Source organism: Symphalangus syndactylus, chromosome 10 (genome assembly GCF_028878055.3).
Source record: "Symphalangus syndactylus isolate Jambi chromosome 10, NHGRI_mSymSyn1-v2.1_pri, whole genome shotgun sequence".
Classification (NCBI taxonomy): Eukaryota; Metazoa; Chordata; class Mammalia; order Primates; family Hylobatidae; genus Symphalangus; species Symphalangus syndactylus.
The window spans coordinates 7,835,196-7,979,374 of record NC_072432.2 but is presented as its reverse complement, the minus strand read 5'-3'; the positions used below and the strand labels follow the sequence as shown (position 1 = coordinate 7,979,374).

At 40.1% G+C, this 144,179-nt stretch overlaps 1 protein-coding gene and 1 long non-coding RNA gene across 2 annotated transcripts; one reads left to right on the top strand and one right to left on the bottom strand.

The window, feature by feature from the left end:
- The first annotated feature begins 23,943 nt into the window (after positions 1-23,943).
- On the top strand, positions 23,944-24,428 carry LOC134731573 (10 kDa heat shock protein, mitochondrial-like). The gene has a single exon (XM_063611023.1). The coding sequence runs from the start codon at positions 24,001-24,003 to the stop codon at positions 24,307-24,309; it is 309 nt and encodes a 102-aa protein (XP_063467093.1). The 5' UTR covers positions 23,944-24,000; the 3' UTR covers positions 24,310-24,428.
- Positions 24,429-53,623: 29,195 nt separating this feature from the next.
- On the bottom strand, positions 53,624-123,130 carry LOC129491704 (uncharacterized). The gene is made up of 3 exons (XR_008660596.2): positions 123,067-123,130; positions 85,731-85,842; positions 53,624-54,616 (listed from the first exon to the last, which is right to left on the bottom strand). It is a non-coding gene; the product is annotated as an uncharacterized lncRNA (long non-coding RNA).
- Between the last annotated feature and the right edge of the window lie 21,049 nt (positions 123,131-144,179).

Genomic DNA, 144,179 nt, shown 5'->3' with positions numbered 1-144,179 from the left:
ACAATTATATGCATATTGTTTTATATAACTGATTTTCTATCAGTTAAGAGACAAAATATGCTTATACAGTCTTTGAAATTACATAGTTACTTATACCAGTTCTCTTAGTTTTATTTTAAATGTGAATTCAAATGCTTATGTTGAATCACTTATTTTTAACCTAAAAAATTTTAAAATATTTACTGTAAGAATGGTCAAAAAGCAACAAATTCTTTCAATTTTTACTTATCTTGGAATGTATTTATTTTATCTTATTTTTTAAATGATAGTTTTGCTGGGTATAGATTCTAATATTTTGTTTGTTTGATTGTTTTTGTTTTTCATTTTTTGTTTCCACCACAGTGAATGTGTCATCCTACTGCCTTCTGGCTTTCATTGTTTCTAATGAGAAGGCAATTTCTAATCTCCTTGGAGGTTTCTTGTTGTTTTATTTTCTTGCTGCTTTCAAATTTTTCCCTTTGTCTTTGCCTTTCAGCAGTTTTTAAATATTGTGGCTGTTTGGGATTTCTTTCATTTATTATACTTGGAGTTCACTGATCTTCTTGGATGTATAGATTAATGCTTTTCATCAGATTTGGGAAGTTTTTTGACATTATTTTTTCAAAGAAGCTCTCTGTTCTCCTTGTAGGAGCCCCATGATATGTATATTAAACCACTTGGTCATGCCCCAAAATTCCCTTAGGCTTCATTTCTTTCTCCTCATTCTTTTTTGTTTTTGCTTCTCTGACTTGCTATTTGTAAGTGGCCTACCTTCAAGTTTGTTGGCTCTTTCTTCTGCCTGTTCAAATCTGCTACGGATCCCTTCTAATAAATATTTCATTGCAATTATTCTATTTTGTAGCTCTGGTATTTTTGTTTCATACCTTTAAAAAATAATTTATGTCTCTTATTTGATATATTCATTGTGTCTATTTATTGTCTTTCTGATATCTTTGATTTTTTTGTCTATATTTTTCTTTAGCTCTTTGGTTATATTTAAGAGTTTTATTTTAAGTACTTGTTGAGTAAGACTGATATTTGAGTTTCCTGAGGGATTTCTGTCAACTTACTTTTTTTCTCTGAAAGCTGATTTTTTTCCCATTTTTTCTCTATGCTTTGGAATTTTGTGGTTGTTATTGTTGTTGGAGAATGGGCATGTGAAAAAAGCCCTTTCTACATTTTGCACACTGACTTTGTCACTGGCTGGCAGTTCTCCAATTAGCTGGATTTGCTCTGATCCTGGGGATCCGCTGAAGGAAAAAGCTTAAAGTCTTTTCAGGACTTTTTTGGAACAGGTATCTTTCCTTGGCCTGTGTGTGTGGCTTTCTCAATTCTCCTGTACACGTGGCTGCTTTTGAATGTCTTTTTTCTCCTTAAAGAGTTTCACCCAGTGTTTCCTTAAGCCTTGAGTGTTCTACTGTTTATATCCAGCAGTTATCTCTTGCCCCAGCAATGTTAATCTCACTGCAGCTTCCACAGCAGCACTCACTACTTTTCCTAACTAGGATTTGAGTTAGGCTATACCAAGATCCATTCTTCAGGTAGCACCTAGACAGCTTAGAATGTGGGAAATAAGACTGTTTTTCCACATCCCGTAGACCAAGATCACTCTGCACCAGGTAGAGGGTGAGGCAAGAATAAGTAAAATGCTCCAACATTCTTCCTAGCATTTTGATGACAGCTTTTTCTTGATTAGGATTCACCTGGTTGCTCTAAACCCTAGGCTGCTTTCCAGAGCTCCTGTGTATTAGTTTGGTCATTCTCTTGTTGTTGTATTTTGATGTTTTCAAAGGGGAATAAGAGTTGGGACTTCACATCTCCTGCACTGTTGATGTTGCTCTCAGGCAAAGGTAGTTTTGAGGACAGTATTTTTTTTTACTAGTTCTTAATAGTTATATTAGTTATCACTGATAAACTAGGCAGCATATGCATACTTTATTGCTTTTATTTGCTATAATTATCCACTTAATTTTTTAACACCAAAATATTCTTTGTTTTTAAGACTACCCTTAGGCTGGAACTTCCCCAGATTTTTTCAAATCAAGTCAGTTGCTGTAGGGAGAACACTAGTGCTGCCTGTTCTTATGGATTGCCTCCCCTCTTCTGAGCCACTTTTGTGGGAGACGGGGAGCAGGCTCTGGTTCCGTGGAGGGAAGTGGATTCTGGCTCTCTTCACTTGTTTTCCTGGCATAGAAAATCTTTCCTGCAAGTGCTGGATCAAGGGCTATCAGGACCCCAGCCCTTTTGCCTGCTGTGCCTGTACAGCCTCCACACTCTACTGGGGGCTGGGTAGAGGAAGGGAACTCCTAACCTCTCAGCCACGAGCACCAGTAATTTAGACTCTGAAACTCAGGGGTTGAGTAGATGAGACGTGCTGGTGGCATGCGCTTTTTGGTGGGATACTGTAGCCCTTAATTGGGATCTGAGCAAAAGGAGATCCTTATCTCATTGGTCCCAGCCACTGTGAGTGCAGCACTGCCCAGCTGAGAGAGGGAGGGATGGCTGGGGAGCAATCATGGCCCAAGTAGAATAGACTCCTGCCGTTCTTACTGAGTCTTCGTAGATTTTCTCAAATAAATGCTTCCTCATTTACTACAATTCAAAAAACTTTATTATTACTATTTTTTAAATAATTTTCACTAGTGATGAGTGGTTCCTCATGCCACCCTCCTATGAGTGGGAGTTCCTTTTATTCTAATAACACAAGTAAGCCCTAAGTCTACGCAGTTTTCAGTGAGATCTCATCGAAGTTATGATATAAGCAAGGCCTTTCTCTCGGATGGAAGGGTTACTATTTCCAGTGAAGGAGAGTCCTCAAAACAATATGAAGCTCAGGGAAATGAGCTGAACTTATTTTTGCAGATGGGAGGAATAAAAACGCATTAGTGTTGTGTTGTTGGCAACCACCATAAAGTGCCTATCTTAATATATCAGTGTTAACAATGACATAATGCACCCAAGGGAGGTACAGCAGCAAAGAAACAATTAACTTACCATTTAGTGCCTTCATTTTGCCTGCAGTGAAAGACTAATGAAATCAGAAGTGGCAGCCCTGCGCAGGCCTGTTCTGCTCTCCCGGCTCATTATCAGCTCACAATGGCTGAGGATAACGGCAGAGCAGATTACTTCTGTAAAACAGGTATTAGAACAGCTCCGAGTACTCGGGAGCCATCTGCCAGCATTAATGTCTTTTCATTAATTTGCATCAGATTTTCTCCAGTCTGTAAAATAGCTAGACTAGAGACAGATCAGATAGGCTACAGCAAAACTTTGTCTGGGAGGAGCCACGTGTCTGTGCTCAGGACACAGTCCAGGGGTTCCTCATCTTCAGCTCAGAGAAAGGTGGGGAATTCGGTTGAAGGTTCCTTCAAAGTTATTCCATTTTAGAGATGAGGAGACCATAACAAAAAGGGACTGACATAAATGTTTTCTTGATGTTTCAGTTACCATTTTCTTTTGTTAATTTCTCTTGTTGTCTGGGCTATTCCAGGAGCAAGGTAATTTTCCTTTCTGGTTATATGAGAATTTATTTTAGTAAATAGTTCACGAGCCCTATCATGACAGGCGAATTCACTTTGTGTTGGGTTCACTCTGATAACTAGTATTCTAAACTCATTGTTGTGTTTTGATATTCTATTCTTGTTTTTGTTTGGAGTGCTTGTTTTGCTTTGAGTGCTTAAATCTTTCCCTTGCTGAAAGTTCTTTTTTTTTTAATCTAGCAAAACTTTTTTCTGATTCCTTTTTCTGTCATTTGCTCCTGTTTTATCTCGCATGTTTTGTATCCATGCCACCCAAGGTATCAGTGCAGGAAAATTCACTCACGTCCTTTCTTTATCTGTGGGTTATATACTGCACGCTGCCACATGACTCTCTTTTTTCTGCTTAATCATTTTGTTTCCAATTTTATTTGTTCATGATTAAGTGGAAAGACATATTTTTCCTTCTTTTGTACTTTCATCTTGTTTTTTTACTTCATTCACATAATACAGTTAGTGTTCATCACATTAGTCTAATTTGTCAACTCTGTCCTTGCTTTCAATGTGTCATATTGAGATAGCATAGAGTTTGGTTTTGTTTGTTGAGTTAATCTCTAATTTTTCTTCTATTGAAAGCATTTATATCATTTAAAGTTTTTTGGTGTTTTCTTGCTGTTTGTATTGTTTTCCATTTGCTGCTAGTGAGACAGATTGTGTTTGCTTTTCTTTCCTTTAGTGAATTTAAGGCATACAGCTAACTTTTTATATCATTTATTGATTTTTAAAATTATGTTCTACTTTCAAGTGCAATGAAACAGAGAAATTGGATCACAGAATTCTCTTCCCTTCTCTTCATCCCAACCAATCCCTAAGGGAATGAACATGACATAAATTTTAGAACCAATAGAATCAAAGAATGGAGCACCGACGGTTCAATGCCATTCATCTCCAAAGTTCAAGACCCAGGCAAAAATCAAGTAAGAGTGCGGAGCTGGGAGACATGGCTCATGACTTGCTGTGAGCTCACAGAGCCGAAGTCCTTAACCAAACAGGTTCCAACAATTACCGTGGTTTTCCTCATCGTGTTCCTGTTTGTATTGGTCTAGTAGTAGGAGCTGCTGAGAGAAAGCAGGCAAAATTGATTTAAAAACACAAGTTGCCAACTAGGGACATACTCCCGAGTAGTGGCATAGTCCGTGGCTGTAGACATGTAACAGAACTTCAAAAGCCAGAAATATACTATTTTCAATTCGTCAAGTTCTGTAATATGGCTTTCTTTCTATGGGTATAATTTTGCTCTTTTTCACCTTAGAACTTGATTTAAATGTGTTGAATGCTCACACAGGGGAATACCTTTTTTGTTTTTGCCAGTCAAAGGAGCCTTGTTTATTGCTTTAATACTAAAATATGTGGATGGGTTTAACTGCTCTACCTTTTAAGGATGTGTAGCTATCGGTTTAGTTTAGCAACAATTGCTGCTGCAGAGAACAGGAAGTCTCCTTGAAGTGTCTCTAGAAACGGGTTTTGGCCGGGCGTGGTGGCTCACGCCTGTAATCCCAGCACTTTGGGAGGCCGAGGTGGGTGGATCACAAGGTCAGGAGATCGAGACCATCCTGGCTAACACAGTGAAACCCCGTCTCTACTAAAAATACAAAAAAATTAACCTGGTGTGGTGGCGGGAGCCTGTAGTCCCAGCTACTCGCGAGGCTGAGGCAGGAGAATGGCGTGAACTTGGGAGGTGGAGCTTGCAGTGAGCCGAGATCGCGCCACTGCACTCCAGCCTGGGCGACAGAGCCAGACTCTGTTTCAAAAAAAAAAAAAAGAAAGAAATGGGGTTAGAATGGCCAACAGAATATTATCACTTTTAGGTGAGTATTTTTTTTTCTTTACTTCCAGGAATTCTACATAAATCCATGTTTATTTATAAGTTCAGCTCATTCTGCCCTTCCCAGCTGAAGCTTGGGAATGGGAGGTTGACATCCGAGCGTGCAGCCTTGGGCTGTGTGGGGCTGATGCTACACATGGCAGGGGATAAGTTGTGGCTACAACATGTCACCACCTTCCCACTGGAAGGTTAGTTACAAATATCTAGATGTCCATTGGCATTGGATCTGCAAGTGCAAGAAACTCTTCAACCTCTGTAATTTGGTTTCTTGCAATTTCTGTCTCATTATGAAAAACTAAATAATATCATGGTATGATGTAGTCCAATGAAAATAAGAATTTCTGAGTTTGTCACATCCTACAGTAACCGGCTAATTCTCCTCCACTGTCTCTTCTAGTAATTATAAAGGCATCTCAATTTTGACTAGATTGTAACCATATGAAGATTAAAACACACTTCTTATTTTCTTTCAGGCTGTCCCTGACAGCCTAATACCTGTTAGGGACTTGGAAAATATTTGTTTGAAAATGACAGGATAGTCCTGTTTTATAATTTCTGAAAGTTTAAGTGACACATTTTACTACATCATATGTTATCGTACAGTCATTATTGATCACTCACTATTTGGAATAACTTCTCAATTAAGGTCAGTGGATAATCTTAATGTTTACAGTAAAAAGCATCTCCACATTTTCAGAGGTGAATCCGTGGAGGCTAAATCGGCCTCTAAGCAGATTTTCACCTTTGTGATGTCTCCATTAATAGGATCAGAAGAATGGAACTCAGAAACAAGCTGACCATCAAATTTACTGCTAGGGGCAAGCAGCTAGTGAGTGCTCTTTGCGGAGTTGATTAGGATCTTGATTACAGCAAATGCATGGTCTTTCAAGCATGAAGAGTAATTCCACTACCTCACTATAAGTAGATGCTCCCCGAAGGCAGGGGAATCTCACATTTCTTTATGCTTTGCACTCATAGAACTTGAATTAGTGGTAGGCATTTGGTAAACATAATTTTTTTTTTTTGAGACGGAATCTCACTCTAATGCCCAGGCTGGAGAAACTCTCGGCTCACTGCAACCTCCGTCTCCCATGTTCAAGCGATTCTCCTGCCTCAGCCTCCTGAGTAGCTGGGATTACAGGTGCATGCCACCATGCCAGTTTAATTTTTGTACTTTTAGTAGAGATGGGGTTTTGCCATGTTGACCAGGCTGGTCTTGACCTCCTGACCTCAGGTGATAAACAAGTGTTTGGACTAACCTTCAAATAATAATTGAGAGTGTGATAAGTCTTTAAAATAATTAGATTACTAGGTTATTTGAACTATTTTTTGTGTTTTGGAAGCTTGCCACTATACTTTTTCAATTTCTTGACATCGACCCACTGCTGGGAAGTACCCGTTGAAGAAAAAGCATAAAAAAAAGGGTGTGCTGATTATTTCCTACTTTCTCTGGGATCTACGTTTTTAAATCTGTAAATAATTTTTAATCTCAATGTGCATTTCTCATCTGTTACTAATGTGTTAGTTCTGATTGAATAATAATATATTCACTTAATAACATTAAATTTCCTAAATACACTTTTCTTTGAAATAATTACATTATTTCGAATTTAATCATGACTCAAGTTTTAAAGTTTTGTCTTAAAGGAAACAATCAATATTCAATATTTTCTATTCAGTCCTTTAAATAAAATATCACCCTATACATATTAACTCCAACCTTTTCACTCTGCAGGCATGCATAACAGCTCGTTGTTTGTGGGGTCTCTGTAACAAGTAGACCTACATGGATGTGTCTCCAGGAATTTATCTGCATAAAGAATGGAAGGCTCTTCTAGGAAAACACTCTTCAGAAAGCATGAGAAAGAGATTGCAATGTAGAATGGTTTGAAGATCACGAGCCAGTTTTCTGAGAGAATGGGCATTGGATTTGTGTGCATTGTGTTTTCCCTCAGATTCATCCTCAAGCCCAGCTCTTGACAAATACTGGATCCTACATAGAGACAGGCTGTCTTCACAACACGAAAGAATGGCTTCATTAAAGGTCCTAGAGAGCCCTGTAAATGCAGAACAGTGGTGCTTTGAGACCCACTTGGCACTGTACAAAATAGCTATGAGGGCAGAATTCTCCAGGCGTTAGTGGGAAATGAGTGTAATTTTATTTTGTGTTGCTTTAAAGGAATACCTGAGGCTGGATAATTTAAAAAGAAAAGAGGTTTATTTGGCTCACAGTTCTGCAGGCTGTACAGGAAGCATGGCGCCAGCATCTGCTTCTGGTGAGGACCTCAGGAAGCTTCCAACCATGGTGGAAGCAAGAGGGGAGCTGCATGTACAGAGATCATGTGGCCAGAGAGGATCCGAGATGGTGGGGAAGGCACCAGGCTCTTTTTAATCAATGAGTTCTCAGGGGAGCCCACAGAACAAGAACTCTCTCATCACGGCCAGGATGGCACCAAACCATTCAAGAGGGATCCACCCCCATAACCTGAACACCTCCCACTAGGCCCCAACTTCAACCTTGGGGACAAAATTTCAACATGAGGTTTAGGGGACAAACATCCAAACTATAGCAGGCCCCAAAGCTTTTAAAGCTTCAGTGATCCCAGCAAGCCTTGGGTGGCTGAAGCCTTCAGTTCATGACTAGCAGCCCTTCTGTGTTCTTGAGAAGAGGGCAGGCTCCGGTGTGGTCTTGGGGGCTGATAGAGGAAGCTCACCTGATTTCAAGGGGGTGGAGGCCTCAGGTGTAGACCACACATTGCAGGGCAGAGCTGGAGAGAAGTCACCTGCAGGGTGCTGCTTTGTTGGTGAGATGTCATGCTTGTAAGCATGAGGATAACACCTCCCACTACCATAAAACTCAGATATTTTGGGGGAGAGCTTTGCCCCCAAATGGAAGTTGATTTTTGATTATTTTAATTTTAAAACTATACTGACTATATGGTTTGGCTGTGTCCCCACCCAAATCTCATCTGGAATTATGGTTCCTATAATCTGCACATGTTATGGGAGGGACCCAGTGGAAGGTAATTGAATCAGGGGGTGGTTATTTCCATGCTGTTTTGGTGGTATGAGTGAGTTCTCATGAGATTTGATGGTTTTATAAAGGGCCTCCCCCTCTTCACTCTTCACATCTCCTTGCTGCTGCCATGTGAAGAAGGACATGTTTGCTTCTACTTCCACCATGACTGTAAGTTTCCTAAGGCCTCTCAAGTCCTGTGGAACTGTGAGTCAATTAAACCTCTTTCCTTTATAAATTACCCAGTCTCAGGTATTTCCTTATTAGCAGCATGAGAACAGACTAATACACTGAGAGATCTGTATGTTAATATTGTCACCTGTGCTGTCGATCAAATGTTCTGAGATTGTGGACCTTGTAGTCTATTCCAAGGCATGCCATCAGTCAGTGAGATATTTCAAGACAATTTTCCTTTGATGTAACACTTTGGAGGAAATTATTTAGTGCTCCCTCAATAAGCAAACAAAAATAAATAAATAAATAAAAATCAGTAGAAACTATGAAAACACGAGGAAAATGAAGCCCCTAGATGACAGTTGTGCCTCTGACATGTGATGGACCAGAGGAATGAGCCAGGGACCTACGGAGAAGCCGATGGAATTGATTCAATAAAACAGAAGTGGAAAAATATTGGTGATGTCCTCAATCAAACAATCCCTTTTTCAAGTTCAACAAATGCTACAGAAACTTTATGATTACAATATAAAGGAAAAAACATCTCAAGAGAAATTTAGTCTATGTGAACAAGAACTAAGTGGGCACGGTTTTGAGAAAATGACGGATTTTAAAATGCTGGCAACATTTACCCCGGAGTTTGCAGGGTTCTTGACAAATAATTCATGGACAAAGGAGGAATGGTCCCAGCATGGAACTCGACCCTGCGCTGATTGATACTCATGTAATTACCATACTGTAATGCACTCTTACATTTTTAATCATTTAGACTTAAAAAATAAAACCAAAATGTATTGTATTTGTTATCAATAAAACAATGCAAAATGAATATGAAAATGTATATAAATAATATGTTTGACAATATGGGGACAAAATCATAATTGGCAGAAAAAAGGTAATAAAAAAACCAACTAAGCTAAATCAAATTGAGGAAAAAGGGCTCAAAAATAACATAACTGAATTTAATGCTTATATTTTATATCAAGATATCTATCTATCTATCTATCTATTTATTATCTATCTATCTATCTATAGTGGTATGTGTTCATTATTTACTGTTGGGAGAAAATTCTGGAGAAACTGAGTCAGAAACACTTGAAGCGTTTACCCCAGCACAACAGCAAAGGGAGTGAGGTGGTGTTCTATCGCCTTCATATCATTTCTCCTGTATTATTTTATTTTTTAGCACAATAACAAAAATAAAACATGACAACCTGTTGGTACAATCTGTTCCCTGTTTTTTTTTTTTTAATGATCTTGGCTGTCCAGAAACAACAATAAGGAGACAGTTCCTTCATCACCCCGACTTTCCACGCAATGAGTGTAGACGTGGAGCCATGAAGAGAAGCCTCCCAGCACCTGGACTTGGGGAGCCTGCACCGAGACGGGGACCATACGCCCTGTCTGACTGACTCCGCTCCAAGTAGGCCAGGGCCTGGGGCACCTTACTTCACTTTTCTGGGCCTGATTTATTCTTATTATGAATAAAACTCAGAGTTTAATGAGATTTGTGGTTTCCAAAATATTTTTGCATGCAGAAACATTTCTTTAAAAGGAATTATGAAGTTTACAGGCTGTTTTTCACTAATGCTGCTACCCACCACAGCGATCAGCACAAGCCTTACAATCAAAAGTAATTGTTATATTTAACTTAGCTCATGGTTTACGTGTTGAACAAATATTACATCCTTTTTATGTAGAGGTCATTTTCTTATTGAACATAATAAATAGTAAAGAAAAGGTTTTACAGAAATTGCTATTGCACCTGGGAAGCTCTGTTCAGATAGAGGTTTTTTTTTCCTTCCTATAAGCGATTCAAGTGCTGAAAAAATTAGCTACAAATTTATTGAAGACATGTTTTAGATAGTATCACATAAAAGGCATGATGGACATCAGACTTCGTAACTGTCATTAAAATTGTTCATATATTTATTTTCTAAAATATGTATATTTTTATTAAAATGTTGATTATTAATTTCATCTGTGTAGGTCATATTCATCTGAATTATTAAGCTATATATAGTTTAATTCAGCTATGGACTGTTATACTGGATCTTACTAATAGCCGGTTAATAGGAGAATGTGAAAATTCCATTACAAACAAGTTAATGAGAAAGTGAGAATTCTGCTACAAAGCTAGCTCTGAATGTTTGGAAGCACTGAATAGTTGTAATGACTTGACTTTATTCTTCAAGTGTAGGAAATTATCTCTCATGCATTCATTCTTTTTTCTTTAAACAACAAATAAAACCAACTACTCTTCAAACGTCTTCGTATTCCAGGAACCCTCTATTTACCATACATAAAGAACTGCTTTAGGTGATTACCCCGGTTACTGTGACTGTATGTTTTCAAATCAAGCTACATTTAATTAATCATAAATTACACACCTACAGTAGATATGTTTTCTCACATGATGCACAACTGGTTTAAAGCTATTTTAAATTCTATGTTATATATAATATGTGTATATAATATATATATTACTATCTTCAAAACTAAGTTGGTAATGAACCACTTTAATTTCCTTAATTTCTGCCCTGTCATCATTTTGGTTTGTCTACCATTATCCCAGGAGGTTGCCTCTGTCTTTCCTTCTTGGTTTTGCACTGACTTTTTTCCTTTGTTTGTGTCATGTCTAATTTCTACCCCTGGATGACCTATTTAAATGGCAATCACATTCCTTACATAGCTGGATAAGCCTTCTTCCTGCACAACGCCAATTCTTCAAATAATCAACAGTAATTCCAAGTTGTAGAAAGCTGGTAGCTTTACCAAAGTTTGTTACCTTATGTAAGGGCAATCTCTGAAACATGTGGGCAGCAGAGAGATAGAAATTGATCTTCACTCTGATCTTGAGTGTGAGACAAGTGAGTGGGGGGCTAGGAGCTCCTGGTTCAGCAGATGACAGTTTCTTAATCACCGATTTTGAAAGGTTGGAGCTCTTTACAATTTCACACCCTTGTCTCACCTCCCAACGTATATGTCATTTACTACTTTCTCTGCTACCATAGGTTCAATTTTTTTCACTCAAATCCAAATACAGATTACTTTTCTTCTAATGAATGGGAATATTTAAGCAAGAATATGATATTATGCCAATTAAATTTTACTTTATTCAGTTGAAACCATTCTCACATAGAAAGAAAGAAAGAAGGAAAGAAAGAAAGAAGAAAGGAAAGAAAGAAAGAAAGAAAGAAAGAAAGAAAGAAAGAAAGAAAGAAAGAAAGAAAGAAAGAAAAAGAGAGAGGGAGGGAGGGAGGGAAGGAAAAGAGAGAGGGAGGGAGGGAGGGAGGGAGGGAAGGAAGGAAGGAAGGAAGGAAGGAAGGAAGGAAGGAAGGAAGGAAACATTTCTCCTTGGCTAGGGATGTCTGTACTCATGCTGTCAGGCTGCAGTTTAGACAGTCACTTAGAGTTCTGACAGAAGCACAGCAAACTGAAAATGTTTAAGGGAGAGGCTGAGGGCTGATTCTGAGAAAGAGTAAGGTAGCTTCCTCCCGATAACAATCTTGGTGGAAGCAGTGTTATCAACTGAATTATAAAAATGTTTCTGGCATTTATTGGTTTTTACTTTCCAATTTGATGGAAATATTACTTTTTATATTTTTGCAGAAGCACCAGAACTGTGATCCGTGTTTCAACTGTTTTGTAGCTGACTTCATGTATATTTATAATTTTATCACTTTTAGACAGTTAATATTTTTTCTAATCTCAGATGCTTAAAAATGTTCTGTCTTCTTCCTATCTCATATTAAACTTTTGATCTCAGGACCATGTATAAATCATCTGACAATGTTCCCAACTGAGCCCATTAATTGGGAGGTTGGTAAGAAATTGAGACAAGAATCTAGCTATCTGGTTAACATCTAAAATATTGGGATATATCGTAGTTAGATGAGCAGGACTAACACGAATGAAACTGTATTGCTTTCATTTTTCCCCAAGCCAGTATTTACAACACTTGGCCTCCTTCGAAAGCAAAGTCATCCAAACAAGGACGTGGGTTTAGGCTGAATAACGGGCCGTTCCTTTGCTATGCCAGAGTGAGTGATGAGAGGCAGATGGCCAGCGAATGTTTAAAACAGGGATGCATTTAAAGGTAGCTGTTCTTGGGGAAAGTGAGTCCACTCCAGGTGAACTCTGAGAAGCACACAGAACACCCTCTCAGAACAGTCTGCACATGGGCACAGCCTGGCTCACTTACACACCAGCTCCACCCTCCAGTGCCCACTTATACACCAGCTCCACCCTCTAGTGCCCACTTATACACCAGCTCCCACCCTCCAGTGTTCACTTACACACCAACTCCACCCTCCAGTGCCCACTTATACACCAGCTCCACCCTCCAGTGCCCACTTATACACCAGCTCCCACCCTCCAGTGTTCACTTATACACCAGCTCCACCCTCTAGTGCCCACTTATACACCAGCTCCACCCTCTAGTGCTCACTTACACACCAGCTCCACCCTCCAGTGCCCACTTACACACCAGCTCCTTCCTCCAGTACTCACTTGCACACCAGCTCCCATCCTCCAGGACTTATGGCTGCACCACAAACATGTAGCCTCCTGTGCTGTGGGCAGAGCTTGCGTGAGGGTTGAACAGGGTCCCTGTGTCTGGAGAAGGCTATAAGAAAAAGTGGAAAAGCATGAAGTGGAATTTTGTCACTCTAACTCTGAACTTGGAAGAAACTGTCTGGTCCAAAACTGGCTCCAGAATCACTCAGGTCATCAGATCACGTGTGCTAGACTTAGCCTCTCACATCTGTTTCAAGGTGGTATCTGGTCTCAGGTCTATCAAAAGGCTTCAGCCGGGTGCAGTGGCTCACGCCTGTAATCCCAGCACGTTGGGAGGCCAAGGCACGTGACCACTTGTGGTCAGGAGTTCGAGACCAGCCTGACCCAATAAGGTGAAACCCCGTCTCTACTAAAAATACAAAAATTAGCTGAGTATGGTGGCACACACCTGTAGTCCCAGCTACTTGGGAAGCTGAAGCAGGAGAATTGCTTGAACCCAGGAGGCGGAGGTTACAGTGAGCCGAGATTGCACCACTGCACTCCAGCTTGGGTGACAGAGCGAGACTCTGTCTCTAAATAAATAAATAAATGGCTTCACATGGGAATGTAATATCTTTCTATATTGCTACTCTTCAGTGATGATATAAATTCTTATAGGTCTGATGACTCTGTTAGATTGATTTCAGAATTTTTCTTCACTTAAGTTAAATAATTCAAATTTTCCCTCACTTTTATATTTTAAAACATTTGGCTACTCTCTTTATTACTCTTTCATCTTTGAAGGGATCATGAAATAAATAATACTTCCCACTGGCTTTTGAATCAACCAGCATGAACCTGTGATGGAGAGAATGCTTTACCATGTTCCAAATGTATTCAAAAGGGTTTATCAAATACCTTCTGGATGGACCACACTTCATGTGACTGGCACAAGAGTTAAATATGTATTCTGAACTGGTGCTGCCTGGAATTTTAGTATTTTACTCTCCTTAAGTGTATTCTTGTGAAATTCTAAAAATTATCCAAGGTAGTCTATACACGTTTTCAATCTTTAACATAACCTCGTAAATAGAAGATGCACATATAAGTAACAATAAATGCTAATGCTGGGCGCCATGGCTCACGCCTGTAATCCCAGCACTTTGGGAGGCCGAGGCGAGCGGATTACCTGAGGTCAGGAGTTTGAAACCAGCCTGGCCAACATAGTGAAACCCCATCACTACGAAAAATACAAAAAAATTAGCTGGGTGTGGTGGCATGCATCTGTAATCCCAGCTACTCAGGAGGCTGAGGCAGGAGAATTGCTTGAACCCGGGAGGCAGAAGTTGCAGTGAGCCGAGATTGCGCCATTGCACTCCAGTCTGGGTGACAGAGGAAGACTCTATCTCTCATAAATAAATAAATAACAATAAATAAAATAAAATAAATAAATGCTTATAAAAAGAGTAAGTGATTTTCTTAGCCAAGGACAGTGTCATCTTTCGGAATAATGGCAAACTCTGAAAAACAAAGAGGAGTGCACGGGACGAGGAGAAACTGTATACAAATATGGCGTCATCTCTGGCTGTAGCCATGTGTAGAGCTGATCAGAAATCAGCACAGTGAAATTCTCTGGGGATTAGGTGGAGGCGTCTCAAATGAGGTAAGTCCTAGGGGTCATTTTTGGTCAGTTATAACAGAGCAAAATGGGGCAGTACCCCAGAGAGGAAAATAGACGCCACCATTCCTAGGTTTCTTATCTTATTGCTGTATTTTTATATTGGGAGATGTCTTTCCATGTCATCTTTATGCCAAAAATGCCTTAAACAGGCTTTTATAGTATATCTGGATGTCGATAAGGCTGCCGTAAAAATCACTCTATCTCCATCATGTTACATCCTCTCCCACCAGTTTGTTCTGATTTGAGATTGAAATCCATTGTCATTTGAAGTTGCGGTCTCTTCAAGTAAAATGTCCTATTTCTGTGGCTGCTTTCAATATTTATTTCCCTTTTTTCACCTTTGGTTTTCGGAAGTTTAATTATGATGTGTTTGTCGCGGGATCTGGGGTTTTTCCTCTCTAGGTTCACTTAGCCTCTTGAATTGCAGGAGTGTATGTTTCTCCAAATTTGAGATGGCTTCAGGCATTATTTTTTCTAATACTTTTTAGTCTCCTTTTCTGTCAGAAATTCCCATTATATAAATGTTAGCTGTCCTGTTACTTTTCTTTAAATTGACACAAAGGTCCTAGATACTGTTCATTTTTGTGGTCGTTGTTCTCCTTTCCCTGCCATGCAGCTTGTTTGATAACTTATCTCAATGTGTCCTCAGAGTCGCTGATTCCATCTTTGTCGTCTCTGCTCTGCTAGCGAGACCATCGAGTGAGGCAATTTTCTGCTTTTTAGGTTTTTTTGTTTGCTTTTGTCCTTTTAATTTTGGTTAATGTAACTTTCAGTTCTATATGATTTCATTGTGGGTTCTTCTGGTTATAATTTCTATGTTTTGCTGAGATTTTCTATTTTTTAGTGTATTTTAAGTAGACACATCTTCTATTTTGGCAGGTGCTGCTCTGTTGAGGTGGAGGCAGGTCCCGTTGGGCGAGTGTGTGTAGCTTCCCACTGGGGCCCTGACACCTCTCTCCCATGGGGTCCTTGACTCCCAGCATCTCCTTGCCAGGCATGAAACTCAGCCTCCCTCGGCCGGGTTGACTCTTTCCCAAGGAAAGTGGGCAGTGACTTGGTTGCCTCGAGTGGGTGGAGGCTCTCCACCTCACTGTACCCTGCTGTGATTGGGGTGGTACAGTCAAGTGCAACCAGCCCTGCTGGCTGCCGAGGGGTGTGGAGGTTCGGAGCTCGCTGGACCCATCTGGAACCTGCTATACCCACCTTGGTAGGGACTCGGAGCTCCCTGCCTTGCCCACCCCCGAGTTGTGACTGTGCTGCCATTACCTGCTGTAGCAAGCAGAGATGGCTGGGAGGCCCGCTCCCTGCTGGGCACCCCGACACAGGAGTTGGGTTGTTGTTCTGTTGCAGTTTGGCTGAAGCGGGCCGGGCATTGCCTTCCTTCCGTTAGTGCTCCTTTTCCCCGTGACCTGTTTGGGAGCAGGCTCTCCTTGGAGCTCTTGTGGTCCACGCCTGTTGAAAGTTCTGGGAGGAGGCGTCTGAAGCACCTTGTCCAGGATACGTGAGAAGCCCCCGGAAGCCCAGGGACCCACTGCAGCTTGTTCCTCAGCCCCAAGACCCCCGGGTGCCTCCTGCGTCCACCCTTCAGGGGCCCGCATGTGTGCTGTGCTGCTGCTTGTCCTGTGTGTATGGAGGGCCCGACAGGAGTGGGGCTGCTGCGTCTTGGCTGCAAACCAAAGTCAGCTGATTTTATCTGTAGTCGTGATTTATATGGAGACACCATGGTCAAAAAAAGTGCTTTCGGGGTGGAGCCAAGATGGCCGAATAGGAACAGCTCCGGTCTCCAGCTCCCAGCCCCAGCGACACAGAAGACGGGTGATTTCTGCATTTCTGCTTGAGGTACCGGTTTCATCTCACTAGGGAGTGCCTAACAGTGGGTGCAGGACAGTCGGTGAAGCGCACTGTGCGCGAGCCGAAGCAGGGCGAGGCATTGCCTCACTCGGGAAGCGCAAGGGGTCAGGGAGTTCCCTTTCCTAGTCAAAGAAAGGGGAAACAGATGGCACCTGGAATATCGGGTCAGTCCCGTCCTAATACTGCGCTTTTCCAACGGGCCTGGAAAACGGCACACTAGGAGATTGTGTCCCGCACCTGGCTCGGAGGGTCCTATGCCCACAGAGTCTTGCTGATTGCTAGCACGGCAGTCTGAGATCATGCTGCAAGGCGGCAACGAGGCTGGGGGAGGGGCGCCCGCCATTGCCCAGGCTTGCTTAGGTAAACAAAGCAGCCAGGAAGCTCGAACTGGGTGGAGCCCACCACAGCTCAAGGAGGCCTGCCTGCCTCTGTAGGCTCCACCTCTGGGGGCAGGGCACAGACAACCAAAAACTCAGCGAGAACCTCCACAGCCTTAAATGTCCCTGTCTGACTGACAGCTTTGAAGAGAGTAGTGGTTCTCCCAGCACGCAGCTGGAGATCTGAGAACGGACAGACTGCCTCCTAAAGTGGGTCCCTCACCCCTGAGCAGCCTAACTGGGAGGCACCCCCCCAGTAGGGACAGACTGACACCTCATTCAACCGGGTACTCCTCTGAGACAAAACTTTCAGAGGAACTATCAGACAGCTGAATTTGTGGTCTCACGAAAATCCACTGTTCTGCAGCCACCGCTGCTGACACCCAGCCAAACAGGGTCTGGAGTGGACGTCTAGTAAACTCCAACAGACCTGCAGCTGAGGGTCTTGTTTGGTAGAAGGAAAATTAACAAAGAGAAAGGACATCCACACCAAAAACCCATCTGTACATCACCATCATCGAAGACAAAAAGTAGACAAAACCACAAAGATGGGGAAAAAACAGACCAAAAAAACTGGAAACTCTAAAAAACAGAGCACCTCTCCTCCTCCAAAGGAACGCAGTTCCTCACCAGCAACGGAACAAAGCTGGATGGAGGATGACTTTGATGAGTTGAGAGAAGAAGGCTTCAGACGATCAAACTACTCTGAGCTACGAGAGGAAATTCAAAACAATAGCAAAGAAGTTAAAAACTTTGAAAAAAAATTAGAAGAATGGATAACTAGAATAACCAATGGAGAGAAGGGCTTCAAGGAGATGATGGAGCTGAAAGCCAAGTTTCGAGAACTACGCGAAGAATGCAGAAGCCTCAGTAGCAGATGCGATCAACTGGAAGAAAGGGTATCGCTGATAGAAGATGAAATGAATGAAATGAAGAGAGAAGGGAAGTTTAGAGAAAAAAGAATAAAAAGAAATGAACAAAGCCTCCAAGAAATTTGGGACTATGTGAAAAGACCAAACCTACGTCTGATTGGTGTACCTGAAAATGATGGGGAGAATGGAACCAAGTTGGAAAACACTCTGCAAGATATTATCCAGGAGAACTTCCCCAATCTAGCAAGGCAGGCCAGCATTCAGATTCAGGAAATACAGAGAACGCCACAAAGATACTCCTCGAGAAGGGCAACTCCAAGACACATAATTGTCAGATTCACCAAAGTGGAAATGAAGGAAAAAATGTTAAGGGCAGCCAGAGAGAAAGGTCAGGTTACCCACAAAGGGAAGCCCATCAGACTAACAGCTGATCTCTCAGCAGAAACTCTACAAGCCAGAAGAGAGTGGGGGCCGATATTCAACATTCTTAAAGAAAAGAATTTTCAGCCCAGAATTTCCTATCCCGCCAAACTAAGCTTCATAAGTGAAGGAGAAATAAAATACTTTACAGACAAGCAAACGCTGAGTGATTTTGTCACCACCAGGCCTGCCCTAAAAGAGCTCCTGAAGGAAGCACTAAACATGGAAAGGAACAACCGGTACCAGCCCCTGCAAAAACATGCCAAATTGTAAAGACCATCGAGGCTAGGAAGAAACTATAGCAACTAACGAGCAAAATAACCAACTAACATCATAATGACAGGATCAGATTCACACATAACAATATTCACATTAAATGTAAATGGGCTAAATGATCCAATCAAAAGACACAGACTGGCAAACTGGATAAGGAGTCAGGACCCATCAGTGTGCTGTATTCAGGAAACCCATCTCACGTGCAGAGACACACATAGACTCAAAATAAAGGGATGGAGGAAGATCTATCAAGCAACTGGAAAACAAAAAAAGGCAGGGGTTGCAATCCTAGTCTCTGATAAAATAGACTTTAAACCAACAAAGATCAAAAGAGACAAAGAAGGCCATTACATAATGGTAAAGGGATCAATTCAACAAGAAGAGCTAACTATCCTAAATATATATGCACCCAACACAGGAGCACCCAGATTCATAAAGCAAGTCCTGAGTGACCTACAAAGGGACTTAAACTCCCACACAATAATAATGGGAGATTTTAACACCCCACTGTCAGCATTAGACAGATCAACGAGACAGAAAGTTAACAAGGATATCCAGGAATTGAACTCAGCTCTACATAAAGTGGACCTAATAGACATCTACAGAACTCTCCACCCCAAATCAACAGAATATACATTTTTTTCAGCACCACACCGCACCTATTCCAAAATTGACCACATAGTTGGAAGTAAAGCTCTTCTCAGCAAATGTAAAAGAACAGAGATTATAACAAACTGTCTCTCAGACCACAGTGCAATCAAACTAGAACTCAGGATTAAGAAACTCAGTCAAAACCGCTCAACTACATGGAAACTGAACAACCTGCTCCTGAATGACTATTGGGTACATAATGAAATGAAGGCAGAAATAAAGATGTTCTTTGAAACCAACGAGAACAAAGACACAACATACCAGAATCTCTGGGACACGTTCAAAGCAGTGTGTAGAGGCAAATTTATAGCACTAAATGCCCAGAAGAGAAAGCAGGAAAGATCCAAAATTGACACCCTAACATCACAATTAAAAGAACTAGAAAAGCAAGAGCAAACACATTCAAAAGCTAGCAGAAGGCTAGAAATAACTAAAATCAGAGCAGAACTGAAGGAAATAGAGACACAAAAAACCCTTCAAAAAATTAATGAATCCAGGAGCTGGTTTTTTGAAAAGATCAACAAAATTGATGGACCGCTAGCAAGACTAATAAAGAAGAAAAGAGAGAAGAATCAAATAGATGCAATAAAAAACGAAAAAGGGGATATCACCACCGATCCCACAGAAATACAATCTACCATCAGAGAATACTACAAACACCTCTATGCAAATAAACTAGGAAATCTAGAAGAAATGGATAAATTCCTCGACAAATACACCCTCCCAAGACTAAACCAGGAAGAAGTTGAATCTCTGAATAGACCAATAACAGGTTCTGAAATTGTGGCAATAATCAATAGCTTACCAACCAAAAAGAGTCCAGGACCTGATGGATTCACAGCTGAATTCTACCAGAGGTACAAGGAGGAACTGGTACCATTCCTTCTGAAACTATTCCAATCGATAGAAAAAGAGGGAATCCTCCCTAACACATTTTACGAAGCCAGCATCGTCCTGATACCAAAACCTGGCAGAGACTTAACCAAAAAAGAGAATTTCAGACCAATATCCTTGATGAACATTGATGCAAAAATCCTCAATAAAATACTGGCAAACCAAATCCAGCAGCACATCAAAAAGCTTATCCACCATGATCAAGTGGGCTTCATCCCTGGGATGCAAGGCTGGTTCAACATACGCAAATCAATAAATGTAATCCAGCATATAAACAGAACCAAAGACAAAAACCACATGATTATCTCAATAGATGCAGAAAAGGCCTTTGACAAAATTCAACAACCCTTCATGCTTAAAACTCTCAATAAATTAGGTATTGATGGGACGTATCTCAAAATAATAAGAGCTATCTATGACAAACCCACAGCCAATATCATACTGAATGGGCAAAAACTGGAAGCATTCCCTCTGAAAACTGGCACAAGACAGGGATGCCCTCTCTCACCGCTCCTATTCAACATAGTGCTGGAAGTTCTGGCCAGAGCAATCAGGCAGGAGAAGGAAATAAAGGGTATTCAATTAGGAAAAGAGGAAGTCAAATTGTCCCTGTTTGCAGATGACATGATTGTATATCTAGAAAACCCCATTGTCTCAGCCCAAAATCTCCTTAAGCTGATTAGCAACTTCAGCAAAGTCTCAGGATACAAAATTAATGTACAAAAATCACAAGCATTCTTGTACACCAATAACAGACAAACAGAGAGCCAAATCATGAGTGAACTCCCATTCACAATTGCTTCAAAGAGAATAAAATACCTAGGAATCCAACTTACAAGGGATGTGAAGGACCTCTTCAAGGAGAACTACAAACCACTGCTCAATGAAATAAAAGAGGATACAAACAAATGGAAGAACATTCCATGCTCATGGGTTGGAAGAATCAATATCGTGAAAATGGCCATACTGCCCAAGGTAATTTATAGATTCAATGCCATCCCCATCAAGCTACCAATGACTTTCTTCACAGAATTGGAAAAAACTACTTTAAAGTTCATATGGAACCAAAAAAGAGCCCGCATCGCCAAGTCAATCCTAAGCCAAAAGAACAAAGCTGGAGGCATCACGCTACCTGACTTTAAACTATACTACAAGGCTACAGTAACCAAAACAGCATGGTACTGGTACCACAACAGAGACATAGATCAATGGAACAGAACAGAGCCCTCAGAAATGATGCCGCATAGCTACAACTATCTGATCTTTGACAAACCTGACAAAAACAAGAAATGGGGAAAGGATTCCCTATTTAATAAATGGTGCTGGGAAAACTGGCTAGCCATATGTAGAAAGCTGCAACTGGATCCCTTCCTTACACCTTATACAAAAATTAATTCAAGATGGATTAAAGACTTATATGTTAGACCTAAAACCATTAAAATCCTACAAGAAAACCTAGGCAATACCATTCAGGACATAGGCGTGGGCAAGGACTTCATGTCTAAAACACCAAAAGCAATGGCAACAAAAGCCAAAATCGACAAATGGGATCTCATTAAACTAAAGAGCTTCTGCACAGCAAAAGAAACTATCATCAGAGTGAACAGGCAACCTACACAATGGGAGAAAATTTTTGCAACCTACTCATCTGACAAAGGGCTAATATCCAGAATCTACAATGAACTCAAACAAATTTACAAGAAAAAAACAAACAACCCCATCAAAAAGTGGGCAGAGGACATGAACAGACACTTCTCAAAAGAAGACATTTATGCAGCCAAAAAACACATGAAGAAATGCTCCTCATCACTGGCCATCAGAGAAATGCAAATCAAAACCACAGTGAGATACCATCTCACACCAGTTAGAATGGCCATCATTAAAAAATCAGGAAACAACAGGTGCTGGAGAGGATGTGGAGAAATAGGAACACTTTTACACTGTTGGTGGGACTGTAAACTAGTTCAACCATTGTGGAAGTCAGTGTGGCGATTCCTCAGGGATCTCGAACTAGAAATACCGTTTGACCCAGCCATCCCATTACTGGGTATATACCCAAAGGACTATAAATCATGCTGCTATAAAGACACATGCACACGTATGTTTATTGCGGCACTATTCACAATAGCAAAGAGTTGGAACCAACCCAAATGTCCAACAACGATAGACTGGATTAAGAAAATGTGGCACATATACACCATGGAATACTATGCAGCCATAAAAAATGATGAGTTCATGTCCTTTGTAGGGACATGGATGAAACTGGAAACCATCATTCTCAGTAAACTATCGCAAGGACAAAAAACCAAACACCGCATGTTCTCACTCATAGGTGGGAATTGAACAATGAGAACTCATGGACACAGGAAGGGGAACATCACACTCCGGGGACTGTTGTGGGGTGGGGGGAGGGGGGAGGGACAGCATTAGGAGATACACCTAATGCTAAATGACGAGTTAATGGGTGCAGGAAATCAACATGGCACATGGATACATATGTAACAAAACTGCACATTGTGCACATGTACCCTAAAACCCTAAAGTATAATAAAAAAAAAGAAAAAAAAAAAAAAAAAAAAAAGAATTGAAGACAAAAAAAAAAAAAAAAAAAAGAATTGGTTTAATGTTATTAAATTCATGTCTTTCAAACTGAAAAAAAAAAAAAAAAAGTGCTTTCTCCTCAGGTTTCCTATCAATACAATTAAAATGAAATAAAAATAAATGTCACACTAGAGAAAGGGATTTCTCTAGAGAAGGGCATTTCTCTAGTGGGACATTTAGCTGATCTGGGGAAGGCTGAAAGAAGATTCAAAGAAGATCCGATGTGCAACTGGGCTCCTTTTGACATGCAATTTTGTTTTTTACACTCTACTTTCAATATCATACTTTTAAATCTGAAAATCTTATTCTGTGAAAATCATCTCTCCTTTTATTTCGACCGTTATTAAAATGAGGCAGCAATCTATTGCTTAAAAGGTGGTTACAGAGCATCAAATAATCCTAAATGACCCAATTTTTGTGCCTTCTCTGAGACCCTACAAGATAAGACAGCTCATGTAAATACTCAGCTATCAATTGCATAGGCTCACTGGGAAAGCCTCTGTCCCCACGCTGACCACGGTCTCTAGGAAGGTCCTGATTTTGACTCCATGGAGCCAAGTCTCCATGGACCACTGTGGGCTGCCATGTCATGTTTTACCTGGAAGTCATGAAAATAGATCGACATACATAAAAACGTAGTTGGTGCTATTATTTCTCAGTGTAATCTGAGCTGCAGATCTCCAGTTCAGATTTGAAAGAGCAATTCCTCTTGTGATTATTCTGAATTCCTTTAAACCACTGTTCTTGAAGAATGAGTGATGGGTAGGAGGAACTTTAAACTTTAAAACACACATAGAAACTAAATTTGACAAACATTTGTATTAGAGGATTGAAGATGATTTACATAGAATTGCAGCTTCAAATACAGATAATATAGAAATGGCTTCTGGATGCTATTTTCCATTAAATAATGACATTTTTTTCCTACCTTTGAATGGGAAAAACAGATATATGCTGATAATCTTTAAAAAGACAATATGCTTTATTACCAATGAAATAAAAAGAGTATGCTTATATTAAAATAGTTCCTCTACTACACAAATATAGCATTTCCCAATAATTTATTTTATGCCACTGAAAACTTTATTTTTTTTTTTTAGATTAAAAGCATTCTACAGTTCAAAATTGAAACTTACTGTTTGATACGATGCTTTTTTGGTCAACTTTTAAAAATAGCTCTTAAAATAAAAAGCAACTTTGACATACGTTCTCAAGTCAATAAAGAATTTTTTTCTTCTCCTTTTATTTGTGTTCAGAGACTATGTCCTGAATTAAAGAATCTTAGTTACCGCAAGTCTCTCCTTGCGGCGCTACACTAGAGCAGAGTACGAGTCTGAGGCGGGGGGAGTCATGGCAGGACAAACGTTTAGAAAGTTTCTTCCACTCTTTGACCGAGTATTGGTTGAAAGGAGTGCTGCTGAAACTGTAACCAAAGGAGGCATTATGCTTCCAGAAAAATCTCAAGGAAAAGTATTGCAAGCAACAGTAGTCGCGGTTGGATCAGGTTCTAAAGGAAAGGGTGGGGAGATTCAACCAGTTAGCGTGAAAGTTGGAGATAAAGTTCTTCTCCCAGAATATGGAGGCACCAAAGTAGTTCTAGATGACAAGGATTATTTCCTATTTAGAGATGGTGACATTCTTGGAAAGTACATAGACTGAAATAAGTCACTATTGAAATGGCATCAACATGAAGCTGCCCATTCCACTGAAGTTCTGAAATCTTTCGTCATGTAAATAATTTCCATATTTCTCTTTTATAATAAACTAATGATAACTAACGACATCCAGTGTTTCCAAAATTGTTTCCTTGTACTGACATAAACATTTCCAAATAAAAAAAAAAGAATCTTAGTTAATGAGAACGTGAATAATCCCTGTTTCATGTGTCTCTTTCACCTGTTGTTATGTGTTTGGAATCCAGCTTCTCACACTAAGGAAGCCCTTTTGTAGTTTTCATTTTAGCTGTGCTTCATGCTCTGTTCAATCTTTTCCTGAGCAGGTTCATCCCAGGATAGTGTGCAATTCAGTTCAGCAAGTATTTACTGAACAGAGACGCACCATTGTGAGGGGTACGGAACTGAGGACTGTCTTCAGAAACGCTAGGGGAATACTGGAGACATGCACACTAAATCTGACTTGATATTAGAGAGCTTTTGGAGAAAGTTTAAAATTGAGCTGGGCTTTGAAGGACAGTTGGAGTTGAGGTAAATGGAAGTGAAAATCAATGTATTCAAGATAGAAGGTAATACAGGAGAAAGACAAAGTGTGGTAAATCCTGGATCAAAAATCATTTTCAGTGGAATAGAGATGAATAGCAAGTAGTCTCAAAATACGAGCTTGTGAGGTTGAGCCTGTGTACAGACGACTTCAAATAGAAGAATAATGACTCTGTAATTTATTTAATGGACACTGAAGAATTATGAAAGCTTTGTGAAAGACAGAAACAGATGTTATTTCAAAATATCATCTGAGACATGTTTTAAATAAAACCACAGTGATTATTGGGCACCGACTCAGCTCTCATCCACACCAACAATAGAAAACCAGAAATGCTAGTCAAATTCAAGATCATGCTTTCAAACTGTAAGTAGATAACGGAAGTCAGTAAAATGAAAAACAATAAGAAGTGACTATTTTAAGCATTTTACTTTTACAAAAGAAGTATTTCAAAATCAATTTGTTAATTTCTGCCAAAAAAACTCTTTTAGGATTTTTATTGGAATTGCCTTGGGTTTATGGATCAACTCAGGGAGAACTGAATTGTTAATAATGTGAATTTTTTCAATTAATGAATCGTTCATCTATTAATTTAGGTCTTTTAAAAGTACTTTCATAAATACTTTATAGTTTCCCATATGCAAATCCACAAATATTTTCCTAGAAACGACCCTCAATATTTTATGTTTTTAAATTATTATAAGTGTTATTCTTTAAATTTTAATTTCCACTGGTTCTTTGCTAACGTATAGGAATACATTATTTCTAAACATTGACGTTGTATCCAGTGATTATTTATATTCATTGAGATTTTTATATGGGTGATCATGTATTCTGCAAATAAAAACAATTTTAAAACACTTTAAATCTATATTCCTATTTTTAATTTTAGTCTTATTACGTTGACTAAATGCGCCTGTACAATGTTGACTAGAAACCATGAGAGCAGGAAGGTGTGTTTTCTCCGTCTTTCAGGGGAAAGCATTCGGTCCTACCCTGTCAGGTGCGATGGTAGCTGCTGGTTTTTCGTGGATGCAGGGCAAGGGGCCAGATTGTCTTTCTGGTATGTGGAAGTTCACTTTCTCCAGAAACATTTGTTGGAAAGTTTATCCCCTTCCCACAGATTCATCTTGGTCTTATTGTTGAAAATGAAGTAACCCTGTATGCACGACTTTAAAATGAATATTGATTTCAGCTTGTCAAGGAAATTTATCATTTCTGAAATAGTGCTTTTCTATTCCAATAATTCATTTGCATGCCCCTTTTGAAAATAATTTCTATAACTATGTTGACAGTCCCCATGTGTTCATGCAACACTGTTTCCATTGGATCTCTGACATATTAACTATCGGTTTTACAGTTCTGATTTCACAGTTCTAGCATCTGGGCCATTCTTGCATATGTGTCCACTGATTGATTTTTATCTTGAAAATTAGCAGTTTTTATTCTTTCTGTGTGTGGGAAGATCGCTTGATATTTAATTGAATTCTGCACATGGTGTATGGAAGAACAGTAAAAACTGTGGAACTAGCCTTTGGGCCTAGAAGAGCGAGCCTCGCTTCCTATCAGGCCTTTAGTGGGAGGCAGGGCTGTGCCAATCCAATGGGCATTGTATTAGTCTATTTTCACACTGCTGTTAAAGTTGCTGGGCCCAGAGGTTTCCTACCAAGCCCTCAGGTCAGAGTAAATACCTGAGACTGGGTAATTTATAAAGAAAAAGAGGTTTAATAAACTCACAGTTCCACGTGCCTGGGGAGACCTCACAATCATGGCGGAAAGCAAAAGGAATGTCTTCTTTTTCTTTTTTGAGACTGAGTTTCGCTCTATCACCCAGGCTGGAGTGCAGTGGCGCAATCTCAGCTGACTGCAACCTCCTCCTTCCAGATTCAAGCAATTATCATGCCTCAGCCTCCTGAGTAGCTGCAATTACAGGCGTGCACCACCACGCATGGCTAATCTTTTGTATTTTTAGTAGAGACGGGGTTTCACCATGTTGGCAAGGCTGGTCTCAAACTCCTGACCTCATGCAATCTGTCTGCCTCGGCCTCCCAAAGTGCTGGGATTACAGGTGTGAGCCACCACACGGGGCCGAAAGTCATGTCTTACATGGTGACAGGCAAGAGGGAGAATGAGACCAAGTGAAACGGGTTTCCCCTTATAAAACCATCAGACCTGGTGAGACTTAGTCACTACCATGAGAAGAGTATGCAAGAAACTGCCACCATGATTCAATGATCTCCCACCAGGTCCCTCTCATAATATGTGGGAATTATAGGAGCTACAATTCATGATGAGATTTGGGTGGGGACACAGCCAAACCATATGAGGCATTGAGCAGGAGCGGAGTTGGGTTTTACTGTTGCAGTCACTTCATCCTTGAGGGGCCTTCCTGTGACTCCCCCTGTGTGTGAGTGGCTCTCGCCTCATGGTTATCCTTGAGCCTGGGATGTGGAAAGGTTGTTCTCATGCCTCCTCTTCTGCCTTGAGCTCACTGTGGTGGCTGTGCTGCCCACCATGGGGTCTGTCTGCACCCACTCCTGAGCTGCGTGTGCAGTGGCCCATGCAGGAGCTGTCTCTGCTCTCCTGACACAGCCTTAGTGTGGCCTCGAGCTCCTGGGTCTCAGGAAGAGCCTCCTCAGCATCTCTGTCCTTTGTCCCATCACAGCCAGACTTCCACTGTGTCTGAGGCTGGTCGTGGGCAGCCTTGTTCCTTTGGCTGGGCTCAGAAGATTCGTTTTGTGTGGTGGTTGCCAGGAAAGTCAGGAAAAGCTGGCTGGTGCCATGGTGGGCACTTGTTGGGATCCCATGAAGATGGCCTGCACCCACGAGGAGCAGAGAGCAGGCACAGCTGCCGGCCAGCCCTGAGGCTCCTGGCCATAGCTCTCATTACCATTCCCCAGGCTTTCAGTGAAGTCTGCTCCACGGAGAGCTGTGTGGTGGTGCTGGTCTGAACCCATGGACAACGGGGAGGCCCAGGACCAGAGCGTGCTGAGGCTGGAGGTTCAGTCTTTCTCCTCCTCCAAGAGATCCCTCCTTCACTTCTGCTGCTCCCACATGGAAGCTTTTCTGTTAAAGAAGCCAGAGTTTCCTCAAATATGACCATGGAGCATTTTGGATAAACATAAAGTGTGGCTGGAAAGTCAGAGTCCACAGGACCCCTAAGCGTTGGTGCAAAGAGGTGGAAGAGGGCCGTGCGCGGTGGCTCACACCTGTAATCCCAGCACTTTGGGAGGCCGAGGCCGGCAGATCACAAGGTCAGGAGATCGAGACCATTCTGGCTAACACAGTGAAACCCCGTCTCTACTAAAAATACAAAAAATTAGCCGGGCATGGTGGCGGGTGCCTGTAGTCCCAGCTACTAGGGAGGCAGAGGCAGGAGAATGCCCTGAACCTGGGAGGCGGAGCTTGCAGTGAGCCGAGATCGCGCCACTGCACTCCAGCCTGGGCGACAGAGCCAGACTCTGTCTCAAAAAAAAAAAAGAGGTGGAAGAGGTGCTGTGGCAGGAAATAGAGTGTAGGCACATGAGGCAGGAAATTCACATGGAAAATGCAAGGCACAGCACTGGCTATTGCTGTCCTCTGGTCGTTTGTGTCTTTGTTGGCTGTGGTCCTGTGCTGAGACAGCAGAACCCAGGATTGGGGAAGGAGGGGGATTTCTTGGAGGGAAGAGTTGCCGTTCGGAGATTGAGCCTTCCCAATGGCCATGAGGACTAAAAACAGAGTGAAAGATGTCATCTCTCTTTCTTCATCTGAAGAAGCTCAGGACATGTTTTTGCATGACAATGATTATTCTTCCACAATTTTGCAGAGTTCTCCTCCTGCACTCTGTCCATCTTTACCGGAGAATGAAACACTGTCGTGAGTCTCTGCTGCTTGGAAATACCAGCCATGATCTGGGGAAATACTGGATATCCACATGTGTAAAGACACGCTACATCGAAACTGGAGGTGGAGTCAGGATGCAGTTTTGCTAAAAACATAAGGTTACACAGACGCAGCAAAAAGTCTGGCAAGAAGCTAACAAATAGTGATGCTGTTGTTGGTACTTTCAGTGCTTCATGTATTTCCTGCAGTGAATGTGAATTACCTTTCTAATCAGAAAAACAAACAGCTGCAAAAGCAAGCTGACTGGTCATCTCTGGGTTTTTACACCATGAGGTTTAAAGTGAGCTAATCTCATATTAGTCCTCATTGTTTATTAATGATGAAGAGACATTTATCTGATATCTCTTTCACAGGAAAATGTTTGCATTTTTAAAAGGAATTTCTGCTGTCTCTCTGCTTAACCTAAGATCCTGGTTGAAATTTCAATGTAAGAAGTGTTTGGCTCAATCGTCACATTTTTTTTTTTTTTTTTTTTTTTTGCAGGACTTCTTTAAAGAACAGTAGTTATTATTCTCTCATTTGATGGTTATAGATTTGAAAGCACAAACAGCAGAAGCATCACTGAAAATGAGATTTATATTTCCCAACTTTTAGCTCCATCTTGCCAACTCTTATGAGTGTCACCCCTCATCAATTTTGTTATGATTTAAGAATCACAGAACAATCTGGCTGTCCCTTCCGACAAACATAATCCCCAAATGCCAGCAGTCTTTCTTTATCATTAGCTTTCCCCATTAAAGATGTAGACACTGTCAGTGTTTTCCACTTAACACAGGCATCAAGTGAGCAGGGAACTGAATGTGGCTGCCTTTATAAATCTGCCTGTCTAAATGTGGGCCTGGCTCTCATCCTTCTTCCTAAACTAGGAGCAACACAGAGCTCTCCGCAACCTACAGAAGCAGGATCTGGAAGAAAGGGAGGGCAGACATATAAACTACTGCCTACCTCGCTCCGTATCAGTGCTCTAGAGAAAACCCAAGCTGAACTTTAGCTCATTCTTAGGGCAGAATTCCCAGAATTACAAAAGCCATGTGGAGAGGTAATTGAATATATTTAGATTTAGGTCTTAATTACCTTTTGGATGGGAGGTTTATCTTTAGCATGGTATTTTGATAATGTAGGCTGACTAATTATTTTCTGTGATCTCCCGCCATGTTAAGGAAATACAGACTGTAATTTTGAGATAAGTGAGTCCTGTGGGAATAATGTTCTAAAAGTGTACCAATGATGGCAGGGTTTTAGTTATATTTTCACTGGTATTGAAGCACTCTCAGATGACTGGCTTTGAACAATGCCTTGCTCATCTTTTGCTTCTGTGTCTGTTGGATGTAAGAGACAGTCACGTGATGTGGGAGGATAGGGAAGGCTTTAGCACTTAAATGTAAGAAAACTGTGCATTAAAGCCTTTAGCACTTAAATTTATGGAAACTGTACTTGAAAACTTTTTTTTTTTAAGAAAAAAAAATTGAACTAATACCACCCATCTTTAGTTAGACACACAGAGCATTAAGGTGGAAATAGAATGCATACAGAAGACATTCACAGGCTGGAACAATACAAAAAAATGCTCCTGCAAGCAAGTGTTAAAAGCCAAGGCTGCGCCCTGAAGTGCCCAGGTCTCCTGCCGCACTCCCCTCGGATGGTGAGAGTGTCCACCCTTACAGATATGCAATGCATCAGACACCCAGTGTGTCCTTGCGAGGCTCAGCAGACCAGAAAGGAGGCCCTCCCAGGCGTCAGAGAGTCCAGAACCACGTCTAGGACATTCTTTGGCCAGGTGAGAAGCCTCTATCACGGGAGCAATGCAGGAGAATTTTCACACTTCAGATGAAAGTAGAAACACAATCATGTTAACCTGCTGACAGTTTCCAAGAGTGCTTCATGCGCTGGGCTGGCGAGGTCCAGGCCACATTCTCCTTTCCTCTGTCCCTGCAGTGCACCTTCCTGCCTGACTCAGCACTCTCTGGTCACTGGGTTTGGCTGCTGCAGTCTGTGATGCACCCTGTCAGAGTGGGAGGATCAAAGGGTCGTGGTGTGAAGTCAGGTCTTCTGACCCAGCAGAGTGACAGCCTGGCACCCACCCTTCCCTCCAGAAGTGAGTGGAGATTATATTAGTCCATTCTCACACTGCTAAGACATACCTGAGACTGAGTCATTTATAAAGAAGAGGTTTAATGGACTCAGTTCCACATGGCTGGGGAAGACTCACAATCAAGGTGAAAGGCGAAGGAGGAGCAAAGGCAGGTCTTCCGTGGCAGCAGGCAAGAGAGTGTGTGCAGGGGAACTGCCTTTTAAAAAACCATCAGATCTCGTGAGACTCACTCATTATCAAGAGAACAGCACAGGAAAGGCCCGCCCCCATGATTCAATTACCCCCCACAGAGTTCCTCCCCCAACACGTGGGGATTATGGGAGCTACAGTTCAAGATGAGATTTGGGTGGGAACACAGCCAAACCAGATCAGAGGCGATGGCTCCTCACATGACCCTTGCTTCACCCTGAGTGGGGTCCTCTAAGGAGAAGTTGTGCCCTGATGGGGGCAGGTGCTCCACCTTCTGCAGGGGCGTCCCTGAGCTTTTGGTGCTCCAGAAACGTCATCAGGGATTATATTTTATGCATCTGTGATCTGATTCCCTTTCCTCTTTTAGTGATTTTGGGGAATGTTTACTGTCTCAGGTCCTCACCATATTTGAGTTTGTTTGATAAGCGTGATGAAGCTTTACGTGTATGGCCCTGAAATAACAAATTTGCTGAATCATGTTTCTTCCAGGACTGTTTCATTAGAAGGAGATTCTATCACCTGTTCCATGATCCCCACGACTGGGTCTGGAGATGGGTGAGGGGTGAGTAGCTGGTGAGGGGCAGCCTCCCACAAAAGGCAACTTTATTCTGAGTGTTGAAGGATGAATAGAGGTTGGAAAGGTAAAGAAGGAGGCGTCGGAGGTGGAAAAATCCTCCAGTGAAAGGAAGAATATCTTGCAGTGAATTCCAGAGGTGGGAGATGGTCCTGAAGTGGCATGCGAGTGTCAGATTCAGAAAGGTTTTCCTGTCTCCTTAGGAATTGGGAGATGGTCCTGAAGAGGCATGGAAGGGTCAGATCCGGAAAGATTTGCCCACCTCCTTAGGAATTGGGAGATGGTTCTGAAGAGGCATGCGAGGGTCCGATCCAGAAAGGTTTGCCCACCTCCTTAGGAATTTGGACTTGCACCTGAAGGCATGCATTGTGTATTGTAATCGGTTTCTTCTGTGTTCCTCTCCCCAACAAGATACAGAATTCCCTGAGAGGATGGGAGGTTTCTGCTTTATTTCTGTACTAATTGCAGGTAGTGGAGAGCTGGCCCACATTAGCTTGCCAGTTTTTCTGTTATTTAAACAAATATTTGTTTGATTCAAAGGTATCAGCAATAAGATTATTAGTTCTTCATATAAACACTGTAAATATGGGGTGAACAAGAATTTATAGGGGAATGGGTTTCCCCCAAACACTAACCTACAGCAGTTTTCAGAGATGTTGTAACAATCTCAAATTTGATGGGCAAACATTGAGATTTTAAGACAAAATCTGTGTTAGGTTTTTGTGTTAGGTATTAAAATGTCTTTATTCATTGCTTCCACTTACTACCTATATAGCTTATGTTACATTTCTGGAGAACGTGGACCATAAAAGTTCTGATTGTTCTAAAATTTGCATTGTTAATTTGTTCATTTGCTCCAGGCACTGTTGAGTTTCTGTCTGCTCAGTGTTTGACTGTGACGTGTGTGTACAAACTGAACATCTTCCTGGCGTGCAGCTGGAAAAACAACACCCAGGGAATCCCCAAATGTGGTTTTCTTGTTGACTGATGTTAAAAAAATACGAGAGAAAAACAAAAGTCAGAGTAAGCTGTATAAATCTGTTTTCATAACTTAGAATGCTCCATCTCAACCTAAAGAATCTTTAGAATTCCCATTCATCCTACATTTATACCTTTTATAAAATATTTGTTATATTTCATACAAGGCAAAATAACTTCAAGTTAAATTTACTTGAAAAAAATTTATTACATACATCACAAAACCCCAGGTTACTTTAAAATCTAAATGGATAATGGAAATGAAACTGACTCAGTAAGGTTATTTTAACAGAAACATCTGTTCTTCACTTACTATTTTTACCATGTTTCTTCAGGTAGAAATGCTTTCTGGGTTTGAAGAATATTGTGCATCGGTTCACATCACGTTCTTGCTCCTTACTTCCATGCAATCACTGATGTGCTGTTCCAGGTAAAGCATATCTACCTCCATGAACACTGTCTGTGGGTGTAAAGCGTCTGGGCTTTGGTGATTATCAGACAATCCAATTTGGTCGTGAATCCACTGAGCTCACTGTTCATACAGAATGACATTTCTTGCAAAATGAAAACTCTCCCAAAATTATGTTATAAGAAAAATTTAGAATCCCCAGAACTTTCACTGGAAAGACCCCAAGAGATTATCTGTCAGTTGTCCCAATTAATCAAGGAATTCCCATAACAGCCTTAGGAAACCAGCTACTTCTAGACAATGACTTTGGGAGACACCCTGTTTATTTGTCAACAGTCTTAACTATTCATCATATCACCAGGTCTTAACTATTGACCACTGAAATGTGGTTTATCCCTTAAAGTTCACCAGAAGCAACAGGGAATATGCTTGGCGGAGCATAATTGTAGGAATTTAGTCCTTGGAATTAACTTTCTGCACACGGTTATGCAAATAACTTCACGAAATGAAGCCTTTGCCTATGGGAAAAAGATGTCTTCATAGGAATTACTTGAAAGAAAAAGGGCTTCCAAGAGCAAGTTTTTCCAACTTCTTCCATCCTCCTCTTCTCTCCCCACAAATACACACACATCGCAGGGTGGGACCCAGATTTGACATTATTTTCTCCTCTCTTGTGTATTTACATATCGCGAACACTGTTCACACAAATAGTATGTAAAGAAATAAAAGGACCAGGCGCAGTGGCTCATGCCTGTAATCCCAGCACTTTGGGAGGCCGAGGCAGGTGAATCACCTGAGGTCAGGAGTTTGAGACCAGCCTGGCCAACATGGTGAAACCCCATCTCTACTAAAAATATAAAAAAATCAGCCGGGCGTGGTGGTGGGCTCCTGTAATCCCAGCTACTCATTAGGCTGAGGCAGGAGAGTTGCTTGAACCAAGGAGAGAGAGGTTGCAGTGAGCTGACACGGTGCCACTGCACTCCAGCCTGGGTGACAGAGTGAGACTGTCTCAAAACAACAACAACAACAACAACAACATCAGAAACAGTACTTGCAGCTTATTGTCTGTGCTTTTCTTCAGTTTTCAATCAAGAGAGAAAGCTATTCATTTCTTCTAAGACTTCAAATCATGGCCATCATTCTCTACATTCTATGCAGAATATGAACACCGCAAGACTAAGAGTTTTAATATGAATTTGATATCTAAGAAAGCAGAAAATATAAAGTATTAAGTAGAGGCAGGGAGATCAACAATGATAATATTCCAAATATACTGTGTGAATTTACACCAAGGTCTTGACTTAAGTCAAAATCTTGAAAGAAATTATGTATTTTAAGACATTTTATTTCAAATTAAGTTTTGAAAACACAAGGGAACATATGAGTGAAATTCTAAGAAATAATCAAGCATCACTTAAATCTGATAATAATCCTGCTAGTATTGATTGTGATCATCTCACCCACAGAGAGACTGCTGGGCTCTAGCTATTCCTCTATGGAGGAAATTTTGTGCTATAAAAAAATGAAGCTAACTGTAAGTTATATAATCTTTTATTTACAAAGGGTTGTGTTTTTTTTTTTTTGGTTTTGTAAAATGTAGTTTGTTCAGCAAAGTAAATATCAAAGGTTTATCTTGTATTTTTAATGGTGAAGTGTCCATAATGTAGGGATGGTTCCAGGTATTTAAACCCCGATGGGTCTAAGGAGAATTAAGTTATCCTTATGGATTACAGCCAAGAAAAATAATGCAAGGAGAAAAAACAGAAAGAGGAGAAATAAACATGAGAATAGTACTAGACAAAAAGAAAGAAGTGACCAGGCCTGGCACAGTGGCTGACACCTGTAATCTCAGCACTTTGGGAGGCTGAGGTGGGTGGATCACTTGAGGTCAGGAGTTTGAGATGAGCCTGGCCAACATGGTGAAACCCTGTCTCTACTAAAAATACAAAAATTAGCTGAGTGTGGTGGCACGCACCTGTAATCCCAGCTACTCAGGAGGCTGAGACAGGAGAATCACTTGAACCCAGGAGGCAGGTTGCAATGAGCCGAGATCATGCCACTGCACTCCAGCTTGAGCAAAAGAGCGACACTCAATCTCAAAAAATAAATAAATAAATAAAAATAAAAATAAATAAAATAGAAGTGACCAAAGCTGGGGCTGTTCTTCAGGTAAACAATTTATCCAGAATAGTTTTTGTGTATTTTGGATGTCTATTATTTTTCATTTAATAAAAGCTTATTTATCATATTAAATTGAGACAGTTTGGTTTTTAAGATGAAGTGTTTACTAATGTGGGAAGCATTTTCAACATGAGGGCTCCTCCATCATGGTCCACTTGAGTCTTCTGGAACATAATTTGGTACCCATTGGTCATCTATTCTTTTAAAAAAGCCATATAAACAAACTTTTCACTTTCTTTTAAACTTGCCATGAGAGTTTTCACTTAAGAACATGCTGTTGTGTGGTTTAAAAAATCATTTTGTTCTGGTCAATTGTAATGGAATTTGTCTACAAAAATGTAGGCAAGTTGAAGTGGGATTGTTTCTGAAGGAAATTCCTGGATTTCTCTGCATCTGTCATGAGCTTCATTCTCTTCTTTTATAGGAGCCTTCATAGGAAAAAGTGTATTTCACTACCCCCATCAGCTTTGCATTTCATGTGTGTGTCATAGTGTGACTGAGGTGACTGACTCCACAAATAGCATAAAAAGTACATAATGGAATGATTCTCTTCAATGCTAAAATTGTGTGGCTTGCGAAATTTCTAGGTCATTTTCTAGCTTGCTTACTGACCATCAAAGATAAAAGAACACTCAACTTAATGTTATTATGGATGTCTTTTACTTTATTTTATTTCTTCCACAGACTTTAAAGAATGTAGCCTTTTAAGTTTTGCATGGACATGTGTATATACACACATACACACCACATACACACATACATATACATATATAATATATGTAAAATCAATTTTAGATGGAAATCAGGATAGTTCAGACTTGGGACTTTGGCATCCCTGATAAACTTTTATGAAACGGAATCATATAGCCATTTCACATCGCCATTAGTAATGACAAGATAATTGGAACAGAAGTATCTAAAGGAGCTCCTTTTCTTTTGAATGGGAGAATTCTGAGTAGTAACTTACTAAAGGGTTTGGCTAAACATCTATATGCAGGTAGAAAAATCCATACATGGATATAGAATTATTGATAATATTGATTATAACTTATAAAAGCTGATACTTACAGAGTATATATAATACACCAAGCATTCCCAATGTCTCTTCAAAATGATCACCTAAGTCACACATCATTAAATCCCCCTTAGAAATAAAGGTTGTGAGACTTAGGATGAGTAAGTCCAATGCTTTACTGTGTAGTTACTAAGTGGTATATCTGGGATTCCAGCCATGGTGTGTTTAACTAGAAATACCATATTCCTTTCTTACTGATGAAAATAAGAAACCTTCTAGGTGGACTGTGGAAAAAGAGAAGCAATCTGAGATAGTAAGAATCTATTCCACAACAGGGAGAGAAGGCACCACATTCCTAGTTTAATTCTTACTCCTTCTTAGGGGATGATATGACTCCTACCCCATTTCTTCTGCAATTTTTCACTTGTCTACGAATATTAATTAATTTACAGTAGTTTTAGCAACTGATGAGTAATTTACTTGTTAGAATTTGTTTTTTAAAAGCCACAATAATGGCAATAATAACAAAGGTAAGAAAACAGGCATTGGCCATTGGACGGGGAGACAGATGGTAGCAGCAGTTTCTCTGACTCTCTTCTACTTGTTATTTGACAACGAATAAACCTCCATAAGCATTCCACTGCTAGAATATATGGCTCCTGGTGTAGGGAGATGCACACAAAAGACTCAGCACTGTGTTTGGCATGGAGGAAGCGTTCAATCAAGGTTGGCTGGATGCAAGCGCTTCCATGTCAGACAAGCTAACCAATCATCCACTATTGGAGAATCCTTAAATGCCTAGCATCAGGCAGTCCTCTTGATTTGGACGTCGGAATTTTATGAAAGCACCTCTCAGGTTGCATCATCTTTCGATTTTTTTACATGCTATGAGCTTACAATATGATTTATTGTTCCTATCAAAATTTCTAGAAAACTCTTCCACATAAATTGCTGTTTGACTGAGTCTTCCCTGACTCTACATGTGTAGTATTTTTAGTTTCTGTCTAAATTATGGATTTCATTTTAGTTTTTCTATTGTCAACTGAAATGCTTATTACACAAAGGACACATATGCCAATACGTTTTCCTTGAGAGAAACAGCAGACAATGTCCTATGTGCCCTCCATTCCACATTGCGCCCCCATGTACACTGACATGGACTCCTGTTCCTTCCCATTGCCTTTTCTGGCTGGGTATTCTCTGCCCATCTTGTACAGGGACTCACATAAAGATGACCTCCCAGAGAATTTATGGAAATTGCCTCTTTAATATTAAGAACCATACACTGGCTTGTGTGTTGTTTCGCTTTTTGGATTTGCTTTAATAGACTAATTTTTAGAGACGTCTTAGATTTACAAAACAATTGAGCAGAAAATATAGAGTTCCCACCTACTCCTTAACCACCGCCCACCTCATCTTCACACAGGTTCCCCTATTCATCACATCTTCAATGCAGTGCATTTGTTACCATTGATGAGCCAGTGTTGATACATTGTAGTAAAGTCCATATTGTACGTTAGCGTTCACTTTTGTGCTGTACACTCTATGGGTTTTGACAAGTAAGTACTGACATGTTCTCAGTATCATACAGAATAGTTTCACGATCCTAAAAATCCACTGTGCTCTGTTGATCCATTCTTTGCCCATCCCCCACTTTCCTGGCAATCTCTAATCTTTTTACTACCTCTACAGTTTTTCATTTTCCAGAATGTCATATTGTTGGAAATCGACTGTATGTAGCCTTTTCAGATGCACTTCTTTCACTTAGTAATGTACATGTGTATATATTTATATATTTATTTAATATATAAATTTATATAATATTTATTTTATTTATATAATGTATATTCAAGGTTCTTCCATGTCTTTTCATGGCTTGATAGCTTATTTCTTTTTTGCTGAATAATATTCTGCTGTAATATTATTTTTAGTATTACAAAACGCTACAGTTTGTTTATCCATTCACCTACTGAAGGGCATTTTGGTTGCTTCCAAATTTGAACAATTATCAATAAAGCTGTTGTAAACATTTGAATGCAGGTTTTGGTGTACACATAAGTCTTCAGCTCCTTTAGGTAAGTAACAAGCACTGTGATTCCTGGTCTGACCAGGAATTCTAGCATGTCATGTCTCAGTCTTCTTTTGAGGCTTACTCTGTCTCTTCAACTTGTGGTTGTGTGTGTGTGTTTGTCTTTTAGTATGCCTTAGAAATTTTTTAAAGCTGAGTAAACATTAAATGTGAAATGTGTCTCCCTCCTAACTCCTCACCCCCAGTTCAGCAAGGCTCTCTAAAATAGTAGGAGAATATGACTGACAAAACTGCATGTCTCAGACATTATTTAAGAAGAAGTCTCTAGGGAAACCCAAAGGCAATGGAGGAGACAAACACAAGGACATCATAGGAAATTCTAGCCTCTAACACATACAGCTATAGCAAGAAGTAAGCACAGCCTCACCCCTAGTCAGATCAACACAAAACCTCATGCTAAAGGCCTGTTTAACTCAGTTCTTGTTACCAAGTACAACTTATTCAGCTTTTAAAAATTTCTAAGGCATACTAAATACTAAATGTTCATGAAAGGAAATTATTTTATTAGAGTTTAGCAGATTGGAGATTTACAACAGTCTAACTGATACCAAGAAAGGAAAACACATTTTCATGTTCTAAATAGATCTGCTGACCTATTTGTCTGTTCCAAACAAATACTACCCCCTTAAATTAAAAAAAAGTTTTCTTATACTGTACTGTGATATCTGTTAGGATGAATCTCAACTATTTGTTATATTTGTTGTATATTATGGTTTCTGTGCACATTTATGCCTCTATATTAATTTTAGAAGCAGCTTGTCAAGTCCCTTAATGAAAAGGGCTTGATTGGGAGTAAATGAGGAAACATTTTGGATTTTAAAAAATCAAGAAAATGGATATTTTACAAAATTGAATCTTCCAATGAAGGTGGCATGTATCTCCAGGTACTCAGCTTTGTTTTTAAGCTTCCTAAACTTAGATTGTTTTCGGAATCTGGTATCCATGTTTGATGGCCAAAAACTAACAAATTTCTACTACATTTGCTTCTTTAAATGTTCTGTCTTTTACAAAAATGTTCTTTCTTCATGAGACAATATTGCTATAAATATATATTTTCCAAGAATTGCTTATCAAATAATAAATAATTACTTACATATTATAATAATAAACTAGACTTTTATTCTTGTCATTACTTATTGAACCTCACACAGTGCTTCTTGCTACAGCCTTTCCTTTAGTAATATTCTCAGAGAAGGTCTGGGTTGTTTAAGCATCTTTATCATTTTGCTCTCAATTTAAGTGATAATTATTTTCAGTATGGGAAACGAATCCCAAATTTCTCCCTTACAGATAGCTTTTATACTTTTAATCAGAATACTTAAAATTATTAAGATAATACAGTCTTCAAAATATTTAACATACTTCTTATAACTCTCATATTTGATCTAAAAACCGATCTTACAATAATTTTATCAAGGTCTGAATGCAGAGCAGGCTTGGAACAAAGACTTCACTGCAGCCCTCCCCTGGAAACCTACACTCCACTTAAAAATGTTTTATTCACTAAAATTCTGGCTAACTGCGTTCTAACGTAGAATATTTTGCTTAAATATAGGCAAATTTTTCCCCAGTTGCCCATAAAGGTACAATACATTTTTAATGTACTCAATGTCTACAGAATTTTCTTGTGCTTCAGTCTAGGCATTCTACTAAAAAGTAAGGTGATTTTAGGATAGGGTGATTATTTTCCTGCAATACAGTAATGATTATTTATTGCTTTTTCCCCATGCCTCTTAATATAAAGTTTCAGAAATATTCTCATCATTTAAAGTTCATTTAAAGTTCTAAATGATCATTCTTATCATTTAGAGTTCATGTGGTCAACTCTATTTCTGCCCTTTGAAAATCAGAATATATATATTTTTGTTTTCCATTTTACAAATGATTTTAAATTGATCATTAAAATTATTTTTCTAGTATCATCTGTACCTTTTTAGTGTTATAAGAATGTAACATATTAAATCTACATTAATTTAAATTATTATTTTTTCTCTAGCTCCTCATCTAAGCTAGAATTCAGTATCCCTTTAATAATGTAAAGTCTGGCCTGGCGTGGTGGCTCACGCCTGTGGTCCCAGCTTCTTGGGAGGCCGAGGCGGGCGAATCACCTGAGGTCAGGAGTTCAAGACCAGTCTGACCATCATGGGGAAATCCCGTCTCTACTAAAAAATGCAAAAATTAGCCAGGTGTAGTGGCAGGTGCCTGTAATCCCAGCTACTTGGGAGGATGAGGCAGGAGAATCACTTGAACCCTGGAGGCGGAGGTTGTGGTGAGCTGAGATCATGCCATTGCACTCCACCCTGGGCAACAAGAGTGAAACTCGGTCTCAAGAAAAAATAGTTAATAAAAATAATAATAATAATGTAAGGTCTACTGTGAAAAACCTAAAGAACATTCTTCTATATAAAGATGGAAGCAGGGTAGTATTGATAATCAAACATTGTTTATTTTTGCCAATATTTCATTTTTTTTTTACAACAACCTCTTGGAATAACCATGAAAAAAAAACAGTTATCTATCTATCATCTATCTATCTATCTAGCTAGCTAGCTAGCTAGCTGAGGTAGAGAAGTTAACCAGCTTGATTCAGGTCATATAAAGCTTAGAGCATCACATCATGAACTCAAATCCATGCCACACTTACAATATTGTTTTATTGTTTAGGTAACTAAAAAAATATTGGTTGTAGAAAAAGATATATAAACTTCGTTTTCTATTAATCAAATTTTTTCCCATTCAGTTAAGTTATATAAACCCCAATAAATGGAATCACTTTTTCTTTTCTCTTTCTTTTTAATGTCTCTTTAAAAGCTTTAGATCTTTTTTAAAAACCACACTTGGGTCATTATCAGTGCTTTTTGCAAGCATCAGCTCTTTCTGGGTTTTAATTTGATGTAATTCATTAGTCTTTCTGACACATCTTACAGGTTTGCACCACCCTTTGAAACTGCCCTTGATTGCGTAACCTCCTCGTTCACTTTTTTGACTTATTTTTCTAAAACCTGAGCTCTCCAGTGATTTGGGAGATTTCCCCTCATTGGTGACTTGAAGTTTCTTCTTCTTATCTTCTTTGCTAGAATAACTTCTTATTAAAAAATCAGAACTCATTGTGTTTCCTCTCTTCTTCCTGAATCCTATTGCCTTTTATACATTTTAAGAGCAGAATTGAACTAAAGAATAAAAACATGTATTTTTCATGAGAAATTTTCTCTTGATCCTTTCATTGCCTTTGAAAATGGGAAGAAAAGAATGAGAAAGAAAAGAATAGCAAAGTAAAGAAAAAATTCTTTTAAAAAGCCCATAGTTAATGATTATGAATATACTATAAATTTCTTATTAAGTTCTCTTTAAGCTCTACTGTAGATACATGATCCCATTTTGGTTTTTCATATTTGAGTCAGTAGACCATAACATTAAATGTGTAATTTACCCCAGAGTAGTGGAAAGCTCAATTCCATATTACCAGTATTATTTTGCAATCAGACTTCTAGATTTAAGTTGCACCGGGGTGAAATTATGATGTAAGATTTAGCAAGCGGAAGTGAAGTGCAGGGCACCAACTTTTGTTCCAAATGGAAGGAAGTTTGGAGGTCTAAGTACAATTATTATATTCTGTCTGGATTAACTTCCTATGTCTAGTTTCCAGCTTTTAAAATGGAAAATCACCATGATTGTAGCAGCAGTTTAATTACAAGGGACCGTGGTACAGCAAACACAACATCATGTTTCATGCCTACATCTCAGTAATTCCAAGTGCAGTGAACTTGGGCTGAATGAATTGAGTGATCAGTGTTCTCTCCTTCTCATCCTGCAGTTATCCTGCCCATTCATAAGCATCTAATTTCCAATATTCAATTCATTTGTGTTTAAAATCTTAGTTTCTACGATCTGCTCTGAACACTGGCATTCGATGAGTTTTCAAACTCAGCAATGATTACTACTTATTTCTAGAAACTCTGTTTTGTTATTTTGAAATTCATCCTTTTCCCAAATGTTCTGTTCTTTTCTTAGGAATTCTTTTTATATTGACATACATAGTCATTTTTAAAACGTATTTTGTTGTATTACCATCTAAAATAGTTTTATGTGTTTTATAGGTAGCATGCTCTTTCATTTCTGCTGCTGCTTTCTCTGGCTTACCTTCTGGATGTGCTGAGAGGGAGACCAGCGGAGTGGACAGTGACACGCGTCTCTACCGCACCTCGTCCTGTTGAGCGTCTCCATCAGTGGCACGTCCCTGTGGCCCTCAGGAGGTCATGGGTGAGTTCTCAGGCCCACTCAGGAGCCTCTCACTGCACAATTCCGTAACTGGTGGGTCTGCTCGGGCGCCATGGCTCCTAGTTCCCCTCAGCTCCAGCCTCCCCTCTGCGGTTGGAAGCCCACTCACTACAGGCTCCTTTGTTACATGCTGGTTCTAGCAACGTGGTTCAGGTCTCCTGGTTCACGGGAAATCTCTGCTTGGTCATGTGGAAATAGCCCAGGTCACTCTATGACTGTCCCATTGACATCTTGCAATCTTGCTCCAGCTCTGGTGTCTGCCTGCTCACACCGGCACCAGGGGTGAGTCAGCGAGACTGAGAGGCCAGCAGATGCTGACAATGGCAGGAGACCCTGGACTTCTCATCGTGCAGACATGGTGACTTTTCTGGAATTCCACTTGCGTGGTTTTTTGTTTGTTTGTTTGTTTGTTTTGAGACGGAGTCCCGCTCTGTCCCCCAGGCTGGAGTGCAGTGGCGCCATCTCGGCTCACTGCAAGCTCCGCCCCCCGGGCTTCCCGCCATTCTCCCGCCTCAGCCTCCTGAGTAGCTGGGACTACAGGCGCCCGCCATCACGCCCGGCTAATTTTTTGTAGTTTTAGTAGAGACGGGTTTCACCGTGTTAGCCAGGATGGTCTCGGTCTCCTGACCTTGTGATCCGCCCGCTTCGGCCTCCCAAAGTGCTGGGATTACAGGCGTGAGCCCCCGCGCCCGCGTTTTGAGGAGGAAGGTCAGGGCAAGGCGCCTCTCCAGATAGAAGAAGTGCAGGACGCAGCCCCTCCCCGCAGCAGGTGGCAGCTCTGCCCGGATTCTTCCTGCCTCTGCTGTGCTGCGCACAGCGGCTGTGGTGGGAGGACGCCCAGGCCACTCTCATTAAACGCTTTAGCACTGTTTAGAATTGTCGTTACAGAATGACTTTTACCCTCTGTTTTGCACTTTGTAGTTGTTTTCATAGAGTTCATCTTCACCGAGTTGGGTGTTTCTTCCACGTAAATCCCAAGGGAATTTAGGTAATTTACCTATTTAGAATTTGGAATTTACCTATATGCAAATCAAAGGGCGGGTTGTGAGAACCCAGGCAGGTTTTGCATTTTGCATCTTTTTTGTTAGGTACATTGCCCACTGCTAATTTTTTACATTAATCGGAGTCTTGCCTCACAAGGATACATATTTAGATTCTCCCCTTGAGGGAAGTTCAAGACTGTGATTTTCTTAAAAGCAGTTTACTAATTTTTTATTTCTTTTCACTCAGAGCCTAGGCAGTCAGACACACTTTCTTGTTTGACTCCTGTACTGACATGGAGATTAGTTTTTCCCTGTCACCATTTTGCTAAAAGTAGAGCCTTCTATAGTCCTGGGTTAATACAGGTACTGCAGGACAGGCCAGCCCCCAGATTGAGGCTTAGTCCTGAGGGTTCTTGGCTTAGCCCCAAAAAGAATTCAAAGGCGCGGCAGTGGTGGTCAACAGGAGCTTTGACTGATGTGGCTGTGCTCAGCCCCAGCAGAGGTCCGCTCCTGGCAGAGCAGGGCTGCCCCACAGGCAGTGTGTCCAGAGAGCAGCTCAGAGGCGGGTGTGCACTCATACTTACGCCCACTTTTACCTATATGCAAATCAAAGGGCGGGCTATGACAAATGTCTAGAACCCCAGTAGTAGGGTTGTATCCGTGGAAGCGGGTGGTAACTTTCTGGTGTTGCCACGGCAATGGTAAACTGACATGACACCCTGGTGGGTGTGTTTTACGGAAAGCTGCTTCATCTGGGACCTGTTCTAGCTAGTCCTCAATTTGATCCAGTGTCCCAGCCCCATCTCCAGAGTCAAGTCCTGCCTCCTACCTCATAGGGTCTTGGGCTTCAGTTCCAATCCCACCACCACATCTTCAGAAGTATTGATATATACGGAATGGCTCTTCTGTGCCAGGCATAGTTCTCCCTCTGGCCCCAGGGCTCTGTTCTTGTCCCTCAGACAATAAAACACCAGCCCTTGAATTTGTATTCCCAGCAATCTACCCTGTCCATCCAGGTACCTTTCCCTCTCAGAGCATCTGCAGCATTTTACCTTTACTTATGAAACATTAGGGATTTCTACCTTTGTCTTTTGTGCTCATCTGAGGATTAAAAATGTTTTATTTTGGGGTATTTAAAAGCTACAGGAAGGTTTCAGGTAACTTAGCCTGGCATTTTATGATCCAGAAATCATTATTTCTTTGCAATTACATTCTCATAAGCATATTTTAAATGAAAGATGGGCATCCATGATGTAATTAGCAAACGTTAATGTGATAAATTCTTATTAATTTTGATTTGTAAATTCCGATATAGAGTTAATTCAGAAATTCAAACTCGGAGGGTATTGCTGTTCTTCCATGTGTGAATAAAGATTTTACTCTGAGAATTAATGACATAAACAAGTCTATATTAATACACTTACCTAAATAAAGAAAACAACTGTTTGTAGAAGCACTTAGAAAGCTCTATTTATGTAAAAATAGTGGTATGTTAATTACTTATCATTCTTATTAAAGCTTGTCTAAAAATTAGGAATTAGGAAAACCTTTTATTTTATCATGTCTTAATTTTATACATAATATTACAGATCTTTGAAAAATTATCTAACTCAAAAGTTCAATGATTCTATTCTCTTCTTCAATTAATCTGAATTTATAGGTTATTATAAGAAAATTGAAATACAAACTCTTAATTATACATATATACAGACACATATATCTATGTATGTAAATATATTTTTTACATAAGAAAGATTCTTTTCTCCATCCTAAATTGTATTTAAAAAGAAATATTTTGAATCACAAGCTATGTTCTCCCTAAGGTGCCCTTCCTCCTCCTGACTCTGTCTCTCTACCGCCCATCCTTTGTCACCCGTTATCTCCCTAAATTCAGTTGGGAACATTTCGGAAAGCTATTAACTAACTTTCTAAACTTTGATATTATGTAATATTGATTGAGTTAAATAAGATTTATGCAGACCTTTCTATAGGATTTTAGATTCCTGACCCCAGCATTAATTTGAAGTTCCTTATCATGGAAAGAGCCTCAGTATTGATATGGAAATAGGAACGCCAAGCTCCGATGTCTTCTGCCTCCTGCTGTCCTTCTTTCAAAAGCCTGACCATGGCTGCAGTTCTGCTTTGCAAGCAAAGATAAAGTTTGTCCAAGGTCACACGGAAGCATGTGGCCTGGTTTGTACCTTAGCAGTTACAGCTCACTGATTCATTGATAAGGTGAAATATATTATTAGTAAAAAAAGAACCAAGACTACCTCTCCCACTCCCACAAAGTATATGATGAGTGTAATATTATTTTTTAATTTGTTGCAAAAGAGAATTTTAATTTTAGTAGTACCAGTTAATATTTCAATACCTCCATTTTGTGGATGAGAAAAAAAATTTTGTGAAGTTGAGTAATCTCATCAATTTATAGTGATAGAATTCACAGAACTGAGGTCACTGCACTCCTAAGTGAATGTTCAATCTTGTCATTCTGGCTCAATGAGTGAATATATTCAGACATTCACTCCATTCAAGATATGAAAAAAAAAAAACATACACAAGCATCTCTCTTCTGAAATATTTAAATTCTAGCTAGAATATACTTACATAAAATAACCAATGATATACACCTGTATTTGTTGGACTCTTTGGTACAAGTGTGATTATGGAAGATTTCAGCAAGAAGATGGGAGTTTTGATATGCTTACATTAACAAGTGATGAAGAAAGGAAAATGGAGCTACAAATTCAGCAGCTGGAAAACTGAAGTATTAAAAGATGTATCAGCTACTGCACCACAGTGAAGAGCCAGGCTTTAACATTGTTGCAGATCCAGACACTCAGACTTATGTCCTAGAACGTAGAGAGAATTGGCAGCTCATCACTGCAATCCTATTTACTGTCTCTTTACACCGAATGCTTTGCTGTAGTTTTCTGGAATCCAAGCATTTTCTAATGACAAATTTATACAAATGTTACTGTTGTTAGACCCACTATGAATAAAAAGAAATGTTTCTAAAGTCCTAACCACCACCACCACCACCACACACACACACACACACACACACACATACACACACACAGATAAGAATTGAATTGCTGGTTCAGGAAGGCAGATTGAACTATGTTTAAACATAAACCTAACACAGGGAAAAGAAGGTAGGCATCAAACATATGTAGGATGTAAACCGATTTCTGTAGCTTAAGATGTTGGTAAAGGATTCTAGACTGAAGCCACGCCTCTCAAAGTACTCATGGAGAAAGACTACTTTTGTTTCAATGTATGTTTTATTTCATTTTTACTTTACAATCTCTTGCAGATCAATACTTTTGTACAATATAATAAAATGGAAATAGTGGAAAAATAAAATGACATAAAAACTCAGGAACAGCATTTTTGCTATTACATCCAATAGACATAAAATTACTCATGAAATTGCTATAGAAAATTCTCAATTGTTTCCCTGAATATCTGGTCTCATCCCATCCTAGAGCAATAACTCATGGTTTGCGAACCTGTGGACCTTATTTGAGTATCACCGGTTGTAAGTACGTGGAGGAGGAGAAGATACAAAAAGAAAAATTGTTTACTTGCAGAGACACAGAGTGCCTGGGACTCAGGAATGCCAGGAAAGACAGAGGGCGTGTGGCTCACACTGCTCCCAAATGGATAAAACTATAGAAGCCCACCATCCTTTCCTTCCTCGCTTTCAAAGTGCCCCCTACAAAACCTACTGTGCATCACAGTGACCTGGCAAGCCAAGAAAAAAATGACTTACAATCCCTGCACATTGTCTAGGAAGGCAGGGAGGCTGCCGATACACAGTTCTGAGGGTTCCTTCCAAAATCATTAGCACACATACTATTTATTATAAGCACATAGCATCTGGGCACGGGGAGACTCCAATATCCAGAGAAGCCCAAGCTGAGATTTTTTTTTCTGCTATTGTTGATTATTCTGGTTGGAGATTTATTAATTTTATTGATGTTTTCAAAGAATCAGCTTTTGTTTTCATTGATTTTCAATATTATACTTTTTTTCCACTTATTTCTGCTCTAATTTGTATATTCATTTTCTTCTGCTTAATTCAGAGTTGCAGTTCTCTTCTTTCTCTAGTTCCATAGAGTGAAAGTTTAATTTCTTGATTTTAGGCCTTTCTTCTCTTCAAATATGTGCATTTAATTTCATAAATTTTCCTCTAAGCAGTGCTTTAACTGTATTCCACTAATTTTGATATGTAGTAATTTCATTTTTACTTAGACTGGATATTTCTAGAATTTACCTTGAGATTTTTCTTGACCCAAGTATTACTTAGTAGCGTGTTGTTTAGTTTCCTAATATTTAAATATTTTATGTCTATATTTCTGTTACTGATCTCTAGGTTAATTTTATTATGATCTGAGCATATACTTTGTAAGCTTTATATTATTTTAAATTTGTTTAGTTGAGTGCTGTGACTCATAATGTGGTCTATCTATCTTGCTGTATGTTCCATGTGAGCTTGGAAGGATGTGTACTATGTTTTGGTGGATGAAATATTCTATAAATGTCAATTAGGTAAAGTTAATTTAAGTGGTGTTATTGGTGCTAGATTCCTTCAGTTTTTGTTTTTCTGAGAAAAAAATCATGGTTTATTTTTCAAGTGTAATTTCAATGGACATAAAATTCTAGCTCGAAGATGTTTTTTCTTTCAATACTTAACTATTTAAATATCCCACATCACTGTATTTTTGTTTGCATGATATCTGATGAAAAGTCCACTGTAGTTCTTATCAAAGTTTGCTCTCCATTTATGAAACACTTACCAATTCAGGAATGTATACTGTAGGTGCTGTTCTAAAGCAAAACTATATTATCACTATTCCCTTAAGGATATGAATATTTTATTTGGAAACCATTATGAGATGGCAAGAAAATTGATAAAATTTGTAAGGATATGTCTCCAAATACAGACATAAGTGGAAATCAAACTGACTCAAGACTGTATCTGTCACACATAATGAAATGTTACAAATGTTGAGAATGTCGAAACCCTCACGTGTGAGGCTAGCTCAGCTGACCAGGCTGATTTTGCCTTGTCAGATCCTGAGCAGGGAACCCAGTTGAGCCCCTGGGTATCTGAACTCTGTGGCTTAGTAAATGGATGCTGCTGTAAGTAGTAAGTGTGTGGTGATGTGTGATGCAGCAATGGATGCAAACATAGAATTTGTTGAAACCACATTCCTCCTGTTTCCAGTTGTATCAAGGCAAGCTATTCCTGGGACAATACATTTCATGCTAACTCACAATTTTGACTAATTGATCATCTTATGTATCAGTATTAGAACATTTTAAACATAATCATGGTAACTTAATTTCATCCAAAATATTAATACTGTATAAATATCTATTTTTCTGAATTTATAGTTTTGTGATTAAATAATGGTTAATTCATATTTCGGGAATTTTGATTTTATAAATCAGACAGAAGATGGGCAGAATTTGGTCTTCCCACTGGCTACCTGTAAAACTTAGTATTTGATAACTAAATTTAATTTGATATTTTAAAATTAAACAACATGATAAAAAGATTAAATAGTTTAATAGGAAACACAGCTTTCTGAATGTCCTAAATTTATAAGAATAATGTCTTCATGGCACAATTCTTATGCTAATTAAATGTGACAATATATCTGCCAAAGCATAATGCAAAATATATTTATTAATAATACTATTAAAACATACATTTTATGTTGTAATACATTTAAAAGTAATAACAGTTTCGTTTTTAAGCATTCTATAGTTAAGCGTATCAGCTAATCCAACCTGAAACTCTCTTACTGAGTAAACGTTGTCAAGCTCATTAGATAATATGCAAAGCAGAACTCAGACTGTTAGATTACGCATTCGATATCCCTTTAATGTAAATTGGATGGTCATATGCAACTACTTGCATCTATACTGTATGTCAAATATGGTATTCCCTTGAGGTCACGTCAATCAAATAAGTCAAATCATATACCTCAATTAAAATATTTTTTCAACTTTCATATTATTTTGTGACACTTAATATTCAATTACAAGGCTGGGCATGGTGGCTCATGCCTGTAATTCCAGCACTTTGGGAGGCTGAGGTGGGTGGATCCTGAGGTCAGGAGATCGAGACCATCCTGGCTAACACAGTGAAACCCCGTCTTTACTAAAAATACAAAAAATTAGCTGGGTGTGGTGGCGGGCACCTGTAGTCCCAGCTACTCAGGAGGCTGAGGCAGGAGAACGGCCTGAACCCAGGAGGCGGAGCTTGCAGTGAGCCGAGATTATGCCACTGCACTCCAGCCTGGGGCAAAGAGCGAGACTCCGTCTCAAAAAAAAAAAAAAAGTGTGTGTATATATATATATATATTCGATTACGAATTTTAAATTATTTATTTTTATAATGTGGAGCCATTTTATACTCCATAATATCTGGAAGTTCCTTGTCAAACGATTTTAAGTGGTGTTGGGAATAATCCAAATTTAAAGCAAAGGCAATATGTATATAAACATCTATAAAACACTCTGGACCTCCACAGCACATGCACACACACACACACTCAGAATAATGAGTTTGGGAATTCTTGCTGTAATATATCAGTGGTGAGATCAGGCTCCTTTCTGCATTGTGACACTGGAAGGTCTATAATAACTATAGAATAAAATACAGAGCTGGTTATTTGGTGTTAATAGGATTCTACTTTTGGGAAACATGCTGGGAGATTTAGAATAGGCCACATAGAAAGACAGATTGATACAAATTGGATTTAGCTACTAGTTACATATGAATTTATGGGAGCAATAAAGAAGGTTAAGTTATTTTTGACAGGTTTAGAGGATTGAAACAAGGAAGATCCAAGGCAAAGACTTATGAAACACTAACTTAGAGGCCCAGCAATCACAAACAGCAACAGAAAAGTGGGAACTTACTAAAGAAAATGGCAGTCATTTGGGGTATTGCATTTTTCTAAAAGACATCTGAATAAGGAGTTTCGCAAACTGGCATTCCAGGAAAATTAACATTTTACATGAAGGAAACTACACACATTTTTACATGAAGGAAACTATTTGTTTCACTGTGGTTTTTATTCTTGCTTAATTCACTGACTACATAATTATATTTGATAATAAGTTTTAAAAAGACACACATATGATTTTGGCATCATCTGAGCAAAACTACATCTTTTAATCTAAATTCTTATGGAAATTGAAGAATTAAGAACTACTAAAAAAGGAAACACATTAATTAAGGGTCTACTGTGCTCTTTTCAGTTTGCATAACTTGTCTTAGGGAAAGAAGCAAAACTCACATATCATCCTTAGTTTGCAGATGCAGAAACTCAAGCTCAGAGAATGAGTGACTCACATAATTACTTATTTTCAGAAACAGAATTCAAACCCAGTTTGGTCAGCTCACAAATTTCCTGGTTTTTCCGCTAGAATGAACAAGCACAAAAAACTTTTTGTGACTTAATTTTGTAAGTTGTTTACACAAAAACAAAATTAGGAACATAAAGTCATCGTTAAGAAAGTCAATCATTTTTAATTAGCACAGACAAAGCCTCGTGAAGGATTCCAGCCTTAGCAGTGAGGCTCACCAACCCATCCCGCTGAAGAGGGCAGGGCGTTCATGCTGGCAGTTATGGAGCACTCGTAAGATAACTTTTATGAATGTATCCCCTTGCTTTCATTTCGGTTTTTTTTTTTTCTAGATCAAATTTTCTAGCACTGGCAACACAGTCCGGCCTTATAGTTGGCAATTTCTTTGTGACGCCAAGTTCTGGAGTCAAAAATCACGAACATATAATACCATCAGACAGAATAAACTAGAGTCACTGCCCAGACTACCTCTAATTCCAGAAAATTCATTTAAAATGTTCTATTGATTGAGTTTATTTTCTGGAGTACACAATTTGCATAAATAACAGGCCAGCTCTCCAAGTAGGTTTCATCATTCCTTACGGATTAGAAATCAGGAATCAGGATGGAAGTAAATTTCCCAAAGTTCAAACCGTTTCTCGGTAATGTTGTTGGGCATTATAGCCAAATGTGTCTCTCTCTTTTTTTTTTTTTTTTTTTAGACTGAGTCTCACTCTGTCGCCCAGGCAGGAGTGCAGTGGTGCACGATCTTGGCTCACTGCAAGCTCAGTCTCCTGCTCGGTCTCCCGGGTTCACGCCATTCTCCTGCCTCAGCCTCCTGAGTAGCTGGGACTACAGGTGCCCGCCACCACGCCCGGCTAATTTTTTTTTTTTTTTGTATTTTTAGTAGAGACAGGGTTTCACCGTGTTAGCCAGGATGGTCTCGATCTCCTGACCTCATAATCTGCCCGCCTCGGCCTCCCGAGGTGCTAGGATTAAAGGCGTGAGCCACCGCACCTGGCCAAATGTGTCTCATTTTCAAAGGAATTTTCCAGTGCTCTGTGCTGCTTCCTAAAGGTCGCTCTAAACATTAATCAGTTGTTTTATGTTGGAGATCTTCAAGTAAATATCGAGAGCCTCTGTAGATTCAAACCCATTTCCTGGCACCTTTCCAATGGCCAGTAGGCTCCTTAGGCTGCATGAGAGGATTAATCAATGCTCATCTTCAAATGCTTCAACACAGCTTGGTCTCAAAAGTACAGACCTCTGATAGCTAAATGCATGTTCTATTATTCAATAACTGACAGCCATAGCCACATCTCTGCCTTATTTTTTTAAAGCAAGTTGCGTGAAAAAGGCATTGTTTGAATTCATACAGCACCAAACATTTTACTTTATTATTATTATACTTTAAGTTTTAGGGTACATGTGCACAACGTGCAGGTTTGTTACATATGTATACATGTGCCGTGATGGTATGCTGCACCCATTAACTCGTCATTTAGCATTAGGTATCATGCATTAAGAAAATGATATTCTCATTTTATGAAAACTGCAAGTAATGGAAATAGACCATGATATGAAAAGACTACAAACATAAGATCCCACCATATAAATTTTAGATAACAAAAGTTTTTCTGGAAAAGTAATTTGAATAGAATTTTGTCACATCAATTGCACGTGTTAATGATTGGTAAAATCAATATAAAAAATAATGTGTATACTGGTAAAATAATTCTTCATTGCTAAGTTCGAATCAAAGATATTCTGATCTGGCCAGGGATGCTGAGACCTGTTTGTACCTATTTTTTATAATATACCAAAGAAATAGATATTTGCAGTTGCTAGTGGTTGCTAGGGAAGAAAAATATCTTTTAGTTCAATGGTGTGAAATTGAATTCTCCATCCACTTCTTTTGCTGTACTAGGCCATTTGAGTTTTGGAAGTGTCTTCCCTATCCAGTGTGTAAATTAAAATAATGCCTTTATTTTTAAGTCACATCATGGTTAACATACATGGTATTTTCTTACACAGTTAAGACATTTAGAATCTCCTCTTCCTCTCCCCATTTATTCAAGACATTGACCAGCGTACAAGGTTGACTTCCATGACAGATTCCACAGAGACACTGCCATTGGAGTGCTTCATTCCAGGGCACTGAGGAGCACCGAGGGTCTGCTTGTAGCTTGTTTGGCTTAGGATGGTACGCTGCACTGAAAGTCACAGCTGTTTTCCTTATGAAACTCTGCGATAGATGATGCGAATGACCCCAATTTCTCACCCTCGCTCCCACTTGCACATTCTTGCTCAGGCCAAGATTTGTGACATTGTATCTGAGGAGCTGTTAGGAGAGATAAAGGAAGTGGAGGCCTTGAAACGTACTCGAGAAATCCTCCTGTCTCTGTTGACCTTTCCCGTGATTCCAAGAATATATCTGGGTTATCAAGGTGGACGACAGAGTCAATTTCTCCTCTCTCCCAGCTCTGGCCCTTCTAGACTGGCTTCCAGCCAGCCCCTGACATGCAGAGGTGCAGATGGGTGCACAGAACAATCCGCAACTCACTGCGAGGGCATGAGTCTCCAGCCAGACCAGCCCCTCGCTGGCCCACTCAGCCACCCACAGGCTGTGAGCCGAGACCACCATTCACTTAATATGCCTCTGACGCTTTTTGACGGTTGTTGTGAAGAATTACTGTGTGAAGAACCGATGCTCAGTACACTCTGCAGTTTTATTACCATGCACGTGACCAATATATTTTTTTCTAACTGTGGGTAGTAATCAACTGAATGCTTATAAACACTTTCTGCAAAAGTTAAAAAGAGCTGGGATTAAAATGCGATAGAAGTAGCATAGTTAATAAAGTGTTGCTTTTTGAAGTGCTCTGTGTGTGTGCACGTGTGTAAGTGTGTCATTTGCATTGCTACTTAAGATGAGCTTCCCACGGTGGGTCACGGTCAAAAAGCTGGAAACAACCAGCTGAACCAGTGGGACTCTATGGATGGACTCTGTTGACCGGGTTGCACGCAGGTGCTTTGTGGGGTGACAGGATAACATGAGGAGATGGAGACACAGGGAAACAAATGAATTGAGTGCCCCTGGAGCTGCGATCACAGGCTCTGCCATCCTGGGTCAGTAGGACCATCTCTGAGCGCGAAGGACAGCAAAACCTTCAGGAATAATGATTCTATAAATTCAAAGCTACATAGTTTATAGGTTTTTCTAATCAGAAAAGACATCTGGGAAATTGGAATGAAAGTGCTCATAAAATGACCTTACCTTTTTTGACAAGTAAATCTAAGGTCGGTCTATTGATAGAAAATAATTAAAAGGCCAATGACACCCAAGAGTGAAATCTGAGTAAGTGTCCCATGTTTTCAGGATACGCATTCAGAATTAGCTTTGATTCCAGAACACAAGACATATGTCCAGGTAACTGAGGAGGGGCAGGCGGCTATGAGTAATTGGCCTAAGCTACTTCATAGACTCTAAATAAAACGTCAGATACAGAACAGTCAGCTTCTACATTAAACGTAGATCAGAAATCTGCACGTCGGCGATCACTCTCTGGCAGTTCTTCAACCCAGTAGCCTGAGCTGGGCTATTTCTTCCCCATCCTGCGGTCTCGGGTCTCTCACTGCCCATCCCACTCCAGAGCGTGACTCTCAATGGGACATTTTGTCCCTGGTATGCAGTGTCAAGATCTGAGGAAAGGAAAAAAAGCCAGTGATCGCTATCATATAATTAAATACATTAAACCAAATAAATAGAGCTCAAATCATAATGAAAATAAAATTGATAGGAGAGGCAAAGTTTGCTTGAAATGTTTGACAAGGCGGTACAATGATCATAACTTACGTTAACGTAGTACTTGAAAGTTTACAGAACCCTTGCGTGTAAATAGATATAAGTGCACAACTGCAAGGAATAACGTGGTACATTATACTTCTTCTGTGTGTGATTTTGTTACTCTCATTTTACAAGTGAGGCAAATACAGCTGAGATAATTTTATTGAGTTGGGTGATAACCAAGAAGCTGGGATTCCAAATCAGAGTCTCTTTAGTTGCCAATATAGTTGTTGCCACTACAGTGAAAGTCTCTGTATGCCTCATACATACTAAATGATTGTCCTTTTCAAAGAGATTGGAAACTGATTGATAAACTCTCAGTTCTAGGCATTTCTTTTCTGTAAGGCTAACAAAAAAAAACAGATGCAAAATATGGCCATTTATGTCTCGATATATGCTGTGAATGGTCTTGTCAAAAAGGAAAGAAAATATTTATGAAAGCCTATTAATAATTGGAAAATGTTAGGTGCATATACATTTAAAACACCCATATGATTTCTATTCATAAAAATGATAAAAACCATCAACTCTGATTAGGTTATAAGCTTTGAGACTTGGCCATTGAAGCCTGTTTAAAGCTTTCATTTATGCAAAGAGTCATTTATCCTGTGTTTCAAAATTCAGACTCACTAACATTACCCTGATATATCAATAATCTTTTCCTTCATGAGGCTGTGTAACAAACAGCCAGGAATCTTCAGTGCTAAACAACATCAAGCATGAATTGTGCTTGTGTCCGGGGACAGCGGCTGGGGGAGCCCTGCTGAATGTGTACAGTTCCCTCACCGGCCTGAGTGTCAGCTGGCTGTTGGCTCATTGAGGAGGGCATTCCCTAGGAGACCATGTGGATGCTCGCACCTCTCATTCTCCAGGGCTGGGCATTTTCCCGTAGTGATGGCAGAACAGGGTGCAAGAGAGAGCAAGGGAAACACCAAGGCTTGGACCGACTCACTGCTATTTAGACCACATTCATCATCCAGTGACAGACAGGGTGAGCCAGTTTCAAAGAACTGGAAAATAGAATCCACGTCCTCAGAGGAAATGTGGGGTTATCTGGCATTGTGGTTCCACGTTAGGGTAAGGAATGAGGTCTTCAATGTTGTCGTCCACTCCTTTGATCTCGGAATGGGAAGAACATTCTGCTCGTACTGTGGCCCACGTAGACCCGAACGTGGGGCCCTACATTTCCTTTGAGCATAACATTTTTAAAAAAGGAAATAAATTGTGAGGGTTAAACATGATTCAATTCCCAGATTTCACAGTTAAAATGGTACACTTAGTCTATTTTTCTGATTATGAAAACTATACATATTCATTATAAAATATTTGGGAAAATGTTTAGTTTCTAAAGATCCTAAAGGGTATGGTTAGGAATATAAACAGAAGATACACTAAAAAATGTTCTATGCATGATTAAAGAGTAATCTAAGAATTTTAAGTTGTACATTAAAGTTAATATTTAAAAGAGATAGATTATTGCCTAAATTCTGACAAATATTCCTTAAAATATACAAATATGCAATCTGACAACTCATTTGCTATAAGAAGTCTGAATGTACATACATGCTACAGTTAAAACTTCTATGGGAAAATCAGATCATGGAATTATGTGGGAAGTTAAAAGTGCTTCCTACAATCAACCAGTCTGCTACAAGTGTAGTCCATTCTTTGATGGAGATCACAATCATATAATTTAGTAACACACTTGGCAGTGCCGAGTTTCATAATTTACTTACGAAAAGGAATAGTGTCTATGAAAAGGAACCAGAAAAATAACCTGATACTATTCTTGGCATAGCTTTTTCAATAGGTAGAAGCATTTTTAGAAAGGTAGCATGAGATTAATACATTCATAATATAGAGCAAGCTACAGAACATCATGAAGATTTTGGGCTTGGTTGTTGCCATTTTTTTTTTCAATTTCGATAAGGCTACATTTGACGCCATATGCATGATGATTATAATACTGGCTCTGATAATACCTGGTGATTTTCAAGGATTTTTTTATACCTGTTTTGATGCTTTCCTGTTTATTGTTTCTTCATTGGAGGAAGATATTAAATATGTGAAACACATTTGCAAATGGTACTTGAAAAATGAAATGAAATGCCATTGTGCTTCTTGCAGCACATTCTACAATTTATTTTAACTTCATAGTTAAAAAGTGTATATTTTTTATTTTCTACCTATCTAGTTATAGCCTAATTGAAAAAAAAAAAGAAGAAAACATGATTGGTAACTAAGTTTATAGAAAATGTAAATGAACTGATTTCTTTGGACATAAAAAGAAACACATTCAGTGGACAGACTTTAGGTGAATGGAAATTAGTCCTGATCTATTTTGACATAGCTCTTTATTTTCCATGTATAACGCAGCTTGCCTTCCAGGGCAGGAAGGTGGATGGGGAAGCCACACGTGCCTGGTGTAGTGTAGAGCTAATAGCAGGCGTGTTACGAAGATTCAATGAGTTAATGTTTGGAAACCTGTCGGGACATAGCTGGCAAACGCTGAATGTGTTGCACTCATCAACTGTGATGATGCATTCTAGTGTAAATAAAAGATTGAAGATGATTTTTAATACATATATTAAGACTCTGGTTTTCAGGTTAATATTTTTTCAGTTATGTTCTTTACCGTGGGGTTTTATTCCTACAAAATGATGTTAGCCTTTTTATAATTTTGGGGCCCTTGGGGTTGAATTAAAATACTTTGTTGGTAGCTGGGATAGACTAGTTGCTTCAATGTTGCTGTTTCTCAAGGTTCCCTAGCTATGTTGTTGGCCAGGTGACCTTGTGGTCCCTCAAATTAAACCTTCACAGTCTCCTCCTTCTTCTAGAATTTGGCCTCGTAAAATGGCTTGTTTTGGCCGAGACCACCCAGCAGAGTGGAGATGTCCCCATTCCAGGTCTGGGCCTCTGGAGGCTGCACGTTTGCCTTAGGATCTGTAATTGGCTGGGGACGCTTGCTCACACCTATAATCCCAGCACTTTGGGAGGCCAAGTTGGGCAGATCACTTGGGCAGATCAGTCTCGTCTGCCATTTCCCAGGAGCCTGCGAAGACCTTCTGGAGGAGAAGAGATGAGAAGAGTGGAAAAGAACTTGGCTGCCCATCTTTAGGGTTAGTCTAGGTCAAAAGCCAGCCCAACCTAGACATGTGAGTGAGCCTTGCCCAGACCAAGAGGACCACCCAACCTTGCCAGTCACTGACCCTCCAACTCATGCACTAAGTAAAGGCTTATTGTTTAAGACCACTGGATCTTGGGATGGTTTGCAGTGAAGCATCATCAAGGCAAATATGGAGCTAAAACAGTAGCACAATAAAGAGTAAATATATTTGTAACAACCAGTGATCCTGATGTAAAATGTTATTAGCATTGCTTAGTTAAGGATATAGAAATGAGAACATACTAGTATATAAGAAGCATGCATAGTGCTTTATGCAGATAAGTTAAAAAACAGACAAGTCTAGACAGGTGTTATAAGCATTCAGGAAGTCAAACCTGACTTTCTGTGTGTGATTAAGTAAGAAGATTTAACACATGATTAAGCAGGAAGATGTGCATGGGTAGGAACTTATGAAGCACATTAAATTGCCTTATTCTCCTTTGATATTTTACAGCATCATATTCTCAGGAGAAGTGCTACAAGTTCCCTTTTAGGAATACATATGAGATCTGCTTTGTCAAGATTCAAGGATGAAAAGAGAAGAAGAAAAAAGTATCATAGTAGATTTTTCTTTTATATATATATATATCAGAGTAGATTTTTCTAAAATTTTTCATAGTTCATTTATTCATTCCAAGAAGGGAAAAAAAGAAAAAGGAAAAAGAGCAAAAGACTAATGACTTCTTAGCCCCACATTTTCCACTTGATTGATAAACCAAATTTTCTATTTGAGTTAATTCTGCAAAATGTTAACTCAATAACACTGTAGCCTGATTTAGATAAGACTAATCATTCAAGGAAAGTCCAGCCAACTGACCATTTCTTCTTGTGAATCTCCCATTATTTGGATTCTAATCTTTTAGAAACCCCATTCTGAAGTAGAATTTATGCTTCTCGATGAACCAGCCAGTCAGTGAGACTCACTTTTGTTTTTTAGGTTAGAGAAGAATTTCTTACCTATAAGTGCCACTTGCTGACAGGCAACATTAATTAAGATAAGCATGAATTAAAGGCAATTAAATGTCTGACCAGCTGTATTACAGAACAAGCCAATGAAGTATTTTATTTATTTAGTAGAAATTCGGAATCCATATCATTTCCTTCTGGTCATGTAACTGTAGATCTTAGAGAGGAGGGTAGAATGATGTTCCTGTCCTGATACTGTCTGCAGATGAGTTCCACGTAGCCTGCACAGCCCTAATCATAATACGAGCCTTTGACACCAGTGAAAGATGGAGGACCCAGGAACCTCCCCTTGTGTGAGTTTTCAACACCACATGGTAGCAAACTCACTTTTTCCAATTACAAATTAAGTAAGCATATTTTAATTAAAGTTTCACACCTCATGCTAAGGCAATTGTTGTATTTTATTAATGTTTCTGAAGTTACAACCCTTCATTGAGAAACTCAGATGGGAGTATGTCAAATAAATCCCATTTCACATGGGGAACATAAAAAAGGATAACACTCCGGCCTTTGCAAGAATCAAGAAAACTAATTGTTAAAATGATACAATTACAGGATTTGTTTTTGTTTTTGAGATGGAGTCTCACTCTGTCATCCAGGTTGGAGTGCAGTGATGCGATCTCGGCTCACTGCAACCTCTGTCTCCCAGGTTCAAGTGATTCTCCACCCTCAGCCTCCTGAGCAGCTGGGACTACAGGTGGGTGTGTGCCATAACACCAGCTAAATTTTTATATTTTTAGTAGAAATTTTTATATTTTTAGTAGCCATGTTGGCCAGGCTGGTCTTGAACTCCTGACCTCAAGTGATCTGACCAACTTGGCCTCCCAAAGTGCTGGGATTACAGGCGTGAGCAACCGTCCCTAGCCAATTACAGGATTTTTATAATTGATATCTTGATACAAAATGACCTATTAATCTGCTATTTATGGTGTTGGGATTGAGCATCATGGTTGAAGAAAGGAAGTCTGAAAATGCTAAAAATCAATGAGAAGTTGGCTGATATTTCACTACCTGATTTCTTCTTTCCTAAGTGGCAGCTATAGCAACAATGCCCAACTCCTGGGCCTTCCTTTTCTCATTTGCCCAGAAATAGTCTGGATTGTTGAGGACCAAATCCTTCATTTTGGTGATGAGCTCATCAGCAATCTCCTGGGCATTGAAGTGGACAAATGAGAAATCCCTGAACCAATTTCATGGTACAGTCTCTTCCAGGGCAGTCTTCTCCAGGGTAGAAAATGGATCACAAAATGCCTTGAAGTCAATGCATTTGTACAGTTTACAAATGAAGGCATCTTTAATTTCAACACTTTTCCCAGAAGAAGTCTCACTATTACATTGTCTATATTGACATTCACTTTGCAAGAAATATTTAATTAAAATATAACAAAAACCATTTGATTGTTGTCTATCTCATTGCTAGCTAAAATAATCAGTTAGAAAGCTGGATCAAAGAAAATGTACATTTCTGACAAGGGCAAAGTTTAGAAACACATGTCTTATTTTTACACAAATTATCATATAATTTAACTCAATTAAAAAAATAGTCTTTTTTTCTTGTCTTAGACAAGCTATTCCTAAAGTTAATATGAGAAAAGGAAAATGCATAGTCAAAAAGTTTCTGACAAATATGAATAATGAAAATATTTTAACTGTGCAGTAGGTAAAAACATGTTATAAAGAGACTGTGATTAAAAGAGTTTGGTGCTAGAATGGATACACAAGTAGAGTCCACAGATAGCCACACATGTGCCATGAGATGAAAACTGCTTTAGGTAGAAACAGCTCATTATTTAAACAATGGCATGTGTACAATTGACATTGTAGTGTATTATCTCACTAAATAAAGTTAGGGTATTATCTCATATCTTTGGTAAAAAATTTCTAGATGAGTAAAAGATTAAAAATAGAATTAAAACAACAAAATAGTATGTAAAATGTGGATTTATTTTAAATAAAAACAAAACCCAGAAGTTACAGATTAAAGGTACACAACAATATGTATAATGTGCGACTCTTAAAAAATGATGATTTAATATGCAGATATGCTTCTGTGTTCATAAAATAATCCTGGAAAGACCTATGAGAGTAGGACCAGTTGTCGCTTTGCTGGGTGGAATAGGGTGAAGGACAAGTGATAATTAGGAAATGTAAATTCACTGCATGACACTTTTGTGCATCTTAGGTGTTTAATCCTGTGTGTATACTGCGTTAACAAGTAAATAAAAGACAATTTGCAAATTTCAAAGGGAGACTTTGTTTCCTGTAGGACACGGAATAAACTTGGAAGTGTTCACTCCCTTCTTCACAACAAGAAAAAAGCTTAACAGACTGAAAAACCAACAACTCTTCTTAGATCTTGGAGAAAACTGACATCATAGGGCAAACGCTTCCCCTGACCTTGGAGAGACAGGCAGGTGAGCACAGATAACTGCAGTTTACTGAAGTGGAATCCTCCGTGGGAACCACAGCTATGGCAGGGAGACCTAAACTGAGTGGACAAGTCTGATGGTTAAAATCTCGAGGGGGAAACTGCACTGGGGTGGAGATCCCAGGGGGATATACTGTATAGTGGGGTGGAGATCCCAGGGGGATATACTGTGAATCTGGGTGGAGATCCCAGGGGGATATACTGTATAGTGGGGTGGAGATCCCAGGGGTATATACTGTGAATCTGGGTGGAGATCCCATGGGGATATATTTTATATTGGCGTGAAGATCCCATAGTTTTGCAAGGTTTACCCCCAGAAACTCAACCAGGTTCTGACAGTGAAAACCAGAGAAAAATCCCTGGAGAAAAAGGAAACATTTGGAAATATGCCATGGTACTCTCTTTTTCTTAACTAATCTGCTCTCAGGAGAAACTCTTAAATCAAGCCTAACCTGCTGGGGTATTATCAGAGCCCACCTGACCTGGGAGAAGATAAATAAATTCCCAACTCCAGCCCACTGTAGGCAACGTGCCCCAGCTAAGGGGGGAAAAATTGAAACCTTGACAAACACTTGCGAAGGTCACAGGCTCTCTAGTGACGGAGACCTACTCATATGCCAATAGACAGCTTCCTCTCCCTCCACAGCCTACCACCTCATCAGTGGGGTCCCCTCCTTCTACAAGTGCCCTCTCTATCTTTTTTGCTATACCACTCATGTATTGGTCAAAGTGGTTTATTACAATACCATGTTCATCTAAGCGTGGGGCACTAGGACGTTTGTCCACCTTCACATTTATGATTTGGCTGAGGGTTTTCCCAGCCCTTTTCTATATTCTAGTATTAAGAGCAAACGTCTTGCTTAGATTCAGGATTAATTGTTTGAACACAAAAAGATTCACAGGCAAGGCTACGAGCTTTCCCTTTCATCACATTATTTGCCACAGTTTCTGATTGTCCCACTTTACTGATACCAAAGTTAAATCAGTGTGCTCAGCCTCATATTCCCAGCGGAAAGTTTCACATCAAAGTTTTGATTAATGGTTTTAGCAGCTATTTTTGATAGTTTCTTTTAAAAAAGATTCCATCAGGGATTGTAAAATTGTGATGTTCTAATACTGTTAGTCCTTCTATAATTAATTGGAATTTGTCTATAATGAAGGATTTCTTTCCCATCAACTACTTGCATGCACCAAAGTAATAGCTCAGAGAAGGCAGGATACCTACTAGCTTTTCTCTCTATTTGTCAACTGTAAGAATAATGATTCAGTACCCTTGGGTCCACCACAACATCTTATACCTCATATAAACTAAAAATGCTTGTTCGAAATTATATTAAATTTTTATTTTTTGCTAAATTGTTTGCTAAGCCTCTTAAGTATTTTTTGAATTTCTGTCTTCTTCCTACTTAATGATTTCATTTTCACATGAATCAGTATATTCAAGATTTTTCTATGTGATTATATTTTATAAAGAACCAGACTTTTTTGTTATTTTCTTACAACTTTAACTTTACATTTTCTAATATATTGTTTTTAAAATGTTATTTTCCTTTTTTCTTATGCAACTTTTTAATTTTAGAACAATTTTTAAGAAAAAAAACAGTAGATTCCTATATACCCCACGTTGTCTTTTCTTACATTAGTATGATAATTCTTTACATTAGTATGGTATTTTGATATAAATAATGACACATTATTGTTAACTAAAGTGCACACTGCATTGAGATTATTTTATTGCACACCTAAGGGCCTTTTTCTTCTCTAGGATTGTATCTATAACTGTGATGCTGTCTTAGGCTCACCTTGTCTGAGACAGATTCTCAAACTCGCCTTTGATGACCTTGTCATATTTGAGGAGTACTGTCCAGGTGTTTAATACAATGTCCCTCACCTGGTATTAGTCTGCTGTTTTTCTTATGACTAGATTGGGGTTGTGTGTTTTGGAGAGAGAAACTAGAGAGTTAAAATACCATTTTTTTAACATCACATTAACAGTACAGACTATAAATATTGTGTTTTGCTTGATTTGTTTTTCTGTTGCTGTTGTTTTGAGAACTTCCTTATTTTCTGACACTACAAGATGCTCTGGAATTATCTTATATTTTTTTCTGCTTCAGTCCTAGAATCTACCATTTCTTGAAAGTGTGCTGGTTCATTTTCTTGGAGAATGGTCTTAGAAACCAAGATGGGTGTTATGTGCATTTGCTGCCACTGGGGTATTGTTGCCACTGGGTGCTTTGGTTTTTATTTAACATATTTTTGAACTTAAGAAATATAAGGTGAAGACTTAGATTGTTTTTATTGCATAAAAATATTTGAAGCTAGAACATATTTCAACAAGTTTCTTATTGCTGCGTAACAAATTACTGTAACCTTATGGCTTAAAAGAGCATAAAGTTTATTGTCCTACCATTTTAGAGCTCAGAAGTCCTAAATAGGTATCACTGGGATGAAATCAGAGTATCAGCAAGGCTGTGTTCCTCCTGCAGGTGATAGGCAAGAATCTGTTGACATGGCTTCTCCAGCTTCTATTAGGTTGGTGCAAAAGTAATTGTGCTTTTTGATGTATTAAAATGGCAAGAAGTGCAGTTACTTTTGTACCAATCTGAGAGAAGTCACCTGTATTCCTGGACTCGCAGCCCCTTCTCCAGCCTTCAAAGCCAGCCATGTCTGTTCAAGTCCTTCTCAAGATCCCATCTCTCTGGTTCTGTCTTTTGGTTTTCTCCTCCACTTTAAGGACCCTGTTCCTGACATTAGGCCCACCTGGATGATACAGAACAATTTCCCCTTCTTACGGTCAGAGGCTTAGCAAACAATTTCATCTGCAACCCGGATTTCCATTTGCCATGTTTCCTAACCTAGAAGTAGGTTTTAAGAATTCTTTCATTAAACATATTTTTGGTAGCCATAACATGCCTGCCATAACTATGTTGGGTATATATTGATACATAGAGGTTTTTTTCATTGTTTTTCAAATACTTTGATATTATTTTTCTGATTTCTTTGACCAAACAATGATTTTGGATCTTTTTAAAAACTTGCTTGTATTTGTAGAAAACTCTCTTATTAAAGAGCTGCAATTAATTTCCAGATATATTAAAATATGATCAGCAAGAATTGATTTTTCAGTTTGTGAACATTTGGATAGATTTTATTAGAGCCTAGTACAGAATGAATTATTGGTGGTTGCTTTAAACAAACTTTCTACCTAGGAACAACTTTTAATAGCTTTAAAAATATTTTTATTGTTTATTCGTATTACCTCTGTTTTGTCTGCATGATGATTATTTGTGTGGATATCCAGGGAACTCACATGAAGCTTAGGATAAGCTCAAAATAATTGGACAACACTGTGCCAGAAGAAAGATAGGCAGGCATCAGTGGGCTCCTCTGCTGCTAAACTAAATCCCTGCTTTTAGGTTTGTGGATTGCAACAAAATGCAGTTATTATTATATAAACAAGCTCATAAAAGTTTTGGTGTTACCTTTAAATACTATGCCTTGTGTGATGAATTTGATACTGAATAGAGAAATAACTGACTTGAGGGGCAAATGCATCTCAGTCGGGATTGAGAGAGCTGCCATATATCTATGTGCTTATTTTCAGTGGCATAACATCAGCAGTATTTTCCTTAAACATGCCTACTCCTACGAAAGCTCAGAGACAGAATAATACAAGAAATGTTGTTTCTAAAAAGTGGCATTAATATTTATGATAAATAATTAGTCCAAGTCAGTACCTTTTTTTTTTTTTTTTTTTTTGAGACGGAGTCTTGCTCTGTCGCCCAGGGTGGAGTGCAGTGGCATGCTTTTGGTTCACTGTAACCTCCACCTGCTGGGTTAGAGCAATTCTCCCACCTCAGCCTCCTGAGAAGCTGGGACTACAGGTGCACACCACCACATCCAGCTAATGTTTGTATTTTTAGTAGAAATGGGGTTTCACCATGTTGACCAGGCTGGTCTCGAACTCCTGACCTCAGGTGATCCTCCTGCCTCGCCCGCCCAAAGTGCTGGGATTACAGGCATGAGCCACCACACCCAGCCCAGCACATTTTTATAAATGTACTTAAAGGAAAAATCTCTTTTGATTCTAATTTTGTTTCACAAACATTGATATTAAAGGTTATTTTATTGTTTTGTTGGCATTCCTGTCTTTTGGGACATATTTCTATTTTTGGAAATAAAAAAGGAATAAAGTTAATGGAGTTACAGCTTCAAGTTAATAAAGTTTCTGGAAAACTGAAATATACTATATATATAATTTACACAGATAATATGTGACTAAAATACTAAAGCATATATGCTAAATGTTTTTTATCTATGTTGTCGATTGCCTTTCAAAAAGTGAGGACCATATACCTTAATTACCTTGGCATTTTTTTGTTAACTAAATACACACAGAAATAAAAAATAGGGCCAAAGGAGGAAAAAGAATAAGAGAGAAGGAAGGAGGCTTAGTTCAGACATCTTATTTCACTGAAAGCAGTTGCTGCTGTTTCATATGATAATATCCATCAATTTCTATAACATTTTTTCCAAAAAGTCTTGATGAAAGTTGAGTTTACTTTCATCTTAGGGTATAAAGTCTGTGTGGCATATTTGTTTTTTAAAAAACTCCTGAAAAGTATCCCTGTTTTTTGTTTTTTTTTACTAATATTAGGGGCTAAATGCTCATGTTATTATTCTCACTCAAACCTAAGCACAGACACACACACCCCACTGTTAATGGTTTCTGGCCATGTTCTTTCACTTCCCTGTATACATAACCAATAAACAGAATGCACAGTGCACCTTTGTGTTAAATTATGAGCCTGGGCTAATTTGATTGAAAAATGGTCCATTTCCTATATAACTTAATTTTGTTTAAGTAAGCATATTATTTCATAAAAATCAGTGACTAGTAAGGCTTAAACTCTGGAAAGGGTTAAAATATTCAGGGAAAAAATTAATTGACATTTTATTTGAAGAGAAACAATTAAACAACAGTTTACATTCATATGCTCATGCGTTTTTAGTGAATTAACATTCAAATATTAAAACAAGGACTCTCAAAATTTCTCGTAATACACATTCATTGCTATCACTGTAACAAAACATCTGGCAGATGGATGAATATATAATTTCATGATTTTTTTCAAATTAAACATTATTGGGCAACTAATCATCTCTAACTTCAGCATAATTTTAAATTATTGCTATTTATTGAAGAGTTCTGAATTTTCTCTTATTTTATACATAGCTTCATATAGTGAAAAATAAGTTCAACCTGTTGGAAAGAAAGAAATAAAATTGTCTTTGCTCACAGGTGAAATGACTAAGTAGAAAATCTGAAAGAATTGACAAAAATCTGGAGCTACATAAGCAATTATAACAAGGTTACAGGATACAAGGTTAAAGTACAAGTCAATCCTTTTTACCAGCAATGAACAAGTGAAATTTGAAATAAAAAAAAAGCACTAATACTTAATTAACACCCCTCCAAAATGAAATATTTATGTATAAATCTATCAAAATATGCGCAAGATCTATGTTAGGAAAACTACAAAACTCAGATGAAATATATTAAAGAATAACTAAATAAATGTAACAATATTCCATGTTCATGGATAGGATGACTCAATGTTGTCAAGATGTCAGTTTTTCCCAACCTCATATATATATTCATCACAATCCCAAACAAAATCTCAGCAAGTTATTTTGTAGATATTACCAAACTCATTCTAAACATTATAGAGAGAGTGGTAAAAGATCCAGAATAGCCAGTACATCACTGAAAGAGAAGAACAAAGTTGAAAGCTAACACTATCTGACTTCAAGGCTTACCAAAAGGCTCTGATAATCAAGACAGTGTGGTATTGGTAAATAATAGAAAAAGAGATAATTAAAACATAATATAGTGTAGAAACAAGTAGAAACTCAACCAACCAAATAAATAAAACAATAAAATTCAAGACATTGGTGTCTGGCAAGGAAGGACAGTAATTCTTGAGAAACTAAAAATAAACTAGCTGGCCCAGGAAGAGCACAACATCTCCCAGCCAGGAGAGAAATGACCTGGGAATCCAGAGAAGCCACAGAACCCAGAGTTTCCAGGGCAATGTACTGAGGAGGAGAGTTCTGCAGAGAGAGAATGACTTACATCTAAAGGGAACCCATGTTGAGCTGAGTGCCAATCACACACGCATGTGAGAAGATACCAGACTCCAGAGAAAGAACCTGGGAGACTAAGGCAGACTTGTTCACTATCAACATCTTTAGCCTCTTACACCCTAATCTCCTAAAAAATACTTAATAAAATCACAGGTAAGAAATGATACCTAACTCATTAGCCAAGATTTTAAGAAATACTTGAAAATTTGATATTTGAAATTAGCATTATGTTGATACATGGCATTAAAAAAGCTCTGGCCTTTAACTTACATCAAAAGTTAGCTTTTCTTTTGCAATATGTTATTGTAAATTTAATAAGAAGTCACCAAACATGACTTTTATCTCAGTGAATTAATAAACATACATAATTTCTTTCTCTGAGGATAATATTTTGTGCAGTGTTACCGGTACTTACGAAATCATGAAATACTTCTCTAAGTTTTTCATTTTATTTGCAACATCGTAATTATCTATTTCTATTAATCAATACATCTGTGAGGGAAGAAAGCCAAAAACTTCTATAGAATATTATTTTCCTCAAGCTTCAAACAAAATTCCTATAAGAAAAAATAATAAAAGACATTACATCCAACACAGTATTAGTGTACTTAAGAGGCAGGCCTGCCAATAAACATTAGCTGGTTAAATAAACACACTAAACAGCCACAATTTTGTCATTACAAAGATATATCGAATAGCATTGCCCTTTAGGGGTTATAGAGAATAGAACTGAACTACTAAAAATGGAAATTTATTCTTCAACATATTGCTGCTTAAATGGGGAATATTCTGATGTCTCTAAGGCTTTTCTGGATAATTTTATCAGTTTATGACCTTAATACTTCAAGGCCACAGAATAGCTTTTCTTTTATTTCTTCTTTAGAATAAGTTAGAGTATGTCACCTTTCCTATGATTACCACATCTTTATGTCATGCAGGTTGTTGTCCCTTGGTCTAATAAAAATCATATCACATTATTTAGTAGCGTTTTCTATTATTTGGTGGCATCTGCTAACAAATACATAATAAAGTAATGTACAAATAAAGTTCAATAATAAAGTCACCATAAATTGTTATGCAATTTTCTTTACTGACATTTTTTTAATATAAGCATATTGAAAAAGGATTTCTTGGCACTTCTCTGGTCTCTTGTGTATTAAATGGCTAGCACAGTGTTTAATTAAATGTGCCCAGGGCTATGAAAGCACGATTGCTGTAACAGCAACACATTCATGACAAAATCAAAAGATGGCAACATTCACACCAGAGGCAGCAATACTGAGCCCTGTTAATTTTCTTTATCCTTAGGTTGAAACATTTATTTAGGTCAAGAGAAGCTTATGATTTTATGTATATCATTTAACAATTTAAAAAATTGATTATAACTCTTAAATTTCTTTTATACCTATGTCTTTATTCAAATGACTTTTCATTTTGGAGCTTCTCTGAATGTCATAGAGGTTCTGTGGTGAAGATAATTTTGTTTAGCAAGCATGTCTGATATTCTTTTATGTTTTTAAAAACATAATGGAAATACACTATGTCTAATTTGATCTTCCTATCATTTAGTTACAAATAATGCTATTTGTAGCATTAATTATCATGCCTTCAATGACTGCATTACTAATTTTACCCAATGACTTGTAGGTTTTGTAGCTATAAGAACTTAAAATTCTATGTGCAGATTCTAGGAAAAAGAATTTTAAGAAGACTGGAGAAGTACTAGTCTCCGTTTAACCAGACATAACTTTTAAAAAACTTAAAATACATGTCATGCTTTTAGCTGATTTCTGAATGTAAGAGTTAATTCTCTTTGATATCCGTAAAGTTTAAGAACTCCTAGTTCACAGGAAGATCTAGAAAATTATTCTCAGCAAAGACAGACGATGTCAGCATCATATACACAGGACATTCCCTTCAGAGCAAAATGAGGGGCTGTTACTTATCTATAATTGTCACAGAGATATGCAAATATTAATAAAACTTCTCATACGTAATTTGCTCAATCCCTATCCAACTGGCATCTCCTCGTTTCTCTCTCAGCCCTGGATGACCATAGCATTCAAATAAGCAAATCCTGTTCCTGCCACATTTCTCTGGATGAAATGGCTTCAGTGAAGCCTGGTATGGAGGCCCTTCTGAAATGACAAGTGGCTCCACAGGGCTGATCAGCTTGAGGGCAGCATGCCATGGGAGGCGGTCAGTGCATCCAGCCTCACTGGCATTGGGCTCCACTAATGGTCTCTAAGGTCCTCTCAGGAAAAGCACATGTTCCTGACAACTCAGACCTAGGTCATGGGAATGGGCCATCAGACCGAATCATTCCCACTGGGCTCACTTCCCTCTCCATACAAGCCACTGCCTCACCGTCCACTCTTCAGGTATGAGTGGAAACCGTTGTGGGCCTGTCCAGGTGTTCACAGTGGCCCAGGTACAATGCAGGGAGCCCCAGACAGGGATTGCATTGGCAAGGATTGGAAAGGAGCCCAGGCAGAGACTGTGAGAACAGAAATCTGGGCAAATCCACACAGACAGCAGCATCTGAATCAGTGCCAGAAAAGTGGACGTACATTTCTTCCCAGCTCAGCAGGCATCCTGCTGTCTATGATCATGGTATATGATCCGAATTCTTCAACACCGCCAATCCAGTGAGTGTGGAATGCAATTTCTCTTTGATCTCCCTTTGCACACACCCCATTGCTGCCTACGTGGTGCCTTTAACAGGATAATAGATTGCTGGGCTTCTTCGTTTCCTATAAAAATTTGGTCATCATTTTTTGTCCATTTGTCAGTGAACTCTTTTGCATGTCATCTTTCAGTTTGTCATTTGTCTTTTCACTTTTGATGGTATTTATTTATTAATAAATAGTAGTTCATTTATTCTTTAATTAACAACTGTTACTGACTACTTGCTACGTCCCATCACTGTACTAAGTGTCTACCACTTAGTAAATGCATTACACTGAAGAGTCAGAAGCTTGTGCTCTCGAAGAACTTACATTCTTTTGAGGCTATACCAACAATAAAAAGACAGAGAAGTGGCTGGATGTGGTGTCTCACACCTGTAATCCCAGCACTTTGGGAGGCCGAGGCAGGCGGATCACCTGAGGTCAGGAGTTTGAGACCAGCCTGGCCAATATGGCGAAACCCCATCTCTACTGAAAAAAAAATACAAAAAATTAGCCGAGCGTGGTGGTAGTCACCTGTAATCCCAGCTACTCAGGAGGCTGAGGCAGGAGAATCGCTGATGTTTGTCAAGGAGTGGTCAAATTCTGGATGTGCTTCCAAGGTAAAGACCACAGCTTTTGCTGAAAGAGATTGGATGCACTACTATATAAGATCAATAAACAAATCAAAGATAAGGCTGGATTTGGGTCCCAATTTATTTTTTGTAATTGAGAATTTAACATTCTGAAGTGCTATAGGGAGAGATGTCTTAATCTATGCCTTATTTTAATGGCTGTATCTCACTGATGATGGCTTTGTGTGCATGTGCTTGTTGACTCTCCAGCTCCTATTTGTTTGTTTTCCATCTGTGCTAATCCAGCACATCTAAATTGAAGAGTATCCTCCAGAGATAATGTGCGATTCCCAACGCAGGAAGCCAAGGGTGGTCATGAATTGAGACCACGGCCGTCCATGTGCCAAATGCCTACAGGTGACCATCCCAGCACCCTCTCCATTCTCTCACCAGTAGCAACACCTCATCCTGGCTTCCTGACTGTACTCTTGGATTCTGTGCCCAAGGTGTCTGGGACACTAAGGCTTGGGGCTCTTCCATGCTCAACTTGAAAGGGTGTGGGATGTAACCTCTCATGATCAAAACCTTGACCCTTGGGAGCTAGGATCCACTGGATGAATTCATTTCTCTTCCATCCTTTGGGCAGAGGATTTTGATCCACCATTTATCAGCACCTTAATGGGCCCTAGATGATTGGCATTCAGTTCCTGATGGTGATGGCCATTTCAATAACATGATTTACCTAGTATTTCCTGTTTTTGGAATTTTTCCTTAAATTATACCACTTGGATGAAAACCTTTGTTTTACCCCTGCTTTCTGGAAGGTACTTCAGCTAAAAGATTTCACCTCCAGTTTCCTAGACATAATGTGGGAATGTCAGACTCAGCTCTTCCATGCATGCTCAAAGACCTAGTCTATTGATCATATTGATTATATTTGCATTGGCCTTCAGTGCAGTGCCACCTGTTGGGTTTGGTTGCTATTTTGTGGCCTCCACTCTTGTTTTGGTCATTAGCTTCTTTATTCATTTTTGAAGGTAGAAATTTTCAGGGATTACATTTCTTGTGAGTTTACCAATATATTGATAAAGTATTGATAATCAATTAGTGTTATAGTGGGAATATCTTCTAAATTATCTAGTCTACCATACTAGTTGTATGTCTTTAGTGAGTGATTAAATCCTTGTGCTTTAATTTATTCAACTGTAAAATAAAGGTATTAATTACATTCACTTTCCAATACTAGTTTGATAATTAATTGTGTTTGTATATGTAAAGCCCTTAAACGGTGCTTGACATATAGTAAGAAATAAATAAGTATGAGCTATCCTTGTTGTCATTCTTATTATTGTTAAGCATTCATGGAATGAATGATGGGTATGGAGTAGACTTCATATTTGCAGTGATCAAAGGTTTTCAGTAGAAGGGTTGTTAAGAAGTTTAATAGCAGCAGGAAGAAAAGGGAATGGTAAAAAATGTGTTAAAAGATAAAAGTAATGTCATGCAAAACGCTGCTCCTTTAAATATATGTAAAAATATTTATAGTAACTGAATGAATTTAAGTAAGACAACCAAAGAATTAAAACAAAAAAATAGAAGGTGCATTCGAAAGCAAACTGTATTATTTAAAGATTCTTGGCAGTTCTTGGAAACATTTGATCTGGTATACATTAAGCTATCAAATAATCTCTTAAAAAAACTTTTATTTTAAGTTCAGAGGTACATGTGCAGGTTTGTTACATAGGTGAACATGGGTCATGGGGGTTCGTTGTACAGATTATTTCATCACCCAGGTATTAAGCCTAAGACTCACTAGCTATTTTTCCTGAACTTCTCCCTCCTTCCACCTTCCACTCTCCAATAGGCTGCAGTGTGTGTGAAGCTGTGGTAAACACTAGCTCTGAACATTTCCAGGAAGAAATTTCTCAGGGGAAGATGTCTAAGCTTTCCTTTGATAAGGATGGTGACAGCAGCTCCTGGAGGCAAGGGTCTTTTTTCTGTCCACGGTATAACTCCAACACTAGGAGCAGTGCTGGGCCCAGAGCAGGTGTGCACGGGTGATGATGAATCAATGAACAAACTCCAACACTAGGGGCAGTGTTGGGCCCAGAGCAGGTGTGCAAGGGTGATGTTGAATCAATGAACAAACTCCAACACTAGAAGCAGTGCTTGGCCCAGAGCAGGTGTGCAAGGGTGATGTTGAATCAATGAGCAAACTCCAACACTAGGAGGAGTGCTGGGCGCAGAGCAGGTGTGCAAGGGTGATGTTGAATCAATGAACAAACTCCAACACTAGGAGCAGTGCTGGGCCTAGAGCAGGTGTGCAAGGGTAATGTTGAATCAATGAGCAAACTAATGAGGAAATCCCATGACTTTGTGAGTGCCCTGAAATTTATCTATTGGTTTATTTGAACCAATGAGTACTGTGCTAATCCACCAGTGTATTGATACTTGGTCTCTTAAGGAACTCCCCAATACTGTCTCTCACTCTCTCTGTTTCTCTCTCTGACTGCCTCCCTGCCCCTCTCTCTGCCCCCCTCTTTATCTTTGCTCCTCTCTCTCTCTTCTTCTCTCTTTCTCTCTCTCCCTCTCTGTCTCTTTGTTTCTCTGTTTCTCTCTCCCTTTCTGTTTTTCTCTCTCTCTGCCTCTCTTTCTTTCTCTCTCTTTCTCTGTCTCTTTCTCTCCCTTTCTCTGTTTCTGTCTCTGTCTCTCTGTCTTCATCTGGGTTTGTGAGCCATCCATTACCACACAGCAGACATTGCTCCTTCGACCTCATTCTATCTGGTCACTTCAGAAAGTTTCAGCACAATTCTGAGCCATCTCATCAAAGGACAGGGGGCTAGTCGATCAAATTACTTCTAATTTTATTCAATCTTCCTTCTCATGGATCGAGAGGCACTTTAGACAGAAATTTGAGTTATCACTGGATATTTAATTTCCTCCTGCCTACTGTTTGTGAATTATAGTGTTTGGTTTATTTCAAATCAAACGGGAAACCTTGCTCCACTGACTGAATTCAAGATTTTTACATTTTCATTTAACATAAAACTCTGATCAAGTATTAAGTTAGTAAAAATATATGTCAGGTGCTTTTTTTAATTGTGCAGTCAAAATAATTTTCCCGATGATTTCATCTGCAACAACTTATTTGCTATTCCGCAGACTCTCCCTGTGTTTGGGCATGAAAGGAATAGAGACGGCTGTAAGTCACAGAAGAGCCAGGAAAGCCGTCTTCAACCTTAGCGTTTTCCACACAGAGGGCAAGTCCGTATTCAAAATCCCCTGCCGTCCTAATGGATTCATTCTTATGAAATTTGCAGATAAACTTTATGACCACAACTTTCTGCTTATCTCTTCCATTGTAATTCTTTGTGCTATATTTATGAGTGACATTTGAATAGCTAAGGATTTTCTTTGAAATTATTTTTCCATTAAGATCAGCAATCACTTGCAAACTGAATTCATTAAAACTTATTTTGAAAGAGAGTGGTTATATTAATGCAGAAATACTGACAAGAGTGGAGTGTGATTGAACCTGAGTGCTTCTAGATTCCTTTGGAGAATTTTCAATAAAATTTATTTCAGTTAGTTTCAGATTCAAATTCAAACCTGAATTGAAATGCTAATCACCAATTCTGCTTCTTCAGGGGTTAAAGTAATTACATGAAAAATATAGACAATCAACATGAAAGATTATTAATCCTTTTGAGAAGTGCATAAAAGTGTATGCAATTTTGTTTTCATGACCCTGTATTTCACAGATTTAATTTTCTATGTGAATAATAAAATTATGTAGATATTTTATTAAAATATGCCAATACTCCTTTTATTTATTTTAGTTTCTCTTTATTATTTCTGCTTAAGAAAGCAACACAAGCTTGTAGCTGGAATTACAAGAGATTATATTTTGTTAAAATGCTCATCTATTTTGTTATTTATTTGTTAGGACATGCAGATTGATTTCCTAGTGTTAATAATAAAACTTGGTGGACTATTTTATTAGCATATTCGCTTTTTTATGTACAGTATTTGGTATAATTTTAATTCATTGCTTTAAATAAGAGGAACACTTTATGTTTTTAAATGTGTCCTTTAAAGAATAAATAAATATATGGTTGCTTCTCTATGTGAACCCTACATGTTCTAAAATTTGAAACTTACTTATCTCTTTGTAAGTAGTCATTTTTCAGAGGTAGTCAAGTTTGCTAAAATATCTCCAGGTCTCTAGAGTATATGGCTAAATTCTATCATACAATCCATAGAGAAATGCCTTGCTTTGGCAATAGGTTTTTCAGTTTTAGAAAACCCAAAACCTCTGTTCAATAGATGCAATTTATGAAATGTCATGGATGGGGTCATATGACCAGCAGCATAAGCAAAGAATTCCTTTCACATGATCAGGAGGCTGAAAGGTTAATGCCTGACAGATACCACATGGAAGAAAGCTATTACAAAGTGCTTTTCAATCAATGAGATGTTATTATCAGCCATAGATCCAATTTTTTTTAATCAATGGATGTTTTTGCTACATTTACTAAGAGATATTCTATGGAATTCTTATAGGATATTCTTCCCCAGGCTAAAGGTCATGCTTCCCTTTTTATTCAGATTTTATCCTAACATCTAGTTTTACTCCTATTAAAATATACTTTTTACTTTTCACAATTTTTTATCTAAAGATTTATTGAACACTATGCTTTAACAAATTATTTGAATACCAACTATATGCTAGGAAGTGAACTAGGATGGGGCACTAAAATTCCAAACTCTCGAAGATGTTACAGAGTTACGGAGAAACAAACATTCTTAACTAGTGTCATTCTATACCACACTTTGATTATCTTTTCTCTGGAAGTGAGTAATTCATTCTTCTGGGACAAGGGTGGGTGCAATCTACAGGAAGCCAGGAGACGTCAAGAGCCAGGAATACCTCAAGAGAAGGCAAACTTTGCCAGATTTTGTCAGGTTTAAAAATGACAAAAACATTCCACACAGGGCACCCCTATGAATGATAGAAAGGCATACACTTTCTTGATCTTGGTTTCCCAGGTCTGCAAGATTGATATCCTTTAAGGTCTTCTGATAATGCATCATTGACTTTCCTTTGCCTAAGCTTCAAATACATAAAGTAATCTTGAAGTTATTAATTTACTCTTCAAACTGTTATTAAGCTATTACTTTGGACTGGATGTTATTATGGGTGTTGGGGATACATCAACAATTATAGGTTGGTCTTCACCTTGAAGGCTTTTCCGATTCTTGGGGCAAACAGACAACTACAGTTACAGTTACATACAAAGGGATAAGTTGAATCTCCACTTTGTCTTTATTGAAATACATAAAATGTATGTGAATGCCCATCATACTATAATTCAATTAGGATATTTACTTATAATAATAAAGCAGATTGTGTGCTTGTTGGTAAAATAAAAGTCTCTTAACAAGACTGCCTGGGTTTGCACCACGGCTCTGAAACTTACCAGCTATTTCACCTTTATCATGTTGCCTGATATTTTCTTTTCTTGAAATATGGGGGATAATATTAGCATATACCCCACTCTCCACACCACACAGACACACAGAGCCATAAACACCACTGATATAAACACATGGGTGATTTTACCATCAAGAAACTCTTTGTTAATTCCTTATTATTCATTTATTTATTTATTTATTTATTTATTTATTTTGAGACAGAGTCTCTCTCTGTCACCGAGGCTGGAGTGCAGTGGTACAATCTAGGCTCACTGCAGCCTCTGCCTCCCGGGTTCATGTGATTCTCGTTTTTCAGCCTCCCGAGTAGCTAGGACTACAGACATGAGCCAATATGCCCAGCTAAGTTTTGTAACTTAGTAGAGACAGGTTTTCACCATGTTGACCAGGCTGGTCTTAAACTTCTGACCTCAGGTGGTCCACCTGTCTCAGCCTCCCAAAGTACTGGGATTACAAGTGTGAGTCACTGCCCTGCGCTTGTTAATTCTTTTTAATGTAATGTATAATTATTATCAATTCCATTATTATCTTTAGCTTCTTGAAATGCATCAATGTCTGCAAAAATCAAACTTAGAGATACTCTGCAGCTCCAGCATTATTAGACTATATAACACCTGATCATGTAACATGTAACAGCTATTGACCAAAAATCAACAGCAAACTGAGAAACAGCCCACTGCTAATAGCACAGGAAGATCCTAAAAATAATTGTATCCTAAAGTTACGAAAATGATTATCTTAAATACTCTCCACTAGCAGTGGACAGCTGTAGTTGAACTATCCCCGTCTTCCTTGGGTTTTTTTGCAGACATTCTGTGAGGGTTTGGCTCATGTGAAACTCTAATTTATGGAGTTACTGACATCTCATGCCCATCTTCATGCATGCATTGTCTTTAAATCTCCTCCAACTGCTGTTGAAGATTCATTTTGAAGTAGTTGCCATTTCTCATCTCCAAAATGAGGGTATCAAGAAGATTATGTTTTCTATAAAATTTAAACAGAGGAAATGCAAAGGACAATAGATTTTGCAGGTCTGAAAAGGAAAAACGAGTCTGGCATATCAAACTGAATTAAAATATGAAGGCACAGAAGAAAAATAAGTGGGGTTTGCTGTATTCTATTGAAGGGTTATCAAAAAGGCATTATAAACATTTTCCCAAGATTATTCATTCATAAAGCAAAGCCAAGGCAACCTATCTATATAAATTAGTTCTGACATTAGAATAATAAAATAGAATATGTGGCAGAAGTCAGATCACAGCGACTGTGCACACTATTCCAATAAGAATACATTTGAATAGGTTTTCTTATGTGGGCCAGGGGAAGCCCCTGAAAGGTTTGAAATAGAGGATTGAGGATCTCTCCTTCTCGCTCTCACACACACACTCTCTCTCTCTCTGTCTTTTTCTCTCTCTCCCTCCACCCCTTTCTGGCCAGTGAGCTCTATGGTAATCTAGGAATTGGTAATTAGGGCCTGAAATGAGGTGGGGGTGGCGCACATTAGCTTTCGTGTGCATCATCCTTAAGGCATACATGGAAGACAAAAGTGGAGGCCAGGAGCGGTGGCTCACGCCTGTAATCCCAGCACTTTGGAAGGCCTAGGCGGGCGGATCATGAGGTCGGGAGATCGAGACCATCATGTCTAACACAGTGAAACCCCGTCTCTATTAAAAATACAAAAAATTAGCCAGGCGTGGTGGTGGGCACCTGTAGTCCCAGCTACTCAGGAGGCTGAGGCAGGAGAATGGCGTGAACCCGAGAGGCGGAGCTTGCAGTGAGCTGAGATGGTGCCACTGCAGTCCAGCCTGGGCAAAAGAGAGAGACTCCATCTCAAAAAAAAAAAAAGTGGAAATAGTTGGTTTCCTTATTGAATAAGTGAGTATTGCTGTGGCTGGGAAAGTTTAGACAAGTCAATACCATCACCTGAACCCAAATTTGTCAAGTAATAAAATGCTAGAGAGAAATAAGTACATTTTTAAGTCAGGAAGATATTTTGTCACCAGAACTAGGACTTGTGTTTCCCATTGAAGTAGCTGTGATTTTTTGGATTCCTGGGACAATTTAAAGGACCCCAGAGATAACTGAGCAGAAATTTGTAAGGAGATTTTGTTGGATGTGTATCTTCCAGCATGCCATATAAAATATTAATGAAAAAAACACAGAGATTTATCAGATATTGATAGTACAGTCTTAGCTGTTATTCCCCAAAAATGTTTTCCTCACAACACCATTGCAATCCATTTAACAGAAGAGACAAAAAAATAGATATACTGTCCAATATTTTCAAGAATCATTGTATCTGTGTTTCTGTGTGTGCGTGCGTATGTTTTTTTTTTTTTTTTTTTTTTTTTTTGACAGATTCTGGCTCTGATGCCCAGGCTGGAGTGCAGTAGCATGATCTCGGCTCACTGTAACCTCCACCTCCCAGGTTCAAGTGATTCTCCTGCCTCAGCCTCCAGAGTAGCTGGAATTACAGGCACTTACCACCATGCCCAGCTAATTTTTGTATTTTCAGTAAAGATGAGATTTCACCATGTTGGCCAGGCTGGTCTGGAACTCCTGAGGTCAAGTGATCTGCCCACCTTGGCCTCCCAAAGCACTGGCGTTACAGGCTTGAACCTCCACGCCTGACCTGTATCTCTTTGCTGGTCCCAAATTTTGCCCCATGATCAATAGTTAGACCACTGTACTTTGAAGATCCTGTATAATGAAATGCAACATGTCAGCTTATTGGAATCATGTAGTAATAGTCATCATGTTTGAAGAGAAATAATTGGCAAGTTTGCATATGTACTGAGATGGTTGCCTAGAATAGCTCTTTCAACCAACTCATCGGAAGAGCTGGTGAGCTTCTGATTCGGTTTAGAATGTAAGCTGGAATGAGTGTTGTTCCGACACTAACCACAATAAAATAGCAGAAGAACTTACAAAAACATCACTTTTTCAACCATCAGAGAGCCAAGTTCTCAATGAAACCAAGCAGGCTGAATTCCAGGAAGAAACAAGACACTGAATGTGCACAGATCCACACATGGTGGAGCACAGGACCCAGATATGCCACCGCACAGGGAGGAAGAAGTCATAAAATGTACAGCTAAACAGCAGATGCCCAGCCTAGGTTGGGGTAAAGTATAAAACCCCTGGAAATTCAGACAAAAGCAAGTTTGCATTTATTTGTAAATTATCTCAAATGGACCCCACCAGGAACTCACAAGAGTGATTGGAGGCGGCGCAGTGGATTGGAGAGAGTCTCCTAGAGGTGCAGGTGCAGAGAAGGCAGGAAAGGCATGAACACAGCCTGGATTCATCTCTCATTTGGAACAAAGATTTTAGGCTGCTAAGGGAAAGACTACGAATCCTGTAGCTCATCGAACACAGCAGACCATTGTTACTGAGGAAAAAATAAAAGTCAAAACTCTCCACCCACGGTGAAGGGACTGGAAGTCATCTCAACCTCAGGCTCCTGTGGTAGTGCCCTCAGAGGTCGCCTACCACATGGGGAACAGCAGGGACCACTCTCCTAAAAAAGCCCCACAGATAGAGGAACCACGGGGCTGCCATGATGAGAAGGGGCAAGAGCACTGGGAAAGTTCCATTGAGGAGACCCAGAGGCGCAGCCAACTTAAAGGGACAGCTGGACTAGGGAGCTAGAGAGCACGCTGGACACCTGACTCCGGCCGGCACACACCTGCTAGGCAGAGGTGCTCCACTGCGGGAGGAGGGCAGCAAAGGCGAGGCCCCATGTGGTGAAACAGCTTAAAGGAAAGGTCGGACAAAACATTCAAAAAATACAAACACAGCAAAGTCACCCAAGTAACCTCTCAGGGTGAGGTGAATGTGCATCACGCCCTAGTTTCATACTGAGTACGTAGCACTATGAGAGAAATTGAAGTCTTTCATGCTCTGGCAATTAGCATAGAAATCAGACAATACAAACTAGGCTTAACTACCACCCAGGCTGACTTCAACCCATACCAGTGACCTGGTAGAAGGGGTATCATCATTCCCAACTGTGCATGCTATTTATTAATATTATAGATTTTAGTGTGCTGAGTATGATGTTCAGAATGCAAGAAAAAATTATACACCTAAGAAGGACAGAAAGGGGCAAAAATCAACTAGGTAAGATTCAGAGCAGACTCAACTGCTGCAAAAATTTTATTGTAATTTTTAAAAATAACCAAATCATTATGTTGAAGGCTTTAATGAAAAAGGTGAATAATATGAATGTGTAGTTGGAGGATGTTACTACATAAAGGGAAATGTAAGCATGAGTTGAATAGAAAGGTAGGTTAAGAATATATGCTTTCAAAGATGAAGAATCTCCTCAATGAACTCATCAGTAGAATGGACATAGCAAGGAGAAAATCAGTGAACTTGAAAATAGGTCAATAAAAATTAGACCAATTAAAACAAAAATAATTAAAGAATGGTGTAAAAATACTAAGCATCCAAGGTCTGTGATAAAATATAAAGTGAGCTAAAATGCATTTGGAATCTAAAAAGAGAGATAAAATGAAATATAAGAAATATTTGTGGAGTTAATAGCCAATAATTTTTCAAAAATAATGGAAGACATCAAACCACAAAACCAAGAGGTAAAGTCCAACCCAAATAAATACAATACAATACACACACACACGCACACGCACACACACAAACACACACACACACACACACAGAGAGAGAGAGAGAGAGAGAAATGATACTCAAACTATTGAAAACGAAGAGTACAGATAAAATCACATGTAGAATTGAGAGAGAAGATTTACAAATATAAGAATTTAATATATAACAGTTACAGCGTACTTCTCATTAAAATTTATGCAATCAAAAAGAAAATGGTGTAACACCTCTGGAAGCCTGAAAAGGAGATTCTCTAGATGGAATTCAATACCTCTGAATATGTTTTCAAATTGCATGGTGGAATAAAGGTGCTTCCAGATGAAGAAAATCTGACAGAATTCACTGGAACATGTCTGTGCTACAAGTAAATTAAATAAAGTTTTTTAGGCTGAAGAATTATGATCCCTTAAAGAACCAGAATTAAAACAATGAAAGCAAATACCCCAGAACTGATGTAAACAAAGAAAAATGTACAAGATACATGTTTCTCCAAATGTTATGGCTGTAGATCAAAGTCAGCCCACCAGCCCCAGCGCCCCTAAACTCTCCACATCTCCAGACCAGAGTTAAGTAACAGAATCCTCAAAGTCCCAGAGAGAACACTGGGTTTGTAATGAGAGTCCTGCGTATAAAGTCCTCCCCAGTGTAAAACCCCTGGTGCAGTCTAACCCTGTTTGCTCAGATGTACTGTGTAAAATCACCATCTCACCCGCCTGTTGTGAAGATCAAATGCTAGAATACTGAAAGCTTCACGTTCCTTTCTGAAGGTAATTGCCATTATAATTAAGTCAAGAAAAGCCCCATGAGCACTGCAGAGGACTTGTTGAAGAGCTGTGCCAGACATGGGTTATTGAACAACAACAAAAAAGAAATCAAAGTTTTACTTCTCAGAACAATGATACTTTTAGAGTTATCATAATAAAGAAAATTCAAAGTTAAATTTTGCTGATTCTTCTATGTTAGACAGCAAAGATGTAAAAATACATTTTAGAACTGAAATTCATGCAAGCTTAGAGGGTAAAAAGACCTAGGTTCAAATGTTACTCTCACAACCTACCAACTGTGTCTGTCGCTTTGGAAAATACTTGAGCACTAAGTCTGAGTTTGCATTCCCTCACCATGGGGTTAAGACAGGTGAAATACTCTGTACCTGGCTAGACGCCCCGTACCACATCCCAACTACTGACAGCAGGAGGTTGTGAATTTATCTACCACAAAAGCAGGCACCACATGGCTGAAGCACAGGAAATGCTTAATTATTGTCTATCAAAGGGACTGAGAGATTGCTGTTAAATATTGTTTAAAGTAGTGAATACTTAGCAGTAAGCTTTATTTCAGGAAAACGCAGCATTGTGTTCCTAAGCGATGCTAAATCCTGAAGGTCCCAAAAACCACAGTTAGAACTAGCCAGGTAATGAAGTCTGCCTATTTGGCAAAATAAATTCATAATCCATGGTAGAATTTCTGAAAGCTCTTTGTGTAATGAGGCATTGGTAGCTAAGTCACTCTGTGGCTTGTTTTCTCTTTTGTTCAAGCTTTCCTGGAAATGCAGTTATTAGGTGATCTAGTGGTTTAGTCTCTCTCCTTACAATGGCTATTCTGATGCCTACCTGCTACAAGGTTGATATTTTTAGGATATTTGCAGAGAGGAAATCTTGACTCTTTTTTCAATGGAGAGTGAGCTTGGAGGATGTCATTTCTCTGGTTGTAAAAGACTGCAGCGATTCTAAATACATGCTGTGAAACTCAAATGAAAAGTCCCTCTGATAGAATCGGAAGAAAGTGTCGTTGCGGTTGGCAGCTTTACTCTTGTTTCTTTTAGAAATTTGTTCAGCAATTAAAAATAATTTTTAAAATGATAAAGCTCAGTTTCATTCCACTTAGTTTTTGTGTAACTTCTTTGGCCTCACTGTACAATCACGATGTTTTATTTACTGTTAATCTTGACATTGTTAACAACTTACATACGTGTGTGTGCACACGGGTGTGTGTGTACATATGAAAAACCTAAGACCCAGATAAATTGTGATCATATATACACTTCCCTGATAATGTAGTCTCTATCAGAATTTTACTTGGACTGTCTTATGCTTATTAATAATCATGATTAGTCAACAGTCACTTTTACTTTGTGTCTGTAAAAAGTGGGTTTCCTTGTATCACCCACCTGGTGTCAGAGGACTAAAATTGTTGGGAGAGGTGTTGATCACTTCACCCAGGGTTGGGAGGAGCACCCACTCCGGGGTTAGGAAGGACGCTGGCTTCATCTTTTTTTTTTTTTTTTTTTTTTTTTGAGACGGAGTCTTGCTCTGTCGCCCAGGCTGGAGTGCATTGGCGCAATCTCGGCTCACTGCAAGCTCCGCCTCCCAGGTTCACGCCATTCTCCTGCCTCAGCCTCCCGAGTAGCTGGGACTACAGGCACCCGCCACCATGCCCGGCTGATTTTTTGTATTTTTAGTAGAGACGGGGTTTCCCCGTGGTCTCGATCTCCTGACCTTGTGATCCGCCCGCCTCGGCCTCCCAAAGTGCTGGGATTACAAGCGTGAGCCACCGCGCTGGCTTCATCTTTGGAGTGAGTCAATGCTGGTGCTGTTTCTGTCAAATGCCCCCAGGTTGGCCGCTCATTGGAAGGCCCTCCTAGAGAGCATCAGGAAGCATGGGACACATCTCTCTGTGCCCAGAAGACCCATGCTGTTTGCTTCTTCTGTGTTCCCTCTCTTCTTCTGCAAATCTCTATAAGAAATGCCTTATAAAAATTGTCCTTTTTTTTTTTTTATGGAGTCTCGCTCTGTCACCCAGGCTGGAGTGCAGTGGCGTGATCTCAGCTCACTACAACCTCCACCTCCTGGGTTCCAGCAGTTCTCCTGCCTCAGCCTCCCAAGTAGCTGGGACTATAGGTGTCCGCCACCACGCCCGGCTAATTTTTACATTTTTTTAGTAGAGATGAGGTTTCACCATATTGGCCAGGCTGGTCTTGAACTCCTGACCTGGTGATCCATCTGCCTCGGCCTCCCAAAGTGCTGAGATTACAGGCGTCAGCCACCGCGCCCGGTCCTGATTTTTACATTTGCTCAAGGAACAGTTGAAAAGATGCTGAAGTATTTGACCTTGGAAAACTGACAATACAAAAGTAAAGACAATCTGACGTTGGGATCACTACAGTAATGAAAGCCCGAAGGTTCCGCTGATTTTAAATCAGGGCTTTGTGCCTTTGGCAACTCCTCTCAGTCATTTTAGTATTAGAGATTCTGCGAGTAAATCCACGGCTGGTTGCTGGGAGAAGGATGCTCTGTCTTCTGTTACTTAAACTCTTATCGTGTTGGGAACTCGATTTGCCTCCAAATGTATTTTACTTCATGGGGGGCACCTAAGGAATACTTGGTGAGCTTCCCAGGCGTCCACCACAAACATTTCAGTCTCCTGAATAATTCACTGTGGTTAATGTGCCCATAAAAGGATCACAATGTTTGGAAATATATTTCCATTTTTAGCTGTGACATTTTCTTCTTTAGCTTTTCTTTTTCTGTTTTCTGTAATTTTGTAGCTACGAGATGAGAGACCATCTATAATTTACTTGCCTTTTTCTTTATGATTGTGCAGATTTAAACTCTATTATTCTTTGACTTCAGCCTTCCTTGGAAATCTTCTAAGCCTTTTCTTATGTGGCAGCCCTTCTTGTTGTTTTGATTATTTCAATTATTTCTTTTCTTTTCTTTCTTTTTTTTTTTTTTTTTTTTTTTTTGAGACAGGGTCTCACTCTGTCGCCCAGGCTGGAGTGCAGTGGTGCAATCTTGGCTCACTGCAACCTCCGCTTCCCAGGTTCAAGCAATTCTGTGCCTCAGCCTCCCAAGTAGCTGGGATTACAGGTGCCCACCACCACACCTGGTTAATTTTTGTATTTTTTTTTTTTTTTTTGAGATGGAGTCTTGCTCTGTTGCCTAGGCTGGAGTTCAGTGGCGCGATCTCGGCTCACTGCAAGCTCCACCTCCCAGGTTCACGCCATTCTCCTGCCTCAGCCTCCCGAGTAGCTGGGGCTACAGGCACCCGCCACCATGCCCAGCTAATTATTTTGTATTTTTTTAGTAGAGATGGGGTTTCACCGTGTTTGCCAGGATGGTCTTGATCTCCTGACCTCGTGATCAGCCCACCTCGGACTCTCAAAGTGCTGGGATTACAGGCGTGAGCCATTGCGTCTGGTCTAATGTTTGTATTTTTAGAAGAGACATGGTTTCACCATCTTGGCTAGGCTGGTCTCAAACTCCTGACCTCAAGTAATCCACCCACCTCGGCCTCCCAAGCTGTTGGGATTACAGGCGTGAGCGACTGCCCCTGGCCAATTATTTCTCTTTTTAACCATCTTGTGTTTTCTATGGATTGGCATAATCACAAGCCTTAAATAGGCATGACCCCCAGGACAACCTCAACTATTTATTTAACTCCAATTATATATCAGGGTCCACATCAGCTGGGGATGCAGTGATGAGAAAGAGAGAGAGGCTTTCTTCTTTGTGCAGATTATGTGGGTCAGAAATGCCCATTGTCCTGGAGATGTGGAAGGTGTCAAGGCTATTTGTTCATGTGAAATGTGGGATGCCTTGGAATTCAGGGGAACCTGTGGGATAAATAGGGACTGCTATGACCGCAGCGCCATGATGGTACCAATGTGACCATTGTCTATCTCACTGCTACAGTGAGATGAAAAAGGAAGAAGGGGAAACTGTGTAGTGTTTCCATTCTCCCAAGCACAGGAGTGATTGATTAGATGTAGCTGAATGCCCTAGAATAAGCAGGGCTCATCTGCTCTAAAGAGGTTAGCTTTGAGTCACGGCACTCCAAATCCGCTGCTTCTCCTCTTGACCCTGGATGAGAAGTCTCACGTGTCTACACACAATGCCTCACCTGGTCCATTCTTTGTTGTCACTGCTTGGAGGGACCAGGGACTGGGAAGGACAGCTGCTCACTTCTCTGGCCCCCAAAGATGACAATCAGAGGCATGGGGGCTCACTGCTGCCTATAGTCAGAGAGAGGAATAAAACAGGATTCAGTCCTTCCTGCTCTCAGGAGCTGTGGGCTAGTGGAGAAGAGTGCCACAAAGAATTCATCGAACAACTTCAAATCAATGCACCCTCCTGCTCTTCCGCTGGATTCCAAAGCCCACCTCCTCCACAAAGCCTGCTTTGATTTCTCTAATCACTCTATGCCACCTCTGAACCTTCTAATTCTTGCTTATATTACTTTTACAGAATTTACCATACTGTCTTATATTCTTGTGTTATGTCTTCTATTAGTCTAGAAACTCTATTCTTATGTCTTCTATTCATCTAAAAACTCATGGAATATAGGAATATGTATTACTTATTTTTTCATTTATTGCAATATCTACTTAATGTGCTTTTGTAGTGAGGAACCTAATTATCTATGCAACTGTCTGTCTATCTAGCTATCTATCTGTGTGTATACCCGTCTAAAGAAGACATTTCTCCACATATATTTATTGCAACTTGACTTTTTGTTTTGTTTTGTTTTGTTTTTTGAGATGGAGTCTTGCTCTGTCACCTGGGCTGGAATGCAGTGGCATGATCTCAGGTGACTGCAACCTCCTCCTCCCAGGTTCAAGCGATCCTCCTGCCTCAGCCTCCTGGACTATAGGCGTGTGCCACCACACGTCGCTAATTTTTGTATTTTTAGTGGAGGCAGGGTTTCACCACGTTGGCCAGGTTGGTTTCGAATCCCTGACCTCAGGCGATCCGCCCTAATCTTAGCACTCGGCTTCCCAAAGTGCTGGGATTACAGGCTGAACCACTGTGCCCAACCTATTTATTGCAACTTTTCTGATGATAGCTCTGTAATTTCCATTTTTAAGGCAAAGCTACACATCAGACTGATATCAGCAGGAAACTTCCTAATCTTTTTTTCAAACGCTGACAAATCACCATCTTCAACTTTAAGCATTTTTCCTTAAATGTACAGCTTTTATGATTTATTGATATAATTTTATTTAAAAATTATTTTAAACTATTAATAGATGCAAATGAATATTCATGATGTAGGCAGCATATAAAGGACACTCAGAGGCTCTGTACCCACTGTGTGGCTTAAGGGATACAGAACTGGAAAAATGGAATTTCCTTTGTAGGCTTTTCCTTCTGCACCTGCTACCATCTATTCCCTGAATGGGAGCCCCAATTCCCACTCTTGTGTTGGTTGTTCTCTGGTTTTCTCCTTGAGTTTTACCATGCACATCTATTTTCCCAAGCAATTCACTGTGTAGCTACTCATGTTCTTCATATCATGTAAAGAAATCACATTGTGTAGGATCTTTGGGAATATTTTTGTTTGCTGTTGTTCCAATCGAGTGTCTATTGTTTTATTTTCTTCTTCATCTACTCATAGAAAAATTTGTGTTAAATATTTCATTATGTTAGACTTGTCTATTTTTATTAACAGTAGGTTGAGCCATATGTAATTACTGTTCCTGGAGGTCAAAAGCATTGGATATCTCCAGTTTAGTGTAATTATCTTGTCACTTCTAGGTATTTCTGTTCCAAGGCTGTGTTAAAAGCCCAGGAGTCAATAACTGTTAGGTTTTCTGAAGAACTGAAACTCTTATCATGTGAGAGCTCTTTTAACCCTAGCCAAGATTCTGCCTTGAAGTCTTTTTTTGAGATATTAAAAAGGCCACGAAATGCCCCTGGGCCCTTTCAGCAGAGGTGTTACTCCAGACCCTGACCTTCTGCCTTCCCTTCTTGGGTTTCAGCCACCTCTGGTGACAACACACACGTTGGCCTGCTCTCCACTCCTGGGGACCTGGATCCACCTTCACTGTTTTATTTCTGGTTACACAGGTTCAGCACCTTGCATGTCTTTTTCTTTTCTTTTCTTTTCTTTTCTTTTCTTTTCTTTTCTTTTTTTTTTTCTTTTCTTTTCTTTTCTTTTCTTCTCTTTTCTTTTCTTCTTTTCTTTTCTCCTCTTCTCTTCTCTTCTCTTTTCTCTTCTTTCTCTTCTCTTCTCTTCCCTTCCCTTCTCTTCTCTTCTTTTTTTCTTTAGATGGAGTCTCTCTCTGCCACCCTGGCCAGAGTGCAGTGGCGTGATCTCGGCTCACTACAACTTCTGCCTCCCCGGTTCAAGCAATTCTCCTGCCTCAGCCTCACGAGTAGCTGGGATTACAGGTGTGTGCCACCATGCCTGGCTAATTTTTATATTTTTAGTAGAGACAAGGTTTCACCATGTTGCCCAGGCTGGTCTCGAACTCCTGACCTCAGGTGATCCACCTGCCTCGGTATCCCAAAGTGCTTGGATTACAGGTGTTAGCCACTACGTCGGCCCCATGGCTTTCTGCTCTCCTTTTGGATTTATTTAGTAAATTTTCTTCAGTATTTTTCTTATACTAATTTGGAAAGTAGCTGCTTTAGTTCTTATTTTGTTCGTGTTCATCTGCATATTTTGGTTTGAAATTTGATGCAAGGAAATTAAGAACGCTTCTACTCCATGACACCTTCCCAACCTGGAAAAAATTCACAGGGGGTGTGTTTTTCATCCTAGAGGAGCTTCTCAACCTTGAAGAACACATTGGCAATGTTTGTTTAAGCTCCCAAAACTGTAGCCTCTGCTGGACATGCCTCTTGCACCTCACACTCAGCTTCTGTGATGTCGCTTTTCCTATGTTGGAAACGGAGTTTAGAAGTTCCTTTCATTAGGGGACAGTGACGGCAGAAACAGTTTTTTTGTTTGTTTCATTAATTTCCTGAGAAGCCTTGATTTTTGCCCTCACTCCTGAAACATGCTTTCCCATGGCACATGGTCCCGAGCTGACATTTATTATTCCACCAACGTATTGAAGATGCTCACTGGTTCAGGGCTTCCACTATTGTCATTGAAAAACCAACTTCAGCACAAGTTTATTTCATTTGTAGGTCATCTATCTATCTAGCCGCTTTTATGACATGCTGCTTTGCTTTGGTTATGGTATTCTTTAGTTTCTCTATGATGCAGTGGGTTTTTTTTTTTTTTTTTTGTATATTTAAGTTGGGGCCTTTTTGTAATTCCTGACTTTGAAGAGCAATTTCTTTTACCAATTTATACACACACACACACACACCTCAAGACACACACAGACATTAGTGCTTTATGTTTTGTTTATTTTATCTTTCTTTTCTTTTTATGACTCCAATTCTATGCATGATAATTTCTTTCAGACTGGAATTTTTGCCCTTAATTTCTCAACGTTTTCCCAATGTTGTCCCTCTATGTTGAATTTTGGATGTTTTTGTAATTTACTTCCACTTTAAATATTCTCTCTTCAAATACGTCTAATCTGTGGTTAGATTCATGTAATAAGATTTTAATTTTAATTTTTTTAAATTTATATATATTTTATTTGATACTTTACTTTTTTCAAATCTACCTGATGATTTTTGATAGACTCATAGCCTTTGCTAATATTTAATACTTTCTTTTTGTTAAACATTTTAGCATCCATTTTATATTCTGCCAGTGTTATAATATTTGGAGGCTTTTCAGTTTTGATTCTGTTTTTTATTGTTCCTTCTGGCTCTTGTTCCTAGTATGCTGTTTTTGTTGGGTTACCTTGACTATTAACTATGAACTTGCACTGTTTATGGAAGTTTTTCTCTGAGAAGTGATTGAGGTTAAATGTGGAATCTTGTAGGGAAAATCACAGTTGATTTTGCAATTTCACTGTGCATATTGCCAATTGGGTTTTCTGAATTAAATTTCCAGGTGAGTTTTCATTTTACCCACCCGGGTATGGAGTAGGCAAGTGGCAGACCTGTGTGCGGCTCCACTGTGCGTGCGAGTTCTTGGCATGACAGAGCGACCTCTCCATCCAGTGATAAAATTGATTTACACACATTTCTTTCCTCTTTTCCCAGAGAGTGGTAAGTCTTAGTTCAACATGACCCTTACATGTGTTTCCCTGGGTTCCAGCTTATTATAAGGTGTCCTATCCGATGTATCATTTTTAGGGGCTGGTAGACTTAATCTCCTGTCTCTAGCTTCCTTCAAAGCTCTGAAAAAGGTTAAATTCACTTGGGTTTGGAAAATGTCCAGGGTGAAAGACAAGTCACAGCTTTGTTTGTCTCTTTTCCTCCTGTTTTTACTCAGTGTTCACCTCTGCAGAATCCTCTTGGTATTAAAAAAATATTGGCGCAATAAAAATAATATTAAAGTGTATTTTATTAATATTCTGTCCATTTAGTTTCCAATTGGAGGGTCAGTTTCCATATTGAGTTGGCTATGCAGCTGGAAACAGAATTCCTGCATTGCCACTGCAGCTGGTCGTAGAGAAGGCTGCGAGCCACCTGCCCCATCCCTGTCAGGCTGAGGATTTATTCGCCAAGCTGCTGTGACTGTAGCCAGAAGAAGCTCAGCTTTCAGCCACCTTCAGGGATTGCTTGGCTGAAGAAAGTCAGCTGCTCCCAGACAGACTCCATCAACTGCTTGTGGATACAGGGGTAACCTAGGCCGTCCAGCCTCTGCATCTTGCAGGCTCTCCTGAAGCACTGGTGGAGAAGGCATCAGAGGCCAACTTTTCTCCTGCGACGTTGCTCCCTTCCAGCTTCTTCCCTTCCAGAATGGCTGTGCCCAGAGCACACACTGGGGAGCACAGTGCAGGCCAATCTCCATATCAGAGAAGCTGCACATGCAGCTAGGGGCTGCAGCTTTGTGAGACCCTCCACCACATTGAAAAACTCAAAAAACTTGGTGGCATCCATTAACACCTCATTTTCTAGCTAAATAATAATAATAAAAAAGATATCTGCCTACTCTTTCCTACTGTCCACAGCCAGAAAGTTTCTTCTTTATCTCACCCTTGGCTTGATTTACACTGACAATTTCTAATTCATGCAAAATACTTGTATTCTCACTCCATATTGGCTAAGGTATATTTTAAAATCTTCGTTGCTTTCTTTGCATTAATTTGTTTTTATAGAAGGCTTTTTTAGAAGGACACAACTTCTAACATATGGTGTCACTCACTTCAGAGTCAGAGTGGTAAGCTGTTTCATCTCCAACCAATTTTGCTCAGAAAAGAGATTGTCCCAGCCAAGCATGGTGGCTCATACCTATAATCCCAGCACTTCGAGAGGCTGAGGTGGGCTGTAGTCTCACTTGAGACTAGGAGTTCGAGATCAGCCTGGCCAACATGGTGAAACTCTGTCTCTACTAAAAATATAAAAATTAACTGGGCATTGTGGTGTGTACCTGTAATCCCAGCTACTCCAGGGGCTTAGGTGGGAGGATGGCTTGAACCCCAGAAGTGGAGGTTTCAGTGAGCTGATATCAAACCACTGCACTCCAGCCTGGGTGACAGAGCAAGACTCCATGTCAAAAAAAAAAAAAAAGAAAAGAAAAGAAAAGAGTGATTGTCTGTGCTCACAATGCAATTCTCCACAACACTGGGGCAGGAGGCTGTGGCCATCTGGGTCCCACTGCTGCCCCCACCCTCCCCCAGAAGCTGTTTACCCCATCTAGCAAAATGGCAACCTCCTTGCAATTGCAAAGACATCAACACATCCGCTAATACTTCAGCACAATCAGTGGCAGTTTTGCAAATAATCGAGCAGTATTTATTAATCCTGCACATGCTTCACATTACTCTTGAGGCACCTTTGTAGTATCATCATTAATTAGGATAATCAAATTTCTCTTTTATCTTCATTCTGTGATTACTAAGCCATTTTGTCAGGCATACACAATTCATTCATTATTATGAAAAAATTTATTTCTTACAAACTTCAAACAACATCTTCCTTATCTTCAATAGCACATAGTCTATTAGGAAACAGATACCATTTTCCACACTGAATAAGTATAATTCAGAAGGACATTTCTAAATAATACCTCATCTGGTTTTATGTTCAGTCTATCCTATTTCAATGCTTCATTTGACTGGAATCTACAAAGTGATATAATTCATCTTTAAAGTTAGGATAATTTTCCTCTTCTCCTTTGGAAAGGCCTTTTGATGGATATATTCTTGTCTGAAAGTCACTTGGCACTTTTGAAAAATTCAGTGTTAGTTAACTCTTAGTTAACATTACATATGCATATTTTTCTTATTAAGAAATTAGTGATAATGAGTGTGAACGATTAGACTAAAGGAAAAAACTGCCTCTGATAAGGAGATCCCTTTCACCTCATTTAAATTTTACTTATAAAGTTAATTGTACAGTTTTAATATTTTATTGTGAAGCACCTATTTTTTTTTTGTTTAATATGGTTTAGTGCCTTGTAATTTGTGGACCTTGCATGAGAATCACCCCAAGGATTTTTTTTTTTTTTTTTTTTGAGATGGAGTCTCGCTCTGTCTCCCAGGCTGGAATGCAGTGGTGCGATCTCGGCTCACTGCAAGCTCCGCCTCCCGGGTTCACGCCATTCTCCTGCTTCAGCCTCCCGAGTAGCTGGGACTACAGGCGTCTGCCACCACGCCCGGCTAATTATTTGTAGTTTTAGTAGAGACAGGGTTTCACCGTGTAGCCAGGATGGTCTCGATCTCCTGACCTCGTGATCTGCCCCCGCTCGGCCTCCCAAAGTGCTGGGATTACAGGCGTGAGCCACCGTGTGCCCAGCTGAGGAACTTATTTTTAATGGCGATTCTCGTTCCCAGCCTCAATTCAGTTAGAAGTTTGTTGGACATTTTTCTAATTTGCATTTAATGTGCTTTGCATGTGATATTCTGCACATTAAGGTTCTGAAAACTATGAGTTTGGTGGTCAGGAGTCACGTAGTTCTAAAACTCACCTACTGTCCACTTCTTTGAATACGGAAAACTGCATCATCTCTGGAGCCCTCAGTCCCATTGTCTACAGAATATGGACCGTACTGGGACCCACCACACAGTCTTGCTTTCTGTCCAGGCAGTTTTGTGCCTCAAAAGCTTTTTATTCCTAATTTGTGGTTTCCTTGGTAAGTGGAAGAAGACCCACTTGCTTTCAGTCAGCCCCATGTGCCAGGATACATTCTGTATTTTCTACAAACTGGAATTCTAATGTCTTTTGTATTTATTGCCTCTTTGCAACTGAGATATTACATTGAGACCATTTGAACCAGGATGTGAGAAGGCCACAGCCTTAATCAGATTCAGTGTTTTTGTTCATTTGAGAAGTCTTTCTGGGTGTCTGTTACTTTAAGTCTTTTTGAGTGTTATTCCTTAATATTTAAGGTCCAAGAATATTCAGTATTTCCTACCCCGTCAGGCTCCTGCTGTCTGAACTTAGTTGCTGTTGATCTCTTTTTGAGATAACGGTTTTGCAATACTTTCTAGGAGAAACCAAATAATATCCAATACACATAAACATGTTATTTCCAACTGTTGGTTTATAACTACACTCTGGAATTGTGTGGTCTGTTTTCTTGGTCTATGCAAGACATGGGTTTATTACCTGTTTTGCACTGCATAACTTGAGCCTACAACTTTCTCGATTCCTATATCAGGTGTTTTGTCATCCATTTCCTTATGGGTAAGTTAACACCACGTGGTTTAGGTTTTCCATTATGGCAACACTCATCATGGTACAATTTTATATGCTAGACAGGGGAATGCTAGATATGTTCTCATGTAATTCTCCAAGCCTCAGGTTTACAGTAACAGAAATGTGAATCGCCCTCAGCTGAAATTGAAAACACGTGCTCCTGGTTGTGTGGGGTGACCCTTCTCTAAGGGGTGGTTCAGGGACGTGGTGCCCTTCTACCCTATGGCCCTGTGTCCCTCGTAACCAGCTTTCCAGCTGCCCTGTGGAGCCTCACTAAATCAGCCATGGGGTGACAAGTATGTCCAGAAGGCTAATTGCTAATTGCTCCCCAAGCCTCTGGGCTGGGAAGTGGCCAGAGCTCAGACCTCATTTCCATTTGTGTTCCATCTGGGAGAACAACCACTAACGCCCACTTAGGTGTGTGCTGGGAGAGAAATGTGGTTCCTGGGTGCCTCTTCTCGGAAGAAACACTTTGATAACAAAGAAAAGTAGAGAGATAGGTGGGCAGCTGTTTGTGCCAAGAGGCCTTCCAGGAGCTCTCCAAACGAAAAGGGATGACACAGCAAAAACTTGGAGCGTGTCCTCGGTTGAATTCTTTTGTGAGTTATAATGGAATAAATGGACTGCAGGGTAAGTTTTCCAGAGGCCCAGTGGAAGACAGAACCTAAACAGTAAGCCGTCATTCAATGCCTGTTAAATTAGCCTACAGTGTGAGGAAAGGAATGCGGAGACGTTGCCTCAAGGGACGTCCCTCCAAAATTCACATATGGAACCCTAAACTACAGTGCAATTATACCAAGAGGTGAGGCTTTTGCAAGGTGATCCAATCATGAGGGTTGAGCCCTCATAAATGGGATTAGTGCTCTTATAAAGAGATTCCCAAAAGGAATTTGCCCTCTTTCCCCTACGTGAGGAGCCAGAAAGAAGTGAGCAGGCTGGCCCGGGCACGGTGGCTCACGCCTGTAATCCCAGCACTTTTGGAGGCCGAGGTGGGCGGATTGCGGGAGGTCGAGAATTCTAGACCAGTCTGGCCAGCATGGTGAAACCTCATCTCTACTAAAAATACAAAAAAAAAAAAAAAAAAAAAAATTAGATGGGCATGGTGACATACACCTGTAATCCCAGCCTACTTGGGAGGCTGAGGCAGGGAAATTACTTGAACCAGGGAGGTGGAGGTTGCAGTGAGCCGAGATCACACCACTGCAGTCCAGCCTGGGTGACAGAGCAAGACTCTGTTTCAAGAAAGAAAAAAAAAAAAAAAAGAAGTGAGCAGACTGCCACTTGGAAGTCAGCCTCACCAGGACCCAACCACGCCGGCTCCCTGACCTCAGACTCCCAGCCTTCTGAGCTGGGAAAAATCCATGTGTGCTGTTTACAGGCCTCCTTGACACATGGAACACAACACGTATGTCAGTGTTTCTAGCAAATTCAAAGTGGTACTTTGCCATAGCAGCTGGAACTGACTGAGAGATCTGTTTTGTAACCTGAGGTCCTAAAGCAGCCTTGATATGGAATTTGATTTCTGTGCATGTGCATTTTTTTTCTTTTTCTGGGAGAATTCCCATTGTTTTCTTTAGCTCAAAATCTCAGTGATTCTCTGTGTTAGGTATTTGGAATAAGGGGCAGTGGTTAAGATTGCCTGTTGTAACTCACCCTGACTGAGTTCAGGTCTCAGTTCTGTTTCTCTCTGGTGGAGTGACTGCAAACAAGTTACTTATCCTAAGTATCTCGTTTGGTATTTACAAACTGGAGTTAATACCTGCGTCACCTTCACTCAGTGGTTGGGAGAATTAAATGGATATGGATCAATATGAGCTGTCCTTGTAGCAGTGGCCAGCATATAGTATGCTCAGTAAATGTTAGCTATTATTACCATCAAATGTAAATGTATCCATTTCACAGATGCCTGTATGAATGAGGAAAGAAATGAAACATAAGAGGTTGCTGCCACTGAGAGAGAATAGAACAGAAGAGACAGATGCAGAAGAGATAGTAAAGTGGCCTGCAATTTTGTAGAAGCCCTTGGTTGAAATATATTTGTGGCATTATGAAGTGAGTCTTTTTATAGCACCAGTTTTCCAGTAATTTGCATAACATTAACTATAATTATCACCGCTATTACTATTACAATGACTATTATTGTTTGGCTGTCTTCTAAACTAAATGAGTATCTGTTCTAGGAGGGCCTGACAGTTCCGATTACTGAGTTATCAGCTGGACCAGAGTTTGAAATTCCAGCATATACAAAAATAACAAGGTGTTATTTTAATGTATACTGCTTGGAGCTAATAGGTGGATGCTATGGGGAGTCCAGTTTTCTTTGCTACATCAAAGAACTTATCAGGCATATTGTAAAAGGAAAAGCCACGACAGGCACTGTCCAAAAGCACTTCTGTAGGAGAAATGCCCGCACCTGTCCGTCCACCAGCAACAGGTGGTGACCGAACCCGTGAAATGTGGCTGGTGGGGCTGAAAACCTGGGTTTTTAATTGTATTTAATTTTAATTAATTCCACTTAGATTTAAATGGCCACATGTTGCCTGTGGACGCAGGATTTGCCGGCACAGCTATGGTGCATGAAATTTGCTGTAGGAAGTCGATGCTTGAACAGTTTCCACGGAGCAAGTGAAGCTGAATGAGGGGCACAGAGGTGGGTTGTCATGCGAGGAAACTCACGCTGGGAGGGGTCAGCTGGGAACAACCAAATGCCATCTTGGTGAATCCAGGCTTCCTTCTTACGGATGTCCTCTGAAAACATCACCTTTCTCTGCCACATTTATAGGAGTATTTGGCTTGTATCTATTTACTTTGGTGGAATGGATTTTAAAATGCCAGTTACAAAAAATGAGACACCATTATTGACAATTTGATAGAATCAACTTTTTTTTTTTAAGAGATGGAGTCTTGCTCTGTTGCCCAGGCTGGAGTACAGTGGCTTGATCTTGGCTCAAGTATATTTGTGGCATTATGAAGCACTAGTTTTCCAGTAATTTACATAACATTATTATTATCACTGCTATTACTATTACAATGACTATTATTGTTTGGCTCTCTTCTAAACTAAATGAGTGCCTGTTCTAGGAGGGCCTGACAGTTCTGATTACTGAGTTAACAGCTAGACCAGAGTTTGAAACCCTCATGAACGCCTCCCGGGTTCAAGCAATTCTCCTGCCTCAGCCTCCCAAGTAGCTAGGATTACAGGCGTGCTGCCACATGCAGCTAATTTCTGTTTTTGTATTTTAGTAGAGACGAGGTTTCACCATCTTGTCCAGGCTGGTCTGGAACTTCTGAGCTCAGTCAATCCGCCTGCCTGGGCCTCCCAAAGTGCTAGGATTATAGGCGTGAGCCAACCGTGCCCAGCCGCAATTGTATGTTGTTTGTTTTAAAGACCTGACCTGTAATTGCAATTTGAGGGATTCAAAACACCTGAGAAATCCAACTTAGTCACTAGTTTAGTCTCTTCAAAGTGATGTTGTTCTTCTGCAAATATCGTCAATAAGTAATATTATACTAAGGTGTGGCTTAGCCATCCGTTTTAATCAGACCTCCTTTTACATATCCGAGGATGTTTCTGCCCTGATTACTTCATTTCCTAACTCTTCTGTCTCTGGAAAAACACAAGTCTGCAGTTTCCTCACCAGAACAGGTTTGTTCGGATGTTTAGACAGTTGTGTTGGCTTTGGACTTTAATTATTAAAGTCTCATGAATTTCTTCCTCATGCCAAGATGAGCAAAAACGGTAGAAGTCTTTTTAACAAATTGAAAGACAGATGAACGAGAATGACTGTGATTCCTGGAGGAAATGTTTCCCCATGTGACTGGGGCAGAGGGGGCTACAGAGGGCATGGGGTACCTCCCACTGGAAGTACTTGGGATTTGAACACATGTTCCAAGAGCAGTGGGGAACCCATGGCATCTGTCCAGCATGGGGCGTCATCCTTACATTTCACTAGAGGCTGTTGAGCTTGAATTGACAGTGGGTCCTGCCTGCCCTGTGTGGGGCTTCTCCTCACAGTGTCAAAACATGAAGACCCTTGATCCACTGAAGCCGCCTTTCGTGCCATGAGGGGATGAAAGGAGGAGTGTCAGGGACTCCTGAGGGTGCTGTGGAAGTGCTGGAACCCGGACACTGAACTACACTAAAAGGAAATGAAGACACGAAAAATCTGAACTTCAAAGCTGGCAGCTTGTAAACCACAGAGCAAGGATTTGAATACTTGGGTAAGACAGGTCTACACACTGCCTTCGGTGGCTCTGCCTCCTGAGAGGCTATTCTAGAATCCATGGCCTCCTGCAAGCACCATTAGGGGTAACTTTGGCACCCACCCCAGCATTTTTTTTTTTTTTGGCCTGAAAGCACCATCCTGTCAAACTCTAGAAATGTATTGTAAACAGTAAATGCGAGGCAGAAGCCGCTTTCTTCAGTGGAAAAACCCAGGCTTGTTTCTTCATCTTCCGCTATATTCCTCTCAATCAAACTTCTGCAGCCTCCCCTGCCTTTCTTGTGCCCTTGAAATAACCTGGCACGGCATGAGCAGCACCTGGTTCCTTCAGGAAATTGATTATTCTTTGATTTCACACTCTCTTAGCTTCCTTTCTAGTTAGTGTGATACTGGTTGAATATTCCTGCCTTCCTGGCTTTTTTGTTTCGTAATTCTCATTTGTACCGAGTTACAATAGTGAGACATCGTTCAGTAATATTTGGAAGTCTTTTGCAACAAGCTCCTTTTGATAATAGAATGCAAGGAAAATGACAACTAAAACGTCCTTATTTTAAAGTGGGTATTTTCTACTTTTGGTATTTGGTACAAGAATTTGATGCCAGAATGAGAACAATAAAATTACATGGAAAATTGTTATTATGAATCATTGAATATTTAACGAGTTATGGAAATAAAACTGTCAAACACCAGAACTGGGATGAGAAGCTGTGAAGGGAAATTGATAAAACCAGAAACCTGAAACGTTGCAATTCTGCTGAACGCCGCAGCAGCAAGAGGCACAGCCCCGAGTTTCTGTGGGTTCTCACCCTTGCAAGAGAATGCCGCAGTGCATTTGGTTTGGTGACTTTGTTGGAAACAGCTTCACTAAAGAGAGGAAGAAGACCTTCCCTCTTAAGGTTTTTGTTGGCCCTTCTTGTGAACTTGGGTTTGGTGTTCAAGCTTAATAGCAGGGAATTAATTTTTTATTAATTTTTATTGCATCCTTTGCTACAATCAAAGCTATGTGAAGGGCACTGACAGGATCCACTGCATCTCACGGCATCTTCTCTTCCTTTCAGAGCCGAATGCCCTGCATCTTGTGGAAAGTATATTCTAAATTCTTCGTTTCTGATAATCCAACGTCCTTTCCTATATTCGACTGCGTAACTAGTGTTGAAGGGACTTCAGTTCTCTCAGAATTTCAGCCTAAGTCACCTAAGTTGAAGACAATGTGTATCATTAATGTGTATCATTACCCTGGGAGTCTAAAGAGAGTGAAATGCTTTCCACTAAGAACTGACCCTCATCTGTCCCCTGCCCAGAACAAATGATGACCGGGGTCCCAGGAGCTGGAGAGGCTGTCTTTGCCAGTTCAGGTGCTATAAGAGAATACTGTAGATGGGGGGTTACAAATCTAAATGTAGCTCTCTGAGTTCAGGATGCTGAAAGTCCGAGATCAAGATGCCGGTGGTTCCGTGTCTGATCTGGGCTTGCACCTGGGTTTGCCACCTTCTCACTTGGACGTCGGAGACGAAGCTGCTGGTGGTTCCGTGTCTGATCTGGGCCTGCACTTGGGTTTGCCACCTTTTCACCTGGAAGTCTGAGATGATGCTGCAGTGGTTCCATGTCTGATCTTCTCACCTGGAGGGAAGCAGGGGAGGAAGTACACTCTCTCCCCGTGTCCCTGCTTAGAAGGACACTGAGCCCATCACAGGGCACCACCTTATGACCTCGTCACCTCCCAAAGGCCCCACCTCCTCACTGGGGATTGGGGTTCCAACACGAGTTTGGGGGGACACAGACCTGTAGTCCATAGCATTTGTCATCCAGTAATGAGTTGCTGGCTGAGGCAGAGTGTGCTTTTTCCCTTCCCCTAGCATTGGAGCCAAGTGAAGGGTCACCCAGCTGGAGATTCCAGGTGCCAGGCAGAAGGAGAGCCCGGAGCTGCCTCCATGGCTGAAGGCAGCTGAGTTGCAGAAGCCCTCAGGGGTATGAGTCCTGGAGCCACAGACTCTCCATCCTTGCAGTGGGGCAGGAGGTGTGGGAGATCTTGCAGACGTGGAAGTGGGAGCAGCTGGGATGGGGGACAATAGGCAGGGTCCCCTGCTGCTCCTGGTGCTTTAGGATGCAGGATTCCAAGGGAGCGTGGGTGCTGCAGTCGCAGCGGGGCTGGCCTCGGCTTGGCTGTCCCTCCCTGGGGAGCAAGGGGGCTGGTAGTGGCTTCCCAGCAAGTCATAGTAAGTAGTTGAGGGGCAGGTGCCCATGGGATTCTTAAAGCATCTTCCACTCGTGAGGCCTGCTGTGCTGAGGTCCCTGGGGTCTTGAGAAGAGCCTGCCTCATTCCCAGCGCGTGAGCCTGAGCATGGGTCTCAGATGGGGTGGGGCACCAGTCTGGTGGACGCTGACCTCCAGGAGGGCCCAGGATCTTCCTCTGTCAGGTACTTCAGCACAGCGCAGCCTGGCCACCCACTGTAGGAAGTGGTTCTCATTCCTGTCCCCGCGACTGTGGGTGGGGCTCTAGCTATTTTAACAGGTAGAGAAGAGTGGGAGTGAGCTATGGGACCCTGGAGGCTAAGTCATGAAGGCAGTACCGTATCCACTCTTTCTGCTAAGCCGCTCTAACTTGGAGCTCAGATCCCCCCACCCGCAGAAGGAGTCTGAGGACCTCCAGGACCCAGCTGTAGGGAAGCCCAGCCCCACGGAGAGGCCGCAGGAGGCATGGGGAACCATCCCCATCTTGAAGCACCCCCCCCAGCCCAGACACTGAGCCTGGGAGGGATGAAGGCTCCAGGGTCCCCAGCTCTGCATTGAAGTCATCCTCAGTCACCAAGTCTTCCCAGCCGACGTCCGAGACAAAGCAGAGACCACTCTCACTCTGCTCTTCCTGATGCCTCCCTTGCTGCGTGGATGCCTGGACACCAACACCTGCCCTCAGGTCATGAGGTCTGGGGGAGCTCCTTGCAGAGCTAGAGTCACCTTGTTAACGCCTTTACTCCATTTCTGCTAAACGCCCTCTTCTCCTCCCTGACTTGGAAGAATTAAAAGCAGCAACGGAAAACTGTAAAGCTGGGAGTGAAATAGCAGAGCAAACCAGGAGCAGGCCTCCCCCTCAGCGGATCTTCAACAGATTTGGAGCTGAACTGGGGATGAGAGGGTGGGGAGGAAATAGGAAATGCTTTGGCTGGCTTTGAGAATGATATTTTAAATGATTTAAATTACTAAAGTAGGACTCACATTTTTACTGAAAGGTGATCAGAAAGCTGTAAGTTTTATCCCAGATGAACTCAGGGAACAGGAAGAGAAATTACTAAAGTAGGACTCACATTTTTACTGAAAGGTGATCAGAAACCTGTAAGTTTTATCCCAGATGAACTCAGGGAACAGGAAGAGAAGATACAAAAAGCCACTTTGCCAACAGGATACTTTCTTTTTTTTTTTTTTGAGACGGAGTCTCGCTCTGTCTCCCAGGCTGGAGTGCAGTGGCGCAATCTCGGCTCACTGCAAGCTCCGCCTCCCGGGTTCACGCCATTCTCCTGCCTCAGCCTCTCCGAGTAGCTGGGACTACAGGCGCCCACCACCACGCCCGGCTAATTTTTTGTATTTTTAGTAGAGACGGGGTTTCACCATGGTCTCGATCTCCTGACCTCGTGATCCGCCCGCATCGGCCTCCCAAAGTGCTGGGATTACAAGCGTGAGCCACCGCGCCCAGCCGCCAACAGGATACTTTCTGAATGCATCCCACAGAACTCATAGAACTGGATACACTTCAAGCTGTTTTAGTTTCCTAGTGTGTTAATTACTTTTATCAGTTAGGTTAGCCCAGGTTCTTACGCATTAACATAACAATGCCCAAAGTTTAGTGGATTAAAGAACTAAGCTGTATTTTTCATCCCTACTGCAAATGCACAGCAAGCTAGCTGGGGGCTCTGTTTATTGGAGTTTCTCAAGAACCCAAGCTGTCAGTGCAGCTACCACCTTAGACACTGAAGGTCACTTTGCCAGAAGGAAATAGAACTCTGGAGAGCTTCACACCAGCACCTAAATGCTTCATGCTCAAAATGACATGCAATTATTTCTGCTCACAATTTGTTAGGTAAGATTAATCACGTGGCACCTCCCAATCGCAAGAGATCACAGAGTGCAATTATGGCATGGCCAGGAAGGCCAAAATTTATAAATACTTGGTGAGCCACAGTGACCACCATAGCTATTCTAGGTTGGAGAGTTACAGCAAAAATAAAGAAAGCACGTTTTGTGGTGATTCTGAGCAAAGTGATGAGGCTTAAATGGAAAAGAAGAACGACAATTGTTTTAAATGCTAAAATAAGAAATTTGGAGCCTGGAAGAATACCCAGGGAGTTGCAGTGAGTCAGGAAAATAAAAAACACACTGAGGAAAATGAGTAAGTGTTGACATCAGTCCTGGGGGCAAAGCAAGGAGAGGGAGGAGGGGACAAAGGAGAGGGATAGACTTAAAATCTATTACTGGTACAAAGTTATCTGTGATTATTGATACTTTGCATGTCCACTGTTAGAATAATTTATTTCATTTAAAAAATGTAGCTCAATACATTGTAATGATAGTGGGAAAATACCAGTTGAATTCTTTTGCCACATTCTCCTAATGGCGAAAGAGTATGTGTCTATACAATGGAAGATCAGGTTTTGGGCATGATATTTTCATTTAGAGCACAGTTAGCATCTGCTTGTGAAAATGGGACTGAATCTATGGTGCATTAGTTGTGAGGAGTCAAGTTCATTACTTTTCAGATTTTTTTTTTTTTAGCAAGATCACTTCTTTAAGAAAATCTAGCCCACAGAAAAGCAGAAGACTTGGCAAAGAACTCACCTGGATAAGGTGTGGATGTGAGTGTCACCCGGATAAGGTGTGGAGGTGGGTGTCGCCCGGATAAGGTGTGGGTGTGGGTGTCGTCTGGATAAGGTGTGGACGTAGGTGTCACCTGGATAAGGCGTGGGTGTGGATGTCACCTGGATAAGGTGTGGACATAGGTTTCACCCGGAAAAGGTGTGGGTGTGGGTGTCGCCGGATAAGGTGGGGGTGTGGGTGTCACCCGGATAAGGTGTGGGTGTGGGTGTCACCCGGATAAGGTGTGGGTGTGGGTGTCACCTGGATAAGGTGTGGGTGTCACTCAGATAAGGTGTGGGTGTGGGTGTCACCTGGATAAGGTGTGGATGTGTCACCTGGATAAGGTGTGGGTGTGGGTGTTGCCTGGATAAGGTGTGGATGTGGGTGTCACCTGGATAAGGTGTGGATGTGGGTGTCACCTGGATAAGGTGTGGATGTTGTGTTGCCTGGATAAGGTGTGGGTGTAGGTGTCATCTGGATAAGGTGTGGATATGGGTGTCACTTGGATAAGGTGTGGGCCTTGGGCGTCGCCTGGATAAGGTGTGAGTGTGGGTGTCACCCGGATAAGGTGTGGACCTGGGTGTTGCCCGGATAAGGTGTGGACCTGGGTGTCGCTGGGATAAGGTGTGGACGTGGGTGTCACCTGGATAAGGTGTGGGTGTGGGTGTCACCTGGGTAAGGTATGGATGTGGTTGTTGGGGAGTATGGGTGGGGGTTCTGCATCCCCCTTTAGTGCTAATTCTGCCTCCAGTTTCCCCCTGCACTTGGGCATCACGGGCAGTTCCCTAGAGGTCAGGTTGAAAATTGCCAGACACCTTTTATACAGGGGAAAGCTAATGCCAAGAAATATTAAGTATTTTACTCAAGGTCAGACAGGTAATTAGTGGCTGATCTTGGACTATTGATTTCCAGCCCAGGGATTGTTTTCCCTAATCAAATATTAATAATAACTAGAGAATTGTTCTTTACTTTTCTATCATTATTATACTTAAGCAAAGATTTTTCCTTCAGCCCCTTTGACATAGTTAAATAACTAATGACTTAATTCCAGATGTGAAATCTTGGGGGGCATTCTTGGTGTCTCTAGTGGCTTCCTGACACTCACCAGCAATTCCTTCAGGCGGCTTTTGATGTTTTCTGGCTTCATTACCTCTTTGCTATCTGCTGCTTTGATGAAAGGGCCACAGAGAGAGAGTGACTTAGCACGTTTTCTGACAGCGCTGGAGATTTCTTTTCTAACACCTTCCTAGTACATTCTGCTCCTCTGATTATGCCAGCTCCTTTATTCAGGCATCCGTCCTTGTCTCGCCCAATCAATGGAATTTCTCAATCAACGTTAGCAGGCTCACATCATTTGTTTCCATTGTGAGACTGTCTCCTGATTTCCATACTCATCTTCCCTCCACGGTGCTGAATGTTTCATGCATCGTCCACGGCTCTGTCCTGGGACACAGTCATGCAGTCCATTCTATTCTGCAGATCATTCTTCTGCAAACTTCTCAGAGCCTCACTTGCAGCTTTATCCTCTATTGAAATGAATTCTGCTTTTCTGATAACTCTGAAACACTTACAATAAGCAGTCATCATTGATCTTCCTCAAAATAAATTTTCTATATGGATTTTTTTGACTGTGCACTACTTGGGATGCAATTATTCATTTGACCGTACATGAACAGACTTTACCAATGGCACTAAAGAGTTTCTGAAGACACTATTCGAACTTTAGGAAGGTATAGTTGATGACTGAGACAGTCATATATTTTCCCTGATCTCAGCCCTGTGCCCTCTTTGATGAGCCTTTACGTTCTCAGACATTGGGCAGCATTAAACCGTGAATGTAAGAATTATCTCAGGCCTATTCAAGTGGTTTAGTGGAGGTGAACTTATGACCCAGAACCTGATACTTTTGTCTAAGGACAACAGCCCCCATGGCCTAGGAGAACCAAGTTCTCTGTTTACGTGAACTGCTAGAAGCCACTTCTAAGTCAAGTGATGCCATGATGGTGCAATGAGGGCTATTTTAATGATACATTATATCTTGCTGACTCTTTCAGCAACCTTGGTATTTTAAAGGACATTTGTATTCTCTTTTCTGGTAGAATTATCAGATCATTCCCACATGACAGACAGGTAGATAAAACACTTCTGCCAACAATGCATACAATACATCAGGGTACATTTTCCTATACCTGTTGGCCGTGTATATGTCTTCTTTAGAGAAATGTCTATTCAAGCCCTTTACCTTTTTTCAAGTCCAGTTTATTATTATTATCATTATTATTATGTTGCTATTGAGTTTTAGGAGACCCTTGTATGTTTGGATATTAGGTGACTGGATATTAAGCTCTTCAAAGCTGACAGAATGAGCAAGGTCCTCCAGGCCCCACCGTTGCTAAGGAAACTTCTGCCCCTGGCAATCACCACGATCCAAGCACCAGGCAAGAGATCTAAGAGTGGGCGTCACTAATTCGCTATCAGCCCTAGAGTGTGCTCTGTGATGAGCTGCACTACATCCAACAAGTGTTTAAGCTCTGCCATAACTGGTAAGCATCTATCTGCACATGTAGGTTAAGCTGAAAAGCATACAGCATAGTTTAACTCATGCCCCAATCTTAATTATTAATATATTTAATATTCTAGTTAAAACTGAATTACCCAGAGCTGCGTCTCACTTCATGAACACGCACACGGAGATGAAAGTGTCCTTAATCATCAACTTCAATTTGTCTAGATTTGAATTTTTAAGGACATTTTCTTTGGTAGCAGCACATTTCTTCTCCTCCCCACCTCTTCTTCTTCCTCCTCTTCCTCTTCCACATGAAAACTCAAGTAGAGGCTGAAGATGTAAGGTCAGGACATCTGACACTGATTGGTTAAAAGCAGAGACTGGGCTCAGAGTCCTGCGGCCGTTACCTCCTCACCATGTTCCACCCTTTTCTGCAGCAGTTCCTAAGGTACTCTGAGAACTTTCACATGCCCAGGAAACCAGTTTCCAAAATCTTTGCTCTCAGTCACAAACTGCTTAGGTGACTTAATGTGTGCCTGCAATGAATCATGATTAAATCATGCAACTGGTGAAATAACGAAGCAGAAGAGAGCAATTCCAATCTCCCATTCTCTCATGTGAGCTACAAAATTTTGGACTACATTAGTCTTAAAAAGCATATATTTAGCACCTGCTGTGTATGAGAAAGAGTGTCAGCGCTGTGGACACAATGTGAACAGGAGAGACACAGTCCCTGTTCTCAGAGGTCTTATAGTCCAGTGGAAGATTAGTGTGATATGAGGAAAATCAATTTAAAAATGTATTTTTAAAATGAGTGTTATGAAAGAATAAAATCGGGGTAAAAATAAAACCATAGACTAAGAAGTTAGGAAAAGCCAGGACATGAAAGCTAAACAGAGACTTACAGGAAGAGAAAGAACTGGTCAGTCATGGGAGGTGGGGAGGATGGGCCTGGGGTGAGGGGGCCTCTCAGAGGAGACCAAGCACTGGTGCCACTGAGACCTGCTGTGTTTGAGAAGCTGTGGGGGCGTCCTGATCGCGGCTGTTATTTGCATTTCCCTGACGATGAGTGATGTTGAGCCACTTTTCTTATACCTGCTGGACATGTGTATGTCTTCTTTGGAGAAATGTCTGTTCAGGCCATTTGCCCATTTTCAAGTAAGATGATGATGATAATGATGATGATGATGATGATGACGATGATTCTGCTATTGAGTTTTAGGAGATCCTCATGTGTTTGGACATTGACCCCTTATCAGCTGTATGGTTTGCAAATATTTTCTGCCATTTTGTAGGCTTTTCACTCTATGAATTGTTTTCTCTGCTGTGCAGAAACTTTGTAGTTTGATGTAGTTTCACTTTGCTTTTGTTGCCTGTGCTTTTGGTATCATATTCAAGAAACTGTCAAGACCAATGTCATGAAGGGTTTCTCCTATATTTTTCTAGGAATAATGGCTATTATCAGAAAACAAAAGATAACAAATGTCGATGAGGAGGATGCAGAGAAATCGGAACCTTGTGTACAGAATGACTCAGTCACTGTGAAAAACAGTAAGGCAGTGCCTCAAAAAATTAAAAATAGAACTATTATACCATTCAGCAATCTCACTTCATTTCTGGGAGTGTATCCAGAAGAACTGAAGTCAGGATCTTGAAGAAATATCTGTTCTTCCTTATTTATTGCAGCATTATCCATAATAGCCAAGATATGGAAACAACTTAAGTGTCCATTGATGGATGAAGAAAATGCAGTGTGTGTGTGTGTGTGTGTGTGTGTGTGTGTGTGTATGTGTGTGTATATATATATATGCAATGGAATATTATTCAGCTTTAAAAAAGAAGGGAATCCTGCCACGTGGGACAACATGGATGAACCTGCAAGATGTGACTCAGCAAGACACAGAAAGACAAATACTGCATAATCTCACTTATACGAGGTTTCTAAAGACGTTAGATTCAGAGAGTAGCATGGTGCTTAGCAGTGACTGAGGGCAGGTGGACTGAGGCATTTCTGTTCAAAGGTATAAAATTTCAGGAATAGAAGATGTGTAAGTTCTAGAGATCTGCTGTGCACCATGCCCACAGCTAATAATACTGTACACTTAAAAATCTGTTAATAGGGCAGACTTCGAGTTTAGTGTTCTTAGCAGAATAAAAGAAGCAGGATAAGGAAGGAGGCAAGGGGAGGGACGATGGAAAGAAGGAGGGGGAGGGGAGGAGGAGGAGGAAGAGGGGAGAAGGAGGAGGAAGAGAGGAGAAGATAGGCAGTGTGTGTGTAGCTTCCTGAACAAAGAGTGCAGGATTGAAGATAAATTTAGAGAGACTGACAAGGAAGGACTCGAGTCTCAGGCAGCTAGAATGGAAAGGTTTCAGGTATGGGAATGTTGCTGTTTAATGTATTCTTAAAAGATGTGCTCTGATTCTGCATGGTAAATAGATTAGATGATGGGAACCATCAAAAATAAAAGTAGAGGAGCCAGAAGTGCATTGTTTTAACCAGCAGAGCAGTGGCCATATGATGTGGCCTGTTTTAGGGAGGGATTCTACCCCTAGACTTGTAGACATGGTGCAGAGACAAGAGAACTTTGCTTTCTCCCCTCTGGAAAACTAAATATTAATGAACTTAAGTTGAATAAATAAAAACAAAAATACTCTTTCAGAAAGCATATGGGAGGGAAGACACCTGTGACAAAGCCCCGTGACACCAGCCAGAGTATTATTTAAGGAAACATTGTTTGTCATACGATGGAGAAGCACATGGCCTCTTTGACGCAGAAGGAGAAAACCAAGGTGAGAGATGAGGAGGAGGAGGAACAACAAAAGGTTTGAAGATAAAAAAAAGTTTTAACAATTAATGTTAGCAGAAATCACATTGCAGTGTAAGAGATAATAAATGACTTAACTTCTAATCTCATGCTTCATCCTAGAATTAATGTCACTATGACTGTTAAATGGCATCTGTTTTTGAGATATTATTTGGATGATAGTATTTTTTCTTTGAGTTCTGTTAAAGAAAAAAAATTATTTCGACACTTGTTAGAACAGTAAGGAAACCTTCATTCAAGACTGTCTGAAAAATTAATATAATAGTAAAATTAACATAAGGAGAAGTTGGTTCATTAAAATACATCATGAGGTTTTCCATGACTATTAAAGTTGAATTTCAGGATGGACTCTGGATTTTCTAGTGACTGAAACAAAGAGGAAAATATTGTCACAGAAAGGCTTCCATTTTTCATAGAATGAAAGTAAAGCTTTTCTAAGCATGAAGGCCCCACTTACTATCTGTAATAATTAATGTTATGGCTGCATATTCTTCTTTACATACATTTGTAAAATAAAAGCTAATTCAGGCTTAAAAGCAATGATGCTGATTTAATATCATTGAGTCTTTCTTGATTATTATATAACAGGCTGAATCTATAGTTTCTCCTTCTATTAAGGGGTTCTATTTCTTATCAAATATAATATGATTTAACTGAAAAAGGAAATAAAAATTCAACTTGGATGGATGTTACAAAATTTATATTTTAAATCATTTCTAATTATAACATATTATGAAGACAAAAAAACATCCTTTTACTTTTTACCATAACTCTATCACATAACAAATCAGATGTGTTCATGTCTCTTTGTTTCAGCAACCCAGAAACTCAGAATCATTTGAAATGCCACTTCAGTAGTCACAAAGGTTTTTAGGTGTATCTCTTTTTGCAACTGAGAAAAATGATTTTTCCTCTTCAGCTGCATGATGTGATGGATTACATTGCCTATTTTCAAATTTTAAACTAGGCTCACATGGCTGGTAAATGCTACTTTTTTTTTTTTTTTTTTTTGAGACGGAGTCTTGCTCTGTTGCCCAGGCTGGAGTGCAGTGGCGCAATCTCGGCTCACTGCAAGCTCCGCCTCCCAGGTTCACGCCATTCTCCTGCCTCAGCCTCTCCGAGTAGCTGGGACTACAGGTGCCCGCCACCACGCCCGGCTAATTTTTTGTATTTTTAGTAGAGACGGGGTTTCACCGTGGTCTCGATCTCCTGACCTCGTGATCCACCCGCCTCGGCCTCCCAAAGTGCTGGGATTACAAGCGTGAGCCACACTTTTTTAAGGTTTCTAATTATTTTTATGCATTGTTGGGTTCCTTTTGCTAATATATTTCTGATAATTTGCATCTATGGTCAAGAGTGATGCTGGTGCAGATTTAGGTTTTCTTGCATTGTGTAACTGATTTTTACATCAGGATAATGCTTCCTCATAGAATAAGTCAGAACGTGTTCCTTCTGTTTTCCCAAATTTCTGGAAGAAATTGTTCAGTACTGGAATTATTTCTATATTAAATCTTTGGTAGAATTCACCAGTAAAACCATCTGGGCCTGGTGTTTTCTTTTTTGGAAGATTATTAATTATTAATTCAATTCATTAATATATATTGGTCTATTCACATTGTCTGTTTCTCCTTGGGTGAGTTTTGGTTGATTGTCATTCAAGGAATTGGCCTATTTTATGTAAGCTATCAAAATTGTGGGCAGAAAATTGTTTGTGGTCTATGTTTATTTTCCTTTAAATGACCATGAGATCAGTAGTGACGGCCCCACTTTCATTTTTGACGTTGGTAATTTACCATTGTAATTCTCCCTCTTTTCTTGTGAGCCTAGGTAGAGGTTTATTGATTTAAATGATCTTTTTCAAACAACCAGAATTTTTTTTTTTTTTTTTTTTTGACAGGATCTCGTTTTTTCACCCAGGCTGGAATGCAGTGTCAAGATCACAGCTCAGTGATGCCTGGAACTCTTGACCTCTAGTGATCATCCTGTCTTGGCCTCCCAAAGCACAGGGGTGCAGGTTCTAGTCACAATGCGTGGCCTTCCAGCTTTTGTTTTCTTTGATTTTCTGTATTGTTTTTCTACTTTCGATTTTATTGGCTTCTGTTCTAATTTTTGTTACTTTTTCTTCCAAGTACCTTAGCTTTAAATTGGTCTTCTTTCCTTAGTTCCCTAAGGTTGAAGCTTAGGTTATTGATTTTAGATCTTTATTATTTTCTAATGTATACATTTCATACTAAACATTTTCTTCTGATCACTGCCACACATTTATGAAAGTTTTTCTTTAATAATTTAGATCACATATATTTTAATTTATCTTGAGACTTCTGCTTTGACCCATAGGAGTTCTTCTGTTTAGTTTCTAAATATTTAGGAATTTTCCAGTTATCTCACTGTTGTTGACTTTTACTTTAATTCCATTCTGGTCTGAAAATACATCTTACATGAGTTTTTAAAATTGTTTGTTTCATGTCCCAGAATATGGCTTATCTTGGTAAATGTTCCAGGTGGTCCTGAGAAGAGTGTGTATTCTGCTGTGGTTGGATGAAGTCACCATAATGTCCCATTACTTGATGGTGCTGCTGAGTTCTCATCTGTCTTTCCTGAATTCCTGCCTGTGGGCTCTGTCCATCTCTGATAGAGGACTGTTGTGGTCTCCAGCTATTGTAGTGGATCCATCTATTTCTTGTTGTAGTTCTGTGAGATCTTGCCTCACGCATTTTGGTGCTCTGTGCTTAGGTGCCTACAATTTAAGGATTTTTATGTCTTTTTGAAAAGTTGACCCCTTTATTATTATGTAGTGCTGTGCTTTATCCATGATCATTTTCCTTGCTCCGAAGTTGGCTGTGTGTGAAATTAACATAGTTCCTCCAGTTTCTTTTGATTAGGGTTATGATGGTATATCTTTCTCTATCATTTTACTGTTAACTGATGTAATTCTTTATATTCCAGTGGAAGTCTTTTAGATAGCATATCATTTGGTCCTTTTTTAAATTCACTCTGACAATTTGTGTCTTTTAATCGAAATTCATTGTCTGAGTCAAGAGGTTCTGCTGTGCCCCCGTGTCATGCCCTGCTCGCAGTGTGTGTATATTCATTACCTCATGGATTTTTTAATGCTACAAGATGCCTGGGCTAACAACCACACCTTCACCACACCCATGACCACCACACCTGCACCACACCTGCCACCTGCACACCTCCTTAAAATACCTGCACCACACCTGCCACCTCCACACCAACTCAAAACACCTGCACTACAGCTGCCACCTCCACACCTGCCACTTCCAGACCTCCTCAAAACACCTGCACCACACCTACCACCTCCACATCTGCTACCACCACAGCTCTTCAGTATACCTGTACCACAACTGCCACCTCCATACCTGCAACCTCCACACCTCCTCAATACACCTGTACCACACCTGCCACCTTCACACTTGCCACCTCCACACCTCCTCAATACACCTGCACCACACCTACTACTTTGTCTACGGATAAAAGGCAACTAATAATGTTCTGAGAAACATGAATAACCAAGAAACTCCATCATGTCCCTTCTTATTTGTGTAGCTTCTTTGTATGACCCAACCATTTGTGCTAAAGAGAATGACCTAGGATGAAAAGAAAAAAATGGTGAAACCCAAAGGTCTTCTAACAGGCAGAGGTGCCATGGCAAGATGTGTGGAAATCACCCTTCCAGCTCCTTCCTTTCCTCTTCTGGCATTTTTCTGAGATAAATATTTGACTCTCTCTCTCAATGCATTGATCTGGGATTGAAAGTGAAGTTTATGTAACAGACAGGGTGATCTTCACTTCTGTTGCAGTTTTATGCTCAGCTATGTTTCTCTGGTTTAATTGTTATGATATCCCAAATTAGAACAAAGGTTCTGGTTTAATTTTTATAATATCCCAAATTAGAACAAGAGGACAGAATCTCTATCTTAGAAAAGGCTGTGCTTATGTGTGTGTGAGCACATTTGCTTATGTCATTTTCTTCACAAAGCAGGCAGAAAAAGAGGAAGAATTACATAGATATGTTATAAAACCCAGGGCTTGGTTTTTTTCTATGAGAATAATTTTCTTGTCCTGTTATGTAAAAAAGAAACCCTTACTTTCCCAATGGTACTACTAGGTACTATGTACTAATTAAGGTTCATACATATTTAAACCATTCTCAGAGATTTTCTTTCAAAAATCAGTTAACTATGTTTGTAAAAGAACTCCTAAATAGAAAAAAAATTACTTTCATTGGAGCAGGTTAACCTGCATTCACAATACAAATCCAATATTTACTGCATGCCTTTGACCAAGTTACTTAATTAATCTGAGCCTTATTTTTTAAATATTTAAAATAGGAAAAACAATTCTCATCTTGAAAATTCTTGTATGAATTAGAGATAATAAATACAGTGCTTATGGTAGCAAATGTTACATACATAATCAATGATCGTTATTACCAGTGATGCTAATAGCATTGATAAAATGTTTAAAATCAATACACTTAAAAGGCTATTGAATGGTGATTTAAAGAGAAGTCATCATATTTGATGTTACAGAGTGCCCAAGAGACCTTCAATTTTATTATTGTAATTGTTTTAATAATACCACCAAATTGATCTGATAATATTGACTATGGTATTAAAAAGATTTGATTTTAACATAAAATTGTTGTCTGTTCCTCATGATGTATGGCCAGAAGCTCATGGGTGACTAAGAACATTCTTACTGGGTTTTTGTTTGTGCTTTGCATTTTTTGGTAGGTTTTTCTCTGCCTGAATTTCTCTCATTGACTTTTTTTCTGTTTTAAAATATTATATATTTTTATCATAAAATTTGAAAATTAATAAAAATAATTTTAGATCAATCACCTTATTTCTGGAATATAATTCCTTTCAGTGTTGTAATATGTCCTGAGATTTATGTGCTTAGTTTCTCTGAGATCCACCTTGGCCTCTTCCTGTTTTCCTGGATGCATTCTCATCTCTGGGTAGCGTCATCATTACCCAGAGCTGCAAAGAACAAGCGTCTTAGGGTTGACTCGGAAGAATATTTTTCCTAGCTTGATTTTTTAAATGATAGGTAGATAGAGCGCACACACATACACACACACATTATATATATGTATATATGTATTAATATATATGAATATATTTGTGTATCTTGATATAGTTTTACTCTGTGTCCCCACCCAAATCTCACCTTGAACTGCAATCCCGATAATCCCCACATGTGAAGGGCAAGACCAGGTGGAGGTAATTGGATCATGGGGGTGGTTTCCCCCTTGCTGGTCTTGTGAGAGGGAGCTAGTCTCATGAGATCTGATGGTTTGATAAGCGTCTGTCATTTCCCCTGCTTGCACTCACTCCTATCTGCTGTCCTGTGAAGAAGGTGCCTGCCACTCCTTTGCCTTCTGCCATGATTGTAAGTTTCCTGAGGCCTCCCCAGCCATGTGGAACTGTGAGTCAATTAAATCTCTTTTCTTTATAAATTACTCAGTCTTGGGTATTTCTTCATAGCAGTGTGAGAAAGGGCAGATACATATCTCCTCTGGCTATTCCACAGGCTTCTCAAAACTAATGTAGCATCTCCATCAGTGTGATTTTTTAGATGAATTTCCTCAAGAGGTTAATTTATTTCATTGAATATTACAGGGTTCTATCTCCCCTTTTCTTAGCTTTTCTTGCAGAATATGAACTATTTAAAAGGTTAATTATCGAACTTTTTGATTGAAACATTAAGTATGCAGAATGAAATGAGCTTATGTTTAAATCTCCATTCACCTTACCCGGCTGTTGCTACCATGACTCTCGTTAGATCCATTAGAGAAACAAAATGGATTTTTTGTGTGTATCTGTTTTAAGGTGTCACAATTTCTTTGCTGCCTTGGAATAGCGATGGGTGTATTCTGCCTTTTTTTTTTTTTTTCTCCGAAACCCCAGGTACACACATTTTTATCACAGCATAGTGCTCACTTCTACAGAGATAGGCTTGCACTCAAACATCCTAGCATCGAATACGGGCGTTTGCAGGGTAAGCCCTGGTTCTGTGCACTGTCAGCCAGCCAGTTTTCAGGAGACAGCAGATCACGATGGTTCCAGTTACAGAAGAACTGGACCTCCTTTTCCAAGTCCCAGCTCCAGGTTACAGAACCACTGTTGTGTCTCCCACGTGAGGGGAAGTGGTTTGAACTGTTGCTGGTGGCCTTCACTTGTGTGCTTGTCAGCCGTGACCTTTCCTCTACCCTGAGATGTTCGATTTTCCTTCCCTTTCTTCTGCTTCTCTAGTCCCCCGCAAGGACCTCTCTGCATAGTTGGACCTTCAAACACTTTTTAAGTACACGCCTGTGTTTCGTTTTTACTTACACATGCCCAGAACTACACCTCCTTTCTCTTTCATATGTCCTCCTTCAGCTGCTCCTTACCGCTCACTGTGGTACACCAAGGGCCTGATGGAAGAGTCTGTGGTCATCTCATGTGGCTCAGCTGTTCTGTATCGCTCACTCTGGCACACTAAGGACCTCATGGAAGGGTTCGCGGTCATCTCATATAGCTCAGCTTTCTCCCAACTCTGCACACAAAAATCACTCACTAATTCATGTTAAATCTCTCTTCAGAATGTTTTTACATAACTCTAATCAGTGTTCAGACCATGGTTCCAGTACATCATCTGTGGAATCTCTTAATAGCTCCCTTACTGATTTTCCAATCTTCTAGATTTATTTTCCCCTTATTATTTTCCTTCCAGTAAAAATCTTTCTAATGTTCAGTCTGCTTATATCCCATCTGATATGGGGTACATTCTGTCCCACCAAATTTATATGTCAAAGCCCTAACTCCCAATGTGCCTTTAAGGAGGTGATGAAGGCTCAATGAGATATAAGGATGGGGCCCTCGCTCGGCCTGTAGAACTGGTGCCCTTATAAGACGAGGCATTGGATCTGTTTCTCTCTCTCTCTGTCTCTCTCTGTCTGTCTCTTTGTACGCACAGAGAAGAAACAGGTACAGCCAGGTGGGTGTGAGTGAAGATGACACAGTGAGTATGTGGCCCCCTGTAAGCCAGACAGCAAGACCTCACCAGGAACCAACTCTGATGACGCCTGCCTGCGTCCTGGAGTTCTAGCTCCCAGGACTGAGAAATATGCTTTTGAGTTTAAGTTGTGAATCTGTGGTATTCTGTATAGCAGTTTCTAAGTTCACTATGGGTCAGTGAGTAATCATTCCTGAGGTTGACTCAGCATATTTTATAAGTGCCAGAAGGTCTCCAAACAGCAATTAAACAATTCTCTCCTACAGCCGAGGGAAGACTGCTGAAAATAAGGCTCCAGATCTGGTTATAGGAGTCGTGGATATATAAAGAGGCTCAATTGACAGCTGTCCTGCTGTGAGTATTATATCTCATAGGGAATGAATAGAACTCTGAAATAAGGGATGGACGATACTCTCAAACTCCCGGATTCCCCTGGACCGTCTGAGTCAGCAGATGTAGCACAAACCTCTGCCCCAGAGACGCAGACTTTCTTTCCCTTTCCCTGGAGCCCCTGTAATTGCTGCTTACGGGATGGGTTACAATCATCAGTCCAAGATTCACTCCACTCTCCCTTTTCATCTGAGCCAACACACAGGACGAAGCCTCCGAATGAGACCCAGGTATTGTCCTCATGGGCATCCAAAAGAAGTGTTATGTGGCTCTGTGCTTTCTAGTGGGAATACAGGAGCGGCTAATGATTTATGGGACCAAGGATGATCCTTGGTACTTTCCACACAACAAACCCATTGGAAACCCTGCTAAGATTGCCAGAGGCCAAGACCGCGCGACCTGCCAACCTCTGGTTTGGCAGCTTCGCATAAGAGCACAGTATGAAAATATTGGGAACATGTTTAGATAATAAAAACAATGCCAGAGTCAAGCCTAAGAGTTATCAGTGGGGTCCACAGTGACCGAAAAAGCAAACAAAACAAGTGACATGTGGAGATCTCTAGAAAAATGGCAGAATTAAAAAAAAAGTAATGTTCCTATTATCTAACTTCAGTAATTATCAATATTCACAAATCTTGTTTCTTCTTTTATAACACATTTATTGTTTTTTATTTATTTAAATATGTTAAAGCAAACTTCAGCCATCATATAATTTCTCCCATAATTATTTAGTATTTCTAATAGATTAGTGCTTTTTAAAATAAACATAACTATAATACTATCCTCACACTTAAAATAAATAATTTTTAAATATTCTATATCAAAACAATTTTCATTTGGTTAACATGTTTCTTAAGTATCTTTCTTCTATAAAGTTCATTTTTTACTTATGCTCTGAAAAAAATGTCCAGTTGTTCTACTTTTCATTGTAATTAACTAATGATCAGTGGTTTAAAGTGTTGTCAGTCTGACCCATCTATTACAAAGTTTCCATCCATCTTTCACCTAATTGTTTAAGCAACTCTGGATTATCATATATATATATATATATGTATATAGATATATATTATATTTTGTTATCTGTATATTTGCTAATTTGTTGTAGGCTAATATATATAATATATATATAACTATATGTATTTGTTATGAGCTAATTTATTAGGCATAATAAATTAGTTTATAACAAATTTGCAAGTACACAAATTATTAGCTAATATATATTATATATAAACATAACGTATATATAACATAACATATAACATTATATATAATAATATATATAACATTATATTGTTAAAGCAAACTTCAGCCATAATTGTATTAGCTAAACTAATATAATTGCTTATTCTTTTATTTGCTGAGGTAATCCTTTTCTGCAATCTCTGCTAATATAATTGTTTATTCTTTTATTCTTTTATTTTCTGAGGTAACCCTGTTCTGCAATCTCTGCTAATATGATGGTTTATTCTTTTATTTGCGAGGTAACCCTATTCTGCAATCTCAAATTGGGCGCTTTATAAGACAGCCTTGCTAGTCTTGCTTTCAATGATGTTCTGCCTGGGTGGCTCTTTTCTTAGTGCCCTGAAATTGTCAGTTTGGTTTCAAAATTGAGGATGAAACACACAACATTGTAAAGACAAAATCTGGTGCCACCTATGCCCGTTAAGTATAAAGAGTCACAGGAACTGGAGGTCCCACAATCAATGTATCTCCCTCGGCAAACACAGAATCAAGCTCTAGGGAAGAAGACAGTAGAATAGGAGAGAGAAAGCCTCAGACGTCCCCGGGAGCATCCAAAATAAGAGTGAGAGGCTTTCCTCCTCTTCAGAGGGATGATGGAGGAGGGGGCCCTGTCCTAGCTGCCCACACTACAGCAGGCCCAAGGCAAGGAGACCTGGCGTCTCACTCCGTGGCTTGGCAACTATCAGTGTGGAAACATCCAGGCTCCTTTTTACTGACCAATTCACAGGAAGTACTGCCACCTGGGTAAGGTGGTATCACAGGGCATGCTACCAGGCACAAAAGAGAGATTTACTTAACAATTTTGGGGGCAATGATTAGAGAAAAATTTTAGAGCTACTTTGTGTAAAACACCCAGTCTGGAAAATTCAGCAAGTCTTCCCACTAGAATGACTGATTTCTAGATATGCTCAAGGGAGCTGGGGGCCCACGGCTCGGATTATCTGATGTTTGTGCCCCTCAAAAACAGAGTTCTTGTGGGAGAGCTTAGCTGGAGTAAGAAAGACCTGTATGCTTCACATGCATATATCTTCAAATTTCATATGAAGGCATTACAGGCTTATTTTTTAGTTGATCACAGCATAGAAGAGAAGATCTGGTCTAATCTTCCAAGAAATAAAAATACAAAAAAAGAGATTAAGTTTGGCAGACATAAATGTTAACATCTTTGAAAAAAGTAAAATGTCCCATAGAAAAATTTCAAATTTGGTATATTTTACAGTATATGTTCTCTACTGCAAAACAGCATATATAGCATGAATATTTATTTTAATGAATTTGGTTATTTATTTACCAAGACAGGGTCTTGCTCTGTCACTCAGACGAAAGTACATTGGTACAATCCCAGCTCACTGCAGCCTCAACCTCCTGGGCTCAAGCAATCCTCCCACCTCAGCCTCCTGAGTAGCTTGGACCACAGGCACGTGACCACACCTAACAATTTATTGTTATTGTTATTATTATTTTGTAGAAAAGGGGTTTCTCTATATTGCCCAGGCTGGTTTTGAACTCCTGGCCTCAAGCAATCCTCCTGCCCCCAAAGTGTTGGATTTCAGGCATGAGCCACTGCACCTAGCTAGCAGGTACATTTATTACCCTAAATGCTAAAGAACTATGTAACAGCTTCAAGCATTCTTGTTGAGCAATGACAAATTCTATCTGAGAAGCCATCTGTTTTTAAGGCTGAGTGCTTAGAAATTATTCTAAAATAGTCAAGTTACATTTCCATCACAAGTAAGTACAGACTAATAATCATATCTTCTTAATGACTGAAATACTTGAGGTTCATAGAGTAATTGCTCAGAAACCCCATTTCATTGTAGAGACAGCATAGATATTTAGGTTGATTTTTCAGTAAAGGATATAGGTATTTTTTGTCTGAATTTCTGATCAGGATTACTTGATTATGATTTGGTGAGCTACCTACAACTTCAGGGAGAATTTGGATTGATTAATAATTAGGCTTTCCCTGTGTTACAGCCCAAGTCATTGGGTAGGGAGCCCACCATCCCAGGTTTAGTATAAAATGCCTGGCTGGGAAGGACAGATTCTTTCTTAATGCCCTGGGAGGAGCGATGATGACATGGTGTGGTTTTCACGGATGTCACAAATAGAAAAATTACTTCTCAGCTCTCCTATCAGTCAATTTTTTGGTTCTTTGTTCAGCATAAATGAAAGGCCCACTGTTGGGGATGGTGTGGTCCATTTAGAATATTCTTTAGTATAATAAAGGGGAAATGTAGCTGCTTTTGCTGGTGAGTTATTTGTGATCTCTTCTCCTTAGTTCCCCTCTAGATATGAAATAAAATTAGAGTAATGGACATAATTAACTCTGAGTCTCATCTCAGAAGGATAATTTATTACCAGGTTAAAACCCCTTGAACCAGAACTCTAAGTGATTTGTAGTGATTATTATACAACACTTCCACAATTTTGCTGACCTAGTTTTCTTTTCAAAAAAGAAGGAGAGAAACTAAATTATGGAATAAAAATGAGCCTTAGCTATTTCACTGATTGAACTGATTTTGTCAGCCTATTTTTTTTAAAGCACCTTAAAATCATTGCATTCTTAACTCATCGGCTATGTCAAGGTAACTAAGATTTTAGTACCACTGGTCTTTGAGATGGTGTTCAGAATGCCATGACAAAGTAGGTCAACCAGTTGTATTATCTGTTCCACCGGGCCCCTGGTTCTGCAGTGCAACCTGAACCTTTTCTCAAGGAGGCTGTACTCAGGTCAAGAGGTGAAAAGCCAGAAAACAAATTTAGAAATAATATGAAATTCAGAACAAAATGTCCATACCTTATAACATCTATAGTAATAAAATAAAATTAAAATTATGATTGACCTATTAGTTTTCAAAGCATAGTGCTCAATATCCAAGCAAGGCTAAGGTGAGAACGCCTTAATAGCACGACAGCAAGTTGGGGGAACCAGATTGATTTCTGAGAAATTCAGTAACAGCACATATTTAAATGGCAATATGGAACCAAGAATAAGGTCAATCCAAACCACATATAGAGAGAAATGGACAGACAGCTGGCATGGGTTCTATGCACCGTGAGTTCAATAAAAATGTGCACAATGAGGAGACTGTGGAAAAGCCTTATGAAGGCAGCATTCTAGTGTCACGGTTTATTCCTGTGCCTTGAAGCAGCCTGGAATGTGTTATAGGAAAAGTGGGGCTGGGCTCAAGATTTCAGTCTTCTGCGGGACCTCGTCCATTTACAATCGAGGACAGTCTTTTACTATTCTGTGTGTGCTGCTCCTGCCAATTTCCGTTCACATCAGGGACAGGTGAGGGTACTCATTCTAATTTCCGTGATTGGAATTGTTTGTATTCTGCGTCAATTACTATTTGGAGAACTCTAGAATTAAAAGCTGAATATTGAAGTCCCTCTTCCCCCTTTAACATAATTGACTCTAATTATTTAACTAATTTGAATTTTATTGCAAAAGTTTTCAGTGTTAACTATTCAGAAGAGAATGATTATCAGTGAAGACAGAGAGGGAGAATGATAATAAAAATTCATCAGAGCATCTTTAAGCATATTTTTTTCAAGCTCCTTTTCTGCAAAAAAGAGGAAATAATTTAGCGAATCTAGCTTCTATTTCTTGCTCTTCACAGGATGTTAATGTTCTAACAGGAGTTGGAAGGGAAATAAGAGAACTGGATTTGCTGCATTCCTAAATGTGCTTGTATTTCTATTTGTTCTCAGCTTTGCCGTATTTCAGAGGTGAAGACAATTCTTTGCTTAAATCACTTTCCATTCAGATCAATAGCAAACTGATAAGCATGCGCCTGAGAGGCCCTGGATAGAGGAATGACTGCTGACAAATCAAGATCTCCAGCTTAATGACCTGCTGGGTTAAACGTACAGAGAATCTGATCTATTCTGGCATAAGGGATCTTTAACACCAAAGCGGCTTTACTTTGAACCACACGGGGAGCACACAGCCACGGAATATACCAATAAACCATTTGCATAATTATTTTGCTCAAACCTTTTGCAGGCAAAACACTGCAGCCTCAGCGGTGTCCTCTTCTTAGAGATGTGCGAGGGATGTGCTTTCCAGACAAGTGGTGCTTGAGGGCAGAGTGCTAATGTCCATGTCTCACCTGTGTACTGTTCAGAGGGTCTACTGTTCAGAGGGTCCACCTGTGTACTGCTCAGAAGGTCCACCTGTGTACTGTTCAGAGGGTCCACTTGTGTACTGTTCAGAGGGTCTACTGTTCAGAGGGTCCACCTGCGTTCTGTTCAGAGGGTCTGCTGACCTCTCTCCAGGGTGTGTCCTGTTCAGAGGTCTACTTTTCAGAGGGTCTGCCTACCTCTCTCCAGGGTGTGTCCTGTTCAGAGGTCTACTTTTCAGAGGGTCTGCCTGTGTCCTGTTCAGAGGGTCTGCCAACCTATCCCCAAGGTGTGTCCTGTTCAGAGGGTCTGCCAACCTGTCCCCAGGGTGTGTCCTGGTCAGAGGGTCTGCCAACCTGTCCTCAGGGTGTGTCCTGTTCAGAGGGTCTGCCAACCTGTCCCCAGGCTGTGTCCTGTTCAGAGTGTCTGCCAATCTGTCCCCAGGCTGTGTCCTGTTCAGAGGGCCTGCCAACCTGTCCCCAGGGTGTGTCCTGGTCAGAGGGTCTGCCAACCTGTCCCCAGGGTGTGTCCTGGTCAGAGGGTCTGCCAACCTGTCCCCAGGCTGTGTCCTGTTCAGAGTGTCTGCCAACCTGTCCCCAGGCTGTGTCCTGTTCAGAGGGTCTGCCAACCTGTCCCCAGGGTGTGTCCTGTTCAGAGGGTCTGCCAACCTGTCCCCAGGCTGTGTCCTGGTCAGAGGGTCTGCCAACCTGTCCCCAGGGAATCTTGCCTGGTGTTTTGCAATCCTCATGCTGAGAATGAGTAAGGAGCCCTTTTCTGTGCTTGCAGTGGAGTTATAGATTATTTTCTATATCCCTTAGCAGTGAATACCTGAGCTACCATTCCTCTAAGGAACTGATTTAATGCACACTACCAAAATGTGTTTTCCCATCCCTTGTATGATAGCTATTATGTTATTTTCAACTGAAATATGTATTTTGCCTAAAATAAAGTATTGCTTTGTTCTTATCTTATAAGCTCTGACATTTTCACTAGGAAAAGTTATTTTTTTTTTACTTAGTAATCTAATCTTTTATTACCCCTGGCACAGTCATGGAAAAATAAGTAACCCATATTTGTTTCTCAGATCATCCATATAAATATTTTGGGCAAATAAATATTTTGTGGCATGCATCAAGAAACATTTTCCCAGGCATATTTGGTTTTTATTTGTTTTCCCAAATGTATGAAAATATTTTAACTAAGTGATCCTAATCACCTTCATATAACCACTGACATACAGACCTTTGGATAGCATTTACCTATTGTTTGTTTAGATATTTGTTTTCTAATGCTTTTTTACAGGGTTTTATGTGTCTTGCTTATAGGTGACAAGGACAGCAAACCAGATCTAGCAAGCAGTTTATCATGATTGAGATCTTTTGCAGTTGAAAAAAAAACTAATAAAAAACGAAAAATTAGGAAGGAATTTTAGGCATCATGAAATTTTGAAACCCATCGTTCTCTCTTCACCTCTAAAGATTTTGTTGGTAGTTAGGCAAATTATATATGCACGTGTTTATACATACACACACAACAGGCAAATGCATTAGTCTGACAGTATTCTTAAGCTTGTCTTTCTTTTTCTTCTTTTTGGCATTGAAAATCCAAGTTTCTCTAAAATTATTGAAGCAGGGTCCCTGAGTAAGGATCCTTTCCAAAATATACACTCATTTAAAAAAAATTCATTCTGTTTACATTAATAAAAAGCAAAAGTTTCAATTACTGAAAATATTTGAAAATTACCATTCTGAGGCAAGACCACTGTTTTTCTTTCTTTTTTTTTTTTTTTTTTTGAAACAGAGTCTCGCTCTGTCGCCCAGGCTGGAGTGCGGTGGCGCGATCTCGGCTCACTGCAAGCTCCGCCTCCCGGGTTCACGCCATTCTCCTGCCTCAGCCTCTCCGAGTAGCTGGGACTACAGGCGCCCGCCACCACGCCCGGCTAATTTTTTGTATTTTTAGTAGAGACGGGGTTTCACCGTGGTCTCGATCTCCTGACCTTGTGATCCGCCTGCCTCGGCCTCCCAAAGTGCTGGGATTACAAGCGTGAGCCACCGCGCCCGGCCTGTTTTTCTTTTAATACATATGGTGTGGTTAAGCAGAAAGAGCCCACGAAGCATTCAGCCCTCACCAAAACCCTTTGCACAACATGGAGAGGGTCCAGCCAGGACACGTGATTTCTTGTCACGGATTCTTAGATTCCTTATTAGTAAAATACATATAATATTTTTTATTTATCAGAAACATTGGCCAACTAAAGGTGGTGAAATACTATGTCATACCACATAGAAGGTGCTTCTTAATGGGCACTTCTTTCTCATTATTACTTCACCACTGATTAAGGACCACTGGTATGTAGCCTTTCGCAGGACGTAACACAGGCAACCTGGAAAAAGCTGGCTTGAGAGCTCCTGCTTACCAGAAGGCTCAGTTGCCCAAGAGACAAAGGCGTTGTGGGGCACGAACCAGGCTTTGGTGAATTTATCTCATTATACACCAGGACTTATAATTTAAAAACCAATGTCATATAAAGAAGAAAAAAGATAAGGTGACATACAATACCATTAACACTTCTTCAGAAACGGATTTTAAAGCAGAACTTCCATGACTGTGAAATCCAACCAGGTGCGCGACCATGAGGAAGGATGGCGAGGGAGGAAACCGCGCTTTGTGGGTGAGGTGAGCCGGGTGCGCGACCACGAGGAACGATGGCGAGTGAGGAAACCGCCCTTTATTGGTGAGGTGAGCCGGGTGCGCGACCACGAGGAACGATGGCGAGTGAGGAAACCGCCCTTTATTGGTGAGGTGAGCCGGGTGCGCGACCACGAGGAACGATGGCGAGGGAGGAAACCGCGCTTTATTGGTGAGGTGAGCCGGGTGCGCGATCAGGAGGAACGATGGCGAGGGAGGAAACCGCGCTTTATTGGTGAGGTGGGCCGGGTGCGCGACCATGAGGAACGATGGCGAGGGAGGAAACCGCGCTTTATTGGTGAGGTGAGCCGGGTGCGCGATCAGGAGGAACGATGGCGAGGGAGGAAACCGCCCTTTATTGGTGAGGTGAGCCGGGTGCGCGACCACGAGGAACGATGGCGAGGGAGGAAACCGCGCTTTATTGGTGAGGTGGGCCGGGTGCGCGACCACGAGGAAAGATGGCGAGGGAGGAAACCGCGCTTTGCTGGTGAGGTGAGCCGGGTGCGCGATCAGGAGGGAGGATGGCGAGGGAGGATAGCGCTGTTTGTGGGTGAGGTGAGCTTCACATTCAGCGACCCGTTAGAATTCGTTCTGATGAGCAGGATTCTTTCACAGCGTTACATGAAGAGTGTGGCGATTGTACTTTGTGTTTCTTTTAGTTCCAGAGAAGAGTGATTTTTTTTGTATTTGAAATAAGTAAAGATTATATTACCTTGAAATGAGCATAATTCAGAAAAGAAGGCACCGAATTTATGCTTAAATCATGGTCTGGGGCCTAAAATGCTTGCTCAAATAACGTAGCTCCAGTGTGTTTAAGGATGTGTACATTTGAGCGAGTGTGTGTGTGAGTGTGTTTGAGCCTGTGTGTTTTACTGTGTGTGTGTTTGCACCTGTGTGTTTGAGTGTGTGTGTTTGAGCCTGTGTGTTTTACTGTGTGTGTGTTTGTGCCTGTGTGTTTGAGTGTGTGTGTGAGTGTGTTTGAGCCTGTGTGTTTTACTGTGTGTGTGTTTGCACCTGTGTGTTTGAGTGTGTGAGTGTGTTTGAGCCTGTGTGTTTTACTGTGTGTGTGTTTGTGCCTGTGTGTTTGAGTGTGTGTGTGTGTGAGCCTGTGTGTTTTAGTGTGTGTGTGTGTTTGAGCTTGGGTGGGTATGTATGTTTGGGCGTGTGTTTGAGCCTGTGTGTCTGAGTGTGCGTGTGTTTGAGCAGGTGTGTGAGTGTGTGTGTGTTTGCACAGGTGTGTGTCTGAGGCTGTGTTTATTGTGTGTGAGCATGTGTGTGTTTGAGCCTGTGTGTGTTTGAGCCTGTGTGTTTGAGTGTATGTGTGTAAGCCTGTGTGCGTCTGAACGTGTGTGCACTGGGGGTGGTTCCCTGAGTTTAAAATCCCTCATTGGCTTATACTGTTATACAGAGAAGCAGCTACAGTTTTTTTGTTTGTTCTTACATTTCCTACTTATTCCAGGCAACTGTGTCTAGTTTTCCCTCTGTTGTCGGTTACCTTTGCTGGACTCTGCTGTGACACACTAGATGTGCTAGCTGAGGAAGTGAGGTCAGAAGCAATATACCTGTACTTTGGGGTCACCTCTCGCCCACTCTTCTTCCCGGTGCTACCATAGCGTCTGCTCCGCGAACCCTGAAGTCACTGATGGACATCACACATTCCACTTTCAAGGATTCCTATAAGCTTATGAAGAAGGACAAGGCAATATCACGGAATGTTGAAATATATATAGGTGATCTGACAAAACAGGGTTCTTTACAAGTTACTTTAGAGAAGGGAAAAATGTAGAAGAGCATGTCACACATCTTTTTGGCTTAGCTCAATCTGCAGAAAAATTTAAATTTCCTTTCCTATGACTTTTGTTCTAATGTATCCTCAGAGGAGAAATACACTGAAAGCCAAGGGAAAGACCGCGGGTGTTGGAATCCACGTGACTTCCATGGTATTCAACGGAGCTGCCGGCTAAGAACTTCCATTTCTTTTCTCAGGGAACTCCCATCTTATTTAAGGCACAGAATAAGGAGTTCCATTAACTTTAGACAGGTTGTTTTAAATCAAAAATTAAGAAAAAAATGATTGAAAACAAAGCCCTAAGCTGGAACACATGAATTTTAAAATATATTTAAATTGTGACCACTGTGTTTAAGCTGTGATAGGGCTTGATTTTCCAAATCTCAGAATAAAATTTCTTACCGAATTCCTTATGATGTCCTCAAAATAACCCATTAAAATCACATGTAGATCTGGTTGCCCCTGGCATAGGTCTGTGAGTTTTTGAATTCAGAGTCAGAAAACCTGGGTTTGAGTCTTAGCCGTAAGGTTACTGACTATGCTAGCTTGGTTAACGTGTTTAACCCTCTGTTCATCTTTTTCGTCAACTGTGGACGAGGGATTAGTACAGCAATTGAGTCACAACCTGATAAGATGTGTAAAGAGACTATGCGAGTGTCACGTGCTATGCCCATCTCTCTTTCTTTTGCCCTGGACTGGTCCTTAGCCAGATGCTTGAATACATGTTAGATTTATTGGCTTGCTTTTCCATTGCCCCCCTTCCTTCCCATAAACAAGTATAACGCTGCCATTGCTACACATCCCTGCACCTTGCACAAATCTCTCTCTACCCTTGCAATGTGGATTTCAGTACCAGTGACAGTGAGTGAAACTTCTCAGGTTGTTTAACTTTCCTGTACTTCTTGATGGTTGCACTACATTAATTATAAAATAGAGGGTGAAATGATGGTCCTGGACCTGGTATCACAGGCTTAGGGTGAAGCAACATAACAAACACTACTGTGAAGTCATCCAGTCCAAGCTCTCGTATTTAGGTAGGAGCATATTGACTCTATCATTAACTCAGAGTTATTAAATTAAATTGAATTAAAACCTTGTAAAATTCTTTAGGACCTCACTGCCTTCCTTTGTCGGTGTTTTCACTATTTTCTGACTCAGGAGAAATATAACTGAGTGACCATGGTTCCTGCTCATTTACAAACTTACAGAATTTGTTTTAAAGCACCAGGATGCAATAAAATCGATGTTTTGTGTACTGCTTAATTGTAACATCTAAATGAGCATTTAATGTACTGTATTCTCCTACTTATTAATCAAATCAGATTAATAAGTTAGATTATTAGATTAGATTAGGTTAATAGATTAGATTATTTGTGTTTTTTTGCAGTTAATGAAAATGTCAAAAGAACCTTCAAACGTGAATGAAAATCCTTCCACTTCCTGTGCTGTGGAGAATTCCACGTACTGCTCTGAAACCAATGATTCTCAGAAGACCCTCTTTTATTCCTCTGACCTTTTGGATAGCCGGTGGCTGCCATTTTAATTTATACTTTTCCAAGATACTGTTATTATTCTCCTTATATTTTTTTTCTTACCAACTTCTATCATTCCTGTTTGGTAAAATGCCCTTGTGTGATTTAATGTCTGGCAGTGGCCTGTGGAAACCTTTCGAGTCAAACTTTCATCTTTTCTTCCTTGGCAATCTCCTATTCTTCAGGTTTTAAGCAATGACTAGTTTTTACATTTTGAGCACCTTATACATTTAATAGTGGATTAAAAATCCTGATGTGACTTTTGCTTTTGTCATCATGCATCTGTGGTTAATGAGCCTAATTTATTTTGTATTGCAGTAATCTTTATAAAGAGGTTAGAAAAATTGTGCGGAGAAAACAATTGTAAAACAATGAAGCAGGAAGCCCTCTCCCCACACCTTTCACAGTGTGAAAATGCTAAGAAATGTTAGAAGCGAATTAGCCCTTAAATTGTCTCCTCCTCCAGTCCCTCCTACGGCGTTATGGAGAGAGGACACATTTCCAGGACAAAAATGCTTCCGCTGAGGACTGTTTCAATACAAAAACTCACCAACTTCCACGCGGTGTCTTGTCTTATCACTTCTGAACAGACCTTGGTGTTTGAAAGGGTTTAGAAATTTGCTTAACTCGCCATTTCCTGACATAATGAGGAAATCAATGTGTCTTGCCTTTCAAAATGCTTGTGAGTTCAGAATAATTCAACAAGAGTATGCGATGATAAGCAGAAATGAGACTGCAAGAATGTGCTCATCAACTCAGAATCAGTGATAACTGACAGATAAAACAACGTTAATTGACTAAGGGAGAACCTACAACATTCTATATCTAGAGGAACAAACTTTGGCATTTTGTTAAAGGTTGATTTGGCAATTTTGAGTGATATTCTAGGAAACACAGGTCTGCTTTGATGCCACTAAGACTTTGAGTAGGGACACCAATGACTTTCAGATAAACATACGCCCCTTTCCCTGTTTCCATCGTTTTCTACTTATTCGAATAGTTTAAGGAGGCAAGCTGTCTGCTGATAGGGTGCAAAAGAGCAGACCTCTGTGACCTTCCAGGAACCTTAAATCATCTCTCTGCAGCAGGGAACCAAGGGGTCCGTGAGTGGAATTAATGCCAGGTGTGCGCTCGTGGCTCAGAGCCACTTCTCTTTGGGGCGAGTATATTCTCAGCATCCAAAAGAGTTCCCACCCTGGGCTGTGGTATGGATGAAAATCCATCTTGGATTTTCTAATCCTCAAAAACTTGTTTCAATGCACATATTTAAGATGAAATAAACAAGATTGGAGAAATCTAACCCATTCCTTACTTTTAAAAAGTTATTGGCCGGGTGTGGTGGCTCACACCTGTAATTCTAGCACATTGGGAGGCCGAGGCGGGTGGATCACCTGAGATCAAGGGATTGAGACCAGCCTGGCCAACATGGAGAAACCCCATCTCTACTAAAAATACAAAAAAAAAAATAGCTGGGCGTGGGGGTGCACGCCTGTAGTCCCAGCCACTGGGGAGGCTAAGGCAGGAGAATTGCTTGAGCCCAGGAGGCGGAGGTTGCAGTGAGCCAAGATGGTGCCACTGCACTCCAGCCTGGTGACAGAGCAAGACTCCATCTCAAAAACAGAAAAAAAAGTAATTGATATGTTTTCTCAGCCCCCAGCCCCTGCACAACTCTCCTGTCAGCTTCCAGCCTTCCTCCAGGTCTCTCACACCTGCCACCTCTAAGCCCACAACTCCAACACAGCCTTCCTAAATATACTTCCTAATGTAGGACAGTCTTACATTTACCAAAAAGGTGAAAGGACAGAGAGTTTCCAGGAATCTCACGTTCAGCTGTTTCTACTGTGAGTATCCTTCTTTGGTATAGCACATTTCTTACAATTACTGAATAGTGTTGTGTTCTACAAAGATGAATACATTGTTGTTTATTATTAACAAAATATCTATGGTATTCAGATTTTCTGAGTTATGGCTTCATCTTGCCTCTCTCTTCCACATTATAGTTAATCATCTTGGCTCTCTAGCATCCTCTTGGCTGTGGCAGTGTGTGTGTATGTGTGTGTGTGTGTATGTATATATATGTATATACATATATACATATATATATACATTCTACAAAACACCTGACCAACCCTCCTCAAAACTATTAAGGTCATGGAAGACAAGAAAAGTAAAAAAAAAAAATATATATATAATATATATTATATATTATAATCTAGTCTAATATATATAACCCAATATATATTTGTTTTACTTTTCTTGTCTTCCATGACCTTAACAGTTTTGAGGAGGATTGGTCAGGTGTTTTGTAGAATTTCCCCTCAGCTGGGAGTGTTCTGATGTTTTTAGACTAAGGTTAGATGTTTTGGGGAAGAATAGAGTCCAACATATTCATTAGTCTGACTGGTGTTGAGTTCTAGTTCTTGAATGCTGTAGTCCCAAAGAATAATCTCCTAGTCCCGGAATTTTGGGGTACAGAAGCCAATAGATGGTCACCACATAAAAAGGAAAGCCACAGCCGGGCGCAGTGGCTACACCTCAAATCCCAGCACTTTGAGAGGCCAAGGTGGGTGGATCACCTGAGGTCAGGAGTTTGAGACCAGGCTGGCCAACATGGTGAAATCACATCTCTACTAAAAGTACAAAAATCAGCTGGGTGTGGTGGTGGGCACCTGTAATCCCAGCTACTAGGGAGGCTGAGACAGGAGAATTGCTTGAACTCGGAAGGCGGAGATTGCAGTGAACCCAAATCGTGCCATTGCATTCCAGTCTGGGCGACAAGAGCAAAACTCCATCTCAAAAAAAAAAAAAAAAAAAAAAAGGAAAGCTGCATCTCAGCACATCCCACACTGACACTGAGGTGGGCGAAGGCCTGACAGAGGCATCCCAGTCAGATGCCCCCAAGCTTCCTACTCCTGGGTTCGCGTTCTGTGTGGTCTTGTCTGCTGTGTGCAGCCTGAGCTTGTGAATATCATGGAATGTCACTGTCATTAATAGGCTACTACTCAGTTCATCAAAAGGGAGATTGTCCTGGTCTCACCAACCTCATCGGTGAGTCACTGGACGGGACTGCACCCTTCCTGAAAAAGGAATTGGAAACAAGAGGGGTCACATGGAGGAGCCCATGTGGCAAGGAGCTGGGTGTCTGCTGAGAGCTGACACGGGACCATTGCTGAGCCAGCGAGAGGTCAGTGGCCTCAGCCTCACAACTGAAAGGCAGTGATTCTGCTGACAACCAGCTGAACGTGAATGCGACCACCTAGTTCCAGAAAGAAACAGGCTGGCTGGCACCTTGACTGCAGCCAGGGGAGACAAGAGCACAGGGCCCAGCTCGACCATGGACAGAACTGTGGGAAAGTACATTGCATGTAGCCTAAGCTTCTACAATGGTGGTAATTGGTTACACAGCAATAGAAAACAAACACAGACACACAGAGACATCCCAGTCACACTCCCCATTTAGGGGAAGCTCTATAGGAAAACTGAAGCAGGGAATTGGATACACACCATCTGTGTCCTTTGTCACAAGGTGAGGGATTAACCGGCTAGATTTGAATCCAAGAAAGTAATAAAAAATGGGTGGGCTCAGGTTTGGTCCAGAAAAATGTCTATCTTTGCTTCGTTTCCATGTATTTAAAAAATACGTTGGGTTTTGTCTATGCTATGTTGATGTTTTTGAGGGGAGAAATTATTGTCTTTCTTGGTAGCATAATAAAATGGAAGGAAAGCTTTCATTCAGATTTCAGTTTGGAGATCAGGTCAGCTGAACTTTGGGTCAGAGTTGCAGTTTGGCTCAGTTTCCTTGGGTATATTCAATTCCTCAACAGCAAAATTCATTAAAATTCCTAAAAAAAATGGATTGTCTTTTCCGTATCTGTGAAGTATCATGAGGGTTGTTTGGATTTAAGGTGAGAGAAGCGTGAGGAAAGCAGACCTCCTTCCTCTGAGTCACCTGGTAAAGGGCCCCCCACAGATCTGTGATGAGAGCATGGAAGCCACCGTCTTCAGCTCCCATCCCTGGCCACTGTCACAAAGCAAGCCTGCTAAAGGGTGTAAGTGAAGGCATCCAGGGGAAGGTGTGGGGAAGGGTAAATGAATATGAGCCTTCCCGGAGGGCACTGGATGGACCTCATGGAAGTCAGAACTGCACTGAGTCATCAGTAAGAAGATTGATGACTTCTTTAATGCAGTCACATGCTTGCCAAAGACTCAGAAAATTAAAGTTACTCATCCAGCACTTTGCTGAGAAAGTAGTAATTTTATAATTTTAATTCACTGGGTAAGTTTTTGACTCAGTGTTACTTCAGAAGGGTAATTTATATGATACCAAAGAAAAGTGTACTTTGCAAAAACCCTCTCAAAATAGAAACATTTTTTATTGGAAGTGTCAGGGGTCATTTGAAAATGCACTCAGTAAATATACAAGCATTTTGACAAAGAAAATACCTTTGCATTTTCTTGTGTAGATGTAACCTGTGTGGGCTTTTCCAAGCTTGTAATTAGAAAGATTTGTCACAACACAAATTGCAGGATCTAACTGTGGGTACTTCCATACTTGATTGTGACCTTATACATGTCCTATTACTTATTCTAGGAAGTAAAAATAGAACATATATTCCAAAAATAACAAATAGCAGGCAAAATTGCAGATACACTCTTGAAATCACTAAACTGTGAAAATGGTTGACAAGCCAATGAATATAGTTTAGAGACCCAAGAAACCAATTATAATAATTTTTCAGTAGCTTTTTGAACTATTTAGTATCTGTGAGCAACAAAACACAGCATATATCAATCAGAAAATTGAAACGTTTCTGCTTTAGCACTTTAGTGGTTTGTATTTCTCACATTAAAACTGGAGGCAGAAATGATTGCTTCTGACTTACATAAAATTTTCAGTTTCCAGTTATTGCAATAATCTCATATGAAAAGAAAAACATAGCATATAAGAACATTTTTATTTTCATTAACAATATTATCAATATGAATAGACAGTCCTGATTGGTTCAATGTGCCAATCTTCACCTAAAGAATAAGAACATAAACAATGCTGGTCCCCTTTCTGGCTTGGGTGGTCTAAGACCTCCCTGAGGCACACTGTGACACTTGGCATGGTTTTGACAAATTAGTTCACGGAGGAAACACCTTTCATGGAAAGTAAACAAGTGACAGCTAATGATAAATTTCTTTGGAGGTACACACACACACACACACACGTGCTTATGGACATCCATAAGCCCATGCACTCTCTAAGGTTACATCTATTTCCTGCTACATGGTATCACACAGGAATTATTAACAGCAAGAGTTAACATTAGCCAGATATAAAAGCCACTGCCAGTCAGGGTGTCCATGGGGGCCGCCTCTGCCGTCCTCAATCTCACTGCCTCCGTCTTCACATGAGCCACTGGCACACAGGCAGACAGTGCACCCGGGGGACTCTCTTCCCTAATGCTGTCCCTAACACTGTAGCAGGGAGGCCATGGAAGAACACCCTGTCGATACCAATGGAATGATCTCCATACCCACACCTACATCCAGAGCTGATCAACATCATCAATGAGGACATTTCAATACCTTTAAGAACATAGGATGGCAACCAGGTCATTTCTTCATTTGTTCAACTTATAATTGTAGCATAGCTAGTACATTCCCAGCACTGCATAAGACACTATGGTTTTACATTTGAGTAAGATTTGAGTAAGAAAAAGCTCTTGCTGCACAGAACTCCCGACTCCCTGATCTCAGAGAAAACCTGACCTTGATTACAAAACAGGGTCTTTTTTTTTTTTTTTAATCTTTTGAAAAGTTCTCTACCCAGAAAAGTCCACTTTGCACTCATGGTAAATCTAATCCTTATAGGATTCCTCTATTATTTTTATAATCTGTCTGGTGCTTTTTCATTTTCTTTCTTGGTACTGCAAATATAGGAATCCTTAAGCATTCTAACTACATAGAAAATAAGGTTAAAAATAAAAATATACCTGTCACGGCTTTATTTTTATAAACTCTTCTGATGATCAAATTGCAAAGATAGCTTGCTTATACATATAAAAATTCAAAATTAGGTTTCAATACCCCTTACATAAAAATCAATTCCAAGTAAGTTAAACAATTAAATATGAATGACAAAACATTAAAACTTTTAGAACATAATATACAAGAATGCTGTTTATCTTAGGAGACTTAACACTGGTTCCTAAACAAGATACAGCACCCTTTCTTTTTGTCTTTGATAAATGACATTTTCTAATTTGATAGTTAAGCATCTCAATCTTTGTCTTTATAATTTGTGCAGTTCACGGTCTGAATCTCAGAGGCCCCATGTCCTTTTCTACATCTGTTTTTTGGGTTGTTACGTCTTCCAGCTCATGCTTATGCTGCCTTGTTTTCCTGAGTGTGTGTGTGAGTGTGTGTACGTGTGAGTGTTTGTGTATGCATGTGTGTGGGATTCCATGTGTGAGTGCATGTGTGTATGTGAGTGGGTGTGTGACTGTGTGTGCGCATGTGTGGGTGGGTGTGAGTGTGTGAGTGCATGTGTATGAGAGTGTGTGTGTGTATGGATGTGCGGGTGTGTGGAGAGTATGTGTGTGAGTGCGTGTGTGTGTGTGAGTGGGTGAGTCTGTGTGTGTGTGTTTGTATGTGCATGTGTGGGTGTGTGTGTGACAGTATGTGTGTGAGTGCATGTGTGTATGTGAGTGGGTGTGTGAGTCTGTGTGTGTGTTTGTATGTGCATGTGTGGGTGTGTGTGTGACTGTGTGTGAGTTCATGTGTATGTGAGTGAGTGTGCGAGTCTGTGTGTGTGTTTGTATGTGCATGTGTGGGTGTGTGTGTGACAGTGTGTGAGTGAATGTGTGTATGTGAGTGGGTGTGTGAGTCTGTGTGTGTGTGTATGTGCATGTGTGGGTGTGTTGTGACAGTATGTGTGTGAGTGCATGTGTGTATGTGAGTGGGTGTGTGAGTCTGTGTGTGTGTTTGTATGTGCATGTGTGGGTGTGTGTGTGACAGTGTGTGAGTGAATGTGTGTATGTGAGTGGGTGTGTGAGTCTGTGTGTGTGTGTATGTGCATGTGTGGGTGTGTGTGTGACAGTATGTGTGTGTATGTGAGTGGGTGAGTCTGTGTGTGTGTGTTTGTATGTGCATGTGTGGGTGTGTTGTGACAGTATGTGTGTGAGTGCATGTGTGTGTGTATGTGAGTGGGTGTGTGTGTGTTTGTATGTGCATGTGTGGGTGTGTTGTGACAGTATGTGTGTGAGTGCATGTGTGTGTGTGTATGTGAGTGGGTGTGTGTGTGTGTTTGTATGTGCATGTGTGGGTGTGTGTGTGACAGTATGTGTGTGTGAGTGCATGTGTGTATGTGAGTGGGTGTGTGAGTCTGTGTGTGTGTGTTTGAGAGTGTTTATATTAAGTCCTTGTTCAATTGTGCTTTATCTTTCGGAACACTGGGATTGTTGGTTGAACCACATTTCTCTCAAGTATTTGCCTTTACGTGTGTGAAGTGCAAACCCAGGATCATTTTAAAGCAAGTTCATATTTTGAGGTTTTCTTCATGACACACCGGCTGTGTGTTTTCAGGTCTCAACTCTGCGTGAGACTGGACAGAGGAAGCCATGAAACATCAGGGCACAGCTGCTGGGGCTCCAGGTCTCCTGCTTCTGTCTACATGCAGACCCTGCACCCTGAGAAGGCGCTGCCCCAGATCCCTGCAGTACTAACCTGGGGACGCTTATCCACACCGGGAACATTCTTGGGGAAACCTCATCTCTGTTCATTTCTTACCCCTGGGGTTTCCTACCTTTTCCCCTCTCATTTATGAACATCTCAGTTAAGTATTTCCAACATATCTTTTAAAATATTTATTCAACCCAGAATTATAATCAGTTTACTGTATTATGTGTGCTTAGGAATTTTTTTCCACCACACTATGAGAAAGCCTTTGATCATTATTTTTTATTGTTTTCCTTTTACAATTATATTTTCCTTCTGTTTGCTTTTTTCTTTTCTTTTTTTTTTTGTGTTTTAGATAGAGTCTCACTCCTGTCATCCAAGCTGGAGTTCAGTGGTGCAATCTTGGCTCACTGCAATCTCTGCAGTGACTCTTGTGCCTCCGCCTCCCAAGTAGCTGGGATTACAGGCGCATGCCACCACACCCGGCTAATTTTTTGTACTTTTAGTAGAGATGGGGTTTCACCACGTTGGCCAGGCTGGTCTCGAACGACTGACCTCAGGTGATTCACCCACGTCAGCCTCCCAAAGTGCTGGGATTACAGGCGTGGGCCACCGTGCCCGGCCCTCCTTCTCTTTGCTTTTAAATTGCCATTTATTCTCTGAGTTCTTTGAAAATTTCATTATCTGCTTTCTTCACTCTTTGTACCTACAGAAATACAATTCAGAGTTGTTTTAAAAATGCAGTTCAATAAATATTTTCAAGGAGTGTGAGAGATGATGAATGTAGAAATGAGAGTGTGTCTATTAACAGCAGTGTCATGTTTAGCTCTGCAAAAGAATAACTAAATATGATATGAGCAAACCTTTGTTTTTAATACCAAATTACTGATGTATAAATGGTAAAACTGGAATACATTTCCACAGTCTTTAGTCTGGAATTTTCTCTATTAAAATGTCTATCCATATTATTTGATAATCTACAAATTCATATTTTTTTTGCAGCAGGAGCATAACTGTTTTCTATAAGGCATCGAGGTTTGAATGCTTGATGATGTAATGTCATGTTATTTGACAATTGTTAAAAAAAAAAAAGGCAGCTGTAAGCAGCTTGTGGTGTGAATGACAGAATAGGAGACTCGCTCAGAGTGTTTATGGCCATGGGGACCCCAACAGTGAAGGGTGAAAGTGTGGTGGCCAGTGGGGTGTGGTGGCTCTGAACGGCGTCAAAAGGCACGCATGCTTTGCTGGAAATCAGAGAGCACCGTGGCTATTGTGGCTGCAAATCTCATCTCCGAATTAGACACACAGCTCCTGCTGCTCACCGTGCACCTTCACGGGCAAAGCGGTTTTCTGTGACGTAGTTTGAGAGCATCTACCTTACGAGCCACTCAGGAGCAATACTGAAAATTCAATCATTGAGCAGTGCCATTGTATACATTTGGAGAAACAGCATTTTGGAGGAAAAATTAATTCTTTTCACTCTCAAGTTAAACTTAAGTAAGCTTACCTGGAAGTCTACTATTTGTGTTAGACTTTTGTTCTACACATGGAGAGAGAGCTAAAGATGTTGTATTGAGGCGAAACAGGAGCATTTGAAATACGGTTTCACGGTATAGAAACATTCATATTTTTTTCAGGACTCTGTAGTTATTGTGGTATCTACAGTTAACATGTTATCTGTAGTCTGTTATTTACAGTTAATATGTTACCTGTAGGTAATATGTCGTCTATGATGTACTAGATAACATAATATGGAAGACGGAGGTAATCATCACAGTGTTGGTACACGAAGCAAAGCTGTGGAATTCCTGACCTTGGCTAGGAATAGCTTTCTGACTTTCTGATGTTCTAACTCTCCAGTTCTCACCACGTGGAAAGCATACGTATTTTTTAAATTGACAATTATCATTTTAATCTCCATGAGGGGTTTAAAACCTTTGCTTGCACTGAATCAGTGTGACTTTAAGCAAAAGTCCATTTATTAAATCTTTTATTAGGCTTTTCATTATGCATGCTTGTAAAGATCTTAATAGAGATGTTAAGTAATGAAATTTTGCAAGTTTCTAAAATCTTCATAAATCTCCATAAATTGACTCTTTATGAGAAACCTGCTTTCATTGTCTGATTTTTATTCATATGCAACCAAAATGTTAATATACTTTAATTAGAGTTAATATGATTTATCTCTTCTCTCATTATGTAAGTTAATTTTCTTCTAAAGAAGTCCTGTTTTCAAATTCTCTCCAGCAGAGTAGAATTAAAGTAATTATAGTTTGGCTCAGGAAATTAGTCATGAAGTTTCATGAATGCTAAAATAAACTGGAGTTTTCACAGGATAGATTAGCCATATGCTTTACAGAAGGAAAAAGGAGAGAGGAAATGATTTCTGTTACTCTGTTTCCTACTGAGGATGTCATCTCTGGAGGGATGGAAGGTGATTAAGCAGAAGTTCTGATATTGCAAAACCCAGGGCAAATAGAATGGTCATTGTTTTTACCGCCTCCCATCGACAAAACCAGTTTAGAATGTACACATTTAGGATCCAGCATGAATCTAGTACTGAACAGCCAACTGTTCTGAGCTCAACATCTGTTTCTGTAAAGTTTTTGGCTTCGTTTGAGTAATGAGCTATAAAAATGTTCTAAGATTTACCGGAAATATTTTATGATGTTATGTCTATTGTTGCAAGTATAGAATTTAAGATGGTTTTTCCCTAAGTTTTCAAACGATGCCATTTCACCTTATCCTTCTTCCTATTGCACCTTTGCAATATTACAAAACTATGTTCCCCAAGTAGCTTCCTGTCATTGTCATCATAAAAGTCAAAATTAAATTTACAGTGATATTACTGTGTGCCTCTCACACATAAAAGAAATTCCTACTAAAACACCTTATAGGCTCTAAAATTTGTCCACAAATAATGGATTTCTTTGGTTCTAAAATTAAGAATCAGAATATATATATTTTAATTGGACAACACTTTAATAGAAATATCCCTTGTTATTTTAAAAAAAGAAAAAGTATTTCCGGAAAGGACTTCAATTGTGAATACCATTTATATCCTGCACACACAAAGATTGTGGGCAAACAGAAAGCATTCATAGAAAAATAAACTGATAATAACATAAAGAAAGTAGAAATCCTGAGAAACAGAAAGCAAAATTCACTTCAATACTATACTGCTAATAGTATCGTATCATAGGAAGGCTATTTCCAGTATTTTCTTCCTGTATATTAATTTCTGTGTGTAATTTTTAATTCCTGTGTATAGATGATGATTTTAAATGACTTAATTATTTGTGATGCTTCCTACATAAATCATAGCCCCTTACACCTTTCTGATGTGTAATCAGTGAAAAAATCATGCTGTGAGATCATCCCCTTGGTCTTTCCCATTGACTATTTATTATCTCTTGTGATAGAGAATTAAGCATCTCTAGTGTTAGGGATTACTGTGTTGGGGAGCAGGTATTTGTGCAAGCTTCTTTTGGCTGAATGATAGATGCTTCTCATACACTGTGAATACTCAGTGATTGATGATAAACTAAGTATTTCACATCATGCTATTTATCATGCACATTTCCTATTAATATTTCTTAATCTATAAGTTCATGGATGAGAAATTCTGCCTAGTGCTAATCATGCCCCATTATAAAATAAGTTATTAGGCATCTCTAGAATTTAGCGTGTTGAGTATATTCAGAAACACGCCGTTCATTTTCATCTCATTTGTCCCTGTTTTTTAGAACATTCATACCGAGAAGGTCATAAAACACTGTGCTAAAGTGGGTTCTGGAGTCTGCATTAGGTTTGCGTTTTGGTTAACTACCTGCTGGCTTTGCAGCTGAGAGTACATTACATCCAAACTGTATTTTTCATCTACCAAGTGGGTATAATAATATCTATGTTGCAGGGTTGCTCTGAGCATTGTAGATAAAGTGCCTGCTCTAGTGCCTGGGACAGGGCAGGATCTCAAGACGGTGAATGTGTTCTCCTTCACTCTTTTGTTAACAATGTAGGCAACATAACATGGTGATTGTGCTGTGGGTTTTCCAGTGAGAAGATCTCAATTCAAGTCCAGTTTCTGCCTCTTGACATCCATAGAAAGCACTCAGCATCTTTGTCCTAGAAACATGGAACAGGCCAAGAAGGTGAGCCAGAGATTTAACTTCAGGCTTTCTAGTAGCCACATGAAACGTGGAAAAAAAATGGGTAAAGTGAATTTTATCAATTTTTTAAAATTTTCACATGATGTATACATCATAATTTAAAAAATGTAACCCATATAAAATATAATAAACTATTTTCCATTCTTTTCTTCATAGTCTTTAAAACCCAGGGTGGGTTAGGCACTTTCAGCACATTTGAACTTAGAGTTGGCTGCATTTCAGGGCTTAAACACCACGTGTTGCTCCTGGCTACTGTATTGAAGAGTGTAGACTTCCAGAAACACCTGGCATCTAGGAAATTTTTGTCTGAATATTATATTTCAGAATATGTTTGTATATATTAAATACTATAATATCTACTTATAAAACCAAAGACATTCATGACCAGCCTGGCCAGCATGGTGAAACCCTGTCTCTACTGAAAATACAAAAAATTAGCTGGGTGTGGTGGTGGGCTACTGTAATCCCAGCTACTCGGGAGGCTGAGGCATGAGAATCGCTTGAACCCAGGAGGCAGACGCTTCAGTGAGCCGAGACCACGCCGCTGCACTCCAGCCTGGGCGACAGAGTGAGACTCTGTCTCAAAAAGCAAAAAAAACAAATGAAAAAACAAAGACAGCAAGGTGCAGTAGATAATGCACTTAGCATAGCCTCTGGCATTCTGTTCATGTTCACTAAGCTGTTATATACTGTTATTGCTTGTGAGAAACCCTGCAGGGCCCCGTGGTCACAAATAGGATGAAGATCCAGTCCTGGCCCTGGAGGAGGCTGATGGTAAACACGGACCTTTAGGAGTTTCTTTAGACGTCGCTGGAGTAAATGAATGCACATGTAGCAGCAGCTTCTCCAATTTGCTCTTTCGGATTCATTCTCTTTACTTCTCTATCATGTTGTGAAGGCAGGAAGGCTGAATCCCACAGATTGTGTGTCTGGGCTCAATGGTCGGCTGGAGTCACGATGGTTGAGCCAATGGGAGGACCAACAGAAGCCGGGCAACCCTGGAAAGTGAGGTGGCAGAGGCATCCCCACGTGTCTTCTCTGTTTGGACACCATGTCTTGGGGTCACATGGCCAAAGCTCTCTCTGGGCAGTGACTTTTCTATGGTTCTACCTTACAGGCTGCCAGGAACCTCCTGCCCACCCTGGGCTTCCATCCCTGAGAGTGGTGGCTGCATCTCACCTTTGCCAGGCCCTCATTCCTTGTTTCTTCCCCTAACCGTGCCCACCCCTCCACACAGTCCCTTCATCACAGCCTCTGCATTTGAGCCATTTAACCACTGGTGGTGAACTTGGCTTCCTCCTCGCACTGTCATTGAATCGATAGCTAAGTTCACACTTTTTTCGAATTCCCAAAGTCCAGGATTTTTTTTTTTTTCATCTAGGAGGTTCCAAACTTTGCATTTAACTTTTGACTCCTCATTTTCACCTCACCCTTAAAAGACAAGCACATTGTCAATGGGTGTGGAATTGCATAAATTCCCCATTTAGAATAAAGCAGGTGAAGCAGGTGTTCCAGAAGCAGCACAGTAAGATCTTGGGAGCTCGGTCCTCTCAGAGTAAACTAAGGAGCATGGACTAACGTGCAGCTGACAGGTTCCACGAGTTCAGGATTTTTTGACTTCTATAGTTCGGGGGAGTGACTTACAGGTAAAACAGTTGACTCGGGAGGCCTGGACTCACTTCCCAGTTTTCTCAGATGTGCTCCAAAGCTGTTCCCTGGAAATGTAACCCCCTTTTCTACGCCTTTCTGCTTGAAATTCCAGGGCATGGTCCCTGAAATCCAGCACACACAGTCACAGGATCCTTGAGCTCAAGACTTGGAAGCCTTCCCTTGAATGAGATCTTCACATAAATTCCACTCTTAGATCCCAGAAGTCTTTCAGTAACCAACCCTTTACCTATTCCTGTCTCCTTTTTTTTCTTTTAATATTTTCCCTTAATGAGTTACATAGTAACTTGAATAGATAACTAGCCGTATTATTATCCTGTGGCTGCTTTAACAAATTAGCACAAACTGGGGGGTTAAAACAGCAAAAATTTACTTCCTCATTTTCTGGGAGCCGAAATCCAAAATCAAGACTTTGCTGGACAGCGCTCCATCTGAAGGCTCTAGGTAGCATCACACCCTGTCTCTGCCGGCTTCTGGGGTTTCTGGGGATCCTGGTGTTCTCTGGCTTGTAGATGTCTTGCTCTCTTCTCTGCCTCCATCCTCCATGGCCTCACTCTAGTGTGCTTGTCTTTTATCTTCTTCTTGTTCATTTTTTTTTTTAAGATGGAGTTTTGCTCTTGTTGCCCAGGCTGGAGTGCAATGGCACAATCTCGGCTCATGGCAACCTTTGCCTCTGGGGTTCAAGCGGTTCTCCTGCCTCAGCCTCCCAAGTAGCTGGGATTACACGCGTGCGCCACCACGCCCAGCTAATTTTGTATTTTTAGTAGAGACGGGGTTTCTCCATGTTGATCAGGCTGGTCTTGAACTCCTGACCTCAGGTGATTCGCCTGCCTCAGCCTCCCAAAGTGCTGGTATTGCAGGCATGAGCCACCATGCCAGGCCATTGCGGTTTATCTTCCTAAAGGACACCAGCCCTTAGATTAAGCTTCATCTTAAGCCAAGGACAAATATGCCTTAACTTAAATTACTCTGAAAAGACTCCGTTTCTGAATAAGGCCACGTTTACAAATTCTGGGTGAATATTTGAAGGACACTATTCAATGCAGTACAGTTACAAAATCATTTTTATCATAATATAGTTTCTTCTGAACTTTTTTGCTCTAAATTTTATGAAATTTGAATCTTTCTGAGCTATTAACATATATGTTCAAATTATACAAAGTTTAGTGTGTCTATTTAGCATTTTTGGTAATCTTGTATTCTTTTTTTCTGCATACTCAGTGTATACTATAGTGTTTAATAGCATTTTAAATATCTGTATTTTTCTTCAGGAGAACACATCAAAGATGAGATTTTCCTTTTAGGTTTGTCAGTTAAAATCTTCTCTTTCGCCATAGTTTATTTAAAGTTCCTGGCTTATGTAAGTAATAGGTTCAGTATTTTATAATGACACATGAGAACAGCTTATGAAATAAGATATAAACCATGGAAGTATAATGTGCTGTTCTTCTAATAAACTGAATCAGACAGCAATCTGCTTGAAGATACAACTCACAGTTGAGAAATAAAATTTTTAAAGGAGATAAGTTCCAAGAGAAAGAATGTAAATAATAAGCTTACTCTCAGGTTGAACTTGGGAAAAAAATATAGGAAATCTAATGACGAGTTTGATAATAAGTGGAGTGAACAAAGTGGAGATTTGAGAGGATCTATTTCTTTTTTTTTTTTTTTTTGAGATGGAGTCTCACTCTTTCGTCCAGGCTGGAGTGCAGTGGCCCTATCCCGGCTCACTGCAAGCTCTGCCTCCCAGGTTCATGCCATTCTCCTGGCTCAGCCTCCTGAGTAGCTGGGACTACAGGCGCCCGCCACCATGCCCAGCTAATTTTTTGTATTTTCAGTAGAGACGGGGTTTCACCGTGTTAGCTAGGATGGTCTCGATCTCCTGGCCTCATGATCCACCTGCCTCGGCCTCCCAAAGTGCTGGGATTATAGGCATGAGCCACCGTGCCCAGCCGAGAGGACCTATTTCTACAAATTACCACTTCATTGAATTGGAAAAATATTTTAAATGATATTTAGAATTTAAAAATATAATACTACATATTTTTAGATAATTAAATTATATGGTATTATATATAAGATTATATTTAGTATTATATAATACATATAAATTAATATATAATGCTATATTTTATAATACTTAACTAATATATTATATATATGAATGCATTATGAATAACAATATACTATTAATATTCTATATGATATAATATATGTATAAAAAATGTAAGTATATTTATATAATATGTATTTATAGTACTACTACATATTACCATAATTTAACTCATACTATTACTAATACTAGTTATATTAGTATATTATAACTAATACTAATATCTCAGTATTGTAATACTAATAGATATGTTTATGTAGATATATTTATATAACTATATAAAAAACACAAGAATAATGAATGAAACAGAGAAATGGGATAGAGACCAACAGAAGAGACACAGTGGCTTTTTCAACATAGTGGCCAAGTGAGGACTCTGTCATGTTTAATATGGTGGCCAAGTGAAGCTTCTGTGTCATTTTCAATATGGTGGCCAAGTGAGGACTCTATGTCATTTTTCAATATGGTGGCCAAGTGAAGCCTCTGTGTCATTTTCAATATGGTGGCCAAGTGAGGACTCTGTGACATTTTCAATATGGTGGCCAAGTGAAGCCTCTGTGTCATTTTCAATATGGTGGCCAAGTGAGGACTCTGTGACATTTTCAATATGGTGGCCAAGTGAAGCTTCTGTGTCATTTTCAATATGGTGGCCAAGTGAGGACTCTGTGTCATTTTCAATATGGTGGCCAAGTGAAGCCTCTGTGTCATTTTCAATATGGTAGCCAAGTGAGGACTCTGTGACATTTTCAGTATGGTGGCCAAGTGAAGCTTCTGTGTCATTTTCAATATGGTAGCCAAGTGAAGCCCCTGTGTCATTTTTCAATATGGTGGCCAAGCGAAGCCTCATTGTGTAGGTAAGAGCTGTCATACAGCAGGAGGGATGAAGGAGAGATGTCTGAGGGAAGGGCTTCTCAGAAAAAGGAAACAATAGACAGCAGGGGAAGATGAGTGTTTAGTGACAGGGATGTTAGGTTATGAGCGTGGCCAGGGTAGAGCCCAGGAATGAGGACAGTCACCTGAGACAACACAAAGCCCAGAATGGCCACCTGGCCCCTCACATGCAGGGCCTTCAGCCACTGGAAGGGCAATGGCTTTTAGGGAGTTAGGTGGGAAGCCACACAGGGTTTGAGCAGTGGTGTGGATGACTCTTCTGCTCCTGTGCTGAGAATCCTGTGAGAAATCAGCTGTGGAGGTGGGAGACCAGCAGGACTATGCCATGAAAACATAGATGGAGAGGAATGAGACGTGCATGAGTGTTGGGGCAATGGAAATCGTGAGAACTGGTCCCAGTCTGGGTAAGTTCTGATGGAAAAGTCAACACTATTTGGTGACAAGTTTTTTGAGGGATGCAAAAGAAATAGAGTAGTGAGGAGGAATTCCTGTTGAGAATTAAGATGAGAGCATCAATGAAAATATAGTAAGTCAAGAGCTACACTCTTTCATGGAGACCAACAGGTTGTATAAAAATGTGTGAAATGGGGTCACTTGCATAATGGGATGAAGTGGAAGTGACACAGGGACCCCTACAGATGGTGGGATCAGGGGGAACAGAGAGTTTGATGATATAAGATAAAGAGCAGGAGCCTGAAATTTCTGCTTCTGATCATGATGGAATAGTAGAGACCCACCTTCTACCGTAAACACACCAGCAAAACACATGAAATAACAGTGTTCAGACATTGGAGCACAGACTGAGTGCTGGCCAGGACACGGGGAATGAGAACTCTCTTTAATGCTGCTGGGAGTGGACAATTGAATAGGACCTTTGGAAAACTGTGGGGTCATTTACTATAAATTTAAACATGTTCTTAACATATGGCACAGTCATCTCACTGTTAGATGGTTATTGAAGAGACGTGAAACTTATGTGCTCTCAAAAACCTGTGTACATGAATGTTTTTAGCAGCTTTATTGATAATGGCCAAATACTAGAAATAACCCAAATGTCCATCACATCCACTGTGGCACATCCACACGGTGGAATCCTACTTGGCGATATAGAAGAACGAACTAGTGATCTGTGCAACAGCATGGTTGTATCTTGAATG

Coding starts and splice junctions, on each gene's coding strand:
- LOC134731573 (XM_063611023.1), top strand. CDS start 24,001: ATGGCAGGACAAACGTTTAGAAAGTTTCTTCCACTCTTTGACCGAGTA.